General features: G+C 37.7%; 1 protein-coding gene across 1 annotated transcript; it reads left to right on the top strand.

Moving 5' to 3' along the window:
- Window positions 1-39,596: 39,596 nt before the first annotated feature.
- Window positions 39,597-115,437, top strand: STMN2 (stathmin 2). Its single transcript, XM_036744068.1, has 5 exons — window positions 39,597-39,955; window positions 73,759-73,854; window positions 80,721-80,893; window positions 100,828-101,019; window positions 114,069-115,437. The coding sequence occupies exons 1-5, from the start codon at window positions 39,937-39,939 to the stop codon at window positions 114,126-114,128; spliced, it is 540 nt and encodes a 179-aa protein (XP_036599963.1). The 5' UTR covers window positions 39,597-39,936; the 3' UTR covers window positions 114,129-115,437.
- The last annotated feature ends 28,742 nt before the right edge of the window (window positions 115,438-144,179 follow it).

The following is a 144,179-nucleotide window of genomic DNA, read 5'->3' on the forward strand; positions in this document are numbered from 1 at the left end:
CTTCAAGTGAAGATTGGATGATGACGTCTCAGGACTGCGGCAGATAGTGTTCTTATCTGGTGCTAGTTCAACTGGACGGCTTTTGAGCTCCCTGTCAATCCCAAGACTCTGATTTTTTATGTGCTGTTATCAAAAACATGGAGATACAGCAAAGCCTATGCCATGAATATTTAAAAGAAGAAGAAAAGTAAAAGATCATATTAAATTCAGGAGTAGAACTGAATTCATGCTCAGCATTAATGTGCCTTGTTACTTAAAAGTGAAGTTTTTGAAAGTAAATACTGCACATTTCATACTTGATGCATTGAACTTGTGACATGGTTCCAATTCGCTCAAGCAATCTACTCAGATATTTTAATATGATGTTTTATAATTGTGATAAAATATTCCAGAAGAAAAATTATGCTTTGCCCATTTGTGCATAGTTTCATTTGGTGTGAATTAATACAATTCATGGCCTGGTGTGCCTCAGAGTTTAAATATTTAATTGGTGTTTAATATAGTTTTTTTCCAATGAATAAAACTATTTTGGGAATGAAGGATTTGGCTTTTACCATGCAACAGTATTACAGAGAGATTAAAGTGTTAACTGATAGTGATTCAATGCCTGAAATAAATGCTTCTAGCCTTTTAAAGATTTCTGCTGTATATTCTAGCGTTCCTTTTTTCCTAGTTATTTCTTTCATTTTAAATTCTCCAGCTTAAACTCACTACACTCCTCAGATGTTCATTAATTCTGTTTAACAGATGGGCATTGTGAGGTTAAATGTTTTATTGAGTGTCACATGGTAAACCTAATTAGGGAAAAGATACTAGGACCTTCAATTCCAGTTTTCAGGTAAATGTATTACCAAAAGGCGGGGGTGGGGGGGGGGTGGCGGGGAGAAAATAGGTCAGTCACGTAGCAAGAGTAAGTGATAACCAAAGATCAGCCAAGGTACTCAGTTGGTGGCAATGTCAAGAGAAGGCGGTGACAGCATTGAAGACATTCAGTGTAACAGTGAAGGGAGTACTAACTCTTGAGTTAGAGGACTTGAGTTCAAACCCTGCCTCTGATACTATCTGTGGGACTTTGGGCAAGTTATTTAGTTTTCCTAGGCCTTAGGTTCTTCAGTTATAAAATGAAAGGGTGGAATTAGATGGACCTTGAGGTCCCTTCCAGCTCAAGACCTATGATCCTTTGTTAGGTGGAAAACCCTGGGGTAGATTTACAGGAGGACATGGAGAAGAGTCACATGAGATGGTTGGATGTGGATGGATTACAATCTGCATTATTGGAGAGGGTGACCAGATTGATGAAATCACTGAACAATTGGGATCCTTGAAGAAAATCCTAGTCACCACAATCCATCACCACAATAAAGTGACTGCTTTACAAGATCAGTCCCCTAAAATTGTAAAGCCCTGTCTGGAAGGTGTTTTGTGTGCTTGATTGCTTCAGCCTTTCCTTATTTTGCCCTCAGTACAAATACAATAGCACAATCCCAATGCTGATCAGCACAGAAGTTTTGGCCTTTATTTCCTAAATAAGTCAGTTTACCCCTGCTCAGGCAGCCTGCTGGCCCCCAGCTTTCAACTGGGTCCTTGTATTGGTACCACACTTAGTGCAGACACCCGATGGACCAAGCACACTGCAGCTCAAAATTCCCAACCTCAAGTGATCTACAAACTTTATCCTCCCCAGAAACAGGGATGTTTTAATAATCTAGCTAGTAGCTTCTGTGGGGGCATAAGATCCCCCCACAGCCAGCACCCAGGAGGCTGCTGGGCATGCCAGAAAAGCACAGGTTCTTTTTATCTGCTTAAACAAGGAAAGCACGGTGAAGGGGTTGACCAGCTTACTTTAATCCAGCATTCAGTTAGCATACAGACAACATTCATTTAGTTCAGGGGGAAAACGCCAGCATTCAGTTAGCATTCAGTTAGTTCAGGGGAGCATACAGACAGGCATCAACAGACAGGCCAAATACAGATTACAGTCAGCTAGTTCAGGGGAACAAACAGTCAGCACCCAGAAGTTCAGAACATTCATTTAGGTCGGGCCAAAACAAAACCAGCACCCAAAACTTCAGAACTAAATACAAACAAATTACAAATATTAACAGACAGGTCCAATACAGATTCATTCACTTACTTCAGGGGAAAAAACCAGCACCCTGAAGTTCAGAACATTCATTTAGTTCAGGAGAAAAAAGCCAGCACCCCGAACTTTAGAACTAAATACAAACAAATTACAAATATCAACAGACAGACCCAATACAATTCATAGTCACCAACATCTGGGCTCAGCCTGAGAGCAAGGGCTGGCCCAGAGTCATGCTTGCCACTGCTCTCGCGCCAACTGGAAAAGGAAAGAGAGATCTTCAAGCCATCTTCTCCCCTCTTATAGAGTTTTTGACATCATCAAGCGCCACCTGAATGACCAGGGCCAATTGGTTCTTGAGTTGGCCCCTTCCCCTAGGTTAACACCCAATAGGGTGTGGCTCTGGAGTCAACACCTCCCCTCAGCCAGCCCCATGACTCATCACACAGGAAGTTCTCTGATCCCCGGCATGGTCTGTGGGCTTCCTGTCCCAGAAGAGGTCACACAGGAAGTTCTCTGTTCCCAGGCATGGTCTCTGGGCTTCCTGCCCCGGAAGAGGAGCACCAGGCCCAGCACCCAATGAGATAAACTGAGCCACCCAAAGAAAACAAAAGCCATTCTGGCCACAAGGGATTATAAACATTCATCGCCACGGCCAGTTAGTTTAGGAGCATTCTTAAGGTATTCTGTATCTAAGTAGTACATATGTTAACACACTCTATTCCCCGAAAAGAATGTTTTATTAACGGAATACTTGAAAGTCTTCTGTTGAAGGAAGTGACATAACCTTGTTGCTTGTCTTTTGTTTTCAAAGAGGACCAATGACATTAGAAGTGATGTCTTGACTTGCACATGAATTGGATTCAAGTGAAGCAGAATTGTGCAAAATCATCTATGACACAGCTAGGTGCTAGAATGAATAGAGTGATGGACCTGTAGTAAGAAAGACCTGAGTTCAAATCCAGCCTTAGACACACTAGCTTTGCGACTCACTTAACTTCTCCTTATCTCTTCCTTCCACTATAAAATGAGGATACTAATAGCACTTATGTCCCTGGGTTATGAAAATAAAATAAGACTTGTAAAGTGGTTTGCAAATCTTAAAGCACTGTATAAATGCTAGTGATGAAAAGAACTAGCTTTCCTTTCTCTGTTTCATCATGACAATCACAGGATTGTATAAGTTTGTATTTGAAACTAGAAAATGCTGCTAAAGACCTCAGGCCAAGGCTGAGAGCAAAAATTGTACATCACCTTGCCTTGATGCACAAGAAGACAAAAATTATGAAGAATCAGAAGGGAGCAAGGAAATAAACATTTACTAAGTACAACTCCAAGTAATAATAATAATTAATATTTATTATAGCACCTACTATGCACCAAACACTGTGCTAAACTCTTTGCAAGTATTAGTTCATTTGAGCCTTATAACAACCCTGGAGGTAAGGGCTGTTATAATTCCATTGTACCACCCAGCTAGACATATGAAGGACTATTTATGTTCTGTGATTCAAATTTTGCCAAAAGGCTTTCTTTCCTCCCACACACAAAAATTGACCTACCACTGGCTTGCTATCATTTATTCACTTAGAAAATATTTTTTGAGAGCCTACCCTTTCATGAAATCCCCTTAGTCAAGGAAAGTACTTTGCAAATCTTATTGCACCATATAAACATATCTTATCAATATTAGGGGTTAAAACAATAAAGGCCTCCATTTAAAAAAAAACTATCTAGTCTAACCACTCACATGATCCTGATCACCAGTCACTTTGGCAGTTTGAGCAAGCCCCCAACTGGGCACAAATTCTAAGGAAATGCCAAACTCTTCACCGTCATCAAGACAGAACAACCATTTATCCTTGAGCTATGGCTCTCTCTTGAGAGCAGTGCAGATCAGTTAATTCGGTTCATGTGAGTCTGTGGATTCCCCCAATGAGGAATCATCCCCCAAGTCCTCACCTCAAATACTTCCTCTTCCTCCCTGATTTCCTGTTTTGTCATGTGACCTTGACACAATGTAGGATAGGTAGGTTTGCTAGGATGTTGTTTGCCATGCTTACTCACGTTGAGGATAATAAATGTGGGGAAGCCTACCTAAAATTAAGACACCAAAAAAGCATCTACCAAGTCTATTTCCTTCCCTACTAGTCAGAAAGTCACACTGCATAGGGTTAGTCCTTTGAAGACAGCACAGAAACTCTCAAATCAGGATCTTGACTCCATCTATGGTATAGAACTGGGGATCCAGTGGGAATCGAAACTCGTATGAATCTATGCTTTTCCCTGGGTCATCTGAGTCAATGACTGTTTCTGGTCTTGTCTAGGGTGAGCAGAGTCAGAAGCAAGCCCTGGCAAGGTACAGGACTGTGCACTGACCTGCACAGCAAATTGTACAATGGCAACTCCTGTGCAATTTGTCACATCTTGTTTCTACACCTTCTCTAGGTCCAACACTGGGCTTAAAACAATAGGAGATAAGGAATATGAAAGTGGTACTACTCAATTATATTATCAGGCTCAGATAATCTATTTAGCCATGAACTCCTTGGGACAAGTTAATTTAATCAGGCATTAGGTGATATAGTAGAAAGAGTGAACTTGAATTCAGGAAGACCTTAGTTTAAATCCTATCTCAGATACATACTAGCTGTGTGACCCCTGGGAGATCACTTCACCTCTCTTAGCCATAGTTTTCCTATCCATAAAACAGCCCTTACTTCACAAGGTTGTTGTGAGGATCAACTGAAATAATACATGTAAAGTGCTTTGAAAACCTTAAAGTGCTATATAAATGTTAACTATGACTATTGTTGTCATGGGTGGCTTGGTGGAAAGAGTGCCAGGTCTAGAATCAAGAAGACTCATCTTCCTGAATTCAAATCTGGCCTCAGACACTAGTTGTGTGACCCTGGACAAGTCACTTAAACCTATTTGCCTCAGTTTCCTCATCTGCAAAATGAGCTGGAGAAGAAAATGGCAAACCACTCCAGTATCTTTGCCAAGAAAACTCCAAATACGATCATAAAGAGTCAGACACAACTAAAAAACAAATGAATAACAATCATGTAGTCTGAGGCCTTCATGGGACAATGGACAAGTCAATTTTGAACAAGAGTGGTAGGAGTCAGGAAAGTTCCAGAAAGGGGTCAATTCCTGGGAGGAAAGACTAGGCTGTAGCACCACAATGAAGTATCCTAGGCAGCATGAATTTACTGACCACTGAGATATCTGAGAGGAAGGCTGGTGCTGAAGGGAACAGGGAGTACTGAATCAGAACTCTAACAGATGATCTGCTTCATGGCTATGGCAAGAAGCAGCTCCATTGCTGGTGCCCCAATCAAATGACCTACCCAGAATGGCCGACTCCTTGGAGTTCCAAATTAAATCATTACATTACATTGCTAAGAGGTGGAAATGAATTGGACAAATAAGAGGATAAAGGATGTGTTTTTGGAATAATTTTAAGAGAGAACATTTTATTTTTGTAGGCAGATTATCTTCTTTGTTTTGCATTTTAAAAGTCTGATCATTTGTATTATTTAAATTTGAATAGGAAGGACTACAAAAGCAGAGTCTGGGGGGAAAGTTTACAAGCACAATAAAAATAAAAGTGAATTATTGTTCTAATTGGCTCCAAGAGTTAGCCTACTTCAGTTAGCTCATATTTTTTCAGGCTTTATGATCTAATAAGATTCTGTCTTCCTACATTTTTTCTTCTTCCTTTCTTTCTTTGTTCTGATAACTTACTGAGGTAGGTTTGTTCCCTTAGGCTATAATGATCACATTCAAATTTCAGATGAAACAGATGCAGCCATGCATTAGAGAGAAAAAGAAGTTATAATATTTATAGTGATGAACAGGGAAAAATAAGGTTACATCCTTCACTTTCATTTAGTTAGAGTTTTTCAAAAATATCATTCAAAGGTGAATCTTACTTGGTCTCACTGCTAAAAGTATAGCTTTGCAAAAAGTTTGACAAGTTGACCCATTGAAAAAGAAATTAACAAGAACAAAAGTTCTATATTTTTTCTACTGAAGAGACTGAACGGCAATAATGAACATTTTTCAGATAAATGAAAAATAAATTTCCACTCATCAGCATTGGTTTTCCCCTTCCTTTCCTTTTCTTGCTAAAATGTTCAAACATTCTTCTCCCTTCTTTCCCCCTTTCTGCTTCTACTCTGATCCAAATAGAATTACCTTCTTATTATATGAAGCCCTTAAAGACAATAGTAAAGGTAAATTGAAAGGTGAAATATCCAGAAGGCCAGAAAGGTTCATAGTATCATGAATATAGAGCCAGAAGGGACCTTAAATTTGGAGATATTCTGTGATTACTTTACTGAACTTTTACTACCTTTTGTACACAGTTCTGGGGCACTCCAACTGTCATTGGGCAGCTAGGTAGTGCAGTGGATAGTTTAAGGCTTCAAGTCAGGAAGACTCATTGTTCTGAGTTCAAATTTGGCTTCAGATATTTCCTAGCTGTGTGACCCTGGGCAAGTCATTTAACCCTGTTTGCTTCAGTTTCCTCATCTGTAAAGTGAGCTGGAGAAAGAAATGACAAAGCACTCCAGTATCTCTGCCAAGTAAACCCCAAATGGGGCCATGAAGAGTCAGAAATGACTGAACAGCAGCAACCGTCACTGTTATATTCTTAGCCTATTACTGGAAGCACTAAAACAGACATCACTTCCACCACAACCTAAATTCTCTTCTTTTCCCTCCATCTCAGTGAACTCATGCATTCCATTATTTCAACTTTCTCCCTTTCATTAATATTTCCCAAATCACTCTTTCGAGACCTACTTTAACTCCCGTCCTCTGCTCCCACATTTCATTCTGCTTTCTGGACATTTCTACCTCAATATTCGGCTAGCAACTCAAATACTACATGTAGGGTAATGCAAGCATTATTACCTGCATTTTATAAAGTGTAATATGCCTAACCTCATCAATAGAATGCAACAGGAAGGAAGGAAGGCCTATTACAGAATATCTCAAAGAATTCTAATACACACACATTCACATATATGTATGCATGTGCACACACGGACAGACAGACACTCTTCTGCAAAACACTTTATAAAATGCTACATGTCTAAAACCAAACTCAGCATCTCTCCCCCACTACCTCTGATCCTACTCTTAGAAAAATTTAACAGTTCTAGATTCCTATGTAAGTATCAAGATAACAAGTCATTGTGTAAGGCAAGTTCAAACCTTATTATAGAGATATCATCAATGCCAGAATGCAGGGCTCATCCATTTTAACCTTGTTAGCAAGGAGCTAACCTTGTCAAAGGAATCTTATAGGAGAGTCTTGCCACCCCCTAGACAAGAAAAATAGATGTCTACAGGGAGAAGGAGGAAGGGACAGAGAGAAGAAGGTAGTTCTATGGAGAATTAATGGGAGGTATTATTTTCTTTAAATTGGTGAAATCTCAAAAAAGTAGAGTCAAGATTTAAGAAAAGATTAAGAATAAAGTAGATACTAGAAGTTGTAGGCCCAACCATTAATCAAGAGAAAGAACTAACAATTTAGCAAAGGAGATGACCCTCCTGGGAGGAAGGAGATGAGGGGGTGGGGAGAGAGAAGGACAAAGGAAGACAGAAAAGGAGAGGGAGAGAGGGAAGGAGAAAGAGAGAAAATGTGTGTGTGTGTGTGTGTGTGTGTGTGTGTGTGTGTGTGTGTGAGAGAGAGAGAGAGAGAGAGAGAGAGAGAGAGAAAGAGAGAGAGAGAGAGAGAGAGAGAGAGAGAGAGAGAGAGAGAGAGAGAGAGAGAGATTTAGTGAAAATGATCTTTTTCTTTCTTGTATTTTTGTGGGGGTGGGAGAAGGGGGAAGAGGGACTATGCTTTAGGACTGCCCAGACAGAGTGATAAGAAAGAAGATGAAGTTGAAGATACAACCCATAAAACCAAAATGACAGAAAATTAAATGTGAATTAAAGGCAGTGGACAAAGCACATAAGATGGTAATGGATTGTGTCAGGAAGAAGTGTGGTGCAGAGAAAGACCTATTTAAAGAACATAGAAATTTGACATAAAAAAGGAGGTCCAGAGCCAACAGAATTTGAAATACAGTGCTGAGAGGTACCTATAAATTAGTAAGGTGAGTGACTACTGTGAACTAGAGAGATGAAAGTTGAGTAGCAGATTGACTTAAAACAAAAAAAAATCCTGAGACTTTTTGCTAAAGAAAAATATGGACAGGACATGTTTCATTTTTCTCTTTTAGCTTTATATTACATCTCTAAACATAGTAAATGTGTTTTACATGATTGCACATATATAATCTATATCAAATTGCTTACTGTCTTAGGAAGGGGAAAGAAAAGGTAAAAAGGGAGAAAATTTGGAACTCACGATTTTATCAAAAATGAATGTTAAACATAGTAAACATGATAACTTTCTGAGGGAACTAACTTTTTAACTTTAATTCATCTATGATGCCATCTATTAGTACTCCCTCTTCTGATGCAAATCAAAATCTCTCCACACCTTAATAGATGATCTATGACTTTCTGTTACCATTCTTCCAGTGACAATACTCTTTGAATTTAGCCAGGCTCGTACTTAGTCAATAACCTATCTCTGGATCTTTCCTGCTTCATGAGATTTGTCAGAGTTTGCTTTTCACTAATATGAGTTGCGCTTCTTGAATTAATTCATTTCAACAAAAGTTTATTTTGTACCTACTATGTGAAAGGTACTGTAGAATCCAGGTTACCTCTCCACCACAGTGAAGTGTCAAAATCAGCGAAGTGGGGTAAAGCCAAGTTTAAAATGTTACTTCTCTCTTCTTTGGAGGAGATTTTTGGGGAAAGGGTGGGTAGGGGAAAAGAAAAGGATGGAGCAGAAAAGGAAATCATGCAGGTGATTGAAAATTTAGACTGGTGAAGAAGGCCAGTGATTAATTTGGGAGAGAGAAAGTTGGAGAAATTTTGGAACATTGGAAGATCTATAGATTCTGCTCCTTTTGAGAGAAGTTTGAAGGAGGAGAAATAAGATCAATGAGGTTTCAAAAGGTTTAAGGAGTAACAAATTGAAAAGGAAGATTCAAGGAGAAAGGATGGAGAAAGAAAAGGAGAAGGTAGCAAGGCAAGGTAAGCAAATCTTAGTGAAAGAAATTGGAAGGCAAAGTATACTAGTAAAGTCAATTGATGGTGGAGTAAGTCAGTGAAATAGTACAAGACGTTAGCGGGAGAAAAGGAATGAAGGAAGGAAAGAAACATTTATTAAGTGCCTACCATAAGCCAGGCAATGTCCTAGGAGCTTTACAAATATCATCTCATTTGATCCCCAGAAACGTCCCGAGAGGCAGGCCTTTTATTATTCTAATTTTACATTTGAAGAAACTGAGGCAATTGTGTTGATATAGTTCTTGGGTTTGTCTACCTGCCAAGACAAACCCAGGAACTATATGAACACAAGTACAAAGCACTTTTCACACAAATAAAGTCAGATCTAAATAATTGGAAAAATATCAGTTGCTCTTGGGTAGGCTGAGCTAATATAATAAAAATGACAACTCTACCAAAATAAGTTTACTTATTCAGTGCCTTACCATTCAAAGTACCAAAAAATTATTTTATAAAGCTAGAAGAAATAATAACAAAATTCATCTGGAAGAACAAAAGGTCCAGAACATTAAGGGAATTAAGGAAAAGAAATGCAAGGGGAGATGGCCTAGCTGTTTCAGATCTAAAACTGTATTATAAAGAAGCAATCATCAAGACTATTTGGTACTGGCTAAGAAATAGAGTGGCGGATCAATGGAATAGATTAGATACACAAGACATGGTAGACAATTTCTATAGTACTCTACTGCTTCACAAACCCAAAGACTGGAGTTTCTGGGATAAGAACTCCCTGTCTGACAAAAACTGCTGGGAAAACTGGAAAATAGTATGGCAGAAACTAGGCACAGACCAACATCTTACCCCATATATCAAGATGACTTCAAAATGGGTACATGATTTACATATAAAGGCTGATACTATAAGCAAACTTAGAGAGCAAGGAATAGTTTACCTGTCAGATTTATGGAAAACAGAAGAATTTATGCCCAAACAAGAGATAGAGAACATTATGAATTGCAAAATGTATGATTTTGATTACATTAAATTGAAAAGTTTTTGCACAAAGCCAATGAAACCAAGATTAGAAGGGAAGCAGAAAACTAGGAAACAATTTTTACAACCAGTGTCTCTGATAAGGGCCTCATTTCTAACATATTTAGAGAACTGATTCAAATATATAAGAATACAAGTCATTTCCCATTGATAAATAGTCAAAGGATGTGACAGTTTTCAGATGAAAAAAATTAAAGTTCTCTATAGTCAGATGAAAAAATGCTCTAAATCACCATTGATTAGAAAAATGCAAATCAAAACAACTCTGAGGTGCCACCTCACACCTATCAGATTGGCTAATATGAGAAAACAGGAAAATGATGAATGTTGGAGAAGATGTGGGAATATTGGAATACTAATGCATTATTGGTGGAGTTGTGAACTGATTCAACTGTTCTGGAGAGCAATTTGGAACTATGCCCAAAGGGCTATAAAACTGAGCATACCTTTTGACCCAGCAATACCACTTCTAAGTCTATATCCCAAAAAGATCACAAAAATGGGGAAACAATCCACATGTACAAAAATATTGATAGCATCTCTCTTTCTGGTGGCCAAGAATTGGAAATAGAGGGGAAACCCATCAACTGGAGAATGGCTAAACAAGTTGTAGCATATGAATGTAATGGAATACTATTGTGCTATAAGAAATGATGAGAAGATAGATTTCAGAAAAACCTGGAAAGATTTACATGAACTGATGCTGAGTGAGGGGAGCAGAACCAGGAGAACATTGTACATAGTAACAGTAGCATTGTGTGATGAACAACTTTGATAGACTTAGCTCTCCTCAGCAATGCAAGGATATAAGATAATTCCAGGACTTATGATGGAAAATGCTATCCACATCCAGAGAAAGAATTATGGAATTTGAATGCAGATCAAAGAATGCTGTTTTCTCTCTCTTTTTTGTTTCTTCTCTCTCGTGGTTTTCCCTTTGGTTCTAATTCTTCTTTACAACATGTGGAAATATGTTCAATACGATTTTACACATATAGTCCATATCAAATTAAATGTTATCTTGGGAAGGGGAAAATGTAGGGAGGGAGAAAATTTAGAACTCAAAATCTTATAAAAGTAAATGTTGAAAACTAAAAATAAATAAATTTAACAGGAAATAATTAAAAATACACCAAACTCTACCAAAACCACAAAAAAAGAAACTGAGGCAGAAGTTAAGTGACTTGCCCAGGGTCACATAACTAGTAGGTGTTTAAGGCCAGGTTTCAACTCAGGGCTTCCTTATTCCACTCCTATCTTTCAATCCACTGTCATGTAAGCTATTTAGGGTGTTACAAAGGTATCAAGACTAAAAAAAAAATGGAGGTTGGGTGGCACTTTAAAGTTATTAAAAGATATAATTGTTTTTGGAGGATTTAGGGGTGTTTTAGAATTAGGTATTAAAAATGATAAAGGATCTCATTCTTCTAGACTGGGAAGAACTAGTTGCTCAGGTGAAAAGGTGAAAACTTTTGGGAAAAGCGATCATTGCCTCTTAGAGTTTGTGAGAATAATCAGGCATAGATCTCGTGACCTCAAATTCTACAGGTTAAGTCAGTCCAAAAGATAAGGGAAATTCTGAAAAATGCAATTCTAAAGGCACAAATTAAAACAATTCCAGTGAGAAGGAAAAAAATGAAATTTATGTTATAAGAACAAAGTGGATGACAAGGAGCTCATTAACCAACTTTGACTTTTAAAAATATTTTTAAAATATTATTTTAAAAAATAAATACAGAAGATCAAAGCAAGGTCATACAAAGGGAAATTAAAAACCATGGCACAATACTATAAAACTATGTAAAGTGCTAGGGCTATAAAAGAATTCAGGTCTTTTAGCTATAATGTGAGAAAGAAGAATGAAGCAAAGAGAGAAGCTCATCTGGAGGTATATGACAATGATAGCTGACAACAGAGAGAAGGCAGAGATCTTTAATTATTATTTTGCTTCTGTTTTCTATTCCAAGTAGGATGAATTTTAAACTGAAAATGACAGGCGGGGGGAAAGGCTATCAGAGATTTAGTATGATATTAGTAAAAGCATACCTAATTGCTATTGATGAATTTAGATCCCCTAGCCCAAATGAAATGCCATCCATGGATCCTGAAAAAAACTGGAAGATATGACTGCTAAGGCATAGTCAGTTATGTTTGAAAGATTGTGGAAAACGATATTATTCAATTTTCAAAAAAGGAAAAGTCTTAAGTCTGCATATTAGAGGCCAGTAAACTCACCTTTAATCCCTGGCAACAGATCACTAAAAAGCTAAGTTAGTGAATATCTATCATTGGAAGAAGTAATTGCAAAGAGCCAGTATGGTTTCATCAAGGGCAGGTCTTACCAACCTAGCTTTATTTCCTTTTTTGACAAGGTATAAATTGGCATCTTCTTAAATTTAAGAGCACATTTGATAAATCATCTTACACTATTTTTTTTGGAAAAGATGGGAAAATATGGACTAGATGATAATGCAGTTAAATGGATTTAGTGTGGGTTGAATGGCCAGACTTAAAGAATAGTTATCAATGGTCCACTGTCAACTAGGCAAGAGGTTCCAAGGATCTGTGGTTGGCTTTATGCACCTTAACATTTTCATCAATTATTCTAGTACTGTCTAAAGGCATAGATGGCATCCTTATCAAATTTTCGGATTAAAAAAAGCTAGGAGGCATAGGTAACACATTGGATGACAATATCAGGACCCAGTACTATCTGGTCAAGCTAGAACATTGAGCAAAGTGTAAGAAGATAGATCTCAATAGGGCTTACATTTGGATTCAAAAATCAGTTTCAGAAGTACAGGAAAGGGGAGGCGTAATTAGGCAATAATTTATCTGATAAACATCTAAGTGTTTTAGTGTGCTGAAAGCTCAAAATGAGTCAGGGGGGTGATGTGGCAGTCAAAAATGATAACACAATATTGGTTGCATTAAAAGAGGCATAGTTTCAAGGAATATGATGGTCAAAGAGTCTGTCAGTACTCCACCTTGGCCAGATCTTATCTACAGTAGTTTGTTGAGTCTGGGAGGTAGGGCTTAAGCCTATGCTAATGAGGATCAGCAGAAGGAACTGGGTATGTTTGGCCTGGGTTGGGGGAGGCGGGGTGAAGAGGACTTGAAAGAGGGATCATAGCTAACTTCGTGTATCTGAAGAGGTGAGACATATAAAAGGGATTAGATTTGTCTGATCCTACAGGGCAGAACCAGAAACAATTGTCTTTAAACAATTCAAATTTAGGCTTAATGTCAAGAAAGTGTTCCTAACAACTACAGCTCTCCAAAAGTGGAATGGGCTGTCTTAGGAGGTGAAAAATTGAAAATCTTCAAGAAGAGGCTGGATAACCACTAGATAGAGATCCCTTTCAACTCCAAAATTCTGTGATTCTGTGAAATAACACACTTTTATGTTCCTTATCTAAAAATTGACTTTAGACAGGTAAAAAAATACTTCAAAAAGTTTGGGATTTCATGACTATAGGTATCAGCTTTAGAAATATAGGTTGATAAATTAAGGGGCGCCCATCAATTGGGAAATGGCTAAATAAGTTGTGGCATATGAATATAATGGAATACTATTGTGCTGTAAGAAATGGGCAATAGGCAGACTTCATAATAACCTGGAAGGACTTGTATGAAGTGATGCTGAGTGAGGGGAGCAGAACCAGGAGAACATTATACATGATTACAGACACACGGTATCTGTGATAACAAAGACAGCTCCAAAAGACTCTTGATGGAAAAAGCTATCCACATCCAGAGAAATAATTACAGAGTCTGAGTGCTGATTGAAGCAAACTATTTGCTCTCTCTTTTTCTTCTTTTTTGGTTTTTCTCATCTTTCTCATAATTCATTCCATTGATTGATTCTTTTTTACAACCTGACTATTGTGTAAATAAGTTTAACGAGAAGGTATATGTAGAATCTGTATCGGATTTCATGCCTTCTTGGGAGGGAGAGGGAGGAGAGGGTGGGGGAGAAAATTTGGAACTCAAAAACCTGTGGAACTGAGTGTTGTAAACCAAAAATAAAAAATAAATTTAAAAGAGAGATAGGTTAATGCCTTAGCAGACAGTCCTGGAATTGCAGTAGCCGAAAGGGAATAATTATCACTTGGCCCTTGAACTTTCGGTGATGAGCTTGTCTGAACTTACCTTACCTAGACAGACTCAGATTTCCTCATAAGACCCATATTTAAGATCTGTCTAACTTGGCAAGGCATGCTGGACCTTGAGCTCTGCTGTCATAGCCTCCAAGAACCCTGGATCAACATCACACCACAACGAAGCATTGAAGTAGGACTTCGGTAGAGATAAACAACTATTAGATTTTTTTAAAAAATTAGCCATCACCCTTAGCACCAAAAAAAAAATCTATGACTTCAAACTCTGGAAATTTTTAAGCTGCAATTTGAAGTACACCATCGAAGTGAAATTCATCAACAAAAAGATGCATCAACATTGTCTAAATTCAATTAGAGCAGCAATCTCCATTACAAATCCATGAATGTCTACCCATTTACAAGCACTTTAAGAGGGTTTTCTCTCTATAGCTGATCTGGAATTACTTTAAACTATTTCTCCTTTCTGTGTTTAAAACTGTCACATTACTTTGTAATCATTTATCATTACATGTCAGGTGTTGTAGTAATCTCAGCACAAATCTGAGGTTGATTAATTAGGTAATATTATTAGGTACTCTGATGATAGAAAAAAACTGAGTACCACTATAAATAATAGTTACCATTGCTTTCCCACTAACTGCTTTTGCTAATTTAATTTTTCCCTTGAGATTTTCCTTCCACATATATGTTATTAATGAATGAAAAATTATGCCACTACTATCCATTGCCTAAATGGCAGATTTACCCATTGCTTGCCCCCTCCTTGCAAAATTTGGGATTCTTACTGAGCAGGAATGGTGCAGATTTGGCCTCGTATTTAGTATCACAGAATCCTAGAATTGGACAAGATCTTACTTGTCATCTAGTACAACGCCTACCTAAAGTATGGATTCCTTCAACCTAACCAGCAAACAGGCCTCCATTTGAAATCCTTTCCAGTAGCAGGGACCTCACCACTTTTTCTCATCTCTAATTGTTAGAAAGTTCTTGCTTATTTGTGAACTAAACTTCATTTCCCTAGAATGGTCACACACTGATGCTGGTTTTGCTTGCTTGTGCTAAGCAGAGTAAGTCCAATTCACCTTCAATGTCTAACCTCTGACCCAAAGTCCATTAATATGGGACTGTCCTTATTGGTAGAAATGAATGCCCTACTCTTCATGAGTAGGATAGACTTGGCACAGGATAGACTTGGCAAGAGGGGAAAGCTCCAGTCTTTTTCAGTTTTCTTCAATTCTCTTTCAACTCTCAAGTCACTTCAAACATTTCTGGCTTCTAGCTTCTAGCTTCAAAAAGCAATACGCAAGAGGCCTACCTCACTTCATGTCACCAAAGGAAAAGACTCTAGGAAGAAGACAATGTAAGAGGAGCTGGCAGTTTCCATCATGTCGCTATCTCTACCTTGCTATATTAGACACTTCTGGAAGTTTCCCCTTGGATGAAATGTCCCTCTCCCTCCTCTCTCTCTCTCTCTCTCTCTCTCTCTCTCTCTCTCTCTCTCTCTCTCCCTCCCTCCCTCTCTCCCTCCCTGTTTCCTTCCCTCTCTTCCTTCCTCTCTTTCTTTCTCTCCATCCCTCCCGCTTTCTCTCCCTTTCTCCTTCCCTCCCTCCCTCCTCCCCACTTCTCTCTCAGCTGAGTTATCTTGCTCTCAGTTTGAGAGCTCCTTCACTCTGTAGTATCTGGCAAAAATTCTCCTATGTATACCTTCTCTAATTTCTGTTTTCCTCCCAATTTGGACAATTTGGTTTTCTTTGACAAGTGCTCTATGTGTGTTCATTGTGGAATTGGTATTTGATGGGAAGGGAGCCAAACCCTTGGATGTAAAACTTGGGATCCTGCTTCCCCCCAACAATGAAATAACGATCAGAAGTTGGCTTGAACCTGATCATATTCACTAGACTAACAATATTTAAGGGATCAGAAAGATACAATTCTAGTCCAGTACTCCTTCTCTGAGGAGAGCAGAGTAGCCTTTAGCCCCAACTTCTTAATCCTCCTCCTAGAAGGAATTAAAATCTCCCTTGGAGAAGGGAGAAGAGGGAAGGAGAAAAGGCTAGAGATGCCTATGCTGCCTCCCTTCAAGACATAACAACAGCCCCATTCTACAAGTGGGTGATAGGAGACAGGCTTCTCTATATATACAAAAAAAGCCCTCAGGATAGCTACCATGTCCTTTCTAAGTCTGCTCACAAATGGGCTAATGCATTTCCAGTTTCTTCAACCAGTAACATGATTTCAAGTCTCTCCACCTTCTCGGTCACTCTCCTCCGGGTATACTCCAAACACCTTCTACAATATGGCTTTTAAACAGAATACAATGATATAGATGTGGTGTAACCATCACAGAGTGGGGTGGGATTGGGTATGATAACTGTCTTTCTAGACATTGTACTTACTGCTATTATATTTGGTGCCAAAAGAATCTTCTTTGAAAGCTGATATGGAATTCTACCACAGAAAGCTAGGAGCTTCCTCACAACAGCGAAGCAATCCTGAGAAGGTATCCATTGTAAGACCCCATAAAATGCAAGCTCCTTGAAGGTAGAGAGACTGTTTTCATTTTTGTACTTATATTCTCAGTGCCTGAAACATTGTAATGGTTACTAAATACTTGTTGAATTGAACTAAATTGAATTGAAAGGTTGGCTGGGACAGCCGAAGCACATAAGCACAGATGTTCATAGTGACTTTTATCGGATAGATGCCATTGCTAACTTTCATATTTTTAATTCAATTTTATTTAATTTTCAGTCCCAAATTCTCTCTCCCACTCTCCCTCACTCATTGAGAAAACAAGAAAAACAAAACTCATAATAAATATGCAAGGTCATGCAAAACAAATTTCTGTATTAGCCATGCCCCCCCCCCACAAAAAAAGGCAAGAAAAAGAAAGAGCATTTATTTTTAAAAGAAAGCAAAACTTGTCAATTGCCCCATTTCATTACCTCCTCATTTTATGATTAATCATCTTTTATGCTGCAAAAGACAACTGCTTTTCTTCCCTTTTGAATTATTCTTATTAGTTTGTCAAAACTTAATAAGGCAGTCATTTTCTTTCAGTGATTTTATGCATATGCCTTTAGGCTAATAATTCCCTGTGGTGAATGGCACAAATTACATGTATTTGATCAAACAAATTTGAACTACCATCTTTTGAAGAGAGATGCAGTATTTCTCTAAAAGATTAAGTTTGGAAACTAGCTGCTTCAAGTGTAAGTGAGCCTATTCTCAAAAAAGAATATATTCCATTGCTATATGAAAAATAGCACTGTATTAAAGGTATTTCATGAACTTACTCAAATTCTTCTCGGGCTCATAAATAAGAAAAATTCTCAAATGTTTTACATTAGACATTTGAAAATATTCCCATTTCACAGATGCACAGATTGGTCAAATGATTTATCTATGGTACACAAGTTTTCAAGGAAAGCCTGAATAAAATCCATCTGACACCTCTTTTAAGTTTTTATTTTTGATGTTTAAGGATGATTTACAAACCTATGAGGCATTCATCATTTTTTAAACTCTTCCCTGGAAAGATTAGTAAAAAAAGTAGATTAAAAATCAGATAAAATAAAAACAAAGGGCAAAATATTCAGGTCTGTTTATGAGGTATTTATAAGAAAACATGTCAGTTTTGTTGTCAGTGATTTCACTAGGAATTTTACCATTTGTTTTTGTATGTGACATTTTTATTCTACCAACAAGAAGTCCAAAGAAACCTTTTGTAAGAGTGGATGAGACCATTACAAAGGACACAATGGTAGAAGAGTAGAAGAAAGAGTATAGGGAAGAGCCCTAGGCTAATAGCCAAAAGATTACTATTCTAGTTTCAATTCTGCCTCTTACCAGCCATATAAACTTGAACATTCTTTTTTTTAATGTTTTATTAATTTTTTCTCCTTTAAAATCACTGTCACTTCCCAGTGATTCCATTCTTCTCCCCATAGAATCTTTCCATATAGAAAAAGTTGAAGTCAAGACAAATAAATCCAAACATTGGCCATGTCCATATATTCCTCATTCAACACCTATTGTCTTACTACCTCTTTGCCGTTCAGTAGAAGACATGACATATCATCAAGTCTTCTGAAGTGATAGAATCACACTCAAACTTTGAGAGTTGAAAGAAAACTCAGCAGCCTTCAAAACTAATCTATACGTGGGATGAATCCCCATTATAACATATCTGACAAATGGTCATCCATCCATTATTTAAAGGCCTACAAGGAGGGGGAACCACCAAATGGGCATTACAAAGATTAGAATTCTGAAGTCTTATCAATATTGTTTTCATTTATACAAAATGGTCATTAAAGAAATTATTCTCCTAGTTCTATTTACTTTACTTTCCATTCACTGAAAAAATCTTAGCAAGTTTTTTTATTCATATTTGTCCTTTCTTTTGTCATAATAATATTTCATTACATTTATACGCCACAATTTATTCATTCTCTAAAAATGATGACCCACTCTGTTTCCTATTTGCTATTATAGACAGTACTGCTAAAAATACATTTTGCAAATGTGTGCATATATGTGTATGTGTATATATGTATGAGTGTATGTACATACATGTGTGTATATATAGACAGGATTTTTCCATCTTTCATTGAATTCCTTGGAGTCTATGCCTAGTATTGGCATTACCGAGTCAAAGAGTAGTGATAGATTTAGGATAACTTCATACTCTTTTCTAAAACAATTGGACCCATTCAAAAAAAAAACATGAACACTGCATTAGCAAGCCTGTTATGTTGTAACCTTTTTGATAGTATTTTATTTTATCCAATTCATAATATTTTATTCAATTTCTTAATCAAAGTTCATTAATGAAAGGGGGGAGTAGGTACTGGATCTATGATTACAAGTGGTCTAGGTAAAGTCTCTCTAAAAACATAGGAGAGCACCTTCTGTGAAATTTATATTCAGAGAATTGCCTAGATCACTGAGAGATTGAGTGACTTGTCCAGGATCACATAGCCAACATGTCACAAGTGGGACTTGAACCCAGGTCTGCCTAGCTTTTCTAGTCCAGCAACCCCATGGGGTCACGACCCACAGTTTAAGAAGTGTTGAAGGGGTCACAAGGGGAAAAAATTTTAAAAGCCTTGCATATGACACCTGCTTGTCAGTAATTACAGTGACCTATAGTTTTCTTTCCCTGCTTTGTCTTTCCATATTTTTAATTTGCTAGTTATCTGGGGTATTTTTATACATGGTCAGCTTATTGATTTTTTCTTTACTTTGTTGATAAAAGTATTTCGATATATAACTTTGCCCATAAAGTATGCTTTGCTTGCATCTCAGAAACTAGGTGATACAGTGGATAGAGTAGTGGGTCTGGAGTCAGGAAGACATATGTTCAAATTTGGGCTCAGACATTTCTAACTGTGTAAGGCAATTCACTTAACCCAGCCCCTCAGGGCTATTGTGAGGATCAAATGATACAATATTAATAAAGCACTTAGCACATTACCTAACACAGAGTAAGTGCTATACAAATTTTAGTTATGATTATTATAATTATTGCACAACAAGGTCATAATGTCTAAAATATAGGTTCCTTCTATCTTTTCATTTTGCAAACAATTTATATAATATATAGATTAAACAGTCTAAAAAATACCATTCACTTATAAGGCCATCTGGCCTCGGTTTTCTTTCTGCTTTGAAGTTCACTTCTGGTTTGTTTTGTTTTGTTTTGTTTTTTTAAAAGCAAATTGTTTCAATTCTCTATTTCTTGTTCTGTTACTCTATTATATTCTTTTACTAAATACTCATATATTTAATTTCCATTTTCAATTGTTTGGTATATAATGATTTATGATTATTTATCTATGGTGAATTTCTTTTTTCTTTTTTTATTTTTGATGATTCAGTTTTTTACAAATTGTCTAGTGTTTTATTATATTAGCTTTTTCCAAAAAAAAAATCATCTTTTGGTTTTCTGTATCAACTCAATAATTTTTTGTTTCATTTTTTATTTATTTGTCTCTTTTGGGAGTTTTAATATTCTTTATGTAGATATTTGGGGGTTTTAATCTATTATCTGGGAGTTTTGTTTTTGATACGTGGTTGGATCATTTATTTTTTTCTTTCTTTTGTTGATGAAAGTAATTAAAGATAAGTTTTTTCCCATAAAATATGATCTGGTTGCATCTCAGTTTTGCATCTCAAAAGCTGCATCTCATATCTCATCAGCTTCCATGGATTTAATTATCCTGTGTGTATAACTATCCAATCCACCTCCCTTGCCCCAAATTCTCTATTGACCTCTAATCTTGAATCTCCAGCTGCTTTTCAGACATCTTCAATTGGATGCCCAGTACACATCTCATTATCTTTCTCCCTAAACCCTCCCTTCCTGCTCATGCCTCCCCTATTTTTGTATAGGGCAAAACCATCCCTGCAGTCCCTCAGGTTCACAACCTGTGACTTATTCTAGAATCCTCACTATTTTTAATCTCTCTATACAATCTTTTTGCCAAGGCCTACTACTTCTATGTCTACATCTTTTGAATGCACTTTCTTCTCTCCTCTAACACTGACACTACTCTAGTCCAAGAGCTCATCATCTGATACCTGGATTGATGTAATAACTTGCTGGTGGGTCTGCCTGCCTCAAGTGTCTCCCCATTCCAATCCAGTCTCTATTCAGCCACTGAAGTGATTTCATAAAGTGTAAGTCTGGTCATGTTCCCTTTATGTAATAAATTCTGATGGCTCCCTGTTGCCTCCAGGAACAAATACAAAATGCTCTGTATGGCATTCAAAGACCTTTATAACCTAGCCACCTCCTGTCTTTCTAGACTTCTTACACTGTACTTCCCAAGAGGTGCTCTTCCATCTAGTGACACTACCTCCTGGCGGTTCCACAAACAAGATGCTCCATCTCTCAGCTCCTAGCATTTCCTCTGGCTGTCCCTCATACCTGGTATACTCTCCCTCCCCTGCTGCAACTACTTATCTCCCTGGATTCTTTTAAGTTACAACTGAAATCCCAACTTCTACAGGAAGCTTTCTCTAGCCCTTCTTAATTCTAATGCCTTCTCTCTGTTAGTTCTTTCCTATTTATCCTGTATATAGCTTGCTTTGTATATATTTGTTTTTATGTTGTCTCCCCTGTTAGACTATAAGCTCCTTGAGGGCAGGAGCTGTCTTTTGCCTCTCTTTGTATCCCTAGCACTTAGCACGATGCCTGGTACATAGTAAGCATTTAATAAATGTTTACATTGATTGATTATCTAAATATTGTCCTTTCCTTTAATAAAGTCATTTATTGTTTCTGATTTATTGTTTGTGATTTGATGTTTAACATACTCATTCTTTAGGACTTTGTAATTTATTGCCCATTTAATTCTGAATCCTTTTTCAATTTCCCTTTAGCGATTATAATTTAATTGTGCTATAGTCTATAAAGAACACTTTTTCTGTTTTTATGAATTATTTATACTTTAATATATGGCCATTTTAATTTAAAGGTGCTATATAAGTTGATAAATATATGCACACTTTAAGAGAGAAATGCTCAGAGAGCGAACCTAGTGGGTCCTGGTATACTGGCACACCCTGGGACAATCAGTGCAATTGATATTCATTTCCCCTCAAGGTATAACTGTGCATAGAGGAGAGGTTGTGTCCCTTTGGGAAGGAGCCAGTGGTGTTTTCCCTAAGGTGTGCTGGAATACATATCCCATTTTTTATGCATAACTATACTTCATAGGATTTCTATTAGGTAATCATTAGAGGTCTAGACTAACTTTAAACAATTTCTATTCAGGTCTTAATGTCTTTAATTGTAGGACATCTGTATCTTTGGTTGTTTGGTTTATCCTTTTCCAAACTTTCCTTTCATTTTTAATATTTGGGGCATAATCTTGTGTTATCTTGACTATGATTTCTTGGCACTTAATCTTTTTCTTCCTGACTGTTTGCAATATGTTTCTTTATTTGACAGGGAAGCTCTGGATTTTGGCAATCATATTTATGGGTTTGTGAAATTTGGCATTTCTTTCAGGTAGTAACCTGTGCAATCTGTCTTTTTCAACTTTGCCTTCTGGTTCCAGTGGTTCTAGGTGGTTTTCATTTATGATTGTTTGAAATATGGTACCTAGGTTTTCTTTTTATCATAGATAACATAGGGGCAGGTTCATGATATGAGCACTACCATTTTAAAATAAGCCTTAATTTTTAGTATAAATGGGCAACCAAGTACAACTATTATTTTACCATTGCTTTATAGTAGTTCTTGTATAAGTACAACCAAATGATAATCAGAATTCAAACTGTCTTGCATTTCTGAGGCCAGTGACTAGCAAATTAAAATATTTCAAACTCCCCTTTTCTGAAATGCAACAAACTGTCCCCGAGGACAATTCACAATGTTGTCATGAACATAGATGACTATATGTTTTCTGAATACTCTAAGCACCTATGGGGTTCAGAAACCCACTTGCCCCAAAGAGACACATTTTTCTACTTGACAACTATTGCTCCTTCCTAACAAACTTATAAAACTGTACAGACTAAAGACACTTTACTGACTTATATTCTAAATTATAAGTGGATTTTCTTGCCACAATAATTTTTAAGGATCCCAGTGTTCATTGAATTATCTCTCCTCCTCCTGTTTTCTAGATCAGTAGTTTGGATCGTAGGTGCATCACATGTTCTGATTTTTCAGTGTTTTGATCTTATCCAAATATTTCTTGTTATATCATGAGGTTTTTGAGTTCTGTGTTTTCCACTTTCTGTTAAAGGCTGTTTATTTTCCCTACGAGAGTAATGATTTCATTTTCTCTGTTCAACTCTTTCTTCATTTCTTCCAGCCACTTTTGTAGTCATGTGACCAATCCATTATTTTTGTCTGGAGTTATGGTATTAAGCAATTATTTCCTTCATAATTTCATCTGGATATTTTTTAAACCATCGTATTTCTTCATTGCATTAATTTTCTTCTTTTCACTTATGTCTTCATCCCTTTATTAGGAATGGTTCACGAAGACTACAACCACCTGACTGGTTGTTGTTTTTTAATTTGGCTATACAATTACCGAAATTTTTGTCACTCCCATCCCTTAGTTTATAGCCTATGGTATTTGTAAGCAGCCATGCTGAATTTTAGTCCTCTGCTTGAATACAATAACCAGCAAGGCTGGTTGGTTTTAGTTTCTTTATTCTGTCCCTCCCAGGATTCTTTATCTGGGGTGCCATGGAGGAGACTGTTGTATTAAATGGTGCTGCTAATTCTAAAATACTAATGCCTTTGCCCTTTTCCCTCCCTTAGTCCTAATAAGGGAAGTTGAGCAGGGATCAAGATCTTCCTATCCCCCGCTGTGGTTCTAGACATCTAGGTTAGGCCTCAATCCCTTCCATAGTCCTGGACTAGAGAACAGAGAACAGCCATGGATGGATATGCTGAACCAGGGATCTTGTCTTCTGTCTCTTTACTCTCCACAACTTTAGATAGGGCTAAAGCAGGATGGATAGGCCCCCAGATTATGGACTCAAATATGGAATATTTTGTGTGTTTTTATGTCTTTTGGGGTACAGGAGGGCAGGAATTAATCCCCATTAGTCTTTCTCTTGCCTTAAGTCTCCATTCCATTATTCCTCAGATTCATTTGGCACTATTTTCTATCATTCTTGAGGTCAGTCTAGAGGAAAATGAGCTTGTCAGGAACTTTTTATAGAGCCACTTTTCTGAACTGTTTTCATCTGTTAAGTATTCCACCTATATCATGGGAACTACTGTGAAGAACAAATGAGATAAATCATGTAAAAGCATGATATAATGGAAAGGGCATTGTATTTGGAATCAAAAGACATGGATTTCAATTCCAATACTTCCATCTCCTTCTGTGTAACTTTGGAAAAGTCATTTTATCTCTATAGGCCTTGGGTTCCTCTTCTATAAGGTTAGGGAGTTTACCTACATGGACAATAATGTTCCTTCCGGTTCTATTATTTTGTGACTCTGTGACTTGTAATATCATATACATTATGATGCAAATAAGATTACAAGATCAATGCAAGTAGCCATTATCTCCCAAAGCTGATCCAAGACAGCATCAAAAATGGCTAAATGTTAGTACAGTTAAGTCGATTTGGGACTGGTTGAATGACAGAACCAAAATGATCACTAGTAAATCTGGAGGAATATTCTTGGTCCTATACTATTCAATATATTTACAATGAAATGGATAAAAAGATAAATGGCCTGCTTATCAAATTTTCTGGTAACATATATCAGAGAGAGGTAGCTGATATGATGGATGATAGCCAGGATCCCAAAAGACTAGAAAAATACACTAAACATAATTATATAAAATTTAATAAGGATAAATACTAAGTTCAACACAACTTTTTAAAGAAAAAACTAATCACATTGTAGGGGAGGCATAGTTAAGCAACAGTTACTATGAAAACATTGTAGGGGGGAGTTAGTGGACTACAAATTATCTACTTCAACTATAGGGTACATTACCAGAAGAATAGTATCCAGAAAGAGGAAGGTGAGTCCCACCATACGCTGCCCTGGTTAGGTCATCATTAGAGTATTATATTTAGTGCTAGATGTAACATTTTAGAAACTACAACTAATATGATATGCATATGTCCTATATGCACATATCCTGACATGTATATCCTATATACGATAATCACTGGATGGAAAATCATGGGATTTAAAGTTTGTTTGAAGAAAATAGGGCTGTTTAACCTGGAGAAAAGAAGAGGAGGAGCAGGGGCATGATCACTGTCTTCTAATGTGTGAAGGGCCACTATGGAGAAGATAGATTGACACTATGGAGAAGACAGATTGCTTTACTTCAGAGAGCAAATCTAGGAACAATGGTAGAAGTTACAAAGAGGCAGATCATGGCCAGATATAAGGAAAAACCTTTGAACTACTAGAGCTGCCCAAAAGTAGAACAGGCTGTCATTAAAAAAGAGTTGGATTTTCTTCACTGGAGATCCTCAATCAGTTACTGTTTGACCTCTTATTACAGATATTATCAATAGAATTCTAGTTCAGGTATAAGATGGACTAAATGTTTTCTAAGATTCCTTCCTACTATAAGATTTCATGATTTTGTAGGATAGCAAAACCTGGTTACCTCTAAATCTTGGTCTGAAAGACCCTCAAGATTTTAGATGAGTTACAAGTTATTCCAGAAGAATCACATTTCCCAAGGGAAAACACCTTGATTAAAATAAAGATTAGAATCCACTGAACAGTTGTCCAGTTTTTCCATAGAATTAACTTAATCTCTTTAGACTCAGAATGACTAACAGCCTTCAGGAGGTATCCCCCCACACTGAAATAGAAAAGAGTGCTGTATTGGGAAGAAGTCAAAAAATCTGGGTTCTGGTGTGAGCTCCATCACTATCTAGTTGAGTGACCTTAAACAACTCATTATATTTCTCTGGACCTTGGCACTTTCTCTATCTTAAAAAATGAAAGGGTTGGACTATATGTTCTCTAAGGTCCTTATTGACTTTAAAATTCCATGATTCCATTTCAGTCCTCACACTCTCGTCCATATGAGGTCAAACTCATATGTCCCCAGGAAGTGTTCAGAAACTGGTTAACCTATAGAACTAGAAGATAATTTGGGGAAAGAAACCATTCACCTTCCTTCTTATTATTTCCACCCAGGCTCAGCTATATCAGACAAGTCTAATTTCCATTTTCCTAGTCACATTATATTTCTATATTTGAAATCTCTAAATATTACATGAATACAAATTTGAAATGTAATTGAAAGTCTTTGCTAGTTGATCAGGTGGCAAGTAGTTAGGCAAATAAAAACCTGTCAAAGACTGTTGAAGGTGAAATCATTGCCAAGAAAAGGGTGGGAGAAGAAGAAGAAGGGAATTCACATTCTAGGACTTGGTGATTCTAAATTTAGCATTGGAGAGTCAGCACAGAGCAAGTTGCTTTCATCAAAACTCAATACTTGAAAAAAAGATTAAATGGAGAAACTGGAAAGATATAAGCATGCTGGCGGAGGGAGGAGGGTGTTTCTAATAGAAGACTAAGGAATAGATGGATAGTTGCCTCAAAAGGGCTCTGGTAGAACTTGAAGGAAAAATAAATCTATAAATAATTTCATTTTCCATGCTCCAAGGCTTGAGTGTTTGAAGAGTAAGATTGCTAGTTTTCTATTAAAAGGCAAAGATGGATGACCTCCAGTGACAAGAGTGATCCTAAGTAGAGTATACAACAGTGTATTTCTAAGGGACCTGAAATGGAAAGACTCTCTCTTCCTACACTGAAGTAGTGATTCTGAAGAGATGTAATACACAAAGACATCACAAGGATCAGAAAAAACGAAGCCATGTTCCTTCAAGGAACTGTTGGGAATAGTAGAAAAGAAACAGAAAACTAGCAAGATTGATACAGTAATTCCTGTAGTCAGAGAGAGAATAAAAAATGATAACATTTATAATCATCCAGGAAAAAAGTAGATACATGGAAAGAAGGAAATGGGGGGAGGGGGGATTTTCTATTCCTTTAAAAACTTGCAGAGGCAGAGCCAAAATGGCAGGAAGGAACAAACAATCCAAATTCATCAACATTCCCCTCTTAACAACTTTAAAATGACATGTCAAATTGAATTCTAAGGCACAGCCAACAAAATATCTAGGTGAGACATTTTTCCAACCCAAGACAACAAGACAGCGAGGAGTTCAGAAGGAGAAGTCAGTGACACTGTGATGGGGACTAGCCAGAAACACAGCATGGTGACAATAACATATATGGGCTTTGGAGGTGGCGGCAACAGAAGCAGCAGCATTTTGGGAAGTTCTGAGTGTCCAAAGAAGTTAAGGGGATTGGAAAACTGGTCAGAAAAAAATTACAGGGAACCTTTCTGCTAACACTAAATGCATGAGTGGGTGCTATTTGTCAATTCCATTGTCTGTTACCCAGATACTGGTCACAGTTCCAAGGCAGAAAGGAGAGCTTGCCATTTCAAGGGAACAGGGCCCCCACCTGGGTAAGGACCCCAGTACAGAACAAGAGAGCAATGATCATCCTCCACCCAGATCATACCAACTTGGAAGCAATAAAAACTTACAGACCCCCCAGAACTAGTTGTGAAAAAAGCCTGAAATTTGGGAAAATGATCCCCCCAAAATGGGGTAAAGTTCAACTCCACCATAAAGTTCAACCATAAGCTGGAAAAATGAGCAAACAACCACAGCAAAGAGAACCTAACCATAAAAAGCTACTATGGTGACAGGGAAGTTCAAGAAACAAAATTCAGAAGATGGCATTGATATAAAAACATCTATAAACAAAGCTTCAAAGAGAAATACAGATTGGGCACAAGCCAAACGAGAATTAATAGGAGAGCTAAAAAAAGGGACTTTTAAAAAAGCCAAAAAAATTTAAATCAAAAAATAGTGGTAGAGAAAAACTGAAAAATGAGGGCAATGCAAGAAAATTGTGGAAAGAAATAACAATTTTTTAAAGAGGCACAAAAAAATACCTTAAAGAACAGAATTTGCCAAATAGTAAAAGAAGTAAAAAACCTCACTGAAGAAAACAATTCCTTAAAAATTAGAATTGGGCAAGTGGAAGCTAATGACTCCATTGGACATCAAGAAATACTTTTTAAAGGAAAACAATAGAAGAAAATGTGAAATGTCTCGACGGAAAAAAAAACTGACTGGAAAGTAGATTAAGAAGAGATAATTTAAGAATTACTGGGCTATCTGAAATCCATGATCAGAAAAAGACCTTAGACATCACATTTCAAGAAATTATAGAGAAAAATTGACCTGATACTTTAAGAACAGAGGACAAAATAGAAAATTAAAAAATCCATTGATCACCACCTGCAAGAGATCCTAAAATAAAAACTCCCAGGAATATTTTAGCCAAATTGAAGATCTCCTAGGACAAAAAGAAAATACTTCAAGTAGCCATAAAGAAACTATTCAAATATCATGGAGCCACAGTCAGGATCACACAAGATTTAGCAGGTACCACTTTAATGGAAGAAAGGTCTTGGAACATGATATTCCAGAAGAAAAAAAGAGATAAGATTCCAACCAATCTAGTCAGCAAAACTGAGTAAAATACTTCTGAGAAAAAAATAAACATTTAATGAAACAGAGGACTTTCAAGCATTCCTGCTTAATAGACCAGAGCTGAATTAGAAAATTTGACATTCAAACACAAGACTCTAGAGAAGCATAAAAAGGTAAACATAAAAGAGTAAGCATAAGATACTCAATAAATCAAACTTTTTACATTCCTATATGGGGAGATGATACGTGAATACCTAAGAAATTTATCATTATTAGAGTAGTTAGAAGTAGTCTACACAGACAGAGGTCACGAATGTGAGTCAAGTTTATTGGGACGATCTCAAAAAATGGTGGGTTGAAAAAGAGCAATACACTAGAAGAAGGGCAAAAGGAGAGGAACAATGGGGAAATTATTTCACATAAAATCATGCTTCTGGTATTTACTATGTGACTATAAGCAAATATAACACCTGTATGAGGGCTATATTTGTAGATGTATATGTAGCTCTCCGTCATTTAAAAAGAATTGATTTCATTATTTAAGAGAGGATGCTCCCCCTTCCAAATTTAATACCTTTCTCAATTTAATCCACAAACTGAACTTAAATAGCCCTCACATAGGTATTAAGCCGTCTGTCCAAAAACTCTAGTGTGGGTATATTTTAGGAAGTAGAGTACAAGGTCGTTAGACTTCCTTGGTGTTGAGTCTTAATTTTAAAACTCCAGACCCTGCAAAAAAATTCTAACAAGCCCATTTCATGTAAACTAAAGGTATTATTTAAATCATGTTTCAGTTTCCCTTAGGAAATAGCCTTTTCAAATAAACTAACACATCATAGAAGTTGAAAATGGACAGTTTTCCCACTATTTGAAGGATGTAAATCAAAGCACAGCCTATGAAGATATAGCAATAACAACGGTTAAAAATCCCTCAGGACAGAAGAGAGCTTTGGTGGGAAGATGCAGAATTTGTACAGATGTCACAAATTGTGATTTATTCCTCAAAGCTATTTAAAGAGTCTCAATATGCTCCATCGAAGCTATTGGTGAAACTGGTTTTGTGTAGCAAGATGATTCCAACCCCTGGGTGTGTTTTAATGGAGTGTAGAATAGTTATTGGTTCAGGAAAGTAGAATAGAATGTGAGAGAAAGAGACATAGAGAGGGGCATCTGTGAGTTGTGTGCGTGTGTGTGCTAGGTGCTAGGAGTAGAGTACTGGAAAATGAATTGATGAGGGAAGGGCATGCAAGGGCAGACCCTCATAACTGATGCCTTGATGAATGCAAGAAAAGTAGGTTCGGTGACCAGGTGGAAGATGACCCCTTGATACAATTGACTAAAGAGATTGTGGGCATGGAGTCCTCTATCCATCCACACACTGATACTAGCTTTAAGGCAACTATAATGACCCAATCATAGCTGAAGGAGATAATTGATGAGCATAGTTCTAAACTCCCAAGTGATCTCTTCACAGAAATAAGAGACTGCTTAGGGAGAAGACAATGGATCCAGAGTTTGGATGTGAATGTACTTAGTAAATTGTGAGAAATACTTAAGAATAAATATGTAGCCAGGTCACACAAATAATGAGCAGAACAAACCCAGGTCCACTGACTCTAACCCATCTCTGACCACTAGAGCATGCTGTCCATTCTCAAAAGCATGTATGAAGAAAAGGAGATGAGCCAGTCTCACAAGACAGAGCAGACGAACAGTTTGAGTACTTCATTGGTACCACCAAATTATTAAAAAGAACTAGAGGAAATGGCTCGATTGGCTACTCTGTGAAGGATTTAAGTAAAGGAATGAGCATGAATCATACAGGATAAGAATTCTTGGAAGGATTGTGATCTGTACCGGCGGACGGTAATAATTGTACCACTAAGCTTACAGATCCATCTAGGTCTCAGAGTAGTAATAGCTCACATTTACATATCACATTACAGTTTAGAAAATGCTTCCCCAAAACAACCTTGTGTAGTAGGTTACCATATCTAAACTCCCAGTGGGAAAACTCCCATTAAACCTTGCCCTTATTCAACTGTATCTTTACTATTTTACTTGGTTCTGAATACCCAAATCTGGAAACACATCAGTGACCCAGAGGGTGTACACAGGAGGCTAATCCGCATCGTGAGAAGACTCAAAACTATGCAATACAAGGATCTGTATTGTCTAGAGAAAACTTAAAGGGAAAAATATGTTTGTCATCAACTATAGATCACTGATCTTAACATCTATTTTTGACAAAATTCTAGAACATATTTTTAAAGAGATGTTTTGTGAGTATTTTTTGAAGGAAATGATGATCACTAAAAACCAGGATGACTATCAACAACAAACTGACCTCATTCATTCCCTTTCATGACAGACTAGCTATCCTGGCAGGGCAGCTAGGTGGTGCAGTGGATAAAATGCCAGGCCTGGAGTCAGGAAGACTCATCTTCCTGAGTTCAAATCTGGCCTCAGATGTTTCCTAGCTGTGTGACCTTGGGCAAGTCACTTAATCCTGTTTGCCTCAATTTCCTCATCTGTAAAATGAACTACAGAAGGAAACAGCAAACCACTCTAGTATCTTTGCCAAGAAAACCCCAAATGGGCTCACAAAGAGTTGGACATGACTAAATGATTGAACAACAACAAACTATACTGACAAAGCAAGGAAATCCTATGGATATAGTATATACATAGATCTCATCGAAGCATTTGACAAATTCTCTCCTGTTATCCTGGTAAACAAGGCAGAGAGGTGTAGGTTAGGTTAATTCAAACCTGGCTACATGACCTATAAAATACGAGCTCCAAAGAGGGTGGGGACTGTCTTCATTTTTTTTTTCTTTGAATCCCCAGTCCCTAGAACAGTGGTTTGCCAATAAAATCCTAATAAATTCATTTTGAATTGAACTGAATTTCATGGCATTCAGTCATTAATTGGTGATGTTAAGTTGGAGGAAGATATCTAATGGAGTGTCTTATAAGTTTGTCTTTGGCTCTGTGCTGTTGAACATTAGTATTGTCAGTTTCATACTGCAGAAGACATACTTGTCAAATTTGTTTAAGAAATAAAGCTGGGAGAAAAGGAAAGCTAATGTCTTTGCTAAGATAGTATCCCTAAGATTTTAACAGGCTACAAAAATTAGCTAAATCTAATGAAATTTTTTATAGAAGAATGAAAATGTCTATAGTTGAGATCAATTTCCTAAGTATAAGACAGAAAAGGTATAGCTAAACAATGGTCAAAAAAAGATCTATGAATTTTACGCAATGGATTGTCAGCTCAATGTTATACAAAAACATGTTATAGGAGCAAAAAAAATAAAAGGTATCTCAGGATGCTTTAGAGAAGCATCATATCCTGTGGAATCATAATCATGTTGAATTCTGCCACAGTGAGAACAAATTTGGCATGCGGTGGGGACCATATTTTTGAAAGGACATCAACAATCTGGAACATGGCCAGAAAAGACCTGCCAGGATAGTGAGAGAACTGGAGAATATGCTAGGCAAGGACTGCTTGAGGAAGCTAAGGATATTGAGCCTGGAAAAGAGAAGACTTGAGGGAGACTCAAGCTATCTTCAAGTAATTGAAAAGATGAATCTTGCTGTGCTTGTTCAAGAAGACATAATTAGGAGCAATAGGTGAAAGGTTCAGAGAGACAGATCTGTGTTTGATGTGGGGGGGCGGGGAGAGTGGGCAATCTCATAACATTTAAAGCTATTAAAAAAATAACCCAAAAAGAGTTATCTTAAAAGGAAGTTCTTAAACTAGGGCCAATACACTTCAGTCTTCTCCAGGCTGCATTCCTGTCTTTCCCCAGACTTTCTCTACAATGCTCTAGAAACCTCACCCTGGATGCTCAAATCACCTCTAGACTTCACAAACTGGAAGTATCCTACACTTCTTTGGCTTCTTCCTCTAATTGGCCAGTTCCTCCCAGAACCTTCATTTTTAAGAAGGATGCCCAGACCAGCTGTGTCTTCCTTCCTTTCCAGGCTACGCTCCTGAATCTCTGAGACTTGCTCTACAATGCCCCCATGCCAGATACCTTCATATCTTCCCCTCCCCAATCAGCTTTTTGTTTTTAAGCATGTTGTCTTCCAGTAAAATGTGCCTGACACATAGTAAGTTTTTTGTTGACTTGACTTTTTTTTTCTTTTGGAGGGGGCGGGGATAATTGTATTAAAATATAATTGATTTCCTTTATAATACATGTATTTTATGTATTTAAAATCATTATTCCAAGAAGGGGTGCATAGGCCTCCAAAGGGATCAATGACACAAAAACAGTTGAGAATCTATGCTTTAATTTAGGGAATAGTGAGAACCCTTTCACTTGAGATCAAATGAATATTTTTTAAACTTAAATATTAAATACTAAGTACTTGAATGCTAAAACTTTAATACACAATAAGAAAAGAAAAAGAAACATATTATAAATTTAAATATTAAAACTTAAATACAAAATAAGAAAAGAAAAAAGAAGCATTGCTATGTGCACAGCAGAATGTAAGGCAGGATTCAAAATATACAGCAATAAATTTCCATTTCAAGAAAGTCTCTATAAAAATACTACATATCATGTTCAGAGCTGTCCATCTTTTGTTTGCTTCCTTGTAAGCTTTCTTTTGTTCTCTGCTGTGCACTTTTTATTTTATTCTTTTTTCCTCCCTCCTCTCCCCTTTCCCCCAAGAAAGCCACAGTTAAGTATAGATATATACATACATATATATGTGTATATACACACATGTATACACATATACATATATGTATGTATATGTATATACACACACATATGTAAAAACATATACACACAAAGATATATACACACATACATACATATACATATATGCATACATATACTTAGGATTGAGGGATTATTGAATGACTGTTTATTAGGAATATTGTTCAGGTACAGACCAGATTAAATGGTCTCTGAAATACATTCCACAAGATTCTGTAATTGTGAAACAATGAAAGTCGAGTGATACAATTTTGCTGGAAGATCACACAATCAAGTACTTCAGCCTTCTCTTCCTCAGCCTCTTTTCTTGTAGCCTCATTTATTATTCACTATTTCATAAAAGGTATAACAGTAGATTCAAAGTTAGTCAGTCAACAAGTCTCACAGGTACATTTACTATCTACCAAAAACTGTGCTTCCTCATGATACCTTTTCATTCCTAACCTTGAAGTATTTCCTAACCTTGAAATAAAATCATAAGCAACTTACCCTATAATCACATAGATCCCAATATACTAGTATCAAGTATGATGTTATACACAACAAATTTCTGCAAAAACTTATTGAACTGAATCAAATCATCTAGATTTACCATAGATATCTGTCCAAGGCACTTCATCACTGTGTTCAAACTTTCCTCCCTCAGATGACATAGAAATAATTAATGGTCTCCCATGGGAAATACATTCCCCAGGTCTGATTGCAGTGAAACAAATGTCCTCCTTTGACCCGGGCTGGAAATCAACGTGCCTAGTAAAGGAAAAAAAAAGTTACAATAGTTGCTGCCAAGATACCAAAGGTACCAAAACTGATAAATTGACTTTAAGATTCAGCTTATTAAATTTACATCAAGCACTTCTTATGGGCAAAAGAAGTTAATTTCCAGAAAAACTCAATTATTAACTATCATCAATAGGATTTAGTAATTTAATTCAGTCATTTTGCTTCAGGGATCAGGCCTACTAATTACCAATATGTATAAGTGCCTATTTGACATAAAAAGAAGCCTTGATTAAGAAAAAGAGATAATAATTAACTGAATTCATTCTTTATTCTAAAATAATTGATTAAAGAGGCAAACAAACAATAAAGCATGTTACATCCATTTACCACTTCAAAATCAACTCCCCAACACATTAGAGAATCTTAGAATAATATAGATTGCATTGCTTTTGAAGAAAACTATCTCTTTCTCCTTGGAGTGACTTTCCTTTTATGTACAGTTTGTTGAATAGGTCCATTAAAGAACAAGAAATCATTTTTCTTCCCTTTAAGGCTATTTATCAATGTTAAAAATGTAATCCATGTTTCTTTTAGTCAATTCAATGTTCAAACATGCAACTATTTTGAATTTAACTAATGAGCATTTATTAAATACCTATTAGGTGTAGAGAACTATTGGCAGAAGCATAATTTTTGTTCAAGACATTGCCCCTGCCCTTATGGAACTTCCAGTCAAAAAATGGAATATGATGTGTACACAGCTAACAGTACTACAACATAATACATAATGAATCATAATGAATTAATTAGTTGAAAAACAAATTAGCTATATGAAGTGGTCAGAGAGAAATAGCCGTATGGACAGAAAGGATTAGGGAAAGGGTCATGGAATAAGCAGCATCTGAATTGAACTTAAAATATGAACAGGAGTACTATAATAGATGAAGGAGTTGTAATTTTGAGCAAAGGCATATGGGCAGGAGAGCACAGGGAATGTTTGAAAAACAACAAGCAGTCCTATTTAGGTAGAGGTCAAAATATATGGAGGGAGAAGAGAATAAGATAAATCTGAAAAGGCAGTATGACACAAGAGAAGGCAGGACAAGAAGAATGTATTAACTACTTAGTATGTGTCAATATCTGTGCTAAGAGCTGGGTATACAAATACAAGTAAAAATAAGACAATCCTTACTCTCAAGTTGCTGAAGGGAAGGGAACACACAAAAGGGAGATGAAAACTGGAAGGAAATGTGAAAAGAACTTCATAGGGAACACTTCAGCTTTTAGAAGCAATGCAATAATGGACCACATCTTTATCATCTCAAAATTAGGTGAAAAATAGAGAGAATAGAAGATCTCATTATAATTGCTATTTGTTCATTCTGAAAAGAAATTTGATTTGTAAGAACAAAATGGAGCCTTACAGGCTCTTTTACTAAAAGGTGTATCCCATCCATATATTAGGATCATTCAGGATTCCTCAGATGAAATTATTATTATTATTATTATTATTATTAGCTTACCATTTGAAAAACACTGTTTTTTATTTGTTTGTTTCTCACAAAAACTCTGTGAGGTAAATATTTCTCTCTGTCTTCCCAATTTTCCCTTTCTAGCCTTCCCCGGTGCCTAAGAATGCTAAATCTCACTCTGCTGAAGCTTTATATGTATGGTATATGGCCAAGAGTTTTATGTAGGACACCTCTTTGGAAACAGGTTTGGAAAGAAATTGAGGTTTACTTCCCAACAATAAGTTCAATCCAAATGATATTCTTCATTTCTCACTGTTCTTTCACAATTCACTTAGGATTTTGTCTTTTTTAATTGCTGGTTATTATGGCAGTAAGCCACGTGACTTTAGTTGGTGATATCACCTAATCCACTTAAGCAGCTGCTCCTCAACAGCTGGGAAGAAAATCAACACCTTCATGTTCAATCCTATTCTCTGAGATAATTTCTGAACCTTCCCAACCCAAAGGAACTAAAATCTCTGTTAAAAGTTCTTTGATTTCCAGGTTCCATAAATGCTACCATAAGTTATAGCATTTATAGAAGAGAAGAAAATATAACATAAAGTGGGATTTTGCTCCCAATAGGAGAGGGAGAAAATTATTAAAGTATCTCTTTGACACCAGTACATTGCCATCATGCTCACCTACTTTCTAGTAGTAACAAGAAATATTTTATATTATTTATTTAAGTAAAGTGGGCTTTTAAGGGGAAGGGATTAAGGGAGGATCATAGATTTCTTAAAACAAAACTAATGTTTTGTTTTGTTTTATCTTAATCTTTATCTTTAATGTTTATCTTTTTGTAAAGTCTGAAAATACATCATTTTTCCCCTTCCCTTACCTCCAAGTTTTTAAGGATAGTCATACTTTAAAAATATAAACTTAAACAAGTCGTGATCAATGATAGCAGTACAGGAAAAAAAAAGTTTCTACTAATATGTAGTTACCAGATTCATTGACATTATCTTGTTTGTTATTAACACCTTTCTTAGTTGCAGAATTAGACAATCTATCTCATTTTTGGAAGGTACCTCAAAGTCCATATAGTCCAACATTACCTGATAATCCCCTCTAAAACATCTGCTACAAATGATCATATTTCTTTCACTTGAAAACTTTAAGTGAAATGGAACCTGCTATCTCTTTGAGATGTCCCATTCCATTTGAAGCAAGCATTTTTTAAAAAATTTTCCTTATATCAAATCTAAATCTGTATCTCTGATACATATGGCATGGCCTAGAGGCCCTTGACCATCCTGATCACTTCCCTACCTACAAAGGTCCTTCCTAAAATGTGGTTTCAGCACTTAAGAAAGTAAACAAAGTATGGCCTTACAAGGGCAAAAAAAATATTATGTCCATCAACATCCTTCTTATGAGTGATTTCATGCACAATCCAACCTTAGGTTTGGGGCCATTTCATATTACACTGCTGAATTAAATTGAGCTTGAAATCCACTGACTACCAGTTTGAAGTCCAATAAAAACTAAAAGCCACTCTGCTGATCTTTTTTCCAAATATTAAATTCCAGGTTAAACACCCCCCACTTTCATCAACTATCTCTAATTGTCTCCTTACCATACTGGTTTGCTTTCCCTCCTTTGCCTGACATAGATGAAAGACAGCACTTTCTCCCTATTAGCTCATTCCTATCTAAGGGGATAACTTCCAGCTACAATAAAGTAACTAGCTATTCAAAATTTAAAACCAGTAGAAAGTGGCCATCTACCCTTATACTCTCTGATCATTGCTTTTTCTATCCACTTCTATAGGAATGTTCTGTTTACATCCACTTACCTAGAAATGAAAAATTGATGGCCATTCTATTGTTTTTCCCCAACTGAGAGGGTGACATTTCTTTAAAATATGCCTATGGGGCAGCCAGGTGGTACAGTGAGTAGAGCACCAGCCCTGGAGTCAGGAGGACCTGAGTTCAAATCAGCTCAGACACTTGACACACTTCCTAGCTGTGTGACCTTGGGCAAGTCACTTAACCCCAATTGCCATGCCCTCCCCCTCCAAAAAACCCATAAAATATGCCTGTAGAAGTTGTTAGACACCTTTCTATCATGATTTTCAGAGTTTCATTTTTCGCGGAGGCCTGAGTAGAGTAGTTCATTGATGAGATAAGCAGATAAAGGCTAAAGTATTATTCATACAGTTACCCTTAAGATTTCTCATCTTAAGACTAATAGCTATTCCTCTTACTGTGACTTAACCATTACATTTAAAGTGGGAAATGACAAGAGTCAGAAAAAAGTAATTATTCATATTTGTATTCTAAATACTTCTGTCTATATTCTATCTGCTGTGTCATATCCACATACCTTTCTATGACAGGAAAAATGATTTCTAATCTTCCCGATAGGGGGATGATTTTATTGATCTCTACTTTATTTGAGGCTTTCTTCATGATTCAGCAGATCAGAAATTCTACAATTCTGTTGGCTACCTAACATTTAGTGAAGGGTTTCTGGAGTTAAAATGATGTATCATAGTTTACAGCAGCCAAGGGATTTTATTTCAGCACCAAGGAGAGTGCCCTAATGTTTTCTAAACCTTTTCAAACCTAGATTGTAGCATTCAAAACAGCATGTAAACTAGGATATATGCATCCCATTTTACATACATATATATAAACTTATATTGAAGAAGTATTTTAATAGGATCCCAAGAAAAACACTTCATTCATATAAACATTTCTTTTCATTTTAGTAAAACGATAGGGTGGATTTTGTATAGTCCCAATGAAGTTATGCTTGTAAATGTATTTTTACATGCTTGTAAAAATAAGTTGCATATTATTTGTTCTATTTTCTTTGGAACTGCCTTTCATTATTTGTATATTTTGCTATATTTAAGATCATTTTTTTCTACTTAGATCTCAGTAGAATGAAGGATCAAGGGAGTTACCCTCAATAAAATTCCAATTTAATATGACCTGCCCTTAATAATAATAACTCAAATTCATATAGTTCTTTAAGACTTATAAAGCATTTTCATCATAAGTACTCTGAAGCAAATAGTGTATGCATTACTTATCTCTATTTTTCAGATGAAGGAACAGACTCAGAGAGGATAAGTGGCATACCAAAGGTCAGAAAACTACTAAGTGTCAAATCCAGGATTTAGAACTAGGTCTCTCCTAACACTAGATCCAGTACTTTTCCCTACTATAGCACACCACCACTAATGAAAAGGCACTTTGTATCTCTAACCCAAGAAGTGCCCTTGGACCTTTCCCTTTAACAAACCACTCTCCAACTAAAGCAAAATTTCTAGAGCCAGTTAAAGTATGCCAGTAAGAGAATGTTTTTGTTCATTCTCACTTTAGCTTTCATTCTGTGTGGAAATTAATCAGTCTTCCTGATCCCTTCGAAGTCTCTAAGACTGAAAATTATAGGATCATAGATTTGGAGCAGGAAGGAACTGTGGAGATCATCACTTCAAATTCCTTCATTTTACAATATTAGGAAACTGATGCCCCAGATGGGTTAAGTGACTTGTCCAAGGCAACACAGCAAATATCTGTACTAGAGTTTGAGTCCATATATCTCGAACTCTAAATCCACTAAATCCTCTAAAAATAATAATGTTTCTTGAATGCCACTTCTTCAACAACTCAGAAATCCTATTCCCTTATTCTACAGGAAAGACAAACACCATACATAGAGTTAGTTATCCCATCACTGAGTGAACCTCTGAGGAAATGAATGCTACTGTAAGACTCCTAGTTCAGCCTAGTCTTACCAAAGAACAAAGAACTATAAGGTAGTGCCTGACCTTTTCCAAGGTACCACTAAAGATAGAGAGAATGTAAAATTACTAAAAGTGGCTTCTAGAGGACAAGATTTAATTACTAATAAGGTGATAGAGAAATATGTGTGTACATGTGTGTATGTCTATGTATGTGTGGATATACACATATACACAAATGTGCATGTGTGTAAATATACGTACATACTATATATAATATATATAGGTTAAAATTCACAGTTTAATAATAGAAGTTTCTCTTTCTAAAAGTAGCAATCTGTACAATCCAAGTATCCATTGGTCACTATCTTCATAAAACTCTAAGTTATTCTGTCCCTTTGATCAAATCTCATTTCTGTGCAATAAAATATGTGTGAACAATGTCAAGTCTCCTTTTTCCCCCCAGGTAGGCAAAGACCAGCTCTCAGCTCTAAGAGGCTTCTCATGTTAAGGCACCAAGCATTCTACATGGACTGTACTATTAAGCCCCCTAAAATGGGGGGAGCTGCCTGAGAAGTACTGATTTCCATTTCAAACTGCATTTTGGCACTTTGTACTCCAGCACCATTGGCAGATCAATATTTAATGCTTGGAGATTCTGGCTCTGCAGGAGTCATGTCAGGGGACCTCCAGAGCCAATCTGCTTGGACTGAGAAGTGATAATTATTCATGGGCTCCTGCCTCCTGCTCTTTCTCTTCCACAGCCCCACTCTGCAGACTCAGTGCCTTATTCAGTCTTCTCTCTCTCTCTCTCCGCTGCTGTAGCTGGACCCCTTTGCCTTCCCCACCTCTGAGCATCCATCCGCACATCTCTACAATGGCTAAAACAGCAATGGGTAAGAAATCCGTTTTTACTCCTTTAGCTTTTTTCTGAAGACGATGGCACAGACTGTCCCTTGGGTTTTTAAAACAGAGTTTGGCGTGGTTTATAAAGAAAAATATGCTATTGATAATATCAAGAACAAGAAGCTAGGAAAGAGAGGAGATGGAGAACTGACAGCCTTGGGTGCGGTGAGGGAGGGTGGAGGGTGAGTCTTTTAAAATCCCAATGAAGAATTACTCCAGAGTCATAGAGGCAGGTAAGTTGGTCTTCCACCCATAAAGGTTTTATTTAGTCTTAATAGCCCCTCAGTGCTTCGGGGGAGAAAAGTTACATCAACCATCTCTCTCTTAAATGTAGGAAAACACGATATAGAAAGCCAGAAACTGGAGTTATGAGAAAGCTTTATACTGCCAGTCTAACGTTCTTCTTTTTTTTCCAGTTTTCCCCCTAGTTAACCAGAAGAAATGAGAAGGGGGAGGAAGGGTGGCGAAAAGAAAGGAAGAGGGGGAAAATCCAAAGTCAAACTGATTCCAACTCTACGGTTGGAGGTTGGGTGGGGAAAAGGAGAGAGAATGGGGTGAAATAATTCGTTTTGACTAGTTAGCTAACCCGCAAGTATTGGAGAAGGGAGCAGCCGCTCCTTTGTTTTGGGGGAGGGGAGACTAGTAGAAAGGGGAAGAAGTAAAGAACTGTGGAAAGGGTGTGGGGAGGTGGGGGGTGGGAGGGTGCTGGGTGGGGAGCTGCAAGGGTGGGGTTGGGGAGGATGGAGGGAGGGTGGTTCAGATGAAGATTGCGTTGGGTTTCTTTGTGTGAGGCTGAGCGTTCCTGTGGGGAGGGCACCTGCAGAGCTCAGTGCCACACACTCCAGCAGCCCAGCACAATGCAGACAGACCCCACCCATCTGCTTGAGACTGCTGCTGCTTCCTCGTTTGCTTCCTCCCAGAAGCGCTAGGGCTGGCTCTCTCTCGCGCTCTCTCTCTCTCTCTCTCTCTCTCTCTCTCTCTCTCTCTCTCTCTCTCTCTCTCCCTCTCCCCCCTCCCCCCCCCCCCCGCACATAGCCCCTGCTTAGCATATCAGAAATATAGGGAAAAGAAGGAGCAAGAGTGGGGAATAGAACAACGAAATATAAGGAGACCCTGTCTTGCAGTTGGGTAAAGAGGGCAAGCACTAGAATATAAAGGTGTGTCTCAGCTTCTAAACCGAGGATCTAGAGGTTCTCTCTGCTTCTGTTCAATCTTTTTATTGTTTAAGGGGTAGATGTTTTCCGTCTTTAGAAAAACAAATGAATGCATCAGATCTAATACGTTTTAGCTACTGGATGATTAGATGTTGATACCAAGTTAGTCTCAATACCTTTTAACCATTACTTGTGTAACCCAGGGCAGATTATCTAGGGTTTTTGTTTTGTTTTTTTTTTCTTTCCGATTGTTTTGTATCCTTGGAACCAAACTGGTCTTGGGTACTATAGTTTTCATGAATCTGTGGCCGCCTCCCTTTGGGGGTTGGGGACTTGAAGGGAGAAAGCAAAGGGGAGGCTAGAAAGAAGAGGGGAGGCAAGGTGTGTCCAGTAGCTGCTGGATCTGGGCACGTCTCCAGGATAGTGAATGCAGTGTGAGGGAAAGAAATGAAAGGAGGAGAATAGAGCTGGCTCCCTGTGGGGCGTTTAGCCCTCCGGCCCCTCCCGGCGTGCTAGGGTGCCTCCTGTTCTCCAAGTCAGAAAGCCCTGAAATGCTGGAAGAGGGTGTGGCTCGGGGGTCTGCAAATATGGTCACTCTATTTTGCAGCTGTTCTCAGTGCGCCCACGCTCCCTTCCAAGCACTTATCCACCTGAGTTTACTGACCCAGCCCAAACCCCGCCCTACCCATTCTTTTGCGTAGCATCGATATCTACCCTAGCTACTTAGAGGGCCCTCAGAAAGTCTCAGACTTTGAGGCATAGTGGGAATAGCCCCAGCGTATCCCCGCTACACAAAGACGCCCTGTCCTACCCTGCCCTCCTCTCTCCCCTCCCCCCCTCCCCTCCCCGGCCCCAGCCCTAGCGTAGCGGCGTTGGCCCACATGCGGCTATGTGCCCTTTACTCGGAGCCCCTCCCCCGACCGACCGCAGAAGTCAGCTAGGAGCATTCTCCTCTCCTCTCATCACCCACACCCACCCATTTTCATCAGTCAAGCTCTCAGGGGTCGGAATAATTGTGTCTTCCTTCCAGCGCCACTACCCAGTCTCCCTAGATCTCTGCTTTTCCCTACGGACTAACAAGGAGCCAGAACTATTGGAAACCTGTCCCACCCGCCACCGCCCCACCCTATCCCACCCCCACACCCTCCCACTCCACCCCATCCCACTCCATCCTATCGATTCCCCCAGGAAGTCTGAAAGAATTGAGGGTGGGGAGAGGAGGGAGGAGTCAAATCGGAGAGGGGCACCGCAGGACGGAAAACAGCTGGATGTGCAAATCTACTGAGGCCGGAGTTGTGGGAGGGTAGCCAGCCCTGCAGTGCTGGACGCGCCCTCCTCGCGCAGCTCTCGCTCCCCATTGCAGCAGTCTGGTGGTGATACCAGTCTGGTACTGGGTATTCGTACTCTGAGAAATTAGCCGCAGCAGGAGTCTCACCCCACCCCTAACTTCTTTACCCCCGCCCCTAAGGTTCCTTTGGGTTTGCCTAAGGTTCTCGCCCCACGTTCGTAAAAAATAGGGAGGGGTTCTGTGTCGGGAGAAAAGACCCCCCCAAACCATCCAACCCTCCCCGATATAATTGAATCTGCCCCTCTACGTTCAATTCCCCCTGCCCCCGTCCCTTCTCAATTAATCAGGTCCTAATTACCTAGTCACCTTATTGTTCTCACAAATAATTGAGGAAATTCTGTTTCAAATGTTTCAAGATATCTGTGAATTTTGTTTTTAGGAATGGAGGGGGACAAATTATTCTCAAAGAAGATTATATAGCCCCTTTTCCTTCTCCTTTCTCCCCACCGAGAGGCAGAGACATTTAAAAATCTCTCCTCACTCTATAGATGTATGAAGTTATAAATGTCTTTTAACATTTAAATGTTGCAAAAAAAAATTATATGTCACGGTATTGTGAGAATGTGTATATGTGTCCATCGTGGGTGCCCGTGCTTTTGAAAAGAAAAGGGTTGGTTTGCCAAGAACTGATTGAAAAATTGGCGTCAAGTTGGTCCATGAGGCTGCAATGGGGAAAAATGTTTCTAAGGTTTCGTTTCCTTCAGTACAGACTCTGCAAGGTTAAAAATGTGTAAAGATAAAATCGTCACCCTAAGATTAGCTTTCCCCACTGCTGGTAGGCTAGTAGCATGTGTTGCGAACTAAATTATCTAAATTCTGAATTAAAACCCTGGTGGTGAAATGGAAATCACCATCACCCTGAACAGACACCCAGCTGCCAAAAGGAGGCAACACAAGCACCCTCCCTAGCGGCAGTTAACATGCATTTGCGAACTTAGTGATCAAGGCAAATGCTGCGATGCTAAATTATTTGCTAAATATTTAAAATGAGTTTAGTAATCGTTGCAGTTACAGGGCTGAATCTGTTGTTTGGTGGTGGTTGTGGTTTTTCTTATTCATTACACGATTATTGTGTGCAATACGTTTACGAGGTGAGGTGTGGTCTTTAGCATTCAAGTAACTTCTGGGTGATTTTTATTCCGGATTAGAGAAGAAATAGAATTTACAAAGACTGGACACACAAAAATTTATATAGGCATGTAGATTGAGCTACATAATTAACAAAGTGAATACTCTACATATTTGGGTATGGTTTCAGGACGATGATAAAAATGAAATAGCAAAATAGCTGACAATAGGACTATAAACAATGGGGCTCTTGGACTGTTGTGGAGTGAGCAATCTAAGGCAAGAAAGTCAGGCTTTGGGTGATTGACTTTATCCATTGTAGATGAGTGGATTAAGTATTATAAGGGATCCTGCCCAAATGATGTTTGTCCAAGCACCTTTTATTTTAGGAAGAAAGATGTTCTTAAAAAGTATAGTTATTTGTGTTATTAGGCCCCAAAACTTTAATTGCAGAGCCAAGTTCAGTTTCACTGTGATTCCTCATACCTGTTTGGGGTTTGTTTTCTGGTGGTAGAGGTGGTGGTGGTGGTGGTGATTGTTGTTTTTGCAGTCACGCATTTTAACAAACAAAAGTGTTTTCATTGTTTGAGGAATTACCTTTGTTCTAAGCTATCAACACTAATTGAATTTTCTTTCAAAAGATTTTTTCCCTTTTTTTCAAAAATCATTTTAGCACATTTTAGTTCATTTTCACTTCAAGCATTTGTGGTCATAGGTTGGACTATGAGATGAGTATTTGCTTGATAGATCAGCATAATTATCATATATCAAACAGATCATTTCCTACTGGTCAAAATAGTGCAAGATTCCAAGTTTTATTCAAATTTTTAAAGTATATTTCATTGTCTCATAGAACAGAACCACATTATATTCAGTGAAATGAAGTTATGACTTAAATAATTTAGAACAAAAAGTTGCCTTGGTGCTCCCTTGACATTGCAATAGCTATGAAACAAAATAGGGGGAAGGGGAGGTGGAGAATAAGGTCTATACAACTAAGCAAAATTGGAAAAGGTGCTTATTTATTTATACTGAAAGGGACCTCAGAGGCTTTGAAGGACAAACTGTCTTCAAGATTAGGAATTTTTCATCAGCAGCTATACATATGGTCAGCTAGCCTCAGTCTAAAGACCTCTGTTGACAGGAACCCCCTATCTTCTGAGCAGCTTTTTCTGCTGTGGGATAGTACAATTTAGAAGTTTTCTTAATTCAGAAATATAATCTGGCTCCTTGTCATTTTCACCTATTTTTCCTTTTTCTACAATTCTAGTATCTCTTCCACAGTTCGTTCAAAAACATGATGGCAACTATAATCCCCCCACCAGGCAGCCCCCTCCAGTCTTCTCCAAATTAAAAACCACTGGTTCCTCCAACCTATTCCTTATAAAACAAAATGTCTAATCCCCTCATTGTTTTGGTTACACTGCTCTTAACCTGCTCTAGTTTATTTGTCTCTTCAAAAATGTAGTCCCGGTAATCTGACATGATAATCCAGATGTGGCCTAACCAGATCCCCTTGTTTTCTGGGGATCTTCTATTCTAATGCTTCTATTAAGATCACAATCAGGTACTGACAATCTATACCATTTTTTAAAATACCTAAAATTATCAAATAATGCCAACAAGCAGGATATGGGGATTTTGGGGGGAGAGGCTTTATTATGCTCTAAATGGCAAACTGTTGATGCTCCTCAACAAGATGACTGCCCAAATGAGGGCTGGATAAACTTGAAGTTAGAACAAATACAATTTTATGTTAGGGACACATAGTCAAGTTATCTTTCCTGTTTGTATAGTGCTTCCACATTTATAAGTGCTTTCCGTCCAAAGATGCTAAATTCAAACTTTAATTTACACTAACTTCTAATCTGACCATAGGCCAACCATTCTAGTTTCTCCCAACAGCTGTCTCCACAACTGTAAAATAACAAAACCCACAGTGATGAAAAAAATCATTGGCCCCCAACATGAACTATATATAGTCCTATTAGTAAATTTTCCTTATGTTGAGGAAAATCTGCCTTGTGATACTTAAATACCGTAAGAGTGATGAATGCACTAGTTGCACCCAGGGCATCAACTATTCCCAGGCTGAGAACAAACCAGATTTGTCAGCTACAGTAAGTCTTTTGTGATGGTAGGGCAAACTTTAGCATGGTGGACTAGAAATTTGTCTGAAAAGAAAGAAAAAGAAATTTGTCTATTAGTGGGCCCTGAAAAAGTACTAACAGCCTAATGGAACCTTGCCCCCACACTCTCCCTAATACTCACCCTGGAGCGAATAATCAAAGAATGATTTAGAAAGTTTCTGGGCAGTGGAAAGCAAATGGAACTAGGGATCAGGAAACCTGAACCTGAGTATCAGTAATGCCACTAAATCACATGGACGTGGTAAAGCCCATCTCCTCTACGAGCTTCAGTTTAAACAGTTTTAAAATGTCATCCAAAAACTTTGGATGACAGTTACGATTCCTGTGATTCCTTTAGGCTCTAATAATGTATATTTCGTAAGTTCCAATATCTGGGCTACAATCTGTTCTAAATAATGCCTTTGTAGGCCAAAGAAGTAATGTAACTTTTAAAGATCAAGAGGAGTAGCGTGGGCCCTGGCATAATATCATTTCATTGTATTACTTTTCAGTATGGTTTCATAAGATTATTTATTTTTATGCCATTTACCTTGTTTTTGATGATAGCATAAATTTATATGCATCCAAGACATTGGCAAAGTGAACATTAACAATTACAATATGATTTAGGAATAGAACATTTTATTCATTTTGGTTTTATTAATATTTGTAGTATTTTCTATTTTAAAGTTCTTCTTCCTCTACCTCACCCCCACAAACTCAATGTGATTTTATTTGGGAAATTTAAAACTAATTTTTTTCCAATCCAATCCAAATTTCATTTGGTTAGAGGAATTTCCAGTGAGGAAAACTCCTCTCAACTCCTTCACTTACACAGAATATAGATATAGATGCATAGTTGTCAGTGGCTATATTAGAACCCAGACTCTAAAGCCAGCTCTGTATTTATCATGCCATGATGCTACTCAATTCTTGATTGGTTAATATTTATTGGGCATCTACTGTATACAGCATACTACCTACTAGATTCTTAGTTAATTTATTATTTTAAAATTGCTTTTGTTTTGAAGAAAGAAGGAAAAGAAAAATGTTTGATTCAATTAGGACTTTTTTCATGTTTGCTTTGGTAGAATACACCCATATTTCATATTATCAGAGTATCTATCTGCAGAAGAATTTTAAAGTTCCAGGTAGTCTATGATGCTTACAATTAACTGCTGCATGACTTGCATCATAAATACCCCAAAAATGTAAAATTCTTTCCAGCATCTGATCCTCATTGTTAAAGTAGTGGGCCTTGGCATTTTAAAAATCATGGTTATTTCTGTTATTATTTCATGAGATTTCATTTTCAAATTCAAGAAATATTCAATTCAGTTAAGCAAGCATTCACTAAGCCCCTACTGTATCCAACAGCTCCAACTGTGTCCAAGGCATTGACTTAAGTCCGGATACATGCAAAAGAAAACAGAAACAATCTGTGCCCAAAGTATCTTACATTATTCAGAGGGATACAGTATGTACAAAGGTCACTAAATAACAATCTGTAAACAATCAGTAGAAACAAAAATGATAATTTGAGTGGGAAGAGGGTACTATAAATGGAAGGGTCACCTGAGTTAAGATTTGAAGTTAGCCAAAGATTCTAGCTATTGGAAAAATTTATAAAACAAAGAACTTAATCCTGTCCACATTACCTGGGCATTGCAATTTTTATCTCCCTACTAAGTCTTAATAAATGTATTGCCCTATCAATTTTTAAAGACATATATGATAAATTAAAATATAGGGATCTCCTTTCTGGGGGAAAGCATTTTTGCATTGTCATACACTGGTAATTGGAGATTTTCTAAGGGAGATACAGCAGAAGTCTCTCAATGATGATAAAGAAAATGAAAATGTGGCCCATTTTGTCTTTATGTGTTTGTGCTTAATAATCTGTAAGAAGCAATGAGGGGGCCTTTTTGTCAGTTGGCAATGTAAATGTAAAGGATTGAGTTATCCCTTAATATTGATGACTGTACACTCTATTGATCAATCTACAAAAAGGGCTCAGCTCTCAGAACTTCAGCACAAACGAACTGAAATCATTCCAAAACCTAAAGGGATTAAGACAAAGACTTGAGGATCACTGAAGGTGAGCATAACTCATCTTATTTTTCAATAAAACTCCATACCTTGGATATTACATTTTTATCTCTAAAGGAATCTTTAAAAAAAAAAGAACTACTCTCAAACTTGAATATATGTTTGTCTTTTGTTGTATTGTGTTGTGGTGGTGTTTGTTGTTATCTTTAAACTGGTTATGCAATGAAAGTGCAAACTTTCTAATTTTAAGTGGATTCAGCATTTTTATTGCCTACTGAGCCAGCCATCCTGAAGATTGATTTTCCAGCAAGTTCTGCCCAGAAAAGTATTTCTTCTAGGAATAACACCAAGGATACCATGAGTACTGAAAAAAATGCCTGTAAAAGGCAGTGAATCATGAACACCCTACCAAATTTCAGATTATATTTACATTTATGGCTCTGAGAAAATGAACATGATATATGAAAATATCTCTTTGACTCTAGACATCCCCAAATGAGATTTTCTAATCATTGCCAGTGAATGTACAAATACATATAGATATGTATTAGTGAATTAAAACATTGGCCTAAGTCAGCAGAATTAAGAGTATATTCTGCTGTATTTGTTGAGGCAGGATTGAACCCCCAAAGGACCCCTTTTCTTTATTAGCTGCATGTGTTGTTCAAACTGCTGCTCTCATCTCTCTTCCACTCTCTTTCATTTTTCTAGCCTTGATGCAAATGTCAGCCCATCCTTGTGTGATGATAACCTTCTACCCTTACATTGTATATAGTGTCAGAGGAGCTGTCCAACCTTGGAGGTTTTTCCTACAATACTTCCATTTTAGATGGCTGACATGAGTTTTCCTTGTCCTCTAAAGTCAAGCTCACTTTGGCCAAGAAGTATATTGAAAAAGCTATGTGTATAGTTTTAACAATTGGCCTTGAGTTTGTTCAAATACTTGACATGTTCTTAAACTTTATGGGAAATGAAGCTATGAAACATTGTTGAGCCAGCTGGGTTTTCTTCTAAGGTATGGAATGCATGATTATCTAATGCTTCATCCAAGGTCAGGACAACTATGGTTAAGATCCAATGTTCTCTCTAGTATGACCATATTTTTCTCAGGGTAAGTTTCTTTTAGCTGTTGAATCTCACTGAGAATAATGAATTCCAGAATGATTCCTTTGCCTTTCTAATAAAATGGAATGTTGATTTTTATGGCATGCTGGTTTTAAGAAAAAATTTCTTAGATTTGGACTTAAGATATGCATGTGGCTCAAAGGTTAACACACTTCGCTACCATTAAATATAACTTTAAGTCCCTCTTTATCTCTTTTACCTCACATGGATACACGTAGAAAAGATGTGTGAGAAAACTGTGAATCCCCCTGTGAAGCATTTTAATTATCTTTTAATAAATGAAGCAGGGCTCATCATTTGTCAAAGAGACATTTGCAGTAGTAAAACCTGTGTTTATATAACCCATTTTATTAGTCATGATTAAAGATAACATTTAGCCATTTTGTATGTATTTGTTCTCACAAACCACTTTTATGTGAACGTAAAGGTTAATTAATGCATTTGAACAGTGTTTTTTCCTAATCATAGAAAAATACAGCCTCTCTAGTTGTTGATGTTTAAGGCACCACACAGATGTCTATCCCCAAATAAACTTCAGATTATGATATAAAGCTGTAATACAAACACTTAAGACTTTTCTCTTTTATGCTTTTGGTTGCTTTCAGGGTTATAGTCTTGGGCACTTTGAAGCATTATCATGACATTTTCTTCATAAGCAAGAAGCAGATAATTACAGTCCTCACATGGAACTTTAATAAATAATCGTTTCTCCATTTTCATAGGGGAAGTAGATGTTTTGTAACTGAATGATTTTTATGGGCATTGTAAAGTGATCCATGTGAAAGTGCTTATTTAACAGTTACCAGTCCAGAGCAATCACACTGCATCCAGAAGAACTGGCTCATTTACTACTGTCCTGTGCATTCACAGACTCACAGAATTTCAGAGTTAGAAGACAATGCAGCAGCCTTTTAATCCAGCCTGTACATGAATAAGAATGCCTACTGCAACATGTACAAGCTGCCATCCAATCATTGCTTGAAGACCTCTGATGAGGGCAAATTCATTATAATAATAATTATATCTACAAACATATACATGCACATATATCTAGACATAGATATAATCATAATATACATATAATTCATATACATATAATATATACGTATAAATATATATTTGATCCTTACAACAACACTGGGAAGTAGGTGTTATTATTATCCCCATTTTACATGTAAGTAAACTGAGGCAGACAGAGGTTCAATGACTTGCCCATGTTAGTGGTGTTAGTGTCTGTGGCTGAACTTGAATTCAGGTCTTCCAGACACCAAGCCCAGTGCTCCATCCATTATGCCACCAGCTGCCAGAGCCCACTTCCAAGGCAGCGCAACCCACTTCTCTCTGATAGAGGATATCTGGTGTCTGATAGTTATCTGATAGATAGCTCTGATACAGGAAGATCTTTGCTGCATCAATCTTAAATTTTCCTCTTTGTAACTTCCAGATCATTCTACCCTTTGAAGCTCCCTAGTATATCAGTACATTATCAATAATATGTAAATGTTCTATTTCAATTCTATGTCTTTATATCAGGATTAAAGGACTAATTGCATTTTTATAAAAAAAAAACTAAGCAAACCCACAAATATGTTGATGAGAAGATTAGCCAAGGCCTAAATTAAATTTCTACCAGAGATTTACTCACACCATTTTGGGGGAAATACATCTGTCACTTGAAGCTGTAGAGTTGGATTCACATAATGAACAACTCAATTCATTTATAATTTTGCAGTTTTGACCTCCTAGTAGCCACAGGCCCAGTTCATACACCATGGTCAAATTTATTTTCTAATCTATTTTACTCTAATCTATTCTAAGCCACAAACATTAATTAAGCACTTACTATGTATAAGGCACCATGCTAGGCAATGGGGATACAAAGATAAACAAAAAATAATCCTGGTTCTCAAAGAGCTTTTATTCTACATTCAAGTAATTTATGAATGTTGCTGCTCTTCTGGCATCCCCCATTATCCTCTACGGCAGCAGTTGCAATCTAGCTTTCTTCAGTATGATAGCACCAGTCTTATAGTATTAGCAAGATCCTTCTCTCATTGCTTTAGAGAATCCAAGTGATGAACATATTAAAAAAAAAGCATGTAAGTTTTCCATATGAGAATTTCACCAGCCTTCAAATCCAAGGAAAATATATTTCCAGTGCAACATAATGGGGTGAAGTCCTATATCTATTTGAAGGCAGCATGGATTTCAGGATTGATGCTAGCTTGAATGATAATAATGATAACAGCGTTAATATAGTATCTACTATGTGCCAGGCACTGTGCTAAGCACTCTGCAAGTATTATTCCAATAAAGAGAGGAATGTAGATGTCAGCGAACTAGAGATTCAATAGGGGGATGACGTGCTAAGAATGTCGTATTTTTAATATGTAATATTTTAGAACTTATTTATTTATTTTAAATCTATTAAAAATAATTGAAATTATATTATGCAAATCTGATTGAAGCTACTTGTAATTCTGAAAGTTACTACTATCCAATAGCTGCTGAGTTTTTGTTTATATTCATGAAAAAATTGAAATATTCCCAGAAATATTATATCACCTACTTAAATGTACCTATTTTTTAAATTAGCTTCAATGTCATTTAAATTGCATACCAACTTATAGAAGTCAGAACCAAAGACATTTCTATAGTCACTAAATAGAAAAAATCTTTCACTGGTGTTTTTCCTATGTGCTTTCTTGACTCTTCTTAGCTCTAATATGGGAAAATAATATCTTACTCACAGCATTTTGAGTATTAATCGATACTGGTATTTAAATGTTTTAAAAATTTATAATATTCTATCACAATATAATATTAGATCAATTAAGTAGCAATTAGCTCCATTTCCTCTAAGTATAAAAAGCTAGAATACAAGAGAGCTGATTTTATACTTAATTTGGAGATGGGAAAAACTATTGATTGTAAATGGACATTTTATATGCTTGCTATCCCCAGCCCTGAAAAAAATTCAATAAGGGAAGAAGTCATTAGGTACTTCTTTATATCCTTCATGTTCAAACAAGATATTATTGATGGTGACCACCATACATGCAACGTAACTGAAACATTCACTATACATTTCCCACATCTATAAAACAAAAGTAACATTAGCCATAGACCTTCTCAGTTATATTCCCAAGGTATGGGAGATAATGTATATGAAAGCACTCTGAACTCTTTGAAATTGTTCTGAGCTAGGCCACATTTTCAGAAGGACATTGATAAGCTGGAAAGCACCCAGAATAGAGCAACCAAAGTAATGACGGGTGCTCAGGTCATGGCATCCAAGGAGCAGTTGAAGAAATGAGGGATGTTTAGCCTGGGGAAGACTTGCAGGTAAAAGGGCAGAGAATGATAGTGGCCTTCATATCTTTGAAGAGTAATCATATGGAAGAAAATTGAACTGGTTCTCTTTGGCCCCACAGAGTAGAACAGAAGGTGAAGGTGAAGTTACAAAGAGATACATTTAAGCTTGATGTCAGAAAAATAGAAGTCCCTAAGATTTAGAAAAGGCTATCCCAAAGGGAAGCAGCCTTCAATCAGAGGCTAGAGGGCCACTTGTCAGGTATATTGTGGAGCCATTTTTAATCAGTTATGGCTTATGGTAGATGACCTCTGAGGGCCTTCCAATACTGAGATTCTGTAGTTCTATGAAAGAAGGCACTATATTCATACCTCATCCACATAGCATTAATCCACTCCTCTCCCAGATTTGTAATCCTATTCTACCATTGAATATGAAAAGCAAAAATATTCATGGGAAGTATAGATCCTTTTATTCTCTCCTACAAGATTTCTAAACACCTAAAAAACATTGGGCAGAATGTCAGGGTGGTGCTACTTACTTCAGGAAAATAGGACATGCTTAAAATTCAGGGTGAAACAAACAATTGCTTTTTCTATTGAGAACCAAATTCTCATCTAGCATAACCATACAGAAGAGCCATTATGCTTTGAAAACTACATTGTAAATTCATGGCACATTCCCTGTGCCTGTTCTCTCTCTCTCTCTCTCTCTCTCTCTCTCTCTCTCTCTCTCTCTCTCTCTCATTCACTTGATCATTTGAAGTATTCCTTCCTACTAAGTTAGAATTCATGTTTGTCTTCAATTTTTAACTTTTTCACTACTCTATTCATTATCTAGGGAGTCAGTTCTTCAGAAGAAATGGTATTAATTTCAGAGTTGTTTTTCATTATTCTCATCATGTTTTTTTACTAGGGAACCTAAAGCACTAAAAACCACACAAAATGGGGTCTGGTCAGAAACATTGAAATATACAACACATTGTCAGTACACTAATCTTTTCATTATTGGCCTTGAAATACACAATAAAGTAGTTCTAAAGAATATATTATTCTCCCTGTAGTCTAATTATCCATGTTCTGCCAAGAGATGTTAGACTAGTTTGGGAGAAGAGAGTATTTTATTGATTTTTTTACTAGGTATGAAAGTATTCATTTCCAAAATCAGTGTCCCTCACTGAAGACCACATTTATCCTCAGCCTCTTTATCTTTGACATAGGCATGCCTAAGAGAATCTGGAAAGGCTCAAAGGAAATGACAAGGATGTAACTGTCAGTGATTTTGTAATACAAATTCAGCAATGCCTCAATTTTCTATGAGTAAATTTCAGGCAACACACAGCTGCCACATTTGACATCCCTAGAGATACACACAACAACAGAGAAATATGGAGACAAACAGGGAAAGTGAAAGAGGGTGAACAGAACCCTGAAGCCACACCGTTCTACCACAAGGGGAACTCACAAGGTTCATCATCTCTCCCCCTTTTCAAGATAAATGGTGGTAGAATGGACCATCTGACAAACACCAACCAGAAAGTTTTGCTTCTTCTTGTTCTGGTATGCCATCTGAGGGAAAACTCATAGTGGGGAAAAGGTTTTTACAGTATTCTGAGTTAATATCCACAGTTGCTTGGTTTGCTGACTTGGTTGCCCTGGCTTTCTTGAGCTACATTGTGGACTTCCCTAGAATCTTCATGCTTTTGTTCATTTGATAAACCTTACTTCTTGCTTTTCTGACTTGCCTCTGGACACTAGTATTTTTTTCAACTGTATACTTTTTGTTCCAAGAATGAATTGATGTTGATGGTTATTTCACAAATAGGAGAAGGGAAAAATGGGGAAAGAAAATTATCTGATTACAAATTCCATTAGTGTTGAAGGAAATATAAAAATTCATTCCGATTAAGAAAAGTGCTAAGGTTCAGAAATGTGTGAATAGAATGATAAAAATAGAAGAGAGAAAAGAAATGCATCCCATCTGACTGTGAACGAAGGACTTTGTAAAAGGAGTCAATAATTCTAGGAAACATGGCCAAATGAAAGTTAATTTTTCCCTCAAATATAAAAAAAACTATTCATCTTGTGAAAATTTGGGTATGTGAGTGGTTTTTTCTAAGATTTTGTTTTCTATAGAGGACATGTGATTTCATGGCTCTAGGAAACTCTAAGTGAGGAAACTCCTTCTACCAATACATATCTGCAACTGTTTTGTAACTTAAAAGTCTTAGAGAGTTACCTTGGTTTCTAACAGCTTAAGAAACTGACCCAAGGTGATAAGATCTTTATTTGAGAATTGAACCCAAGCCTTTGGACTTTGTGGGCACTTAGTGAATATTTGTTGAACTGAATTGAAAAGAAGCAATGCAGATAATAAAAAAAATTGGTAAAGAGCCCTGGATTTGGAGATTCATTGGCATTACTTAAGAGAGAGAATACTAAAATTTTATGCCACAGATAAATGGTAGAATACTGCCACTATGGCATAAGCAAATCATTCCAGAAATACATTCTGAATAGGCAAGTCATATAATGGAAGGAAACACCACTTGTATCAGGCAGATCCTGGTAATTCAACCGAAGGCTACAAGTTATAGAAATGACAGTGCTAAGCATTGACAGTTTCTGTACTGTTTTATGATATCAGGATCCTCTTCTACTATTGTTTAAATTGTGTATTGTTATTTAATTTCTCACATTCATTCATTCAACACATATCTACTTTGTGCCAGATGTGCTCATTTGGAGGGATATAAAGATAACAACACCACAGTCCCTACCCTCAAAGACCTTACATTCCTATTGGAATGTTTGTGACTTGCCTCCCTAACTTAGCGGGCTCCTTGAGGAAAGGTCACCATGTGTTGTGCTTTACACTTGGTGGACTATCAAGAAAAGATGTTTTTTATTTGATTTGCCAAGAGAAGAAAAAGTAAATAAGTGAAAGAGATAACTTTAACAATGGGGCAGGTAAGTAGCATTTTTTTCCTATCCTACAAGCACCGGTTTAGCAATTGTTTCATATGCTTGGAGACCCATAGAAGGTCAAAATTTGAAGAGACCTTAGGGGTCATCTGGTTAACCTCCTGTTTTTACAGATGAGAAAACTGAGGCCCAGAGTTGAGGACAGTGACTATGCATGTGCAAAATGAATGCACACCATCCAAGAAGGTGCTTTCTAGGCAGAAGTTAGTGTGTTTTCAATTGAATCTTATAACAATCCGAATATCCAGATTCAAAGGTGATAGTTTGGGTTTCATTGGCTTTGTAGCATTTTGAGGGGTGCTCATGCTAATGAAAGTAAAGAAGTTATATTTCATGAATGTTTTCCAAAGTATATGTTCATATTCTGGCAACAACATTATTAATAAACAAGTCAAATATTTCCTTTTGAATAAGGAGAGAAGAAGCTAGCTAGAGGCTGAGGATAAAGCAGCCTAATCCCAAAATCAGCAATCTGCTACTTAATAAAACTAGTACATTGCCAGTAACGTCAGATAGAGAGCTCTATAACAAAGTATAGTAACTAACCTTTAAAACCTCAGCAGGTTTAGGTGAATGTCAAATACTCAGCTTGATGAGGGTCAATAATAAGTCTCTGTTCTCTTTGTAGAACAAGTGGAAGGCAATGAATTGTAAGTAAAAGCAAAGAAAACAGTTTCTTCCAACAGTGGCATTTTTCTCAGCCAATCAGTAAACATTTATTAAGCCCCTATTAAGTGCCAGGCACCATGCAAAGTTCTGGGAATGCAGAAAAAGGAAAAGGTCAGTCCCTGCTCTCAAGGAGCTCACAATCTAATGGGAGAGACAACATGCAAATAGCCATGTACTGACAAGATATATGCAGGATAAATTTTCTCTCAACGTAGAGATACTCCTCCACTAAGATTGCAGTGATGTAATTAGTGAGCTGTTCACTTGAAAACTAACAGAAGTCTCCTTTCTGAAATTATTCTTGGGGATTAAAAAATTCTAGCTGCATCATTGGATGCTGACATATATATATATGACATGAGAGATTCAGTTGCACTCAAATCCAAGTGAATATAAATATTCCTCTCTAGAATTCATAGGTATCATTAAGAGTACTATAGCTGTTATACATATTTCTGTTGGCAGAGCATTAGTCGATCTTTAAGTATTTATTCAGTGTGTACTGTGTGCTCAGCATTGATGTACATTCTGTTGGGAAATCATTTAATAGACAAATATTTATTAATTACTATCTTCCAGACACAGATAAATGCAGGGGATACTATGACAAAAATTTCCTCATGGAGTTTAAATTCTAATGAGGAAGACAAAATGTACATGTGTAGATATGTAAAGATTACTCAGAAGAGCTGCTGGGAGAGTGAGGAAGGGCCTCCTGGAGAAGGGAGTGCTTAAGGTGAGTCAGGAAGCATAATATTCCAAGAGGCAAAGTGGAGAGAGGGAGCATTCCAAGAACCAGCCAGTGAAAAAGTTCAAAGCCTGGAGATAGTGTGTTGAGACAAATAGCAGACAGGTTAGTATGGCTAAATAGTACTGTTGGAGTATTTGAGAGCCCAGTAGTTATGTTTTTGCCCTGAGTATCAGGGCAAAAGTTGTAATGAAGTGGGAATTAGTGAGCCAGACACTAAATTCACTGAGAAAGGAGGGAGATTGACTTGGGTCTTCATAGATAGCAGTGAGAATAGCTAACATTAATATAGTGCTTACTATGTGCCAGGTGCTTTACAAATCATTTGATCCTCCCAACAGCCCTGGGAGGTACATGTGATTACTATCTACATTTTACAGATGGAGAAATGGAGGCAAATAGAAGTAATTTTTTCTGAGGATCACACAGCTAGTTAAGTGTTTGAGGGCCAGATCTGTCAGGTTTTCCTTACTCCAGGCCTACTACCTGCCCAAGATAGCAATTCCCATGATATGGATTGGTTAACAAATTTGTATAGAAGTTCAATAGAATCATTGAATTTTAGAGATAGAAGAGACCTTAGAGACTATTTAGTTTAACCATCTAATTTTACAGTTAAGGAAAATGAAGACCAAAGAGGTTTAAGTGACTTGCCCAAGGTCATTTTGAGTTAGAGGTAGAACCAGCGCTAGAGCCTAGGTTTCCTATATCCAAGGCCAGGACTCTTTCTACCACACAATACTGCTTCAGTAACAAGAAATAAGGCATCATTCCTCTACTGAAGGATCTTGCAATCAAGTTGAAGAGACAAGATTAACACACATGAAACATAATTTAAGCAAAATATAATTGAACAGGCTGGTAAGTTGGCAAGTATCCAGAAAAGACAACCAGAATGGCAAGGGCTTCATGATAAAGGAACAGGAAATGTTTGTCCTAGAAAAGAAAAATCTTAGAAGGACTGAGGAGGATGGCGGGGAGGGGTTCAGAATGATGACTGTCTTTCAGTATTGGAGAGGGTTTATTTCTGTTCTGCTTGGCCCCAGAGGGTACTCCTTAGGAACGATGGATGGAAATGTCAGAGACAGATTTAGTTTCAGTTTGACCTAAAGAAAAAGTTCCTAACAATTAAAGCTATCCAAAAATGGAATAGGATGCTTTGGGGGTTTTGGATAGTCCTTCACTGAAGGTCTTCAAGCAAGGACTTGTGGGATATTTTGTAGAGTGGGTGCTTTTTTCATATTTAGTCTAGATGGATGGCCTCTAAGGTCCCTTCCAACTCTGAGATTTTGCTATTCCATAATAGGGATCCTCTTTTATTTTTAAGGCAGTATAAATGGGTGTCATTAAAAGTGACAAAAAAAATCATGATCACATAATAAGACTGAGAGACAATCAATGGACATCATGTGTTTTCTATTGGTTTCCTGCATGTTGGGTAGACCTCCTGTGAAGAAATTATGAGAGGACATGGACAAGACCCTGAGTATCAGGGCAAAAGATGCAGTGAAGTGGGAATTAGTGAGCCAGACACTAAATTCACTGAGAAAGGAGGGATGGGCAGACATAAATAGGTTGCAGTCTGTACTGTTGAAGAGGTAACAATATCAATGGTATTGAATTATAGGAGTGTAGATTTGACCCCAAGATATTGGACCAAATGTGCCCTAAGAACTCTTTCAACTCTGGGATTCTAGGATTCTGTGAATTGCATAAGGAAAATTTATTGTAAAAATATGCACAACCCTACTGTGTCCTAGTAAACCACTTTGCTCCCACTCAGTCTCAAAGACATAATCTTATGTGCCTTGATAATTGTGGGAGTCAAAAGACAAAATGAGGAGTCCTTTTTCTCTAGATGGAATACCTAACTTATAGCCTTAAACTAACATTAAATAAACCAAAAGAATTCCAGAAACAAGTAAGGTACAGCAATTTTTGTGCCTATACATTTTAATGAGGCATGATTATTCATAGTATTAGTGATAAAATATGTCAAATTCCATTTCACATTTATCAGTTTACAGGTAGGCAGGGAATATTTATCATTTTGTGTTTAGATCTCCCAGCACCTTGCACACAATAGGGACTTAATAAATACTTATTGGACTGAATTGAATACTTGCCTATGCAGATTAAACATCAAAAACACCTGACTCAATTTTGGCCTATAAGTATCATTGAGACCCCCATTTGTTTCCACAAATAAGAAAGAAAGGTTCAACTTTATTCTGGTCTGCTTTAATCGGGATTTCCATTATGCAATAGGTCTCCTGAACAGGGGCTCTGAATCAGCAAAGATGTCTAGTTGGCATCAGTAAAGTTTATTTTTCACACACTACTTGCCCTGAATAAAACAGAAGGGAATTATCCAAATTTTAAAACTTTTTAGTTGTAGTATTTGGAAGAGTGGAATCTGTCCTGTTAATTGGCCATAAATCCTGTGTTTGTTCATTTTCCATTTGAGACTCCATTACTTTCTCTAGCATCTGCCAGACTCTATTTTTTCAACATCTAGCATGTTCCTCTTTACTGTTAAGTGCCAACAATAACATTGCCATAATTCAGAAAGTGGACGTAAAAATGAACAACAGGCCAGGATTGCACAGAGAAATCAAACAATTAAAACTATTTGACAATAATATGAAAAGCAGATTTTTTAGGAACATTTTTTTTCTACCCAGATGGTAGAAGTATTTGATTGAGGGAGAAATTTAGAAAGTCCTTGAACCAGTAAACAATGTTAAAACCACAGAATCTCAGAATTGGAAGGGATTTCAGAAGTCATCTAGTTCATCCTATAACGTGAATACACTCTACACCATCTCTAACAGCAAAATAGGAAAAAATAATGAAGTTCACTTATATGATATGGTAGTTATTCCTGTAGCCACTCCCTGACACTTTCACTTGCACTGCCAGAATGGGCTTCTCAGAGGGTCTGTGACTTTCTCCTTTCATGGTTCTAGAGGTAAACCTGAGGGGCTGAGTTTCTAGTATTATCACTCATAAGCCCCTGCTAGTGTGTTCATCGTTCATAATTAGCCTGACTTAATTGCTTTTTACAAAGGTATTTACTGAACTGGTATAGCATGACTAGTTCATACAAAAAAGTCCCCTAAAATTGGAATACACTTTCCCCTTGCACACGTAAGATCCGTGAGACTAGTGGAGCAAACTCAAAGCATACAGGTAACAAGGCACAGGGATAGAGAACATGTGGGTCAGAGGGTTAACTCACAACTCCTGCACTGGAAGACTTTTCTCCTTTTCTGGAGTCCTCACCAAATTTGGATTAGGTGTAGCTTCCTGTCAGGCAGGCAGTCCATCTGGGCTACTAATGTCCATGCCATTGTTGACACTGTAGCTAGTACTTCTAGGTGGATCTTGTGTCCCTGAAGCTGTCTTTTCTCAGTTAACCATCCCTCCACTCCAAGTACAACCATGGCAGTACAACTGCCATGTGCTGCTACCTTGCTGATAGCTACTTCGACTCTGATTTCCAGTGTAACCCGAGACACTTCGATCACAAAATACTCATTCATCTAAGTTCAGAAAAACTAAGCACAAAAAGATAGAGGAGGCCATTGTGGCACCTAGGTGGCACAGTGGATAGGCTCAGAGTCAAGAAGACCTAAGTACAAATCTGGCCTCAAACACTTACTAGCTGTGTAACTCAGGGCAAGTCATGAAGTAAAATGGAGATAACAGCACCTAAGTAAGGATTGAATGAGATATTTGTAAAGCATTTAGCACAGTTCCTGGCATGTAGCAAGAGCTATATAAATGCAAATTACCTTCCCTTCCCCTCCTTTCCCCATTGGCTTACAGCCCTTATGGCCAGGTGAGAGACAACACCATCATCCTCTCCCACCCTCCTCTAAGGATTAATTTAGATTAGTTCTTCCCCACTCAAAGTCACAAAGGAAACATCAATGAAGAGGTGGGTCACCCTTTTGTGTGTCCACTCAGTTCCAGCTCAGCAATCCTTGAGACATCCAGTCTTCCAGTTCTGCAGCCATTTAGAAGACATTATCATCCCACAGTATTAACCTCTCAGTCATATATGGCCAGAAACTACTCCCTTCACCAAGTTTCCATTTAGTCACTTACGGTCATAGAAGGTGAAGACCCAACAGGTAGCATGTGCCTTTCTGCAAGCACCAATCCTTCAATGGCACACAGATAAAATAAAAATCTGACATTTTGCAATGTAGAGGAATTTAGCATTTTATAGCTCCAAAGGGAACTACAATAGATGTGGCATATATTATAAAATAGCTGTTGCCTGGTACTTAGGAGAACCAAAGTAGATTTAGTAATTTCAGAAAAGAGCATTCAGAGTAAAGGAGTATTTTGGTACACCAATCATCAGGAAACTGACTAAAAGGATTAGAATTGATCTTGGGGAACAGAGTCTTGATGAGTTGGGGAAGGTGTTGGGGTGGGGGGAGAAATTTTCCCTTCACCCAACAAGAGGATTAAAATGCCAAAGACTGAAAGATGATTTGATATAGTTTTCTCATCTGTCAAATGGGGGACAGGAGGCAAGACGAGGAAGAAGGCTCCAAATTACCTTCCAGCTCTAAAACTCTATGACTATGATTACATTTTTTTAAAAGAAGAGTGTTTGCACACAGTAAGCACTTAATAAATGTGTGTTCAATTGAAATGAAACTACAAATTTTATAGCTTGTGCAGAAATTCTAAATTTATTTAAAAGGACTTTTGCAAATAATAATATTCACATGTTCAAATCAACCAAGTGCTCATAATAATGGGGGGAGGGTGCTGAAAATTTCTCTAATTAAGGGATGAACTGATAGAAAATCTTATATGCATTTTTATTTTTTATTGCATTGGTTAGAAGTGAGCAATCACCGTTGCATGCTAGAGATTTTATATAATTAAGAGTATTCCCAGTTTTTTATTCTGACATTAAATTGTTTACTGTTAGTAAATAATACTAAGATTTTAATTATTTTTCCTCCCTATAACCATTAATTCAATCATGCCAAATGTCAGGCTGATATTTCTACATAGCAATGTCTGGTTTTTTTTTAATTAACCTAGATTTTTCATTACAGTTTTCAAAAATTGTATTAATATGCTTTGTTTCTAAATCATGTTTTCGAAAGAATCTGTCCCCATCTTATTATATTTTACTGTATTGTATTTTTTGAGTTTGTGATTTTTTTCCCATTAAAAACAACTTTTACTTGGAATGAATTCCATTTTAAAATGTCTCCCAGGAAGTATAGAGCCTGAAAGACAGAAGATTATTTCCCCCAAATTTTTCTGGCTTATATCACTCTGGTTATATCCCATTTTAATTCATTCAGCAGTGATGGGAAGAGACAAATCATTTCCAGAATAACGCAGTGATTTCATCCCCTACTTGGCTAATGTATTACTGTGCTACTGACAGAAGATTGTACTAATTAAAGTCCAGCCTGCAATATAACAAAGCCCATTTCAGAAAAGAATGAGCTCATCCATGGCAAACTGTGAGGAGGTGGGGTGTTTGAAATGCTAACACACACGAGCAGTTTTAGCTGACATATCTAGGTTAACCTGAAGGATTTCTTTCACACCATTTTAGCTGTCTCTAAAATGGATTCTAAAGGAAATTATACTTCCAGAGTAGTAGCAAAATGTTTAACACTCACTTAAATGACTGAGTCTTGCAATTACTCCAAAATAAAATAACCCAAGTTTGGTTGAAATATCCATTATTTTGAACATCAAACATTTTTAAAAGTTTAATGTAGAAGATTTCATTTATTTCTTTCTTTCTTTCCCTGAAGAATCATTCTAATTAAGAATAGCAGGAATATGAATATAACTTGCATAGCATAAATGCTCAAATATCTGCTGAATAAATGAATCAATGGCTATAAGATGAACCACAATAGAAGTGATCTGGGACATTGGGGAGGCTGAATGTGGTTGATATATTGTGATGTTGCATGAAATGTTCTTCTTGAGTCATAGTTTTCTGCTATTTTGAATGCTGCACCATGGTGGTCCAAGGGGATCATGGAATCACAGACTGAGAGTTGGAAGAGACCTCAGCAGCCATTTAGTCCATGCCCCTCATTTTACAGATGAGGGAGAACTTGCCCAAGGTCACACAGGCAGTAAATAGCATGTCTTCTGACTCCAGTGATCTTGCCACTATCAGCACACCGGTAGAGGTGAACATTCTCCAGCATCCTCTGCCCAGAATCACTTTGTCACTCTGTGTTTATCTTTGACCCTTAAATGTTATTTTAGCCTAAGCCTTATCATGTTTGAATTCTGGGATTCTGCCTACACTCTGATTAATCTCAAAGTGGCATGAGCAAATTTAATCTGACACAAGCCATGCTGGAATAGAAGATTTGGGTGTTTTTTCTGTCAATTAAGTGAGTGGCTTCCTCATATGGCATCTAAGGACTGATAGTTTCAGCAGACTCAGCTAATTATTGGTCTCTGACATTTACTTACTTGGAAGCTAGAGACTCATAAAGAGGTATTTTACAAGGTGATTTCCATTGAATCCAACCTTGGTATTTTTTTCCTTGGCAAAGCAGAGCTCAAATGCTAATATCAATTTCCTAGCCCTTCTTTTTAGTGTAACACATCCTGCAGTTCTCAGGGTTCACTGTTTCTTCAGGACGGATAATCCTTCAATCAGCACAGAGCATAACTCTCTGTAACCTGGGGTTTATGGCCAAAAAATTCATCACCCTCTGCCCAGCCTAATTGGAAGTCCTTTTCTCCCATTTCACAAAAAAACCCTGGTCCTTAGTATAGACTATATACAATCCATGTTGGCCCATACTGTGTTTGGTAGGACTTATAATCTGATAGCACTACATTCAAGAATCTAAGATCGTTTTCCCACCACCATTAGGTATAAGAGAAGGAATTAAGTGGAGGACAAGCTATATATTGTTCAGAAAACCCGTATCTTCAGAGGAAATTTGATAAATACTATTTGGAAATGTAGATAATGGTAGTCATTGAGAATGAAGGGGGAAAAAATACCTGCTTTATCACTAGAGTAATTATAAAGTTCTATACCATCATGCATATATTGTGATGTGGAGAGGGTTAACCCTGGTTTCTCAAAGACCATTCCATTAGAATTCAAGCTCTGGAAGGTCCAACTAAACTGGAAAAACTTCTGTTGGGCCCAGCTGTAAACTACCTGCCTGTTAGTCTGCGAAGCTTTTTACTTGACCCAAAAACTCAGAGCTATTCCCAAATGTATAGAGGGATTGCAATTTAGTCACTAGAAGTAGTGCCAATGAAAGCAGTGCTAATGAAATGCTGAATACTCAAAGTATTGATATAACATTAAATTACATGTCCTTGTCATATATACTTAATAATTGGTCTCCTTGCTTCTAGACTATCTGCTCCCTGATCCATTTTCCACACAGCTGCCAAGTTGGTATTCTCAGTATACAGGTCACTCCCCCTACTCAAAAATTTCCCATTAATGACTCTATTGCCTCCAGGTTAAAATACAAAATCCTCAGTCTTTCACTTAGAGCCCTCCACAGTTTTGCTACTACCTAAGTTTTCAGCCTTATTCCCCATTATTCACTTCCATGTCCCAGTAATACTAGACTGCTAGTTGTTCCTCCCACATGGCATCTCATCTCCCACCTCATTACCGTTACACAGGCAAATCCCTCATACCTGGTACATACCTTCTCTTCACTTTCATGTCACAGAATCTCTGGCTTCCTTCAAAACACAGCTCACCTGGGTGCTTGCTACACTAAGTCTTCTCTAATCACCCCTGCGAGAGCCCTTACTCCATGCCCAATCAATTATTTTTGGTCATCACTCCCTCTTTGAAGGAATTCAGAAGTGTCAAGTAGAGATGTATTAGTAATTCATGGTCATTACTTCCATTACTTTGTATATACTTCAAACTCACTTATCTGAATATGTGTTGTATCCCCTAGCAGAATATCTTCTCCTTGAGGGCAGGAACTGCTTCATTCTCAGCTTTGTATCTTCATCCCTTGTCACAGTGCCTTTCATTTAGTGTATGTTTCATAAGCACTTGTTAAATGGAAATGAATTGATAATTTTACAAGTAACAGAAACCTGTGGGGAAAAGAAAGGAGTACACAGGTCTACTGACCCATGACAATATGAACCATTTATCAAATTAAAGTTTCATTACAACTTCACCATAAAATGTATGCTGAACATACACAAATTTTCATAATGGCAGAGAAACCAGATTAGATTATTACAGATAGGACTTCTGTCAGAAATTAATGTAGCCCTCTTCCGCCGAATGTTCCTTCTAAGTATATCATCTAAGGTAGCCTAACTATTGGTCAGCTACCATATCAAGTCATCTAACCCAATCAGGGATGCATTAAAGCCTGTTAATTAACCCTGTCTCTAAAATGTCCAAATAATCAACCAATTTAAAATTCGGCAGGCAGAGAGAAAATATACTGATTTTTTTTTACTTTTTCATGCATTTATCAATTCTATTGGAACCATGGAAACATAGCCCTGATATATTTTTCAACCTCTCAATACAGTATTTCATGCTTTTTTTAACCTAAGTTTAAAGGGGAAAAAGTTTGAAAACTGAAATTGTCCTGGCTGTGGTTTGGTCCACATGCCCTCAGAGGATGCCCAAGAATTACTCACACATCTCTACTTACCATCTTTGGATGGAATGAGATCTATAGGAATGAGTACTCAACCATATAGATTCAGAATTTTTGCAATCCTGCTCTCTTTGGTCCAGAAATTATTCAAGCTCTCTATTAAAAATTAAGGATAAATATGCATATGGAATCACCAATGTGGTACATATAGAATAGCTTTCAAAGGGGATAGTATATATTACATGAAAACTTAAAGAGCATGCCTTGGTTAGGTTCTACATCAATCAACTGGTGAGCATTTATCAAGCACCTGCTTTGTGCCAGGTGCCATGATAGGCCCTAAGGATATAAAGGAAAAAAAAATGAAATGACCTGTCACAAAGAACCTTTATTAAGAATGGGAGAATATAGTTTCCCTTGGCAACTCATTGACAGTAGCCAGGTAATGTCAGTGACTTGGTGACTGAATTCTCTTTAGTAAAAATGGTTTTAACTTCATATTCTCAGCAGCCATTGCAATGAATCCTGTCTTTACAGTTTCCATCTTTGAAAATGTTTGCTGCCACTGAGTGCATTCCATAGTATAATTGGTATTTCATCTTCATGCTGATATTTCCCCATGCAGAAACCTGGACCATGGCCACATTTAGATATTTAGTCAATGGGAAATAGTAATGGAGGGCTTCTTATTTTGATTTGCTTTCTGAAGATCTCTTCAAAATATCTCAACAATGAAATGGCAACAGGGCATCTAAATAGTCTATTTTCCTTATCACTGGTGACCAAAATATTTCTGATTCTAGAAATTGATTAAGTCATTTAATGTAAAATGGCATTAATAACAGTAAGAAACAAAGAGCTTTGTGCATGGTCTACTCAGTGTGAAACCTAATAAGGGTTTAATATGTCATAGATGAATGAATGAATGGTTAGGCCAGCATAACCAAAATTAGGAATGTCCATTGTATGGACTTCTATAGTCCACCTGAAATTAACCACTTAGGAATGAAAGGATACATCAAGCATTTTGCAAGATGACTGGAGAGAATGATATGTTGGCCGCCTTAGCAGCGCACATTTATACAGTACTATAAGATTTACAGAGTATTTTCCCATTACAGCCACTTGAGTTAAGTAACATAAATACAATCATTTCCAATTTACAAATGAGGAAACCAAAACTCAGAGAGCTGATGAGACTCAACCATTGTCCAACAGCTAATAAGGGCAAGAGCCAGAATTTGAACCCGAGTTTTCTGACTCCAAGACTAATCTCTTCTCCTATAACAAGTGTTATGGAGTTAGATCTGGAAGAGGCCATAGAGGTCATCTAGTCCAATGCCCTCATTTTGTAGATGAGAAAACCGAGATCCATCGAGGTTGAGAGTCTTGCCCAAGATCAGAAAGAAGTATAGGGAATGAGCAATCCTAGCACCTACTACATGCCAAGCACTGTGCTAAGAGCTTTATAAATCTCATCCTCATTTGATCCTCACAACAACCCTATGAGGCAGGTGTTATTGTTAGCCCCATTTTCAGTTAAGGAAAATGAGGCAGAGATGAAGTGATTTGCTCAAGGTCACGCAGCTAGTAAGTAACCAAGACTGGATTTAATTTCCGGTCTTCTTGACTCCAGACCCAGCACTCTAACCACTACACCATCAAGCAGCCTCTGCCCAAGGTCACACGGGTAGTAAATATCACAACAGCAATCAGAACCCCAAACTGTTTTGTTTGCAAAGTCCGACGCTTGTTCCACTCACACTAATCTGTCTTTGTAGAGTGAATGCAACCACATTGAAGAAAGAACTGTTGAGGTTTGGGGGATCAGCCATCTCCTCGTTCTTGTCTAAACATATTTATGAATAGTCTAAGGCGCTGGACAGCCTAGCCATACGTAAGTCGGGTGCTGTCGGCTAGCCATCTGACCACCCTCGAATGCCAAAGCAAGACAAAAGAACGACTCCCTGAGCCCACAGGGGAATTAGGCTGAGTGACAAAACATTGATTGTAAACAGACTGTGTTTCTATTATTTCTATAAACAATAGTCTAGCAAGGCCTCCCGAAAGGCAGCCAATTTTCCTTTAGCAGGAAAAAAAATGGCTAGCATTCCACATCATAGAGTGGGACATCGATTAAAATGAATGGGAACTTTAAATGGGGATCAAGGCAGGGTTAGGTCCCTGGTTGGTACAATTTACTATTCTCATTATGATTTTGATCACAAAGACTGATTCATGTCACCCAATTTATTTTTCTGGTCACATTTTCTGTGCCAAGAATGGAGAATTAGAATTTTAATGCTTCATATGCTTCCGTAAAACCAGTGATGGGTTGCTCCACTTTGACCTTTTAAAATGTCCCTTTATTTGATTTGCTATCCGTCCCCACATGAAAGGTACAGTGCTTACATTAGTTATATATTAATCCTTCAGAAATGGCCTTGAAAATTGTACTTTGGGAACTATAATTCTTACTGGGGGACTGAACATAAAATGGATACATTTTCATACCCAACAATGTGCCATTACATCATGCAGACCAGAAACAACTGGAACAAGGCCAGCTATGACAGCAACTGTCTATGATGTTCAAATAGCTCATTAAAAATTAGATTACTTTTTGCTTAAATGATCAGTTTCTTATATCACAGTCGCCCCCTGCTCAATCTCCAAAAAAAATCAGACCATCTCAAATTAGAATCCATAGTGGGCTGGAAATGTTTTTTACTTAAAATTATTAGGGTCTACTCCTCCCAGGCTTTAAAGAAGGAAACTGCAGGGACTTGTATCTTATCAAAGCATGCATTGTTTACAAGGAGATAAAAGAGTTGACCTTGGAGGGAGAGAGGTTAAATCATTACTAAAGTGCCCACTGTGGGCTAGGCATTGTGCTAAAAGCTGTTCGAATATTTTATTTGAGACTTACAACAACTCTGTGAGGTGGCTGATATTATTATTTTTACTGTAGAGATGAAGAAACTGAGGCAGGCAGAATCTGTTAAATGACTTGCCCAGAGTCAGATTTGAAGCAAAGACTTCCTGCATCCAGGCCCTGAACCTCCTAGTCCCCTCTGCCCAATGATCTGGTCCAGAGGCAGTCATGTGGTCTGGTAGGTAGAATACTGGACCTGGGATCAGGAAGACTTGAGTTTAAATCTCACTAGGAGTATTACCCCAATGAAAGCATTTAACCTCTCTCTGCCTCTGTTCTCATCCATAAAATTGGAATGACAATAGCAATACCTCCTGTGGTTGTGAAGATCAAATGAAATAACATATGTAAAAGCTCTTTGAAAGCTTTGGAGCACTACACAAATGCTAGTTTATTTTTTATTTATTATTATTATTATTACTTTAGGTCTGAGGCCTAAGGTGGAAATGAAACACATCTTTTCTTTCTCTTGACCACAGTATTCTCCTACCAATAGATAAAATCGGGTTAAATTTATCAAGAACAAATATGAAGATTACAAAAAAAAGATAGATTTAAAATAATAGAGAAGTAGAGAGGAAGACGAGAATCATAGAAAATTATGGCTGAGATAGATGAATACCTATATGTCTGCATAGGTACCTACATATGCACACCTATATGTATATATCTCAACTATTAATATGTATATCTCATGACTGATACTCGATTGTGTATGTGTGTATACACCTTGGGGTTTCTGTGACAGCACTTGGCAGAGCTGCCACCTGTCTCTGACCCCAGTCCCCGGCCAGGGGACTTTTTTTACAGGGGACCTTTACCACAATACAGGGCCTGGTGTAATTGCTAAAATGCTCTGTCTCTAGAAATGATTGTCTGGGACAAAATTTCTTTTGTAAAAGAAGAGGCCTTACAATCTAAATCACCACAAACAAACGTTTACCTCCAGAGCTCAATAAAAGTGCTTTTGTCAATGAAATCTCTTCAGAGGCCAATGTAAATAGAGTTACTGTACATCTAAGTAAGGCAAGCCCTTGGCACCTTGAGTTGTTCCCTTTTGTCTAATCTTATTCTTTATACAGTGAGTTTATCCCCAGAGGTCTTTCCAAAGAAAACAAGCAAAATTGAATTCGAGTTCAATAACTAGGACTTACCAAGAAAACTCATTACTAAAAGGGCCGCAGGTAAAATAAGAGGGAAGATAGGAGGGGAATGCACAGATTCCAATTTGTAGACTGGCAGCTAACTGACATTCCAGGCTCATTTCAGAATCTGTGGCAGAAACTTAAGGCAATAGACCATCAGTCAAGCAAATCAGTTTACTATTAAGATAGCCAAGATTTCTGAGATATAAGGAGACCTCCAGTTTACATAGTGCTTTTAGGTTTACAGGTTACTCTCTTTACAACAACCCTGTAAGGTAAGTATTATAACTATGACTAATCCCAATTTTAAAATGACCTACTGAAAAAGATGAAATTAATTGCCCAGGGTTCCCATAGCTAGTGGATGTCAAAACTAGGTGTCAGACTCAGGTCTCAGAATTTCCAACCCAGTATCTATTTTAATTCTTCCCCTTTTAACTAAATCATGGTACCTCACTTCTATCTGACTATGAATATTATCCCACTGTGGGTTATGAAATTTGGAATTTTCTAGGATATTTCTCCTTGACTTTTCACATGTTGGTCAACAGAGCTGATATCAGTTGCTATGTATTACGCTCAAAATAACTGGACAACCATAAAAGAAGTAACCTTTTCTATATAGGAAACATTGACATTTCTATAACCTAATGAATATGAAACCAGAAAGCTACTACATAATAATAATAGCTGACATTTATACAGTGTCCCAAAAGGCTTAGAGTAGTTTAAACTTATTAACTGTACTAAGTCTGTGGGGGCATCTTGTATTAAGGTTTGCAAAGTGCTTTACATGCTTTTATCTCATTTGTTTTGCCACCACAACCATGTGCAATAAGTATTAACCAATTTTATTAGTCTCTTTCATGCAAATGAGGAGAACCAAGGGAGAGATTAAGTGATATACCACAGGTGACACAGCTAGTAAAGTATCTGAGGAAGGGTTTGAGCTTGCAAGGCCAATGAGCCACACTACCTACCAATTCCACACTCTTATAGTAAAAAGGACACTGCAGTTAGAAAGGGTAGGCCAAAGTGTCAACATTACCTTTTTTTTGCAAGGTGATCTTGGTTAACTCTGGGAATAATAAAACCTAGGGATCTAGAATTATAGAAATTACTGGAGAGAATAAAAACCCATATCTATGGTTACATTTACACAGGACAAACAAAATGGATAATCGAAGAAATCATCCAAATAGTTTCATTAAAAATATTTAATTTCCATTATCTGCATCATTGTTTTTAAGATGAGGATTTATTCTGAATTAGTGGTTAATAGCCCCAATTCTCAATGATCCACTTTGGTGTGTAAATGCAGTTATACCCCAGTTTAAACCCAGCCTCAAACACTTACCAGCTGTGTAACCCTGAGTGAATCACTTAACCATCTGCCTCAGTTACCTCATCTATAAGATGGGGATGATAATAGCACCTACTTCCCAGGGTGGTTGTGAGAATCAAATCAGATAATATTTGTAAAGCGCTTTGCAAACTTCAAAGTGCCAGCTATTATTATTATTTATATCAATTTTTTGTTGTTCAGTCATTTCAGTTGTGTCCAACTCTTTGTGGCCTTGTTTGGGGATTTTCTTGGCAAAGATACTGTACTGGTTTGCCATTTCCTTCTCCGGCTCATTTTATAGATGAGGAAACTGAGGCAAACAGGATTAAGTGACTTGGCCAGGGTCACACAGCTAGCAAGCCTCTGAGGCCAGATTTGAACTCAGGTCTTCCTGACTCCAAGCTCAGCACTCTATCCACTGTGCCACCTAACTGCCCCATTTATACTAATAATCATATCATATTATTGTCATTATTATTTTCTGGGCTTTTAAAATCTATCAATAAGACTCAATTGACTATAGTTGATTGTTATTTTAATACTTAATTACATACATATATGTCATATGCAAAATATGCTTACTTCTCTTCCACAAATACTCTTCTTTAAGAGAGAGACAGAAACAGAAAGAAAGAAGAAAAGGAGAGGGGAAGAGGAGAGGAAAAAAGAGGAGAAGACTGATAATGTTTAGTGTTAATGGAAACTTATTGCTTTCAATACAAAAGTAGTAATCAACTATTTTGTATACTTGTTTTAAGTTTTTCATGTCAACAAACAAGCAGTAAATTTAAGCATTTAGAATAAAATCTATAAACTATTGAGAGAGAGAGAGAAAGAGAGAGAGAGATTAATGGCTGTATATGTGCACAGAATAGTAAAATAGAATTACAGGGGATCACTCAAACCAAAATATGCTTATTCTTAAAATGCCCAAATAACATAGGGCCTAAGTCTTAGGCAAAAGAGTTTTCTTGTCCCAAATTCCCCAGATAATTGCCTTATCCTAAGTAGTTCTGATCTGAGGCTTTTCTAGTCACATCAGTAAAGATTATGTAAATTCCATTAGCAAATGGGAAAGAGAGCTGAACTAAAAACTCATCAAAACTTCCCCCCACCCCACTTTCTGCTTTCTCCTCATCTCTAATCTGCAGCTCTTTATCATGGTACCCCTTCCTTCCATCTCTGGGCCTGGGCCAGTGGACAGGACAACATTCTCCTTACGTTATTGATCTAAAATATAAGTTGCAAAAGCAAGATGGGGGAAAACACATCTTAAAATCACAGACTTTAGAGCCAGAACGTGTAAGATTCAGTCTCTTTATTATTAAAATCAATAATGCATTACTTTCTTGTTCAAACACAATGGTTAAACAATGAAGATGTGTTTGAAAGCCAGGGTAAAAGGGGCATGGTTAATGATAATCGTGTGGAAGAATGGAGGAAAACAATTAGCATTCTTATGTCATTTGGCTAAGTAGATGCTGCTCTTGTATCAATATTCTTCATGTGGGCCGAATTTGAAATTAATTCACTGGGGTAAGAAATTTATTCTCAAACATTAATAGCTAATATCAAGTGCAACCAACTGTGGAAAAGATTATGTGAAATTACTTATCACCTCCCAGAAGTTGCAAGAAAGCTCATGGCTCCACTTTATGCTAGGATATATTGAAAGGACTGCAGTTATTCTATTAGCCTAAGCCTATAAGAAGAATTATCATTCACTCAACACTTGAAATTGCATTATCGATTGTTAAGCTTTATTAGCACCATCATTTCTTGCTACGTATCATTTTGTTTTGCTTTCCTGGGCTTTGCATTTTTCTTAAAAATGCTGTTTAGATTTCATTGCTTATGCCTGTCCTCCCGCCCTCAAACCTGATTATCTGAATCCTATACAAGGCCCATCTCCTGTCCCATATCTCCAGGGATGCCTTCCATGACTACACCAGCCTGCAGTGATTTCTCCTTCTTCTGAATTAATTGTGAAATCTTGAAGCAGTCTTTCATTTTTCTCTCTTTCTTGGCCCCCACATGCAGTTAGAGTCAACAAGTTCTTTTTTGCTGTGTATTGCACCCGTCCCTTCTTTTCCTTTCTCCTTGGTGCTATTCTCATTCCCTCAATCTAGGCCTGATCACTTTAGGCCCCAACTATTGTTGTCAATCTATCCTATGTAGCTCACCCCCATTACTCTCCGTAACACCTCTTTCAATCATCACTGCTTATCCTACTGATACAAATTGTTCCCCACTCTGAATAAATGGGCAAACAGTTGCTGCTTAAATCTATACTTGAGTTACTCAATAGTACAAATATTTATTACATGCCTACAGTATGCTGGGCACTGGCAATACAAAAATAAAAACAGTTCCTGTCCTTGGGGAATTTACAATCTACTGATAAAACTGGAACCATTTTTCCAATTGAATAAGTTAATAAAAGAGGAATATAGGCATAGTCTTCTGCTTTATGAAGGCCAAAGCATAGCCCTCCAGGTAGAGCAGTTTACTACAGTTAGACACCCACAAAATGTATTAGGAGAGAGACTGACTCAATACGTTCTCATATTCCAGGCTTCTTACTCCCCCTCTATCGCCCCCAGCATACACTCTGCAATCCAGTGGCACTGGCCTCCTCACCATTCCTGGAACAACACTCCATCTCCCTAATCTGGACATTTTCTTTGGCTTTCCCCCATGCCCAGAATGTTCTCCCTCCTCATCTCTGCCTCCTGGCTTTCTTCAAGTCTCAGCCACAATTTTACCTTTTGCAAGAAGCCTTCCCCGGTTCCCCTCAAGGGCATTAGCTTTCCTTCTGCGATTACCCTCAATTTATCCTGTAGATATGTTGTTTATATATAATTATTTACATGTTTCCTCCCAAATAGACCATGAGCTCCTTGAGAGTAAGGACTAGTTTGTTTGTGTGTTTGTTTGTTTCCATTGCCTCCCTAATACTTAACACAATGCCTAGCACATAGAAGGTACTTTAAAATTGCTTGTTTACCAGTTGGCTACCTGAAAGATCAGGCAGTTTGTTGTGGCAGGAATCTTTCTACAAATTACTCTAATTAATATGTAAACCTAAAGACAGATGGAAACTCAAAGGTGAAAATTCACTACACGATATTTTTTTTTTTAATTTCAGCCTACAAGGAAAAAATGAAGGAGCTGTCCATGCTGTCACTGATCTGCTCTTGTTTTTATCCTGAGCCTCGCAACATCAACATCTATACATATGATGGTGAGTAACCTAAGATGAAAGTCACGTAGCTTCCTAGATCATTGGAAAGGCTGGGAAATCATTCATTTCTCTGTCCCAGCTCCAACTATGATTAAATCAATACTCTATAGATCTCACGACTGACTTGCTGTTTCTGGCTATTAGCACTTATTGATTGCCTATTGCTTGTCGCATTTTGTGTTTGGCCCTAATAGTAACACATTAAAGCCCCATCAGAAGCAGAGCAGCGTTGTTACTAGGAGCTGCTCCAGCTAGATTAACCACAATAATCCCTTCCAGAACAGCATCACACAAGCTCTCTCTCTCTCTCTCTCTCTCTCTCTCTCTCTCTCTCTCTCTCTATATATATATATATATATATATATATATATATATATATATATATATATATATATATAATGTCTGTCTATATCTCTCTGTCTCTGTCATCTATCTATCCCTGTCTCTGTCTATACCAGTTTCTATCTAACCAATTCATTCATTCATTAATTTACTATTTATTTGTTATAAATAGTATGCTAATCCATAATTAGAGTGGCTCCTCATGTTCAAGAACAGGCTTTTCACTGCAAATGCAAGGAGAGAAAATCCTCAATAAAAACTATTTAGGCTTTGAAAAATACACTTAAAGTATATTTTGCTTATTAGTGTCAGAAAGCCAGTAGGGACCTACAAGAAAATTAGTTTCATTTAGAAAAGGGATTCTTATCTAAGGTCCATGGATCCCCAAGCAGCAGATACTTCCCTGGGAGGGGTGGGTACTTGAATTTGGATGGAAAAATATTTATCTTTATTTCAATAAAATTGTTCCCTTTATAATTTTACATATATGTAACATATATATATATGTATATATTTCATCTAAAATCATTATTCTGAGAAGCAATTGGATAAGGGCTTCAGCAGACTGCCAAAGGGGTCATTGATCCAGAGGGTTATCCAGATAAAGAGACTTGTGGGAAACCTAAACACCCCAATTCCCCAATGTGCTTTAATTCATTAATTACTAATGTAGTGGTTCACCCCTATTCAGTCATGAAAATCAAAATAATCAATCCCTTTAGCCAGACTGCTTGAACTAGTCCCAAACATGGAGGTCTTAAGGTAAGGAAAGGAGGCCCACATCCCATATTACCACTCTCCCTTGTTTTCAAAGCTGAGTATTGGGGTCAAGGACGTTTTTCTTCATCCGTCACTTTATTTGTCATCCTACTGTGAGCCCTGTCTGTGGCAGGGCATTCATGATAAGTGCTAACTAACTGTTTTGTCTGGAATAACACCTATGTCAAGAGCACACATCTATTTCAAATCACTATTTTGAATCAGAATTTTAAAGCTAGAAAGGACCTGAGAAATCATTTTACTTATCTCCTTTCATTTTACAAATGAGGAAACTGATCCCAGAGAAGGAAAGTGACTTGCTTAATGCCCCGACTTCAAGGTAGTGACAGACTTAGGACAGGGATTTGGGTTTCCTTCATTCATTCAACAAACATTTAATAAGCACCTACCATGTATAAGGCATGATACTAGGTGCTGGGGGGAAAACCTCCTGATGCCAAGTCCTAAGCCTTCCCGCTACACCACATTACCTTCCCCACTCCACATCCACACCAATCCCTCCACTTTCATCGAATATTCTATCAAGAAAAATTTAATTCTTATGTATATGTGTGTAAGTTTATTCCCTCTATACTAAAATATCTGTAAAAGTAAGCATAGATAAATCTTTCAGTGAAAACTTCATATTTTTAAAAGGCTCTTGAACCCTCATAGTCAACATTACCTAGATAATAAATAAGAAATATTTTCTTAATTGGGGGGGTGGGAATTTAAATGTTATTAACAAAAGTGATACTTCTTACTGTATCTCTCTATGTTGCCTCTTAATATTTGACATCCTCAATGTCAAGGACTTTATGCATGGCACGTGATCTATTGTGGCACATTAAGTTTACACTACAGTTTTTAAAAAATCCTTCCAGAATTTAAAGTTAATTATATATCTACCATCCAACCAGCACAAGGTCATTAGAATTGGGGCTGTTCATAGGCACATTAGCAGATACCTTAATTCAATAACAACAACTGCTGGAACAGGGAAGCTAGGGGTCTAAGAATGGACCCCTATAATATGCATTATTCCAGAGTTTGATCTGCATTGGATTTTAATGCACAGCACTTATTTCTAAAAGTGTGACCACTTTTAGAGGGTGCCCTTTCGGTGGAACTGCTTAAGGAGGATCTATTCATCGCTTAAATAGGAATACTTACTAGCCTCTCATGGAAACCTCTCTTGGATAGTTGCAAAGCAAATAATATGGATATTAGCAGGCATCACTAAGTATGGAGTGCAAAGGATAGACAATGAGTATAACAATGAGAAAGAAAAATCTCAGGGGTCTGGGACGATAGATATAATTTAAAGCAATATGTAAATTTATATGCTGCATAGGAAAGGAACTTCATTTTGAATACAGACTTTTCTAGTACTGTGAAGGATTAATGAGTATTAATCCTTCATAATCAAAATGTAACTAATTCCCCTACTACATAAATTTGTTTTTATTAATTTTTAGGCATCAGTTAGCCAAGATACATATAATAACATGTACATATGAACTTGTAAACTAACATTCATAAACTTATATGTAAATAGTATATGCATATATTTGTATACACATACACATGGTATCCCAAAAGTCTTAGCCAGCTTTAAGCTTAAAATTTAAAACTAAACTATGCTTAAATTTAAAACTGCACCAAGAGTTTTGGGACACCCTGTGTGTATCAACTTTCAAATTATTAGCTTCATAAGAGACTGTCCTGACTAACAGTCCACCTCACAAGCCTGAAATACATTTTCTCCTTACCTTTACCTCAGAGTCCCTCTCTTCCTTTAAGACACAGTTAAAGCATCATCTACTGCATGAAGCTTTTCCTGATACACACACCCACACCCACACCCACACACACACAAAATACTAGTGCCCTCCTTCCCATACTACTTTGTATGTAGCTACTTTATCTATGGTTGCTTTTATTCAATTTATATTTATACTGCATATGTTATTTATACTTATCTCACTTATTAGAATATGAGCTCCAATAGAGTAGGTATTATTTTATTCTTTTTCTTTGTATCCCCAGAGCATCTGGGTGGTAAGGGGGGTATCTAGCTAGCTTGCGCAGTAAATAGTGCACTGGCCCTGGAGTCAAGAAGATCTGAGTTCAAATCTGGCCTCAAACACTTACCAGCTGTGCAACCCAGGGCAAATTACTTAACCTCTATCTGTCTCAGTTTCCTCAACTGTAAAATAGGGATGATAATAGTACCTACCTCACAAGGTTGTTGTGAGAATCAGATGAAATAATATTTGTAAAATGCCCGGCACATAGTGGCAGCTTAAATTTTTGTTTATTGGTCGATTAACAGAAAGATACTATGCATAGACTTACAGTTTTCAAAGAATGAGGAGGTGATCAGATCCACTCAATGCTAAAAGTCTAATAAAACCATTTAATTTAATTTTTTATTGAAAATGCAGAAGACATTTGGCATAAAATATCACACAATATCTCCCAGCCATCACTATGAACACAGTAGATCATTGTTCTGTCAAACTGTTAATGGCCAGTTACTAGAATATCAGCTAATAATGTGTGGGTTATTTCAATAAAGTCAGACCTATGAAGTCACAGATACAAATAATTTAGGGAAAATTCCACATTCACTTAGGCTAGAATGATGAAATAAAATCAACACTGTGAAATATAACAGTGATAAATGTAAAGTTTTGTACTTGCATAAGTTTATTAAATTAGAGACAGTTTCACGGCAGGTCCTGTGAAAGAGGCCACAAGATAGATAACTGTATGATAAGGGGGTGAATTCAGCCTCAGGAAGCACTGATAGATTTATAGCAGCTAGATGAAAGGCAGTAATGGTTCTGTAATCTATCTTAGTTAGAAATAACTGAGTGGAGGGTATAGTTCTGATCATTACCTTTTAAGAGCAGACTGATGAACCAAAGAGTGTCCAGAGGGGGGCAATCAAGAGAAAATGGAATGGGAGGAAAGCTTAAGAGCATTGGAGAGGCGTAGCCCTGAAAAGAGAGAGCATTAGAGTAAACGTAATAACTGTCTTCAGGTATTTGAAGGATTATCATGTGGAAAATGAAGCAGATCGAATCTGTCTTTCCCCAGAAAGCAGAACAAAGACCAAATGGAAGTTTCAAGAACCATACTTGGATAAATATGAGGTAGAACTTCCCAAAAAGGAATGAACTGATGCTTAAAGAAATTCCTTGTCCCTAGAAATATTCAATAAGAACCTGAATTACCCTCTCATAGAGAAGTAGTAGAAGAGATTCCTTCTATTGGGAAGATACGTGAGGAAAAATTAGAACTATCAAAAAATAAAATAGACTGCCTCAAGGGGTAATAGATCCGAATAAATAAATAGGAATACAGACAGATGACAGAGAAATGAACAAATCAATCAAATAAATAATAAGTATATAATAAAAAATAAATATTTTATAGAAATATTTCACATTATAAATAGATAAATATTTATTTCACATTATAAATAGATAAATATTCACATTATATTTATAGAAATATGTATTTACATAAATAAATAATTAAAAGAGGTAGTAGATTTTCCCTCCTTTAGTTGTCTTCAAAGAAAGACTAGATCACCACTTTTTATGTACGTCACAGAAGTAGCTCTGGTATAAGTAGTGGTTGAACTCAAAGGCCTATGAGGTTCTTTCTCGATCTGAGATTCTGGGAGACTATGTATATAACTGGCCCATGCTTTCCAGTCCCCAATTTGACTTGGTGCTATGTGGATTTGAAATGTGAGCTTTGGATATCCTTCAATTCTTTACTCAATAATAATAATAAAGAAGAGGGAGAAAGAGTATCTGCTTCACCAAATTTCATCAAATGGCCCATTTATTTGTACAGGCCTTTGGCCGTACCTTTTTGCCTCACCAAGAAGAGTGCTAATTGAGCCCCCAATGTTACAGTTACACTACTTTTAATGTAGATATGCAAGTATAAAGATAAAATAATATATAATGTCATAAAGATCATAAATCACATCCTATATAACAAATGGGAAGCACATGGCCCTGGTTTTATATCCTGCCCCTGACACACAACGGGTATATGACAGGGGCAAGTCACTCTAATTCTTAGTGCCCAGGCAACCTTCCAAGACTCTAAGTTGCGGTACAGGGGCCTGTGGGCATTGGTAGAGGGAATATGCTCACAGGGAGCTCCCTATGCCAGTGAAATCACTGGTCTCATCCCAAATTCCAATATAACACAAGCTATACAACACGTCCAAATGTATTTACATATTTCGTATCCTACATAAAAAAGAGAAGCTGTGTTCTATTTGGGATGAATATGAAATATAACTTACAAAAATTGGCAATGAATTGCCTAATAAAGGAGTGAGCTCCCTGTTCCTGGAAATAGTCAGAAACTGAATTATCACCTCTTAGCCATGTGATAAAAGTAATTTTTTATCCTAATTGGAATCAAAAAGACTTTGGCTTCTTACGTCCTGCTCCCATAACTAACCTCTCAGTGCCCCAGGCATCGATCTTCTAAGAGTACTAAATCTCAGGTACTTCATCTGTAAAAATGAAGGGGTTGTACTAGTTGACTTTCACAGTCGTGTCCAGCTCCCTATCTATGATCCCATAGTCCTAAATTACCAAGGTGTTAATAATTTACACTGGTGATGAGCAAAGTGGTCTCAACTGATCCTCATAAGACCTCTGTGAGGTAGGTTGTATTGTTATCTTCATTTTACAGATGAAACTGAGGTAGACAGAGGTTAAGTGACTTGCCCAGGGTCACACAGCTAGTGTCTGAGGCCCAATTTGAACTCAGATCTTCCTGACTCCAGGCCGAGAACTCTATACACTGTGTCATCAAGCTGCCTGACAAGATTTGACTCAATGGCAATACTACATCCTGATGAAATCATGTCTGGACCCCATGTACAAATACAGACATAGATATATAGTTAAATATTATATATAAATTATAAAACAGATTTAATTGATTGGCAATATTTTATAAGTATAATAAGCATATATCTCCCCATGGTACCCCTTTCACTGAGGCCCAGTTAATTGATTAATTGACCAAGTTGATTGGTACCTGAGAAAGTATTAAGGAATAATAGTAAATTGCTGCAGTAAGTGAAAGTTCACGTTAATATAATTAGTGAAGTGGGGAGAAAGATGCTAAAAAAAAAAGCGAAATAAGATGAAGAATCTGAGGCATAGTTAGGTTAAGTGACTTGCTCTCTAGTTTCAATAAATATGCTTGTAATCCCTAGCCTCTGCATATCAGGATACCTAATTCATTTTACTTAAAAGGTGGCCTTAAGATGTCTCCAGTCATGACAATTACCCAAAGAGCAAATTTGCACTACTTCATCTTCATGAAGTGGCTCATATTTATTCCAGAGGCAAATAAAATTAACTGTGAAGTGAGGACAGGGCTTTCTTCTGAGTAGGCCTCCTGCCACCCTACTCCCCTGAAATCCTGTCATCTTTCTCAAAAACTATAAATATTTATCTTGCTCAAATGCATTTATAATTATGCCAAGTGTGAATTTATATTTCTACAGCATCGCGCAGAAAATCTCAGGGTCCCTTCTGTTCCAACTCAGTTTCAAATGTCTCCGTTTGCCCATTGTAGATCAGAACATTTATAAAGTATAAACTTTAAAGTGCTAAATAAATGTGAGTTATTATTATTGTCATCATAATCATCAAAATTATCCTCTCGTTCCTGCTGCACATACTCAGAATTTTCTGCCCTTGGTTTCTCAGATATGGAAGTGAAGCAGATTAACAAACGGGCCTCTGGCCAGGCCTTTGAGCTGATCCTAAAGCCACCATCTCCAGTGTCAGAAGCTCCACGGACTTTAGCATCTCCAAAGAAGAAAGATGTGTCTCTGGAGGAGATCCAGAAGAAGCTGGAAGCTGCAGAGGAAAGAAGAAAGGTAGCTTTTAATAATCCTCTTCCTTTTTAGGTTCCCTTTTAAACGCACATTATTTTCCTCCACACGTTTCACAGGCTCCTACTGCAATTCCTTATGGAGATCTTCAGCTAATTTTCTCAAGGGCCCAATTTTTCTCAACGTAAATGGCAGTGCCCTGGGCTGGTGAGCCCTGGATCTTAATTGGCAATTTTTCTCACTATAAAAAGTATCATTTCATTCCTTTGTGAGTAGTTTTTCCCCTAAATTATAGAATTCAAAGCCGCTTGACCTATGGCTGTTGCACAGTCTTGAAACCCCTATCTCCATGGTGATTCTTGACAACATGAAGGTATTTTTTACAATTGTAACTGTCAGTTACTATACCTGGGACAATCAGAGGATGGGAGTAGGGAGGGGAACAGGCAGGGGGAACCGCAGGACACAGGGTCATCATGAGTTTTCTGTTACCGAAGGCTACTCTGGTTCGGGGGAGGGGAGGCAGGGTACAGAAAGGAGGAGTCAACAGGATGTAGCCATTGGCCTGTTACTGGAAACAGGGAGGAATTGGCAGGTTGGGGGAAATGGTCCACAAGATCCCGCTGTTTGGTACCATATAAATTCTCTGCCCTGGGGCAATAATCTGATGACCTCATGCTAGTTAGAACACTGATGATCTATGCACACATCATAGGATCCTACAGTCTCATATATTTAGAGTTGAAAGTGTCCTTAGACATTATCTCATCCAAGTGCTTCATTTTATAAATGAGGAATCCATGTACCAGAGAGTTTAAATAACCTTATCTTTAGCCACTTATTTCTACTGGTAAGATTAACTGTAGCATTTATTAAGCACCTACTGTGTGCTCAGCTCTGAGTTAAGCACTAATAAATAGCTTTAAAAAGAACAAGAAGCACAGTCCCTGCTCTGCTTTTGCTTAAAGGACACAAGCCAAATACAAATGTTCACCTATAAATAAATACAATACAAAACAATACACTAAAGCCAAAATTAAATGGAAGGTCCAGAGACTAGGGTTTTCTGCCTATTTGAGATTACTTAACCAGCAAATTCTTCTTGATTCAACTCCTGTTGTTGAAAATCTTTCTAAAAAATTGTCTACCTCATTAATTATACTCTTCCGTAACATTTCATCCATCACTGGAGACTGAGGTTCTCATACTGGCTCCAAGTTCACAATTCTAAGACCAATGATGTCTTTGGGGTGCTAATGCAGATGATTGGGCTGAATCTACACTAAACCAAGGAAACTCCATGGCAATTCCTTTTGTTCAATTAATTTATGTTTGCTTTGTTGTCTTTTCTACCTTCCTCCTAAAGGTAGAGGGTACATCATAGATTCAAGTTCATTGTGAATTCAGATTGATTAAAGTTTTGCTGACCCCTAAACCAGCAGCTCTCAAACTTTCTGGTCTCAAGACCCCTTTAAACTACATGCATTAAATCTATCAATATTTACTACATTAGAAATTAAAATGTCTTAGTATTATTATAAAGATAGTTTTGACTTTTCAGAACCTCAGAAAAGGGTCACAGGGATTTCTTTGTGTCCCCAGGCCACACTTTGAGAACTGCTCGCTTAAACTATCATGTACTGCTACCCTTGACCTTTTTTTTTCCTAGTATTACAGAAAATTACTTTTGGTGCCCATTGGCATCTATAAGTAAGTAATGCGAAGCACAGGTAGACAGTGACTTAAGATAGGAAACCAGGAACAGACCTGAAATATAAGAAGTCATAGTAGTAGTTTATCACACTTAGTAGTTACATATCACTTTACATATACTATCTCATTTGAGCTTCTTAGCCACTCCCAGGTACATATTACTTCCATTTTACAGATTAAGAAATTCAGTCCCAAGGTCACATGGTTTACAGGCAGCACGAGTAAGAGGTACACAAACTTTCCACTGCCTTTCACTAGTCCTCCAAATACTTTACTTGCATGGTTGGTGCTTTAAAGATACAAACCACTTTCTTATCTCTTTTAATGTGCACTATCCTGAACCTACAGTTCATATTGTTTCTGTTGCCTCCACCCAAAATGTTTCATTTGACTTCTAGAAGGCACAAAAATAAGAAAAAAGAAAAGCACCAAGTCAATAAAGTCAGAGTAAAATGATTTGGATACTCTTGTAACAAAGCCCTCTTGCGGCTGGTTCTAAGTGGATAAATTATGGGTCCTGTCACGTCCTCTTCACTCCTGCAGTCGTATCAATATGAACAATTTAATTGGACTAGAAATTTACAATTTGGCTAAAAATACCTAATCATCCGGAATGATGTTGCCCACAGATAACTCATTTTAGAATCCTATAAAATCTTTATGTCCATTTCACTTTTCTCCTACCTGTCTGAAACATTTATTAGGAAAAAGTCAGTATAGATTATGTCCTCATGGCACAGTTTTAATTAGCAGAAAGTCCAACTAATGAATAGGAAGTGCTATCCTTTTAAAAATCATTAATTGATTTTTCACTCTTAGATTACACTGTGTTAATTAGATTAGTGTTCTTCAGGGGGAAAAGTATTAAATTCTCATTAAAGAGACTATAGAGCTGGACTTCTGCTTTGGAAAAGCTGTGTTCTTCCTCCTTTCCATAGAAGTTAGAATTCAGATTTAGGGTCCATATACGTTCATTTTGTAGCTGCTTCCTCTGCCCTCTCAGCTCCATTCAATTGGATAATATTGTGGTTTTCTCCACACAGAAGAACTGAAGCAGATAGTTAAGGCAAATTATGTGAGTTATTCAGTATTTCAGGTTATTTTTAGTGCTATTGAGGAAAGAGGGGCCTTTAAGCTTGAGTTACTCAGATTGGCGTTCTGCATTAATCCCATTACTTTAAAAGCAATGCTATGAAGAGGCAGAGACTTCTTGGCAGAAAACTGGCCCAAGAGTCAGATTGATCAGGGTACAAGCCCAGCCTCTATTGTATATTGGCTGAGTGACCCTGGGCAAGTCACTGAGTCTCTCTCTCTCAATACATCCTAGCTCGCTAAGATTAGCAAATGCAGAGCAATTGCAGGTTGGCATCAATAGAGAGTGTTTTCTTACTACTCAAAGTTCCCTTTACCAATAAGATCCTGAGTTCAATCTAAAAGAAAGTAAAAACAATGATAATAAATGCTTATATAGCACCTTAAGTTTTGCAGATTACTTGAAAAATATTGACTCCGGGAGGTAGGAGCTATTTTAACTCTCATTTTACAGATGAAGAAACTGAGGCTGAGAGAGGTTAAATGACTTGGAGCATTTATTCCACAGACATAGAAAGAGGGAATTCATAATGTGTTTAAGGAATAATTGATACACTAGTTTGAAGGAAGGGGGAGAGGAAAGGACAGGGTATGTTTGTGAAAAATAAATAGTGGGAAATTAATAAAGAGGTAGAGGCATTTGAAAGATAGACTGGGAAGTTTGGACTTTTTTGTTGAAGATGATAAAGAACCTTTAAAGTTCTGTCTTTCCAGTAAAGAAAAACAGGTGACAAACATAAAGTAAATGTTTTCAGAACTTAATTTGTCAGTGGCAAATAAGGTAGAACAAAAGGGGCAGAGATTAGAGGTGGGGAGACCAATAAAAAGGCTATTTAAATAGCTGAGAGATGATGGAAAACAAGACTTAGGGTGGGCAGCACAATGCAATGCAAAGAAACCGTAGTTTTGGCATCCTGGATAAGAATGCAGGATCTCCTACTTCCCCACAGCGTGTTCTGGAGCAAGTAACTTTATTGATCTGGACCACAACATTCCAACTGTAAAATGAAAGCGTTGAATTATCTCAAAAGTCTCTTCCAGCCCTGAAAACCTGTGGAATAGAAAGGGAGAAGCAGATGGAAGAATTACAATGCAAGGAGGGACTGATATAATTTGGTGGCTGATTGTACGTGTGATTGAGAAGGGATCCAGCCTGTGCAGAGTGGATATGTCATTGGTGGAAAAGGGAGAATAGATTTGGAAGAAGATAGTTGATGACTTTACACATGATGTCTGTGTGGCAGGTTAACCAAGTGGAAATATCCAAAAAGTAGTTGAGAAAGGAGACTGAATCTCAAGAGGAAAGGTTAGGGAGAGTTTCTTGACTCCACAAAAAGGGTACACAAACTTCTGAAAAGCCACATTACCTTATTGACAGAACAGGCCAATCATGCCCTTGGGTGCTAGAAAGGTAGGTACCATGTTGTGGGTTTTTTAAATAGATTTTATTGATCTCTTTTGTTTTTTCACCACCTACATTTCCTAATGTATTTCTCTTCCTTCCTCTCCCAGAAAGCCATCCTTTGTAATAGAATAAAAAATGGGGAAAATTGAACTCTGCAAAACTAAACAACATAGCAAAAAAGTCTGACAGTATGTAGTCTTCTACACCCATAGTCATATCTCTGCAAAGAAGGGGGTAGAAGAAGTGAAGCAATGGATTTTGGGAGAAATCAAATCATTCCTACTCTCTGAGCCTTAATTTCCTCATCTATAAAATGACAGGGTTGGACTAAATAATCTCTGATAGCAGAATATTCAAGGGTAGGTAGAAATTGCAGTGATGTAAAGAATAGCTTGATATAAGGAAAAACCTCCTAGCATCTAAAGCCATCCAAAGGTGCGATGGGCTGGACATGAAGTAGTGAGTTCCCCATTATTCCAAGTCTTAAAGGGGAGACTGTATGACTACTTGTTCTGTGAGTCTATGAGAGTCATTACCACAGACACCCAAAATCTTATGTATAGGGAGCTGGTAAACCAGCATCCCCTAGGGGGCACTAGAATACCTCTTCACCCTCTTTCGACCTTGGTCAAAAACTACCAGGACTTGCAAGTCTTAAACCTTCCTAGGTTTCAGCAGGATTAGCCCTTCTTGTTTGTTCCCACCCAGGATCCTATGTATTGCCCCCTGAAATGAGAGTCTGAACCAGTTCAGTTAAACCAGAGTCTAGCCAGAGGACATTCCTCCGCTCAGAGATTTCTCTCTAATCCAGGTATTCCTAAAAGCAAAAGGAAGAGAGGAAACTTCTCTTGGTCCTCTAAATATGCTCGTTTATTTTCTAAACCAAACAGGATCCCTGACATAAAACAGGCAATCTCCACAATTCTGAGACCATTTGCTTATAACACTAATTTCATGGATGGCAAATATTCTAGATGGAAGTAAAATTAAATTCCAAAAATAGATATATGCTGAAGTAGAATACTGCATATAGAAATCAGTGACAATGAAATCGAATTGATAGTTTACCTAAGTGACCAAAAAAATCTCTAGCACCTACTTTGTGCGAGGCACTTTGCCAGTCACTGTGAGAAAGTAACATCTACAGACAGTGCCCACAAGGAGCTATATTCTAGCCAAAGAGCAAAGATTTGCCCACATAAAAACTTAATTAAACCTAATATGAGGCAATATATTAATTCTAGATCAAAATTAGAGACTATAAGTAGGCTCTGGGGACTTCATAGAAGGGGTAGCTATGACCTATTGTGGATAGCTTAGGCTTCTGAGAGGAGGTAGGTCCTACAGGAAGGGTAGGATCTACAGAAACAAACCAGGCGGGAAGACAGTCTAAGCTAGGGGACCGGCAGAGGTACAGAGACGAGACACATTCTGGGGACCTGAAGACACCTGAAGCAAAAGGCTTGTGTAGGGAGTGACGGTAGATGAGAATGGAAAGACAGTTTGAAGCCAAGGTGTGCAGAGCCCTGAATATGAGGCTAAGGAGTTCGGATTTTAACTTGTAAACCATAGGTAGTATGTCTGAAGGGTTACTATTCTGTTTTATTTTGTTTTGCGAGGATGTAAAAGGTTCTATTTTCATGACATCTCACCTGGTGAGAATGTGTAGGAGTGAATGGGATTTGGAGTAAGTTGAAGAGGATAGATACTAGAGAAAGGCCAGTAAGAGGCCTTTGCAACAGTCAATGTATGAAGTGAAAAGGCCTGAACTAGGACAGTGGTAGAAAAAAAAGGGAAGGCATTGCTGTAAGAGACATCGCAAAGGAAGAATATATACAACTTGATAACTGAGCAGATATTATATGACACTATGAGAGTACCATTATCAAATATCATAGGAAAGTGAACATGCTAGTTTGGAAGGAAAAACAATAGGGTAAGTTTTAAACATCATCATTTATTATTTACATTATTATATTATTATTTTATTAACATTATTATTTTGTTTTATTTTATATTATTTATGTAGTATATGTATATATAAATATAAATATTTCTATATTATAATATTTTATATTTTTAATTTTAATTAATATATTATTATATCATATTATCTTTTATAAAATACTTAAAGGTTTGCAAAGCACTTATGTTGAAACATTTAAGGGACAGAATGTGAAAGAGCCAAAGTTTGGCTCAATATTGAGAAATCTTCCTAATAATTTGAGTAGCTCCAAAATGGGATAGGCTACCCAGAAGGAATTGAGTTCCCCATCAGTGGAGGTTTACAAAAAGAAGTTGTATGACCAATTGTTAGGGATGTTATAGAGAGGATTACTGTCCAGGAACAGTCTGGACTTGATGACCCCTAAGGGCTCTTCCAGCTGTCACATTCTATGAATTTAAGAACCCTGATATCCTTTCTGATTCTATTTTTCTCTTAAGAAGAAATTCCAAACAAGTAGCAAAAGATGTAATATTAGTATTCAGGAGAAAGGACAGGGCTAAAGAGAGTGCCCCCTCCACACAAAGAGAATAGCTAACACCATGAGAAGGGATGAAGAAGAAAGCAGCAAAAGAGAAGAGCAGAGGATTAAGAATGGAGCTCTAGGGCACACCTCCATTGAGGGAATGATGAATAGGAGGCATCAAAAGAGACCAAGAAGAATGTGTCAAAGGAGAAGATGGTTGAATGTCCTAAAGATCAGTGAAGGAGAATCCCAAGAGGAGAGTGGTGAGCAGTATCAAATGCTGCAGGGATTAAGGAGGAGGCAGGTCTGCATAACTAGCATAAATTAGCACCAGATTAGGATGTGAGAAACCTTGGTTCCAGTCCCAACTCTGATGCTAACTGTGTTTCTTTAGTGAAGTCACAATGTCTCTGAGACCCATTTTCAATTTCTATGAAATGGTGGGTATTAGCTGATCTTTAATACTCTTTCCAGCACTAGCATTTTATTTTAGAATGAGAACTGAGAAAAGACCTTTTAATTAGATGAATGGGAAGTCACTGGTCAGCTTTGCTTCACCCTGTGAGTCAGCAAAACTGGACAACCAGTTGTCCCCAATCTTATCATGTGCTCTCCTTCTTGCCTATAGCCTCTTAATCTCAAGATGCAGAATTAGGATCAGGAAAAAGAAGTGTCTGTTTATTAAATAATAATGTAAGTTTAGCTGGTAAGATGGAAAAGATTATCTAGTTGTGGTATAAGGTGGGTAGAGAACAGTAGGACTATAACCTACCATGTACTAGGTATTATAATTCTCTTAATGCAGCCTAAGATCATTTTACTTGAATTTTTTGTTTTGGGGTTTTTTTGGCTACTATATTATACTGTTGACTCATATGGAGCTTATAGTTTAAAATCCACATTTTAGGGGAATTACTATCTAATGATGCTCTCCATAATGTACTTGAGAGATTGATTTATTGAACCCAACTGTGAGATTTTACATTTGTCCCTATTAAATTTCACCTTATTAAATTCAGCCCAGTGTTCTAGCTTGTCAAGATCTTTTAGGATCCTAACTCTTTGCTAGCTCTTCCTCTCTACTTTTTGTGCCATGTTCAGATTTGATAAGCATGCCATCAGTGCCTTTATCCAAGTTATTGATAAACATTTTTAAAAGCATAGGACCAAGGACAGATCCCTGGCACTCCACTGGAAACCTATTTCCACATTAACATTAATGAAGCTACTTTTTGGGTCTGGCTACTAACTGATCACTTCATCATTCATTTCCCACCAAGCATTTCATCTAACTCTTTCCTTTGTTCTTACCATGTTGTACCTTTTTGTACTTATTCTTGTATGCACCCTATGTACTCCAATACATTGTCAAGTTGCTGAGGAAAGAGACAAGATCTTTTGTATCTGTAGTGCCTTGTACATAATAGATGTTTAATAAATAGTACAGTGGCCTAAGCACTGGTTTTGGAAACAGAAAATGTGTTCAAATACTACCTCTGATTCTTACTGCCTGTGTGACATGGGGCAAATTATTTAGCTTCTGGGAAATGAGGGATCAGACCAAATGAACTCTGAAATCCCTTCCCACTCCACATCTATGAACCATAAATGATAGATTGAATTAAAGCTCTTCAAGAGAATAGTTTCCATAGAGTAGTAGTGGCAGAAACAAGATTATATAGGATCAAGAAGTGATAAGGAAATGGAAGCAGAGGCTACAGATCACTCCTTAGAGAAGTTAGTAGTAAAAGGAAGGTGATCGGTAGCATCACCTTCAATTGACAGCAAAGTCATTTGACGACATTTGGGCAGTTCTTTCCAAAATAGGATATACATATCTGTACATCACTATTAAGGAATAAAGATTAACAGATTGAACTTGCTAAGGGCAGGGGGGTTTGTCTTAATGTATTGGTATACCCCCAAATGACCCAGCAAAGCATCTTTTTAAATGAACATTTATTAAGCACCAACTGTGGGCAAGGCTTTTATGCAAGGCCTGGAACTCATCTTAGGGACAATAGGCACTGAATAAATATTTGTTAAGTAGACAAACAGATGAATTAGAGACAAAGGAGATGGTTAAGGGAGCCAAGTTGCAGGAAAGATGGAAGGTATGGGAATTAGAAAACATATGAGACAGTGAGGGGAAAAAGACAAAATGAAAGTTTAACGTTGGAAAGAAGAGGCATCTCTTCTGAATCAAGGAAGAATGAAAGAAGAAACATACATATAGACATATTTTAAGGAAGAGAGGCAGGAAAATGAAGGAGTCAGCCCTAAATGAGTAGGGAAAAAAATCTCTCATTTGAATCAACATTCAGGATTTTGTATTTGTTGGTACCTATTTTCCCATGATTTACTTTCTCATTAACCAACTGATTTTTACCAAATTAGGGCCAATTTTACGCTTTCAGGCTAATCCATAAGCTTGATTTCAGGTTCAGTTTCCTATCTTGAAACAAAGCCATGGTCAGTAAAAGTTTCCAAATGGGCATATCTTCTGCAATTGCACTAAATGAGAGTTACAGTTTCACAACCATCCTAGTTTTAAATAGAAAAGATCACAGCATCAGCTTTGGATGATTTACCTTTCTGTGTGCCAGGAAAAAAATTAGAATTGCCACATGTGTGAGGAGAATACATCCGTTACAAGCCAGGGACCAGGCTCAGAACACAAAAGTGCCACCTTGACTATGAACCAGGGACTTTTTTGTAGTTGATGAAGGGCTTCCAGTGATGCATCACAGCATGGACTTGAATTTACCTTGGTGCTCTGCACCTGCTGGTTCTGGGTAGCTCTCTTCTCCATCTGCCAACAGCATCTCAGCACTGGCCATCTGGCTGCTAGGTAGGAACATACTGCTCTGGGCACATTTGGGGCTGGAATTAATGCTGCTCCACTGATTGACTGGACCAAAAATAAATGTTAGGGGGAAGTTGTTATGAAGGTTGACAAGTCTTTGTCTCTCCCCAGTCCCTGCCCTTGTTTAAGAAAACAAACGGTCCCTTCCATGAGGCACCTGTTGTTTCTGAATCAAGAAATGAGGTATCTGCAGCCCAGATCTCCAAATCACAGTCCCCACCCTGTAGCTGACCACATAGGACCAGATTAATTTCATTTTTTAGATAAAATTCTAAAAAAGGAAAATGTAAAAATGCTTCTCTTTTCAAGTTTCATAATTTGGGGGGGGCAGTCCTTAAAATGTAATTTGCTAGGAAATAAGACAAAAGAGTTATGCCTACTAGCCCAAATACAAGTGGCTATAAATGGATCTTTTTTTAAAAGGTAATAAATATATTTTAAAATATGTAAACTTAAGGATTTAATGATATCCAAACTATCATGCCCTAAAAGAGAACCCAACCCAGACTATTCAGCTATCACCTCTAACTTTTTTACCTGGAAAAAGAGGTTTATTCTTGGTTATTTTAAAATATATGTATATACACATATACACACATATATATGTATATACATATATACATATACATGTATAGTTGTGTGCATATCCATATAAACACATATAATTAAATTTAGCCCTTAATCACTATTCCTGACAAATTCTCTTTTCATACCATGTGCCCTTTCAAATAATAATCATAATCTAAATATAATAAATAAATGATCCTCAATAAATAAATGACCCTTACTGATCTGTAGCTTTATTGTTGCACAGCACTATAAAATGGGCCTTTTTTGACACAGCCTCATGACAATTCTTTAAGGCAGACAGAGAAGGCATTATTTATCTCCATTTTACATATGGGAAAACTGAGGTGCAAGTGACCTTAATCCAAATCTCCTCACTCCTATGTCCAGTACTCTTTCCATTAAACTTCCAGATAGATAGATATAGACAGACAAATAGAGATAGATAGATAGATAGATAGATAGAAATATACAGACAAATAGATATAGATAGATAGGTAAAGATAGAGATAGACAGACAAATAGATATAGATAGATATAGACAGACAAATACATATAGATAGAGATAGGCAGACAGATATATAGATAGATAGATATAGACAGACAGACAAATAGATATAGATAGATATAGACAGACAGATAGAGAGAGAGGCATACAAATATAGATGGATAGGTAGATAGACAGATAGATGGATAGATAGATAGACAGATAGATACAGACAGACAGGCAGACAAATAGATATAGGTAGATATAGAGAGACAAACAGATATAGATAGAGAGAGAGACAGGCAGACAAATTAGATAGGTAGATAGACAGATAGATAGATAGATAGATAGATAGATAGATAGATAGATAGATACAGACAGGCAGGCAGATAGACAGATATAGATAGATAGATAGATAGATAGATAGATAGATAGATAGATAGAGATAGACAAATAGATATAGATATAGACAGGCAAATAGATATAGATAGATATAGACAGACAAATACATATAGAGATAGGCAGACAGATAGATATAGATAGATATAGACAGACAAATACATATAGAGATAGGCAGACAGATATATATAGATACATATAGACAGACAAATAGATATAGATAGATAGATATAGACAGACAGATATAGATAGAGAGACAGGCAGACAAATATAAATAGGTAGATAGACAGACAGATAGATAGATACAGACAGACAGGCAGACAGATAGACAAATAAATATAGATAGATAGATATAGACAGACAGATATAGATAGAGAGACAGGCAGACAAATATAAATAGGTAGATAGACAGACAGATAGATAGATACAGACAGACAGGCAGACAGATAGACAAATAAATATAGATAGATAGAGATAGACAGACAAATAGATAGAGATAGACAGATAGATATAGATAGATACAGGTATAGACAGACAAATAGGTATAGATAGATAGATATAGACAGACAAATAGAAACAGATAGAGATAGACAGACAGACAGATATAGATAGAGAGAGAAAGAGAGGTAGATAGAGATAGACAAACAGCTATAGACAGATAGGTAGATGGGTGTGTGTATAGACATATGTATATAAGAAGGAGCTTGGAGGTAGTAATACATTACCTAGGATCACTCTGAGTTAAACATTCAGAAAGTCTTTCACTTTGTAGGGAGGATGTCACATGAACTGTGGGATCATAGAATCCTGATTTGCATAGTTACATAATAAGAGAGCAATACAGTGATTCTCTCTTAGCCTTTTGGCACAATCAACTTTTTGTTTGCTCTTTCTGAAGAGGTCATTCCAAAGGTCTTTGAAATAACTATAAATTTTAAAATACATTTGGCTCTTCTCCATAGAATTCATATAGCAAAGTTTCTCTTCTATAACTAAATCTCATTGACATTTCTTAACAAGGCACTGTTGGATTAAATTAGATGAGCCTTTTTTTAGTGTAATTGGCTTAACAGCACTTTTTATTGTTAAAAATTAAATCATTAATTATGTTTTGAGTCGCCTAACTCACTAACTAAAATGTGCAAATAAGTCACAGGGAGACTTACTTTTGGGTCTAATGCTTCATAGCGAGTAATATATCCATAAATGATAGAGATTAGACAAGAAAATGAAATGATAGAAGATAAATTCAGTTGAAAAAAGAAAAGCAAACTGGAAATAGCTAAAACATAGACCTTCATATTCCTTCTAACTCATGTATATGTAGAGTGTAATCGAGTTTTAGATACCACTTAACTCAAATTTATTTTCCATTTTATTTTTGCGGTAATTAAACTCTTATAACCAGTACTATAACTAATGACAGTAAGCGATTTTGGAACATATATGAAGTGCTACTAAAATGTACAATAACTCTTCTCTGTGTCTCTTGATTTTCTTCCCCATATACCCTAGAGAAGAAATTATATCTATAATATGGAGTCCAGTGTGAGATTTATGTAAAGATAAAACATTCTACAATAAGTCACATCTCTTTCTTTAAGAGAAAGTGTAAAGAGGATCTTTGTCTTCCAAAATGTCACAGTTAACATTTATTTTCTATAAATATTATCCTCCTGACATTGGCATTACATCAGTGAGCCATTATCTTGCCCTATTATTCCATCCTGCTGACCTTCCGTCTTAGATCGATGCCATCCTGATACTCTCCAAGGTTGAAGAATTTTTCTCTGAACGAGCTCATTTTAACAACCCTCAGCAAATTCTGTCTCTGAATTAGTTCTAAATCATCAAGTATTTCCCTTTTGCAAATAGGCCTTCAGATGCTTAGCTCAGAGCTTTAAGCTAGAGCATTTTGCCTCCCCTAAAATGGATGCTCCTCTAGGTAAAATGAATTTTGATTCTACAATCCTCGTGTTTAATCATGTCTTGTTTCAGCTCCACATTTAAAGGTAACAGAGGTACCAAAATTTAAAACAATTTCCCCATGAGACAGAGGCTGGAGGGCTGAATTCAGAGGATAACAGAGACAAATTCTCCCCTAGCAACTAACACCAGAAAATAATAGATGAGACTGCCCAACCCCGGGGCTGCTGTTGGAACGATGAAAGTTCTAAGATGATGATGACTTTCTCTCCCTACGGAGTTATTGAGGAGGTACTCAAGATTGGTGAAAAATACCAGAATATGGATAGAGTCTAAGAATCTTCATGTAGGACAGGGGTTTTTAACATCAGTCCATGAATTTGTTTTCTGAATATTTGCAATAATTGTATTTCAATGTAATTGGTTTCCTTTATAATCTTTTGATTTCATTTTATGCATTTGAAAATGTTACTCTGAAAAGGGCTTCGTGACCTTCATCAGACAGGACCACGATAGAAAAAAAAAAGTTTAAGAGCCCCTGGTTTAGGAGTAAAGGCCTAATGAACAAAACTCCTAATAAGGTATCATAATATTGAGAGAGGCTGGAGGTTCCCCCCCCCCACTTAAAACACCTGCCATTCTACACTTCAGTGCAGATAATGGAGTCCCAGCATGCATTAGGCAGTGAACACAAAGGTGGATACAGATTCTTTCTGATATGTAAGAGAGGTAATATGAGTAATCCAGAGACATAAACAGTGCCTGGGAGGGCGACCTGACCTACTTTTCCTGGCCTTTGTTGTTGGCAAGTGAGAACACGCTTACAGCCACATTCTTCACTACCTTAGAGCTAAATAAATATTGTCCAGAAAAACTTGGAGCCTAGGGGGACATAATCTGATTAAGCTCTGAATGACTCTAAAAGTACCAACCCCATTAACAGAGCCAACTTCTGCACTCTGGCCAGTGCATAAAATCCCCATTGAACATAGTGGGAGCTGCACATTCATTCTCAAAGATTCAATTTGGCCCCACAAGGCTAGAAATCTGAAAATACGTCCTGCCACCAACCTGCCTTTTTAAATTCCTACCCATTTTTCTTCTCATGCTCATTTCCCAGTGTACTTTTCTCACTATCTGACTTGTTTGAATGGGAAAATTATCATCACAAATATAAAAATTAAATTAAATTAATTTTAGTATTAACATTGAAAAATTAGAAAAATCAGAATAGTTTTAAGTGTCAAAGTTCCAAGTCAAACAGTTGTGGTCTCATGCACTTGGATATATACATATACATATACATATACATATACATATACATATACATATACATATACATATACATATACATACACACATACACATATACATGCGCATGCACATGCACATACATATACACATGCATGTACACATACATACATGGATACATATACATACATAGATATATATGTACTTATATATTGCTCATAGTATTTCAATATAAATGGTTTCCCTTGTAATTCTCTTGTATTTTATTTGATGTTCATAAAAACAATAATAGAGTCCATAGATTTCACCATTCTGCCAAAGGGAGTCTGAACATGACCTCTTCCCACCCAAAAAATGTTATGTAGAGAGTGCAGTAGCAAACAGCAGGATAAATGATACCCTGTCCCTTTGACCTCCTATTCCCCTGTTTTTTCTTCCCCACTCCCAAAACTAACACCCTGGATTTCTAGATGGAGTAATTGGCTGGTTCATTAAAAGCATAATTGGAAGTCTAGCCAAGGTCTTAAGTTAGAGAACTCTCAAGGATCTAAAGTAATTCTGCATCTGCTTCAGGGATTTAGGTTTGGCTCAAGAATAAGCAAGGGTTCCAATTCAATCCCTGAAGACCACTGAATCCTGGTTCTGAAACTAACCAAGCCTTCTCCAAACAGTTATCCAGATTAGAGATGGCCCAGCACTAGATTGTACCTTCTGGAGTAAGAGATCAAGGTGCCTTTCCCCTTGACCATTTGCTTTCTGGTATTTGTCTTACTATGAAACTCCCCCTTTCAGCTTAGCCCCATTACCTGGCTCTCTCTTTGCCCAGTAAGGTAATGTAGAGGGAACAAACTACAGTCCACCTTAGGAGCTCTCTGAATTCACTTCCCTGCCTCCTCTCAGCAGACAAGGAGCAAAGACTGTCAACATATGAGACAGTGAGACTCCAACGAGGCCTCAGTACCATGCCACACAGCAATGACCACATTCAACACACTGACCCAAGTTACTATTTGAGCCTTTTCAAAATGTAGTAATGATAATAGTTAAAAATAACATAAAATAAAACTTCAATATAGATTTCCTCTCAAATTAAAATCTCCAAGTAACAAGCATTCATTCTCTTTATTTAGATGGAAGGACCACCAATTAAGGGCCTTTGACATGCATAGCAATCCACTGTATTTATATAAACAACTTATATTGCATATGGGCATCTTCTATTTAGGATGATTTAGAAATGGTCCTCCTTATAGGAAGGATAGACAAAAGCTAGAAAATCTGTTATACTGTTTAGCATTAATACCATTTCCTACAATAATAATAGCTAACTTTTTATAGTACCTTAGGATTTGTGAAGAGCTATGCATATATTATCTCACTTGATTTTCACATCAACCCTATAAGATAGGTGTTGGTATAATCCCCATTTTACAATGAAGTAAACTGAGACTGAGAGGTGAAGTAACTCACAAAGGTTTCACGCAGTAAGTGCCTGGAAGAAGATTCAAACTCAGAGGTTCCTGACTCCCAGTCCCATGACACCAGTGGTTCTTAACCTTTCATGGCACCCATATCATGGAGCCCTTTGGCAATCTGCTGAAACCTATGGACAGAATCCTTCTCAGAATAATGTTTTTAAGTGCATAAAATTTTTTAAGGTAGTATTACAAAGGAAGCCAATTATGTTGAAATAGAGTTATCAAAATATTTTCAAAAGTTCCTGGATCCCAAGTTAATAATCCCTGCACTACACCAAGCTGTTTCTTGAGTACAAGAGTTTTAAAAGCCTTTTCTATGAGATATAAGAGAGTAAGGAAGTGATGGGCCCTTAAAATGTTCTAATGATGACAGTAAAAGTATATGTAGCAGGTGACAATGATTGATCCCTTTGTTTCTTAGCATGGTAAGTAGAAAGTGTTCTGTATTTTTCAGCCAGTCAATCAACAAGCATTTTAAGCACCTGCTATGTGCCAGGCACTGTGCCAAGTGCTCAAGATACAAAGAAAGGAAAAAGACATTCCTTGCTCTCATGGACCTCACAGTCTAATGGAGGAGACAACATACAAATAACTATGTACAAACAAGATATATACAAGATAAATTGGATATAATCAACAGAGGAAAGACATTAGTGTTAAGGGGACTCGGGAAAGTCTTCCTATAGAAGGTGGGATTTTAGCTGGGACCTGAAGGAAGCCAGAAGGTAGAGAGGAAGAGGGAGAGCATCCCAGGCATGGGGGATAGCCTGTAGAAATGCACAAAGTTGGCAGGAGTATCTTGCTGATGGAACAGCAAGGAGGCCAGTATATTGAATCGAAGAGTATGTGGGGAAGGTGTAATGTGTAAGAATACTGGAAAGGTTGGGGAAGGGGAGAGCAGGTTATGAAGAGCTTTGAACACCAAATAGAGGATTTTATGTTTGATCCTGGAGGTGATAGTGACCCATTGGAGTTTACTGAGTAGGGAGGTGACATGGTCAGACCTGAGCTTTAAAAGGAAGATCACTTTGATGGCTAAGTGAAGGATTGACTGGAGTGTGAAGAGACTTATGACAAAACCAACCAGCAAGCTATTGACAGAATCTAGGAGGGAGGTGAAGAGGCTTTCACCAGGGAGGCAGCAAGATTTCAAGTTGGATCCTGTTCTACCAACTCTTGCTGCCAGTATGACTCTGGGCCAATCACTTTACCACTCTGAGCCTCAATTTCTTCATTTTAACATGAGGGCATTCACTATATGACTGCTAAGGTCCACGCGTATAATCTTTGATTTAGTTTAACCTTCAATATGCTATTAGTCCCTCTCCAAAGGTGAACTGTTTTCATCTTAAAATATGAGTGGAATGCATTGACACAAATGATTTCACTATTTCGATGGTGTTTTAGTATCAAATGATTCCACTATTTCAATGGTGTTTTGGTATCAAATGCTCTGTTTAAGCAATGCTCAGAAGCCTGAAAAATTGTCACTGGATTTGTTTTTCTCCCAATTAGAGTGTTCTCCATTAGGGCTTTCAACAACACTCAGTGCTTAACTTAAAAGGCCAAAAAGTATCTAAATTAAAATCTAGCATTGTTTATCACTGCCATTTATAAGGATTCCTTTTAAAGTCTCAAGATCAAGATGTCAGTCTAATATTAAAGATAGGTGTCAGATTCGTGTATGACTTTTCCCTCACTTTGATCTAGTGAATTTGTTGACAAAATGTGGCTATCTATTTCCATGAATCTCCCTACATATTTTTACACTGTCACATCTTATTTCCTTTTATAGTACAATCTTGAGATCATTGTATGAGGAAAAAAATACCAATGAGTCAGATCCTTCTGGGTGAATAATATACACCTTGGGGATAATTTATGTCTTTTCACAGCTTACTAATTCCTTCTTGCCAGCAGGAAAAGAATTCATTGTATGAGAGGTCAGCCTTTCCAAATGTGTCTAGATGACACCCAAGCAATAAGGAAATATCTGCCTTCCACATCTAGAAGAAATATCTGTGGTTACAGAGTCCACATATTATGATCTATGGCTTTTTTTCTTTATATCCAGTGCCCAGCACAGTGCCTGGTACAGTAGGTGCTTAATAAATGCTTGTTGATTGATTCTGCCATCTCATTATGATAGGCTCATTATAAAACCCTCATAGAACCCAGGGGTTATCTCCTTTCTTCCGTCCCCTGACCACTCCTTCAATAAACCAGCAAGTATTCATTGAGTAGGCTCAGCACTGTGAACAGATATGTATCTAAGAAGTGGTCCCTGACCTGTAGGGGACACAAGACTAACACCTATAAATGGTATATAGCTGTATCAGAAGTGACTATAATCCAAGAAGACTGATTCTACAATCTACCATGGGAAAACCCATTCCATTAACTACCAAACTATGAGGCTCAGACAGGAGTTATAGGAGTTCATAGAGGGAGAAGATGAGTTCCTATTGCATTCAGAGAGTGGGGGAGGGGTGGGGGCGGGGATGATAGTGGGGAAAGAGAAGGGAACAAGCACTTATTTCTTTCTTAAGCACCTACTATGTGCTAGGTACCATACTAAACATTTTATAAATATAATATCATTTTTTACCCTCACAACAACCCTGTGAGTTAGGTGCTAATATTATTCCCATTTTGCACTTGAGGAAACTGAGGCACATGGTGGTTAAATAATTTGCCCAGGGTCACCCAGCTAAATGGGGCTGGATTTGAACCCAGGTCTTCCTGACTCCAAGACCAGGGCTGTAGCCCCTGAACTACCTAGTTCCTCATACCTGATCTCAGAACTTCAAGGGGCAGGTGAGACTTTATCTGGGCTCCAAAGAATGGGATCGGCAGGGACAAGAGTGGAGATGAGACAGTTCTGGGTGAAGAAAATAACATAAGTGTAGCTACGAGCTGATGTATGTCCCTGAGTGGAATGGCTGTTTTCTGATCTTGTCCTAGACCTTCTCCCAATGGCTGCCCATTCCTAGAATGGGCTCCATCCTCCATAAGCCTATCTCAGCCTATGAAAAACCTTCTCTTCCTTCAGGTGCAACCTCCATCAAGAGTACTTCCCAGCTGAATGCCATCCCTCTCTCTAGGAATCCTGCCAGGCCTCTGTTGCAGGCTTCCTATGAACCCAATCACTTTCTACTTTTTAACCTTTTTTAACATTTTCCACAGAGAGGAAGATCATGTATACTGAGGAGTCATCTGAAAGGAGAAGAGGTTGGATTTAAATAGCCTAAGGAGGCTGGGTGGGATTTAGACAGAGAGGAAAGAGGAAGGGGGGTGAATAATTCTGAACAATTCTTCAATTCTGAACTCAACCCCTAGTTCTATGAACCCAAGATTATGTAATTTTTCATGTTTGTAGCCCCAGAACCTAACACCTCACATATAGTAAGTTTAATGTTTGTGGAATTAAAGTGAAGAAAGTGTGCTGGATCTGGAAATCAGAGGACCTGGACCTATGCCATTTACTAGCTATATGACCGTGGGGAAGTCATTTCCCTTTCTGAGCCTGTTTCCTCATCTTTAAAGTCAAAGGGTTGTAAGAGCCTCTAAAGTCCCTTCCAAATGAAAATCTGTGATCCTATATGGATTATGAATTGAATTGACCTTATCCCACTGACACCTTCCTTGGACCACACAATCCTAGGAAGAGGGAGCCTGGGTGGAGATTCTACTCCAAGCCCTCATCTCCTCCAGGACAATGAGCCTCCAGCAAGGCTCAGAGGATCCAAGAGAGACAATAGGAGATCTCTTGCCTATGAGTGCTCAAATAGGCATCATACCATCCTGAGCTCAGAGTAGAACACTAGGCTCATAAAAAAGGGAGGGGTTGTAAAAGAAGACTGTCAGCTTAGCTATTCCCATTGGTGAGATGTAAAAGGCTCCCACACAGCAAGGCGTTACAGCTGGCCAAAGAACAATGCAGCAGGAAACCAGGCCGGAACTCTCCCCAGCCCTCACCCATTCTTCTTTGACCTAAATGGAATGTTGGCATCCAATGATAAATTAAAGCACTTTATGTTGTATAAATGCTTGACAGCAATGTCTAAAACCTAGTCAGCACAGTTTAAATGCTGCTTCTTTTAAGATAGCTTGCCCAAAGCAAAAATCCACAGCTGAAAACATTCTTTCTCCAGTTAACCGTACGCTAGCAAAAGCTCTGAGCAATACCTCACTGAACAACATTGATGAAGGAGTAGAGGGGTATTATTTCTCATAAAGCTCTCTCCACCCCAAGTCAATAGCCCATTCTTCTGACAGGTTCACATTTGGATGATTGTCAGCGGGATGTGTTTTTCTCTCTCAGTCTCAGGAGGCCCAGGTGCTGAAACAATTGGCAGAAAAGCGAGAGCATGAGAGAGAAGTCCTTCAGAAGGCTTTGGAAGAGAACAACAACTTCAGCAAAATGGCAGAGGAAAAGCTGATACTGAAAATGGAACAGATTAAAGAGAACCGTGAAGCTAATTTAGCTGCTCTTATTGAACGCCTTCAAGAGAAGGTAAGTGGGCCATTATTCTTCTGAGAGATAGGAAGTTCGTAACTCCAGCTGTTAACCTCCAATGGGAGAAATCTCAGCTCCAAAGCAAATGAGGTAGCAGGCCTAAAGAATTAGAATAAACTCTCTCTCTCTTCTGTGGTTTTTCTTGATGAGTCTTCGTTGAGGAAATTCTTTGGATGCTTTTGCTGCTGGGAGATGTTTATGTAGCCTTGGAATAGAGAAATTACAAGATCACACCATTACCATCCCTGAATCAAGTTGGGGATAATAGGGGAGAGGAAAATGAAGAGATTCATTAACACATATAGAACGAGAGTAAAAATTAGGCTGGTGAAAGCATTTAAATTTACCTTTACCATGCCTATTTGAGGCTATGTTGCATAGTAGGTAAAGAGTTGTCCCCAAAGCCAAAAAGACCTGGGTTCAAGTCCCATCTCTAACATGCATGGGTTTGTTAACACTGAGAAAAATTGTTTAACCTCTCAGTAATCTAGGCAACTCTCTAAAGTAATAAGGTAAAGAAAGGGTGCCAATCTGCATTGACAGAGGGAGTTTCCTCCCTTGAAATTACTTATACCATGAAAATCACAGGTCCAGTCCCTATCTCTATCCTATGCCTAGTTATTAAAAAAAAGAAGAAGAAATTTAGTATTCAGCAGAACACTCCTTTCTGACAGCTCTGAGGCCACCAAGCAATAAGACAGGAGAGTAGAGGTCTTTCCTCCACCAACTAGGTTGCTAGGCAACCTTGAGCCAGCCACTTTCCTTCCATTTTGTTATCAGTTCAGAGGTGGGAAGCTTTGGATGAGAGGTCAGGAAAGCTCGAGGCTCATTCTGATAGAGCTACAGGAGCATGAAACAGAGTAGTCATCCTCCATTTCCCTTTCTGGATCTTAACGACTATGACAACCACAACAACAACAAAAAAAAGCAACTGGGGATTACTTTATGTATAATACTCAGTTCCCTGCCAGAAGGTAAATGTTCTCAACTGGAATGGTAATTGGGTGAGCTCTTCTTTATTCCAAGAGTTCTCAAGCTATCCTGCAATAAATGAGGACTGTATTTACATTAGTGACAGGTTGGGAATGATAGTATTTGTAAAACCGTGTGCATGCACACACACACACACACACACGCACGCACTCACGCACGCACACACGCACGCATGCACGCACGCACCTTCTCATTTCATTTACAAAATAATTTATTCTCTTCTGCCTACATTTTTCATCTGTACTTCCAAAAGGTGACGAGGTTCTACAGGCAAATTGCCTTGTCTTGCATACTGCAAATATTTTCCCATTCTCCTATATGCAACTCCAGCCCACAGCCTAATGTTTCCAAACCAACTTACTTCCCACCTCAATACCCCTCCACACCCTTACCTGACTTCCTTCCATTATTCATTCTCTTTAATCGCCCCCAATTACTACATTACTCTGCCTTCTGGAATAGACTCCTGGTTGTGGACCTAAGTAATAGACTGAGCTGTTGCTGTTTTATGGCTTCCTCTCACAACACAGGCCTAAAGATATTCTCAGCTAATGTGGCTTCCTTTAGGCAGGAATACTTAAGCACTAATGATCTTCCTGAAGCAACTTCACCATGACCATCTCACATCAGGTAGCGGATCTCCTCTGAAAAAGGCCAAAGTTGAGCCTTGGACAAATGCACTTGGGAAAATGAAACAGCACTCCTAGAGACATATGGGCCAGCCATGATGATTTTTATACCAGAGGCCAAAAGCAAAGATTCTACTTGGAGTGGAGGAGGGGGAAGACCTCTTTTCAAGATTTAAAAAACAAAAAGCATTCCAGGTGTTAGTTATTTCCATGCTTACAGTTTAGATCTCATTCTTGGTCTTATCTTCTTGAAAATAAATTCATTGTGAGCTCATTGTAAATTTTCATCTTGCACTGTAATTACATTTCATAAAAAGTAACGAAGACTTGACATCTGCCAACAAGACTTTTCCTGTGATAGAATGTCATTATCATCACTTAGGCTAGTGCTTATGACCATTCCTGTTATAAATCTGAAGTAGCAGAGTTTTGTGGTAGGATTAATGGTTTAGCCCAAATGGGCTGTAGCAGCAGCTACAGACACCCTAGCATTCCATAGCCCAGCATACAGCAGCCACATCTAACAGGATATTTGTTCCTTGTCCAGGGTACCTGGGAATGATCAAATTTCTCCTTTCTCAGTTTTTGGCCACTATCTCATAAATTTCTGTTTTGTGAATTTTCAGATACCCTGTCAATGCTAGGTGACACAGCAGATAGAGTGCCAGACCCAAGAGTCAGGAAGACTCATCTGCCTGAGTTCAAATCTGACTTCAGACACTTTCTAGCTGTGTAACCCTGAGCAAGTCACTTCACCCTGTTTGCCTTGGTTTCCTTATCTGTAAAGTGAACTAGAGAAGGAAATGGCAAACCACTCTACTGTCTTTGCCAAGAAAACCCCAAATGGGGTCACAAAGAGTTGGATATGACTGAAAATGACTGAACAATAAAAATTCAATTGATTTTTTTTCTAATTGGCACTCCAAACGTCTTTCCTCCTTGAATACATATTTCATGAAAGAGGGGAACATTTTCAGGGAGTTTGGGGCCCCTGATTTACAATATTTTTTCTTGGTATTTGACAATTTTTTTAAACTATTCTAAATGCCTCACTCTATAGGAATGAATTTATTACCGTCATGCTCCTGAAATTAAAAATTAAAAATACAGTAGCTGACATTTATACACAGAGAGCATTTCCTGCAATATCTCATTTGAGCCCCTCACAACAATCCCGTGAATAAGAACTAAAGATATTATTATCCCCATTTTGCAGGTGTGGAAAATAAACATCAGAGTAAAGTGACTTGCCTGTAGTCTCTCAACTAATAAATATCAGAGGAAGAATTAAACTCCAGGTCTTCCTAACAAAAGTCAAGTCCTGAGCTCTGTCCACTATGCCATGCTGACTAACAGAAAAGGGAAAAAATAAAAAGCAAGTGTTAATAAGAATAATATGGATCATAATAGCCAGGGTGACACCTATTCTATTGAAAGTGGCTATATGCTAACTGTTCACTAAAATGCTGACAGTATAATTAATAATGGTATATTACAATAATGGCAAGCATTTATGCAGACCTTTAAGTTTGCAAAGCATTTTAAACACATCAACTGATTTGATCTTCACAACAATTCTGTGAGGTAGCTGCTATAATTACACCTACTTTACAAATGAGGGAACTGAAGCTTAGGAGAGTCAAGTAACTTGCCGAAAGTCACATAGCTACTAAGTGTATGAAGCAGGATTTGAACTCAGCTCTTCCTGACTCCAGGTCTAGTGATCTAATATTTCAAAGCATTTATGGAGACTTAATTATGTGCCTAGCATATTGGAGTGGGAAGAGAGTACAAAAGAAGTAGTAGAAAACCTCCTGCCAAAAGGAGTTTACAATCTGTTTCAGGGCTACGTGTTTCGTCTCTCTCACTAATTAGAGAAGGCAGCACTGAATAGTGGGTAGCAAGGTGGCTCAGAATGGGTTCAAGGTCTGCCTCTGGCACATACTGCTTTTGTGAATGTGGGCAAGTCACTTACTCTCTAAGAAATGCTCAAAGACTATAAGTTGCTAAGGAGATGTTAATTGGCACTGACAGATGGAGTTTCCTCCCAGAGAGTTTCATATATCAGTGAAATCATAGGTCCAATCAAGAGAAAAACAGTATTAATTAAATACTAACTTGTGTAGGACAATTAGGGATAAATATGTAGTATGTGATAGATGCTAACTTCAATACAGCATAAAAGGAGTTATGAGGACCCCACCCAAGATCACTCCGGCAGCTACAAGATGGACCCAAATCTAACACAATAAGAGAGTGACAGTTTCATGTGACCCCTATCAGATCCAGACACTGTACATGAAATACTACATCAATGACATGTGGTATTTTTTAAGGTTCCAACATGGTACAATGGCCATGGTTCAAATCCGATCTCTGATACTTATTACGTCTGCAATCTTCAGCAAATCAGCTAACCTGCCTTAGCCTAAATTTCCTCATCAACAAACTGAGAAGGTTGGATTAGATCAGAGGTATCAAGAGGTGTCAGTTCACATCCCACAAGCAGGGGAGTAGCCAGCCAGAACCATATTAAAATGTAATTGGGAAATCATTAGCAAAATGGATTAAAAATATATAAGATGACATAGATAATGTTAATTTGTGATTTTCTAAATCAATATGCAACCTGCAATCGTTTGTTTCTATTTCAGTTTGACATCACTGGACTAGATGACAGCTGAGGTCACTTTATACCCTAGATCTATGATCCTATGAATTGAATGACAGGTTCTGGCTTGATTTTTTTCCCCGGGCTGAAGCCTGATATGTATTCTAAACATGGCTAGGTACTCAACTCATATTGTTGACTGACAGAAACCCAGAAGTCTCTCGGGACCCCAACTAAAGTAGCATGTATCTATCAAATAAAGGCCCACCCAGCAGATAAGCATTCCCTCTTTGGCAGCCACAAGTTATGCTGTAATATCCATTAGTTTTGTAGTCATTTCTTTTTCTGCCTCAAAAGAAAAATGTGACACACCCTTTTACTTCATCTCTCTGGTCATATCATTCATTAAAATATTTAATTCTTTACACAGAAGAGGGTCAGATTTGGGAGAAGATAGATGAGAAGCACATATTTATGAGGCTGATCTCTTTGTATCACTAATTGTACTCAAAATTTAATTGACAAGTCACAATTAGTGCCTGTATAATCTATTTTGACTTAATAAAACATATTACTGTTCTTGGAATCTTGAGTTAGAAGAAACCAGAGTCCACTCCTACCCAAATCCTATCCACATCCTGAGTCTCTGCTTGAAGATCTTCTATGATGGATAACTCACTGTGTACCAAGGTCCCATTCCACTTTTATAAAGCAGAAATTTTAAGGGTTTTTCCCCCTTATGATAAGCCAAAATCCCTTCCTCTATAATTTTCACCCATTGGTCCTACTTCTGTCCTTGGTGGCTAATAACAAGTTTAATACCTTTTCCCATGATAACCCATTAAATATTTGACAGTTACCCTGTCCCCACCAAAGTCCTCTCTTTTTGAGGCTAAACATCAATATATTATAATCATGACATGTTCTTTATCTATTTACTAGTCTTGTAACCTTCTCAAAAAGAAAATGAGATCAGACTTACATGATTTATTGTTAACAAACCCCCATTGACTCTTAGCAATTATCTCCCCCTTTTCTAAATGCTTATAAGCTATCCTTTTAATAATTCATTCTAAAAATTTTACGGGTATCAAGTCAAACTCTTAAACCTATATTTTGAAGGATTTGTTCATTCAGCATTTATTTATTAAACATCTACAACACGCCATGCTTTGTGGTAGTCACTGAAGAACTAAAGACAAAAACAAGAGTCCTGCCCTCAAATAGCTTACATTTATTGAAGGTTACAATATATGTGCAGGAAAGAAAATACAAAATATATCCAAAAATGATACAAAGTAATTTCCACAAGGATGACTCTAGCAACTAGGAAGGTTACTAGGCCACTGGAACTTCATGAGCAGGGGAATGACATGATCTAACTCTAGGATGGCAAGGGTCATCAATCCCCATGGTTTCCATCATCTTTGTTTTACCAGTTAGTTCTTCCTGATCGGTAAGAATAAGGTCTGAAATAGAAGTTCCTCTCATCACTTCCTTCTTTTTCTGAAAGATGAAATTATCAGCAGGATAAAGAAAGAATTTATAGGCTGCTCTAATTTTAGCACAAAGAAAGAACTCCAAAGAGATGTTCAGATGGCTGAAGTCACCTGTCATAATTTTCTACTGTTAGCAATGCAAATGAATCTGTGATGTCTCCAGGAAGGCAGAGGGGGAGGGGGGAATTTGACCACTGCACAGGCTGCCCCCAAATCTCCCCCTTCAAGAATGGTGGCTAGTGTGTGACCCTGGGCAAGTCACTCCACCTCTCTTTGCCTCTGTTTCCTCAGCTATAACATGAGAATAATAATGGTATCCCTTAGGGTTGTTGTGAGGATCAAATGAGAGGATATTTGTTTTTTTAAGTGTTGGTCACATTGTGGGTGCTATACAGATATTTTTTTCACTTCTTTTCCCTTTTAGTGGTAGGTATCAGATATGTGGTTCATGGGTTGAAGTTACTTGTTTCAATGGACCTAGATTAAATTTCTCACCATTTCCTCAACGGTATAGTGAGGAATAGAATTCAATATGCCCCCCTCACTCCTCCAAAAAAACAAAGAAGAATGGTGGCTAGATAGCATAGTGGATAGAGCATTGGACTTAGCGTCAGGAACACCAGAGTTCAAATTCAAACTCAGACACTTACTTAGCTGTGTGACCCTGAGCAAGTCACTTCACCCTGTTTGCCTCAGTTTCCTTATCTGTAAAATGAGCTAGAGAAGGAAATGGCAAACCAGTCTACTGTCTTTGCCAAGAAAAGTCACTTAAACTGACTGCCTCAGTTTCTTCATTTATAAAAATGAGGAAAATAATAGCACCTACCTTCCAGGTTATTGTGAAGATAAAATAAGCTATCTGTAAAGCACTTTGCCAACCTTAAAATGCTATGTAAATGCTAGCTTCTAGCATTATTATCGTTGTTATTAAAAATGGAGGCCTTGCTGAGTATACTATTCAGTGCCCAGACAAGGCTGAGGGATCTGTTGTTCCTCCTGAGCTCATCAAGCGTAAGGGCTGCCGGGATGACCTATCTGATTTTTGAGGCAAACAACAGTCTCACCTTCAGCAGTGAGAGGAATGAGGAATCCTGGCAGCTTTAATATGAGCTCTGAGCAAGCTCATCAAGGCTCCTTCCTCCTATTCATAGTCGAAGGACTTTCAATCCAAGTAATCACATTTAGGTGTCCCATAGAAATGTTAAAAATTAAATGTTTGGATAAATTAAATGAAAATAAAACAAACTATTTACTTGTGATTGTTCATTACACCTCTAATCATGTAGCCAATTCTAAATGGAGAGCATTAGAGCTGTTGTTACACTGGTAATAGCATCATATACAATGATATAGTAGCAATAATAAAACTAAATATTTTCTGCGAGAAAATAAAATTCAGCCATGTTTCCCCCAAGAGACAGCTTTGAGCACCATCCAGTTACCTCAATTTTCTATTTATAATCACATATCCACAGTTAATAACAAAAACAACAGTAATGGCTTAATTTACATGCATTATCTCCTCTGAGCCTCACAACAATCCCGTGAAGTGAAAAGTGTCAGCATTATCATAGTGGTGGTAAGAAAACTAAAGCTGAGAGAAGTAAAGTGGTTTACTCAGTGTTATAGCAATTCATTGAGAGCAAAGGGGGGACTCAAGTCCAGCCATCTTGATTCCAAGGGCGGGGCTCTACTCGAGGCATGTTAAGGATGGTACTCACTGTAGTGATCGCTAGACTTTCTCTGAGCTTGAGTAAAAAAGTCAAGGATTTATTAAGCACCTGTTATGGGCCTGGCCCTGTGCTAAGTGTTAAAGATACAAAGAAAGGAAAAACAGACGACCAGAAAAAGAACCAACAACCCACGACCATCAAGTTCCATTAACTGTAGCCTACATTCATCGTGTACATCTTGGCCTTTTCCTCCTCTTGTCATTTTTATTTCAAAATCTTGTTTAGATGGTTAAGACTGGGAAAATCACTTAAACTGACTGACTTAAACTGTGCAAAGAATAACCCTGCCATCATTGCCATTGGATATGCCATGTGTGACTGATGAAACTCCTCAAAAACAGATAGCAGTGGTATCCAGTATCCAATAGGGACAGAGATAGGAATTAGAACTATGATTTCATTGGTGCAAGGGATTCCTGGGTGAGACAACTCCCAGTACCTGTGCAGGTTAGCAACTTCTCTGACACTTGTAGTCTTAAAGAGCTGCCAAGGGCACTGAGAGCTTAAGTAATTGGTCCAGGGCCACACAACCACTGTGTGTCAGAGGCAGTACATGACCACAGTTCCTCCTGGTTTTGAGACTCACTATATCTTACTGCTTCTCTCCAATATCCCATATGAGTGATCCAAGTTCCATAATGTCCTTGTAGGGTTGGGTTTTTTTTAAAAATATTCTTTGTCATCACAAAGTAAGAAGCCTGAAAAAGCAAACTAGCATGATAACGTTCATTTCTGTGGCTGTATGTAGGTAATAACATACATAATAATGGCTCACAGTCATACAGCCTTGCAGTGTTTTATACTCATTACTCCCAATACAATTCAGTTCATGACCATTCACGATATAAGCTACTGTCATCTTCATGATATGTGGACTTGGCAGAGCAGTCCGTAATCTCTTATGTATCACCCTGAGTTTGTAGTTCAAGCATACAATCAATGAAGAACCTTGTAGGTGGATGTTCCAAGGATTTCTGTGGATAGACAACCTATTGAGTTGAAATAGAATCATGGAATGTTATGAGCTGAAAATCACTTTGATGGTCATTGAATTCAACCTCATCATTTTAAAACTGAATTAACTGAGACCAGGAGGGGGTCTGTGACATGTTCAAGGTAACACAACTCATTGGTGTTTGACCCAAAACCAAAATCCTGGTTTTTTGACTTTTAAACCCAATGCTTTTTTTTTTATTATATTAAGCATTCTTATCAGTACAAAAGTTCAATGTAATTCTAGATTCCAGATCTTTTGTTGTATCCTCGGGTACAGATTGTGCAAAGAATAACCACAACTAGTTGTATTGTACCACCCTCTTACATTCCATTGATGATGGGGAATGAATGTGAAAAGATATCATTAACTATGACTTTGATGAGCTTTTTTCTGGTAGTCAAACTTCCTTGATTGATTGACAAACACTTGTTAGGTGCCGTGGGCATGTGTGTGTACGTTTGTGTGTATGTGTGTATGTGTGTATGTGTGTGTGTGTGTGTGTGAGAGAGAGAGAGAGAGAGAGAGAGAGAGAGAGACTGACTGAGAAGGAGGGAGATGCTCGGTATACAAAGACAAAAAATGAAACCGTCCCTACTGTCATGAAGCTGACCATCTTATGGGATCTACTCATCATATCAAATAATTTAGTAGAATCAAAGATTAATAGAGAAGATAATGCTGCTCTGTAATTCCCTTCTGTCTGCATAGAATGGGGGGCAGGGTAAGCCCTGCTTCATTTGAGTTCATAATTTCAAATAGTACAGAAATAAGATAGTTCAAGATTCAGCTCTAAAGAACTCTGGCCAGGAATTTACCACCAACGGAGCCATGAAGAATCTGAAGAAAAAGAAAATAATGTTCTAGAAACTTAGATGTACTTATTTATAGTCTGACCTTTTCCTGCTGAGTTTCTAGCTCACAGACCATATGTGTTAATCGCTGTGGCAAATAAGTTTTCTTCAGCTAATTTACAGCTTTGTAGGGGGGACTCTCCAAAAATTATCTGGATCTCTCAAGCTGCTTTCTTGGTAGACTAGTTATGAAAGTTGCTGCCATTTATAGGTACTTTTCAGATACCCTTTCTTTCTTAAAACTGTGTCCACAATAGGCATAGCTGCCTCCAAGAAGACAATGATACTTTACTGTAGTATTATGGATCCGTGAGCTAAACTTTCTTCAGGCTTGAAGAACAAGTCAAAACAGCACATATTTTTTAAGCATCTGCTATGTGCCTGGCCCTGTGCTAAGTGGTAAAGATACAAAGAAAGGGAGAAAAAAAACCAAAATACCAGTCCTTGCCCTCAAGTCCACAGTATAATGTAGAAGAAAACATGCAAATAACTATGGACAAACAAGTTATACATAGGATAAATTAGAGACAGTCAACAAAAATAGATAACTGTACTCAAATCATATCAGCTGTGTTTTCTTTTTTTACAAAAATACAACAAAGCATAATAATCACTTATATTTATGTGAATATTTAAATATAACAATTTAGAGCAATGCTGTTACATATCCAGATGCCTAGATACAATTTTGTCAAAACTTCAGTCAAAAGCACTATTAATATCTATGGAGCTGAATATAAACTAAATGTAGCATTTCTTTCAAATCATAGGTAATATGATTTCTGAGCTTAAAAGGATTACATCATTACCACTGTTGCCAGCTTAAAGTTGGGGTACTCAAACAAAAAAATGAATAAAGGGGTCCCTTTGTTAATTGTAAAATAAACAGATCTCAGCTTTATTTGATATTATCTTTCCACCCTAGTCCTTCTACCTCAAAGTGATGTATACATACAAACTGCTCCTCTGTCACATTGTTTCACAAGAATTTTTCATGTCTTTAAGATGATGGTGATATATATATGTGTGTGTGTGTATATATATATATATATGTATATGTATATATATAATACATAAATAAATACACATCCATGTCACCATCATCCTACATTATATAGTTTTAAAATCTCCATGGCATGTTATCTCATTTGGCCCTCACAAAAGCCCTGCAACGTAAATAAAGATTTTCTTGTTCTCATTTTAAAAACAAGGAAAATGAGGCTTAGAGAAGAAAAATCTGTATTCTAGTTGTATCTCTACTACTATATGACCTGGGCAAATCACTTAATTGGCCCTTAATGCCATCATATTCAAAAGGAGGGGTTGAACTGGATGAGCTCTAAGGCCTTTTCTAAGCTCAAAAAGTCAATTATTTATCCCAAATAATGTGACTAAAAAATTCACAGGAACAAAATTAGAACTCAAATCCTCTGTGTCCTCCTCCAGGGTTCCTTTCAGCAGATCATACCTTCTCTTGTGATGCAAGCTCCCCTGATTCATAGTACATTTCTTCTTAATTTTTCCTTTCCTTCCTTCTTCTCTACCTCTCTCTTCCCTTATTTTTCTTTCTTTTTTCTTCTTTCTTTTTTTCTTGCTTGCTTGCTTCCTTCTTGGTTTCCTTATCTCACCAGACTGGAAATGCAGTGGCCTGATCCCACTACTGATCAGCATAATTGCTTTGCCATATTCTATTTCCAACCTGAGCCATGTTGCCTGTCCTTACGCAGCATCTTATTGCCACTAGGATAGGTGCAGACACCTGATTTGGCAGCTCAGAAGTGATTTCCACTCCTAGCCTCGGCCTCATTGGTAACAGGAATTGCAGGCATTTGCCACCCTGTCCAGCTCATGGTAGTTTTTTAAAAAAGATCATCCCCACCTTCTACTCCCAAAATGTTATCTGCTTCAGTTTCATTCTTGATAATATGATTCAACATTTTCATTCAGCTTCCGTTCATTAAAGCCCTTTTTACAAGCAGTGAACAATTATAGCTGTTGCAGATGCATAAATGAAATGGAATACAGTTCTTGACCTCAGGAAGCTTAGGCTTCAATAAGGTAAGACATGTATGCAAGTAACTTTAAGAGAATATGATAAGTGCCTAGAAGAGGTTCCCCAGAGAAAGATGAGAGATTTAAGGAAGGCCTGTTTACTTCCAGCTTAGGCAGCGTTGGAGAAGGAGCAAAAATAAGGAGGGACATGATGAATTTTAAAGAAAAGGAAGGGCTTCAACAGACAGCCTGTGGATGAAGCCATTCCAGGTATAGGGAGTGGCATTCAGAAAGCACAGAGATTGGAGAAGTAGAACAAGACAGAGGATCATTGTCTATAATGAATATGATTATAACATCTGGCTCCAATATGGAGATTGTTTCTAATAGATAGCTAATTAAAGTAATAGTCTTTTCTTTATGTGACTACAAAAATGTAATTAAATTTTAAAAAATCTGACATAACAGATGGTTTCATGAGTGTCCATCCACATAAGAATAAATCTATAAAAACACATTGTTGTCATTGTTATTGATGATAGGATCATAGGATTTAGAACCAGAAGGACCTGAGAGATCGTGCAGTGCTACCCTCTCATTTTTAGAAGGGGAAACTGAGGTCCAGTGAGATTAAATAAATAATTTGTACAAGGGCCACATAAGGAGAAATAGCAGCTCACTCAGTAATAGTTATGGCAGAAGCGTATAAAATAGTATAAGACACTAACTTTGATAGGTTTTCCAAAAGGTTAGATTGAATTGGAGGAGGGGAGAAGGGAGTAAGACTGTTTCCCAAACAAAGTCTTTATTTCTTCACTTCTTCCTATACTAATCCATAAAACATATTTAGTATAAATATATATAGTTCCTAAGTCTGGTGAGATCACATGAATAAGGTATAAATTTAGAGCTGAAAGGGACCTTTGACAATATCTAGTCCAAATCCTCCACTTAATAGATAAGTAATCTGAGGTTTAGACAGGTGAAGAGACTTACCCAAGGACACATAAATTTTAAGTGGCAGAATCAGAACTTGAACTCAGTTCTTTTGATTCCAAATCCAGTGTTCTTTCTCCTAAGAGAGAACTTGCTTACTACGAGATTTCATTAGACCCAAATTTTCATTTCTTCTGAAATTGGCTAGATAAATGGGACAGATACATGTATCGAAAGAGTAGTATGTTATTTCCATATTTCCAAATAATTAAAGTTTAAAATGGAACAGAACAGTACTTAATGATTCCTCCTAGGGTCAACTAACAGCCCTATAACATTATAGGATCAAAGAACTGGAGAGAACCTCAGGGAATATCTATTCATAGAGTCATAGAACTGAAAGTGTGTCTATAGAGCTCTAGACCAAGGGTTCTTAGCTTTTGTATGTCATAGACCCCTGTGGCAGCCTGGTGAAGTCTATGGCCCCCCTCTAAGAATAACATTTTTACATTAAAAAATAAAATATATAGGATTACAAATAAGCCATTTATGGTGAAATATGGTTACCAAAATATATGCATTTTTAAAAGCCCATGGATCCCAGGTTAAAAACTGATGCTATAGCCACATAATCACATCCTTAGAGAATTCCTAAGCATAGAATGTCAGTATAGGAAGTAGAAAAGTAGAAAGGAACCTCAGAAATCCAACCCCCTCACTTTACAGCTGATGAAATTAAAGCCGAGGTTATTTCTACTACATCATGCTGTCTCCTTATGACATTTCTCTCATTGCTGTTTTCCAGGAGAGGCATGCTGCAGAGGTCCGTAGGAACAAGGAGCTCCAGGTGGAACTGTCTGGCTGAAGATAATGGCAGACATAACATATCCCCATCTCTAGTAAACTCCCCTGCCTATATTATAATGGATCATGCGATATCAGTATGGGAAAATGTATGACATGGTTTAAAAAAAAGAACTCATTATAAAAAACAAACAAAAATAAAAACAATGCAGTCTCTTTGCAGAATGATTTGCTTGATGTTTAAAAAAACCTTGGATCTTATTTTGTAAATACTTACATTTTTGTTAAAAAATACAAGTATTGCATTATGCAAGTTATTTCATAATCTTACATGTCCTGTAACAGGCTTTTGATGTTGTCTCTTTCCACTCAATTGAATTTGCTAGGTCTGTTCTTTTCGAAGCTCCCCACGTCCAACTCCATTCCCAGCACTTTTCATTCCAACAGAATAATGAGGTCAGTAGTAGGTTATGGTGCTAGAGACCAATCATGCCTAATTGCCTAGAATGCTTCATAATCTCTGAGCTTGGTTAAGACAATAGCTAGATCACCGGTCTTGTGACTCCACCTGGAAACCATCCAAATTAACAGCTCATTGACATTTGTACGTCATAATCTATTTAACAGCCTAGAGAACAGAATAATTGTAAGACAAACAAATTGATAATCTTCACATTCATTTCTGCTTCCATTGGGTTATGGGCAACAAATGTGACTTCAAATTTAGAAAAGGGATGGATGGAAAGACAGCTGAGATCGATCTGAGTAGAAGCAAAAAGCTGAATGTTATAAAGTGCTGAACATGGCAAAGCCTAAATGGTACAAATACAGCCATAAAACACTCTTCATAAAAGTGGGCCTAATTCTCTAGTTAAAGTTCTTTTGATGGAATGAATTAATTAATGTGTCAGGTGGCTTATTTGTGGATGCCATGATTGGTGATGTTCATTTTTATGCTATTACATATAGTACAAGTACATGATACTACTGAATATTTTTCAACTTGGAACCTGTGAGCTGGTTGTTGCATTTAAGACATATACACACTTACTTATACACTCCTACACACTGCTGACTTCCATTCAAAGCTGGCCTTTCCATCAGTGTTAGGGGACCCTGCCTCATTAAAAAGATATCTCTAACCATGAGGGCTGTAACAGTTAGAGGGCTAGAAAGGCACTCGCTGCCAACTACGGGACTCACCAAACACACCCACTCAAAAATATTCACAGTTTTGAAGTTGTTTCCCCCAACCCCACCTCTTGAAGGTTGCTGCCTGCATATTCTCCTCTTCATTAGTGCTATTTTCCTGTATGTCATTGTGAGCAAGCTGTGATTAATAAAGAATTGGGGTTCTGTGAACTGAAAAAGGTCTGGTCTATTCTCTTGCTGCTTCAGTGGTTTGATAATCAAATACGGGGAGACATCTCCAGTCATCCTGATCTCTATCTGGCCACTGGACCCAGATGGCTCTGGAGGAGAGAGTGAGGCTGGTGACTGTGCATGGCTCTCCCTCGCTTACATCCAGTCCATTTCCAAGTCATGGCATCATCTTCCTGATGTCATGGTCCTCTTTGAGAGTAAAGAACAAACAACAACAATCAAATAGTGCATTTCCAAAGGGCAGCCAAGGAGGAAATGGAAGCCCCATGGACTGGGTCACATTCCAGCCCAGCAGGAAGCATGCCAGTAGATAATGTCTCTCCTACAAGCCCCCTTACCAGGAAACCTTGATTCATCAATCTAAAAATAGTAAAGGCCTGAATAAGACCCTCTAAGACTCAGACCCATGGTTCTGAAGAATGTCATCCCCTTCCAGGTCTCACGTGAGAATCCCATTAACCAGGTCAATCAATCAACAAGAATTTATTAAGCACTTTCTAATAATAGCTAGTATTTATATAACAATTTAAGGTTTGGAAAGTACTTTACCTATATTATCTCATTTGAACCTCACAACAACTCTGTGGAGTAAGTGTTATTATTATCCACACTTTATAGTTGAGGAAAGTGAAGCTAAGAAGGGTTAAGGGAGTTGCCCAAAGTCACATGGCAGGATCTGAAATTAAATCTTCCCTTCTCAAAGCCCAGAACTCCATTCACTGTACTTCCAAGCTATCTCCATGTGCCAGACCCTGTGTTAGATGCTGTGGGTTCAAATACAGAAAATGAAAATCCTTCTGAAATGGGTACCACAAGGCCAGACTTCTCAGGCCTTCCCATAAGTTCTTATTCCTATGTATCAACACCACTCTGACCCTGTAAAGTTTTGCCTTTCCTACATCCTTTTAACAGGCATGTACATGACCCCAGCAGAATTCTGGTTAGTCCCAGATAGGGATTTTAAGAGCTAGAGAAATCTTACACAGAAAAGCATAAATTATTAAACAACATAAAAATATGAATAATTGAGTTCATCCAATTTAGGATGCAGACTGTCACTGTGGCCATTTTTTCAGCTAAGAATAGAGGCTCAAAGGGGTAAATTTTCTTGCCCATAATCACACAGCCTGCAAAAGCCATCCCCTACTTCACCTGTAGAGCTTCCTAGGAAGGGAGAAAGAAAAGAGGAGAAAACACCAAACCTGTGAATTTGAGAGGCACATGATCAACCAATCAACCAACAAGGCTTTGCTGGGTTCCTAGTGTGTTCTCCACTTTATGATCTGGGATAGCGCGAGCCACTGAAGATTAACCCTTAATCAGTATGGCTTCTGGGAGCCATGGAAGTAAATGCAGAGTCCTAAACAATAATGAATCTATAAATTCCCTCAAGCTCCAGAGACTCTCCTCTTTCTCCAAAGTCTTCCCTTTTTCAACCTTCATAATTACATGACCTCCAGCACAACCATCATCATCAATACTAATTAGTTTATGAAGAATTAAAGATTTTTGAAAGAGACATAGAATGTAGATACTCAGGAGTTATACTGGGATGCCCTTTGTATGCTTCAGCAACAATCTCAAGAGATGAAAGCCTTCAACTTCAAAAGACCCAAAATTTCAGCATTGTAGATACTCCCTTCCCATATTCATCTCCATAAGTTTAAATAGAAAAAAAAATCATCCCCTAGGAGCCACTCCTCTGAGACCACACTCAAAGCTTTTCCAGGATAGACAGCACATGGAAGTGAGTTCATGTCCAAAGCTACAGAAGGGAGTGGGGGTGGAGGGGATCAGAAAAGAAAAGAAACAGAAGAAGAAAAGAAAGAGAGTTCAGATATGCGAGAAGTTTGGAACAATTGTAAGTCATCCTCTTAATGGCTAGCATGGCCATTACCAACTCAGTCACTTCTACAATATGATGGGAAGAAGATGAAAGAACTCGTGAAGTAAAGAATATTTCCTAAACATCATTAATTTGTTTAGCTACCTAATATGCAGAGAAATAATTCTCCTTATACATCCCAGTACTAGTTTTACAAACTTTTAGTCATCAGTCACAGATTTGTAGACGTGGAAGGGCCATTAGAGATAATCTAGTCCAGGGGTTATTAACCTTTTTGTGCTCTGGGCCCCATTGGCAATCTGGCAAAATCTCTGGAACCCATCTCAGAATAATCTATATTACCTACATTCATAATTGAAGGAAATGCTAAATATAGCGAGAAGCTAGCAAAATAAAGGTGTAATTTTTCCCATTTAAGTAGACACTGCGGTTTGGAATCCCTGATCTCATCCAACCACCCCCACTCTCCCATTTTATAAAAGCAGATACTGAGGCAAGAAAGGGTAAGTGATATGTCCAGTGTTTCAGAAAAAAGATAATTTAATCAAGAATCTGGTATTACAGCCCAGCTCTTCTGATTGCTAGTCCAATGCTCTTCCTCTATATGATGTTGCCTCCTCTATCCCTCTTTAAATTTGTTTAATTATCCCTGAATTCTTCTTGGGTAGGTCAGCAACAAAGAAATTAAATAATTTCCCTAAAAAGGCAATATGAATCATTAACAGAATCGTAGATTGAATGCCTCTGCTAATGACTCATATTACCTCTTTAGGAAAATCATTCCATTTCTTTGTTTAAACAGGGATAAGGGAGGCTGCATCATATAGAAGAAGAGCATTGGACTACAGTTTAATTCCTATAGTTGATTTCCTATATTTGATGACTTTGGTAAACGCTCAAATGTATGAGATTGGATTAAATGTCTTCCTTAAGTTTCAATAACTATGTTTTAATTCTATATGTAGAAAAGATGATTATATACTCAGTGACATTATTTAAAAGATTAGTATAGGAAACTGTGAAGATGGCAGAATAAGTTTTCCTGAGCCTAATTCTAAAAGCTTGCCACCTCAAAGCAATAAGAAACCTTCCAAATACATAGCAATTCAAACTTTGTCAGAAAAATCAGATGGGAAATATCACAACACAGTGTAAAACCCTCTGAAACAATTGGAGAAGGCTGAGACAGTTCCCTCACCCAGTCCTCCCTGGGTGACCTCTGTTTTAAGCTCTTTCTCTCTGTCTCTCTCTCTCTCTGTCTCTGTCTCTGTCTCTCTCTCTCTCTCTCTGTCTCTCTCTCTCTCTCTCTCTCTCTCTCTCTCTCTCTCTCTCTCTCTCTCTCTCTAGTTCCTCTGTCCCTCCTCTTTCAGTAGTGACCCAGCCTGAACTCCTAACACACGCCTTAAAGAGGAAAGAACAATGAACTTACCCATTCATAGTAGAAGCCTACCTGGGTACTGATTACAGGGTAGGAGAGACTAGATAGTACAGAGCCAGTTTCCTGTGCCAAGGGTGGTACAAACGTAGCTGCAGTCCTCTCCTGGAGGAATTTCCATAAGGTAAGTATCCAGCCAGACATTTTCACCCTTCAATAAGGGGAAGCCTTTGAAGTTTCTCAGTCTGCCACCCACCCACCCACCTCACCTCACCTCACCGTCCCCCAGTCATCTGGATAGAAGAAAATTCCATGAAACCTTGGCTATAAGGGAATGTGCTTCAGAGAAGGACAAGTGCAGGAAGCCCGGGTTATCAACCCACCCTTCAAAGATAACTCTACATAAAAGAAATAGCATGAGGATACTGCACAAAGAGAAATAGCATAAGGATATTGTTCAGAGATACCTGTACCTAAAAGAAATAGCATGACAATACAGGAAAACTCTCTGGAGTGCCAGAGTTTTATTGCCCTGGCCACAAAAAAAATGCCATGACAAAGATAGGATAGAAAGTAAAAGAGTATAGAGACATTATATAATACTAAATGAGAAGCAGAGAGGCAGAAGGCATTCAAGACTGACTGAAAGGTTGGGCATAAACCTAGCTCCCAAATGGTGGGGGGGGGGGGGGCAGTGGGAGGAGGGGTAGGGAGTGAAACATAAAGAAAAAAACTAACAATGAATAAATAAACTAGGGAAGAAGACAAATGAAAAAATATATACATATATGCATATATGTATGTGTGTGTTTAAATAATAGATATTAAAACATAAAGCTGCACTAAGACTTTTGAAATACCACCTGTGTGAAGCAGTGATATAAAGTAATCTTAAAATTACAAATTTAAAAAAAAAGGAAAACAGTACATTCTTCAGTACTACCAGAAACAAAATGTCATACGATTCCAAGAAACCCTATAATTTTTCAAAAGACAAATGTGAATAGTAAAAGAGGCAATAGGATGAAAATTAAGGTGGAAATTAGGGTGGAAATCAGAGCTTTCAGAGAAAAAAATCAAAAAAGACCAATAAAGAGGTAGGTAATTTAGACCACATAATGGAGAATCCTTCCAAAATATTAGTGGCTCTGAAAATGAGAATGGCAGATTTGGAGCTCAAAATATATTTATGGAGGAAAATTTGGCAGAAAAGAATCAAAGGACTGGAGCACTGAAAGGTCACATGAGTTCTATAAAAGGAAAAGCTACTGACATGAAGGACAAGATTTGCTGAGATAATATGATCATTACAGACCTGTAAAAAAAATAGGGATGCATTGAAAACTCTCAGACATCTCCTCACTTCCCACTCAATTGCATTCATTTTTGGACTTCTTTGACTCCTCCAAATGCATTAATTTAAATTCTTTGGCTTTTCCAACTGCACTCATTTTGGATCTCTTTGACTTCACTATGTCCCATCAGATACCTTTCTCCCTTCCTTTCTACCTCCTGCTGTTTTGTTTAGGTGTTATCTTTTCCTCCCTAGCTATTGAGGGCCTTAAGAGCAAGCACTGTCTTTCTCCTATTTGTATCCCCAGCATTTAGCATAGTGTCTAGCACATAATAGGTGCTTAATAAATAGCTTATTGACTATGACTGTGAAAAGCCTGAATAATAATAGTTATTATAGGAAATAAGACACAAAAAATCACTAAAAAGTATTGAAAGCTAAAGGACAGGTATTTACTGATAGACTCTCCAGATTTCCAACACAGAGAAATTAGAAATTTCAAATTTTAGTCACAAAGAAACAAAGTCAATAAAGTCCAGGATTTTGATGTAAAAAAAATATGTTGGGTTTTGGCCATTAAGGAAAATCTATCTGAATAGCCTCAGACTACTCCTAACCTATAAGAGATCAAAGAAGGGATTGGAATTAAAATGTGTGGAAAGCAAAGGAGAGTAGTGTATATTGTATGATAACATATCCTGTAGAACTGAGCAAAATAATCAATGAAAAAATGGACTTTCAAAAAAAGGAAGGCATTTGAATTGAATTTCAAATGAAAGCAGATTTGAACAGTCTATTTAGACATTCAAATACTTCAAATGAGAAATGTGCAAGATCAGTAAGTATAACTAAACAATGAATTCATTTCTTTCATGTTTCCAGGACAAGTCAAGACTATCATTTAAAGGAGAAATTCTACACTGATCAAAGACCAAAGTAGATAGTATAGTAGATAGAGCTAGACCTGGAGTCAAGAAGACCTGAGTTCAAATCTGGTCCTGGGTAAATCATTTAATCTCTGCCTCAGTTTCCTCCCCTGTAAAATGTAGATAATAATAGCACCTACCCTTTAGAATTGTTGTGAGGATCCAATGAGGGTGAAGTACTTTGCAAATCTTAAAATACTATATATATATATATATATATATATATATGTGTGTGTGTGTATATATATATATATATACATATATATATATATATATATATATATATATATATATATCCTAGCTATAATGATAATAAAGCTGGCTATACCACTGCAAAATTTATATTTTAAAAACTTATGGCATATTCTGAATGGGAATATTAAGAAGTTTGCATATTTCTCAGCATCAACAGTACCTTTACAAAAACTGCTCATGTGGTAGGGCACAAAAAATCATAAGTAAATATAAAAATGCAGAGATATTAACCATACTCTTTATAGATCAAAACACAGTAAAATAGTAATTTAAAGAGGCAGCAAGCAAAATATACAGTCATACCATATAATGACATTCAGAACAATAAATGGGTCAAAGAACAAATCATAAGAATTATCAATAACTATAGAAAAAAGAATGATAACCATGAATAAGCAGCTAAAGTTTTGGAAATGCAACTAAAGCAGACCTCAGAAGAAAATTCATATCTCTAAAAACACAGAGAATTAAACAGTTTATAAAGTGGGAATCCAATTTTAAATATAAAATAAATTGACAAATCCAAAACAAGCTCAAAAGAATAAATTGTGAGAAATAGAACAATAGATAAAACTGTGAGCATAAAAGTATTGAAATGAACAACAAAATTAAAAACTGCTATAAAATCAATAAATCATTATCTAACTTGCTCAGGAAAAGAGAATAAAGCAAAAACAAAAACAAAAATAAACAAGGTTAATTCACAACAGAGGACTATTGAACAATTATATGCTTGTAAAACTGAGAATTTAAAGAAAATGGATCTCGCAAAAATGCAAAATGAGGAAAGAAGGAGACCTAGTATTACCTAATCTCAAATGATATCTTGTAAGAGTAATTATAGTATTTGGTACAAATTTAAAAGAAAAAAAATCAGTAGAAGAGGCCAGATAAGTAAACACTAAAGCAATCCATCATGACAATTCAGCATTCAATAAAGACGCATATACAAACTATTGGGGGGAAGAAAGGTCTATTCAACAAGAAACTTTGGAAAAACTGTAGAGCAGTTTGTCAGAAAAGAGACTTAGACCAGAATTTCCTACCTACCACATTCCACACCACAATGGCTCCAAATGAAGATAAGATCTAAACATAAAATGTCACACTTTTTTTTAAAATAGAGGGACAACAGGACATTAGAAAGCTACCTTTCACTACTATCATAGTAGAATTATTAACCAAATAATAGAAATAAGTTATCATAATATTCCAACTATATTAAATTAAAAGGATGCTGTAATAACAAAATCAATATAACTAGAATAGGGAACTGGATCAGTGATAACTTTGGTATAGGGAACACCTAAGAAGAAATTCCCTCTACCAAGGTAGGTTGGGCCTTTCTCTTCAACTCATAGTCTTAGAGAGTCAGCTAGAATGCTGAAGACAGCTGCAGAATGTGGTATACACTGTCAGAAGTACTCACTGTGCCAACTGGGTTTGTTCAATTGTTTTTCTTTGTTATAAGGAAGAATTCAATTATGGAAATTTGGAAGGGGATCAAGGAATAGACTGTGGTAAAGTAAAAGGCACATATAGTATGTTAAAAACATAATTTTTTGAAAGAGTTGTGTAGCAAAAGATGGAAACTGGAAGCGTAATGTATTAGAAAGAACATTTGGAGTCAGGAAACCTTGGTTCACATCTTGACTCTTACACTTGCTAGATGTGTGATTCTAGGGAAGTCTCATATTTTTGAGCCTCACTTTCCTCATCCATAAAATGAAGATAAAAATTATGACAGTTATTTTATAGTTATGATATGGAAAGTACATTGTAAGCCTTGAAGTGCTTCATAAATGAAAGTTGTTATTAATATAAATTTGACATTTTGAAGTTTACTCTGAAGACTGTCATCATCACAGTTAACTCTAGGACTTTCACACCAATCACATACCCACCACCACTTCAACTGACCCTTGCTGCAAGATGTAAGCAGTAATGACATCTTATTAATTCATCTATGAACTGGAGAGTGAAGAATATATGACTGCAATCAAGGAGCTGGCTGTCAGGTAATCTCTTTTCAAACCTCCTCTTTAATAAATAGTTAGCAACAAACTAAATATCAAACCACGTATTAGTCCTATATTTCCATCACATATACTGACTGTCAGAATTTCCTAGAGTCTCCAATTGCTTACATGACTTGGAATTAAGTTTCATGTCCCATACAAGCCTATTTTTGAGGAGACTAGAAACATTTGATGTAGCTGATAATACAAAGCACATTAACCCATACCCACCAAGAAGACAGTTCATTCCTTTAATTGTCCAGGAATACAAAATGGAAGAATTCCAAGTGTATAATAACTTAACCCAGTCCTGGGATAGAAATCAAATATATTTGATATATTTTTTATATATTTCCACGCACTGTTCTCTACATATATCAAAAAATTAAAACCAGAAGAGACCTAAAAAGTTATCAAATCTTAATCCCTCCTTTTTACAGATGAGGAAACTGAGGCCCAAAGAAGTTAAGTGACTTGCCCTACATCACACAGGTAGTATGTGGCAGAGCTGGGATTTGAACCCAAATCCTTTAAATCAGCATTCTTACCACTGAATTAAACTGTCTCCTATAAGCTGCTGATTGGTCCTCTCACAAAATCTCTGAGTTGGGAGTGGCTTCCCACTTCATCCAGTCCAAGTTATAGCTTAACAGTTATAGCTTAACAACATTCCCCATAAGGAGTCATCCAGCTTCCACTCGAAGACTGCCAGTGATGGCAACTTACTGCCAAATCTAGTCCCTTTTCCTCATGACAGCTTTTCAAATACTTTCACAGCTTTTATGCACCCTCACCCTAGGAAATAATAATAGCTAACATTTATATAGCATTTCACAAATATTACCTCATTTGATCCTCACAACAACCCTGAGAGGTAGCTGGTATTATTATTCCTGTTTTACATTGATACGTTTGCAGCAGGATTTAAACTGAGGGTTTCTTGACTCCGATTTCAGCTATGTATATGTATATGTATATGTATATGTATATGTATATGTATATGTATATGTATGTGTATGTGTATGTGTATGTGTATGTGTATGTGTATGTGTATGTGTGTATGTGTATGTGTATGATATGTATGTGTATATGTATATGTATATGTATGTGTATGTGTATGATATGTATGTGTATATGTATGTGTACGATATGTGTGTATATGTATATGTATGTGTATATGCATATGTATATGTACATGTGTATGTATGTGTGTATGTCCATATGTATGTGTATGTGTGTGATATGCATGTGTCTATGTATATGTAGGTGTATGTGTATATGTATGTGTATGGTATGTATGTGTATGTGTATATGTGTGTATATGTATGCGTGTGTATGTATATGCATGTGTATGTGTATTTGTGTGTATATGTATGTGTGTGTATGTATATGTTATACCACCTAGCTGCATTTCATTAGCTTAGACATCCCTAATCTTTTAGGTGATCTTCATGTAGCATGATCTCAAGTCTCTTTACCTCCCTACCCACATCCTCCACTTCTGACCATGTTACAGAGAGAATTTCTGCTCAGATCCAAGTAGAACTAAACAATGTAAGAGGTCTCTCAGAACTTTCAGAATCTGTGACTGATTGACTTCATGGGAACCTTGTTCCAGGTTTCCATTCTCATTATGCCCCAGATATGTGGTTCAAGGGGGTGGATTAAGCTAATCAGAAAGGTGCCAACAGCTTTTCAATAATCAAACTTACCAGTTCTTTTATGAACTCAGTTGAGAGTAGCTTTGTGTTCTCCTAGGAGCCTCTTGCTTATGGTTTTGAAGCCATTCTAATTTAGTATTTTGCTCTATCTTTAGGATCAAAGATCAAAATAAGTGCCAGATAGATTTGCTTTCTCTCTGCCCTCCATGGTCATTATCTCATCCAGCCTCAAAAGGGGCCATCTCTCTTCTTGGACCTTCCTCTCATCCCCAACACAGTGATTTGTGTTGCTCATCCCTAACAAGTGTCCTTTTCTTTACGTTAAATGTCCCTAATTACTTCAACCTCTTTCTGTATGTCATATTCTTAAAGCTCTTCACCATGCTGCTGCCCTCTTCTCTGTACCCTTCTGCACATCCAAGTATTCCCTAAGATGTGACACCCAAAGGTGAACATCCTACAGCAGATGTGTTAAGTCTGACTAAGACTGAGGAGAGTTCCTGAAGTTCCTTTAAATTGTCTGGCTTGTATATCACATTATCCTATAAGGTGAATGAGCCTGGCAGAGTGGAAACAATCCCTAGTCTTGGAGTTAGGGGGCCTGAGCTCCAGACCTGGACTCATCATGCCAGTTAGGTGACTTTGGGTAAGTCACTTACTTCCCCACTCTGACCCTCAGGTTCCTCATCTACGTCATGAGATTAATTGTACTTGTTAGGGAATCAGTAGCTGATGAGATGGCAAGAGGTAATAGCTGATATTTATATAATTTTACTATGCAAGTCACCCTCACACCACTATGTAGTCCAGCCAAATTGGGCTACTTGTTCTTCCTCTTATACAATATTCTATCTCTGGCCAAATTGTCCCCCATGCTTGGAATACTCCTCCTCTTCCCCCCTTCGCCCCCTTTGTAATCTCTGTCTACCTTCAAAAGCTTAGTTACAGCTACCACTTCCTTAAAGATACTTTTCCTAATCCACCCCAGGTATCAGTGTTCTTCTCCCCAAGTTCATTTGCATTAATTTTGCATTCAATTATCTGTGTTTATATTTTATCTATAAGCTCCTTGAGAGCAGGGATCATTTGGTTTTTGTCTTTGTTTCCACAAGAGGCGCCTAGTGAATGCTTATCAAATAAATGGCTATATGAAAGCTCATGATTCAATATTTTATGGTACATTGGTGCAGAATGCATCTTATCCCATACATTCTCATCCTTTGTGACTCTTGTATAGCAAGATGCTGATAATAACAGTGCCTACCACACAGGAGGATTAAATAATATTTGTAAAATGCTTAGTTCCAGTGCCTGGAACATAGTAGGCACTATATAAATGCTTATCCCCTTCCTGTCCAAGATATATCTGCTGATGTGACAATTCAATGGATTTTCCATTCAACTATATCAGGGCTGTCTAATGTTAGGTTTTTATTGAAACAATAGACAATATATTTTGATTTGCCATTTTAGTGAGATTTCTGCAGTACCTCGGCTTCGGTTACTAAAGCATTTATGTAAATTTCTATGCATGTAGGTGGGCCGCACAAATTGCACTGAGGGCCACATTTTGGACAGCCCTGAACTAAATGTTATTGTTTGTACAGTAGCTATTCTTCATTCAATTATTTTTTTTGTTTGGATGATGAGGCTGGACTTTTTTGAGTGATTATGGATCTCACTTGAGAGGGTCTGAAGTTTTCTCAGGCTTGCGGCAGTAAGCACATAATTCACAAACAGGAGCATCCATAAGACCTATATAAGACTAGTTATTTTCAAGTAACAGCTGATATTTATATAGTGCTTTCAAAGTTCACACAGTGCTTCCTCACACCTATGATTATTATCATACCCACTTTACAGATCAGGAAACTGAGACCCAAGCAGATTAAGCAACTTAATCCTGGTCATATAAGTATCTGAGATTTGAATCTGAGTCTTCCTGATTTGGCACTGCCTCTACTACACCAAGTAGTTCTACACCAAGTACTACGCCTACTTATCCTCAGAGGGCAGAACTAGGAGCAATGGGCAGAAATTATAGAGTGGAATTGGTTCCTCCTCACTACAGGCCAAGAGAGTCCTAGAGCCAGCTCTAACCAGCTTGTGAGCATGATTGTTAAACTTTCTTTTTTGTTATTATTTATTATTTTCCATTCAACTCTTTTCAAGGTGAGCATTTACACCTCAAAAATTAGCTACAAACCAGGGCTCAATTTATTGTTTTGTTAATTACATAGACTTAAGAAAGTGCAAATAATACAAACTAAACTTTAAAATGCGTGTGCGTATTTTTTTTGTCCCTGGAGAATCAGATTGCCAAACATCTACTAGCACACACCCTTGTATCACCCTAACAATACTGCTTAAGCTCAGGAGGAATACAATAGAATGAAGTCATCATCAGACTGGAGGCCTGGCGACTAGAAGCTAAAAATAATAATAATAATAATAATAACTGGCCTTCATATCGTGCTATAAAGTTTGCAAACTAACATCCATTAGTTCGTTTGAGCCTCGTAACACTTCTGCCTACAAGTCTTCAAGTAAGTCCTAAATGACATGTCCATAAAATATTGAATCAATCTAGAATAAATTCTTGTTCAGATATTGAACTAGATAACCTCTGAGGTCTCTTTCAGCTCTGTAACTATTTAATAAAAACCCAAACGTGATCCAATAAACTAATAACTAAATCAAAAAACATTAACCACCCACTATGTGCCAGGCATTATGCTAAGGACCAGAGATACAAAGAAATGCAAAAGACAATCCTGCTCCAATTCTAATGAGGGAGACCACATATAACCAACCACGTACAAACGAGCCTTATACAAGATAAATAGGAAACAGTAAACAGGAAATTCACTAGAATTAAGGAAGATCAAAAAGGCCTTCTTATAAAAGGTGGGATTTTAGTAAGGACTTAAAAGAAACCAGGGAAGCCAACTCACTTCCATGTAATTTCTTTGTGTTGAATCTTTCTGTTAGGTTTCCAAAGGAGGAAAAATACAAAGAGGAAAATGCTAGAATGGATTTTTATTTCCATGTAAATTCAAAGTTAATGGCTTTAATCTTCTGAAAAGCCAAAAGAATGACAATGAGTCATGTTTTAAGCAGGAAGGGGCTAGGTTTGTTTCTAAGATGTTTCCCCATCTTACAATTATTTTCGACTCGTTTGTTTTACAAGTTGAACTTTAGAAAATGGGTTAGGTAACACTCACCTGTTAGTTAATTCTGTGTAATTTTCTATTCGACTAGGTTAGCAAGAGGCATCATGGTGTAGTGGAAGGGGTTTGGAGTAAGAGGACCAGGATTCAAATCCTAGCTCTGCCAGTTACTGGCAATATGACCTTATGAAAGTCACTAAATGTCTCTGGGCCTGTTTTTTCATCCATAAAATGGGAGTTGGACTAAATGAGCTGTGAGATTCCCTCTTATTCTTAAGACAATAATATTATGACTATAGGATGAAAAGGACCAGAATACGCCCCAAACTCTCTGCATATGCCTTCAATATCACTTAAACCTCTTTTGATAATTATCTCTATAGCAACAAGCTCTATGGTATCTAGGATAGGCACAAGAAACTGAGACCCCTCAACAGTCTCTGTTCCTTTCTTCTTGAAATAAACATCTATGCAGATGTTCCCTCTGTTGCTTTTCTGTTTTTACTTCATAGCCTAATACTCTGCTTCCTTTTCCTTTCATTCTTGGTTTGCATTGGAAAGATCAGAATTTAAATGTCAATATGAAAGTTTATCATGTTACATTACCCATATGTTAATCTGGGGAAGAGGAAGGAAGGAGGGGAGAGGAAGGCATTTATGTGTATTTGGGGAAGAGGAGCCTGATTATATACAGTTCTGTTTCAAATGAACCTTGAGGTCTTTGGGACCTACTGTGAAGTCACTATAGTCCACCAGGGGGCAACCTATGACTATGTGTGTCAAACATTTTCTTACAAATAACCATTTGTTAGGTGCTAAGACTCCTGCTTGATGACTCCAGGATGAAAAAAAGAGACATAAAATGCTATTCATTGACTTTACGTAACTAATAAAGCACATAATCCTTTAAGTTGACAAATAGCATGGTATTGTAACTGGATTAAGAGCCCAAAAAGGAAAAGAGGGGGAAAAAAACCAAAGCTTCATATTCATAATACTATAATTATCCTTACCTAACAGAGAGCAAAATTCCACTTCCTTATCATTTATAATTTTCATCACCCAGATGTAGTTCTCAGCAGGTATTAATATTTAGTGAGGAGGAGTTTTCCGGTTTCCATTCTTTGCTGAAATTCATGCTGCTCAACACTTCCATCTAACTCATCTTTAATATTTAACAGAGCCTAGTTTAGCTTCAGAATGCCTCAGACTTAGATTAGCAATTACCATTCCCAATTTACTGGCAAAAAATCAAGGAAGAGCACAGTAGTGAAGAGTTTTTCCAGCAATGGCATTTCTGGTCAGTGACAAAATTGGAAATGTCCATTGACATTTGATCCCCTGTGCTTTAGGTATCTGGGCTTACTCACTCTTGTTGCCAGGCTGTTAACCTAAGTACTGTAGCTTTACCATCTCTTGGCACTGATCTATGGCCATGTGCTCTTCGGGGCTTGTAATTTGATGTAGCTAAAAATTTGGTTCCTGTCAGAGCAGATCAAAACATGTAAAATATGGCTTCCTCCTAATAATCATTGATGTGGCATGAAGAAGACTGTTTGCCCAGGAGCACATGATTGGAGTTGGAAAAGACTTCATTGGCTATGTGGTACAACCCATATAGGAAAAATTAGCCCATCTGCAACATACCCTACAAAAGGTTGCCCAGCCTCAGTAAGGGAGAGCCTAGCATCTCCTGGGGAAACCTATTCCACTTACAATTTAAGTCAATAAAAGCATTTTTATGTGCCTACGGTTAAGAAGTCTTTCCTGACAACAAGCCTAAATTTACAACTTCCACCCACCAGTCCTAGTTCTGCCCTCTGGGATCAAGTTGAACAAGTTTAATGACTCGTCCAGGTAACAGTCTTTCAAATATTTGAAGACAGTTATTATGTCCCCTTAGAAGTCTTTTCTCTGACTAACCTTCCCCAATATCCACCGGTGCTTGCTGAGATTATGCTCAATTCTTTCTCTTTGTTATAAGGAAGGAATAGGGTAGGGGGGAAGGAAGATACTAGGAAATGTCTGTGATATAAAAACAAAAGGCGTCAAAAAGCTTTAAAGTTCTATTCAATACACATTTATCAAGCACCTACTACATCCAAGGTACTGTGCCAGGCACTGGGAATACAAAGGAAGCCTGGCATAATGGATCTCAGAGTGAGGGGCTCAGAGCTACAATACCTTCCTAGTTGTGGAATCAGGCAAGTCCCTTAAAATTTCCGAATTTCAGTTTCCTCACCTATAAAATAGGGATAATATAAGATTTGTACTACTTACCTGTTCACTCATCTTCTTTGAAGTAAAGCATTCTATAATCTCATCAGGAATCAAAGTCAAACTCATTAGCCTATAGTCTGCTGTTTCCAATCTTTTCCCTTTTTTGAAAATCATTAATTTTACACTTCTCCAATCCTGCAGTAACTCTCCTATTCTTCATAATCTTTCAAAAATCACTGGCCCTGGCTCAGCAATCATAGCTTCCAGCAGTTAACAGGCAGTGTAGAGCTATTGTGAGCAGCTAGGTAGAACAGTGGAGAAAGTGTTGGGCCTGATGTCAGGAAGATTCATCTTCCTGAGTTCAAATCTGGTCTCAGACACTCTCAAACTGTGTTATCCTGGACAAGTCATTTAACCCTGTTTTCCTCAGTTTCCTCATCTGTAAAATGAGCTGGAGAGGGAAATGACAAACCCCTCCAGTATCTTTGCAAAGGAAATCCCAAATAGGATCACAAAGAGTAGGACATGACTGAATAGCAACAATAGAGATATTGACCAATCTTGTCTATATGCTGAAGAACAGAAGTCTGTAACCACAATTCCAGAGAACTTGTAATGAAACATGCTATACACCTCCTGACAGAGAGGCAGTAGATCAAGTCCAGATTCATATGCAAATATTTTCTAGACATGGTTAATGCAGGAATTTGTTTTGCTTGGCTATACACATTTGTTAAAAAGGGCTTTTTTCTTTCTTTCTTTTTCAATGGGGGGGGGAGGAGAAAAGAGAGATTTTAATGAATTTTTTAAAAATCAAATTTAATTTTTAAAAACATTTAAAAACATTCATATTCAATGTGACTGAGATTTGGGAAGAATGAAATGACAGTTGGGAACATAATAGAAAATAATTTTACTTTTTATAAAACTTACCTGTACTCATTCCCAGAGGCAGTTAGCCCGACTAAGGCATTTGTAAAACAACTGCTATGTGCCCAGGACTCTGCTAAGAACATTGTGGGAGACTCAAAAGCCTGACAAAGTTCCTCCCCTAAAGGACTGTAGAGTTTCCTTAGAAAGACTAAACAAAGCTAGGAAATGATTAGTGAATAGCACAAAGCAACGGATGATTAAATGCTACTTCATATGGTACCCAATACTGCACACAGAGAAGAGTTAGAGGACTAGAATAATCAGGAATAGTTTCAAGAGAGAGGTAAGATTGAACTAGACCTTGGCTCCTCTTTAAAGTCAGGGAGAAGCCAAGAAAACATTGCATGAAGTAACAGCAATATTGTTAGAAGAACAATTGTGAAACGACTAAGTTATTTTGAGTATTATAAATACCTGAATCAACTACAAAGGCCTTATGAAGGAAGATGCTCTATCCACCTCCAGAGAAAGTACCGATAAACAGAAGCATGTATAATACAGCTTTACATGTATGTGTGTGTGTGTGTGTGAGAGAGAGAGAGAGAGAGAGAGAGAGAAGGAGAGAGAGATGGAGAGACAGAAAGAGAGACAGACAGACAGCGTTAGAGAGAGGGAGGGAGATAGAGAAAGAGAAATGGTGGCCTTCTCTAGTATAGAGTAGGGAAGAAGGGGAAAAAAATTGCACAAGAGAGAACAAAAGAAAACTCAGCAGGAAGCCCAGAAAAGCAGGGTAGTTTTTGAAAATAATGTATAGTATTTATTACATAGTTTTTTTTAAGTAAACTGAAGTGGAGAGCCATGGTTTCATATTGAATCTTCTTTTTGTATTGTACTGTATACATGGACTTTTTGTCTTTTTGTATTTAAGTTCAAAATGAATAAAAAATAGGGATAAAAATTTAAACTTGATTTGGTGGGAAACAGAACCATTCAGATTGGGGGAGAAGGGGGAGAAATGATATGCTTACAAAGCTCCCATTTGAGAAATGTCAAGTCAACAAGCCCACCGTGCCAGGCACTGTGCTAATCACTTGGGATACAAAGAAAGGAAAAAAAATAGTCCCTGCTTTCAAAGAGATCACAGTCTATGGGGTAAATAATATGCAATCAACTTTGTACAAACAAGATATATACAAGATAAATTGGAGATGATCTCTGGGAGAAGACACTAGCATTAAGGGGGATCAAGAAAGCCTTCTTGTAGAAGGTGTAATTTTACTTGAGACTTGAAGTTTGAGCCAGAGGAGCCCGGAGGAATAGATAAGGAAGGAGAAAATTCCAGACATGGGAGACATTCAATGAAAATAAAGAACTGGGAGATGGAATGTCTTATGTGAGGAATAGCAAAAAGGCCAGGATCAATGGGTTAAAGAGTAGGTGGATGGGAGTAAGGTTTAAGAAGACTGGAAAAGTAGGAAGGGGCCAAACAGGGGGAACTTATATTTGATACCAGTGGTAATATCAGCATGTAGGATAGATAGTTTGGAAATGAGAAACCATGAGATCAGGCAATCTAGACAGGATACAATTGAACAAATCCAGGTAAGAGCTGATGGTGATTTGGGTCCTGTCAAAGGAAGAAGTGACAGGAGAGAAAGAGAAAAGAGAATTGAGTCAATTATGACTATGAGGTTTCAGTCCTGGGTGACTAGAAGAATGGTAATGCTATCAGCAGAAATGCAGAAGTTGGAAAAGGGTTCTGGCATGAGGCAAAATAATTTCAGTTTGGGATAAAGTTTGAGATGAAAATAACATGTGAAAGTGGAAAAGTCAGTATTCATTTAGTTAAAGATGCAAAATAAAATCCATGGTTAAAGGACTGACAAGTCTAAAAATGTAAGTTTGGGAGTTACCTGCAAACAAACTACATTCAAAGTCATTAGAATGAATGAGTTTTCCAAGAGAGAATATCTTAGTGAAAAGAGAAACTGATTAATGACTGCACCTTGGGGCATATCCAAAACTAGAAGAGAAAGCAGAAGAAGAAATAGAAGTGGTATAAAATATAGGAGAGGTACCTGGAGAGTATAATGTTATAAATTGCAAGGGAGATTTAGGTACCAGAAAGGAATGGTCAATAGAGTCAGATGCAGCAGAATGTTCTTGGAAACTGGGGATATAATAAATACTGCTGGATTTATTTAGGGCATTAGCTGGTGAACTCCAAGAGAGCAATCTCAATAAAGGTGTTGCAAGAAATTAAGGGGAAAATAGGTTTTGAGAAAATGGAACCTAGAAAGCCAGGTCCCACTGACAATCCAAGTAGAAAGACCATCTAACACAATGTAAGAAATGCCCTAATCCCTAAAAATGGAGGGAATGTAGCCAGAGAGGGCTTGAGCCAACAGCAGAGAAAAGTGGCTCTCCCACTCCCAAAAGGGTAGAAAGAGGGAGAGGTAACAGACCTGACCCTAAGAGAATGGAACCAGAGTCAACTGTGTTACACAGACAATCCTTGCTTTTAAGGAGCTTACATCCGGATGGAGGAGACAACGAAGACAGAAGAATGATAGCAGGAGAAGGCAGTGGTGGTTTGGGAAGTCACAAAGATGGTCAGTGAAGTCAACTTTAATTCCCTTTTCAAAAGCATCAGTAGTGCTGATTTGATTACATAATTCTCAGAACAAGAGGTGGAAAGCAGAAGTAAGGGAACATTTCTAAGGACAGCAGCGTGGAAAATAGTCATGCAAAGATGAAGACAAGGCTACAGGATCCCAGGGAATGCTGAGAAACTTAGCTCACCCCACCCCCTGCCCCACCCCCGGCTTAGTCTCTGGAAGTAAAAGATTGAAAGTGGAATTACCAATGGAATTAGATCTTAGAAAAAACCACTTTATTACAGAAAAATTGCAGTAGCTACTGGGCAAAAATTGAAGGCCAGTTGACCATGATGATAAAAGGCCAGCCTAATCTGTAAAGGCAGCTAGGGAGGTAGGAAAATTGGCTTCTATTTCTGTCTCTACCACAAACTCTGTGTGACCTTGAGAAAGTAATCTCACTCCTCCAAATCTCAGTTTCTCCATCTTTAAAAAGGATACCCTGTTTCCCTCAAATTAATGTGCTGGGATTAATTAGGTCACGCATGCAAAGCCTTTGAGGTGCTTGGCCAAAGTCATTCCTAGTGATCTGCTAATCCTACCCTCTTAGAAGTTCCTTTTTTGAAACCGTTATAGAAATGAATTGCAGCGTGGCCTTTACACTCCCTCCCCACCCCATTCACCTCAAAGTGAGAATAAGGCCAGTTAAGGGTGCTAAAAATACACTAAAACCACACCTGCTGAAAGCTAGTCTGCCAGGAGCTATGTATCAAGAAAACGTGATCTCTTTAGTAGCCACTATTTGTGTGAAAGACTATGTCCTACTTAATGGAGATATGCCCTAAATTAAATTTAAAAAAAACCTTTATATGTTTGTCTGGGCGTGTATAAATATGCATGCAAATAAAGACTACAGGTATGTATGCGGGCATTGAAAGCTCCTCACAATTCTCTTAGGAAAATGTTCTTTTATTATTTTTTTTAAATTTTCTTTTTTTTCTTTTTAATTTAAATTTATTTATTTAACATATTTAGTTTTCAGCATTGATTTTCACAAGAGTTTGAATTACAAATTTTCTCCCCATTTCTATCCTCCCCCCCACTCCAAGATGGCATATATTCTGGTTGCCCTGTTCCCCAGTCAGCCCTCCCCTCTATCACCCCACTCCCCTCCCATCCCCTTTTCCCTTCCTTTCTTGTAGGGCAAGATAAATTTCTACGCCCCATTGCCTGTGTATCTTATTTTCTAGTTGCATGCAAAAACTTTTTTTTTGTTTTTGAACATTTGTTTTTAAAACTTTGAGTTCCAAATTCTCTCCCCTCTTCCCTTCCCACCCACCCTCCCTAAGAAGTCAAGCAATCAACATAGGCCACATGTGTATCATTATGTATAACCCTTCCACAATACTCATGTTGTGAAAGACTAACTATATTTTGCTCCTTCCCAACCCATCCCCCTCTCTCCCTTGACCCTTGTTTGTTTTTGATTACCTCCACCCCCATCTGCCCTCCCCTCCATCATCCCCCCCCTTTTTTATCTTCCTCCCTCTTGTTTCATGTGGGGTAAGATACCCAATTGGGTATGTATAGTATTCCCTCCTCAGGCCAAATCTGATGAGAGCAAGATTCATTCATTCCCCCCTCACCTGCCCTCTCCCCTCCTGTATTAGGAGGGCAGAGTTTATAATCTCAAAGAGGATCATAAACATGTCTGAAACGTTCGGAACCGCCGGATATAAGAAACTCTCAAAGTAGAAGGCAGAAGAATCAAAACATTTATTTAGGCTCCACAGTAACCAACCCATGAACCAGCAACCCCATTTTGATATATTGATCAAAAGCTTCCAGGCCCAATAAGTACGCCTTGAAAGAGTAACCAGGAGGCTACAGAGAAGCATGATTGCGTAAAGCAAAATCATGTTTCCCCCTCTATGGTAATAAGATTACCCACTGGCCTGAAGTCTTTGTTCAGCTTTCTCCCGTAGGTCAGCTCTGCTACTGGCAGCTCCTGCTTCAGCTGTGGCTGTGGCTGTAACTGTAGCTGTAACTGTCACTGTAACTGTCGCTGTAACTGTCGCTGTAACTGTCGCTGTAACTGTCTCTGGCTCCAACCGGAAAAGGAAAAGAGGATCTTCAAGCTGTCCTCTCCCCTCTTATAGAGTTTTTGACATCATCAAGCACCGCCTGAACGACCAGGGCCGATTGGTTCTTGACTTGGCCCCTCCCCCTAGCGTAGCCGTTAACACCTCCCCTCAGCCAGCCCCATGACTCATCACACAGGAAGTTGTCTGCTGCCTGGAATGCTCTTTGGGCTTCCTGCCCCGGAAGAGCAAGCCACAGTGTCCAGAGGCTCAATGAGGTAAGCTGAGTCATTCAAAGAAAACAAAGGCCATTCTGGCTACACTCCACCCCTTGTTATAGGATACATAATCTAATCAGCCATGTATCCTAGAACATACATTGTGATCCAATTACAAAGGAAACTAAAACATATCATTCATTATAAAGCAAAACATATCATTTGGTGACATTCCTAAATATTGGTTTACGATTCAAATGTGATCCACCCCTAGGTCCCAGCAAGATAATCTCTTCAATCAATCATCCCCAAAATAATTATTAATAATTCAAATGTCCACCCCTAAATCCTTGTATCCATTACATAGGATCAATAATATCATAACAATAAAACAACACAGCAAGGATAACACAAAATAAGTAAACAGAACACTATCATCATTTCCACCCCCCTTGAACGATTGGGGCTCAAAATCTTGGGGTGAGGGGTGAAGGTCTCATTTTCCATAGCTTCTTCATGCTGAAATTGGATGTAGAGATGGCCCTGCCCCCAAAAAGTCCCATTCCAGAGGTCATTTCTTTAACAAGCTGGCAGGAATTCCAAGAATGCTACATGCTTAGGCAGTCACCGGAAAGTGCAGGGTGCTTAAGCCTGAAGGAAACAAAACTAGCAACAAGGTTAGCCAAAACAAAGGACAAAAAGAATAGACAAGTATGGACTATAATTCTTCAAATAAAATCATCTCAAGTTTGGTTGAGATTTCAGTTATGCAAAGATCCAACATCAGAGCCAAACTCAGGTGGGAAATGTTTCTTTTCAAAAGGAACATAATGAGGAAGCCAAGAGGATCCCATCCTAGACAGACTAAGATTGTCCTCCCAGCCTTTCCCCAAATGTACAAGTTTTCATCCGTTAATCACACAAAGTTACCTTTCCTCTGAGTGGCTTATGGCATTTACCAGCATCAGCCATACGTGTGGAGTCTGTGAATCTATTATTATAACCTATTCACGGTAAAATATATGGTTCAGGGGTACGATTTGGTAATTATTTTCCCCTGAATAGACAACTGTTACAGTGTTGTCCTTCCCATGGGCTATAACTTCTGCAGCCTTTGGAATATCATCTGGCTTCCGTTTTACCCATACCTTAGCTCCTGACTTTATTCTATCAATGGAGCAAGACCCTTTTGCCCCTCTAGTAGTTATTTTGGGAGGAGGGTCAGTTTTCACAAAGGGTATTTTTTCACAGGGGATAATAATGACTTGAACCATCCTATCATTTCTACAAAATTGTACAGGTTTTTTACCCATATTCTGGAGTGTCACAACAATTTCTTTTTGATAATTAGAATCTATCACTCCAGCCAATACATGTATTCCTTGAGCCGCTAATCCTGGTTTAGGTAATATCCGTCCAAGATGATTCTTGGGGATTCTCATACATACTCCAGTAGGGGTTTTTCTTATCTCTTTCCTATTTAATCTAAAATTCTCTATACAATGTAAATCATATCCTGCTGAACCAGGTGTTCCTGGACTTGGTAGTGGGACATCTTCCCTCACAGTCCAAAATTCAATGTTTTGGATCTCACATGTTTGCTGTTCTCTGATCTGCAGATTTGGGGTCATCATTCTGGCTAGAGGTGTACTTCCCCCTAAGGGCCTATTATTCAAATTACGTAAGGCAATAGACAAATTATCCTTCCAATGTCGATATGAATTATTTGAGCTTAATTTTCTCAGCTGTTCTTTCAACAATCCATTCATTCTTTCAATTAGCCCAGATGCTTGTGGGTAATATGGAATATGATATATCCATTCTATATTATTCAACACACAATATCTTTTCACTTCTTTGCCCTTGAAATGTGACCCATTGTCACTTTGAATCTGCATTGGGGTTCCATAATATAAACTTACAATATCTAGAGTTTTACAGGTGTTTTTCTGAGTTGCGTCTTTATAAGGACAAGCCACTAGTACACCTGAATAGGTGTCAACACACGTACATACATATTTACATCCTTTATCCTGGGGTAGTGGGCCAATATAATCTATCTGCCAAATTTGGGCTGGAACTTTTCCCCTTGCTATTTCTCCAGTAACTATCCTAGGAAGAGTTCGTTCTTTTTCTAATTGGCATATACAACACTCCTCTGTTATTTGTTTTAACAACGCATGAGAAATACTGATACCTCGATCCTGTGCCCATCGATGGGTGGCCTGGACCCCTAAATGGCCAGCAGTCTGGTGGACCCATCTTGCTAAGGCTGGGTCATCAGTTGGAGTCGGAGTAGGGACAATACATTCAGTAGCAATCTTTGCTAGTCGATCCGCATGTGCATTGTACTCGCGTTCTGGTGTGGTCAGGGTTGCATGAGCATCAACATGAAAAACTGACAGATCTGTAACCAAAGACATGTCCCATATATTTTCCCATAACTCTTTACCCCAAACTTGTTTGCCATGAATCTCCCAATTCTGATTCCTCCATATAGGCATCCACGTAGCTAATCCATTAGCTACCGCCCACGAGTCAGTAAATATATGACACTGTCCTCCTTTCTCTGCTCTGATGGCCTGATGCACTGCCATCAGTTCAGCATATTGGCTACTTCCACCTATCCCAGAACTTTCCAGAGTTCTCCTTGTACAGGGGTTATAGGCTACTGCTTTCCAATGTCTCTTCTGTCCTAAATATTTTGCTGTCCCATCAGTAAACCAAGCATGTTTCTTCTGTTCTTCATTTAGTCCGTCATATCCATTATTCCATTTCACTAAGGATGGTACCATCTGTTGCTTAGATTCAAGGGGCTTTTCATTGCTCTCAGTATCAATGTTCGCCACAGATTCATGTAGAGCAGAAACTCCACTTTTGCCTGCTCTGGACCTATTCTGAATATACCACTTCCATTTGATTATGCTTGCCTCTTGTGCATGTCCAATTCTGTGAGAAGCTGGGGTACTCATTACCCAAGTCATAATTGGAATTCCAGGCCTTAATACCACTTCATGACCCAGAGTTAGTTGCTCAGTTTCTACTAAAGCCCAATATGCAGCTAACAGCTGCTTCTCAAAAGGTGTATATTGCACTCCAGATGAGGGCAGTTTCCTTGACCAAAAGCCTAAAGGTACACTTCGGCTTTGTTGTTTTTGCCACAGACTCCAATTTGCATAGTCATCTTGTACAGTCACTTGTAACTCCACTGGCCCATTTTGCATAGGCCATAAGTCTAGAGCTAATTGAATAGCAGCCTTTGCTTCCTCAAAGGCTCTACTTTGTTCAAGTCCCCAGTCAAATTCATATTTCTTTCTGGTGACTTTATACAAGGGTTTTAAAATCTGTCCCAAATGTGGGATGTGGTGTCTCCAATAACCAAACAGCCCTATGAACTTTTGGGCCTCTTTCTTATTGGTAGGGGTGGGAAAATCCTGGATTTTTTGTCGAGCTTGTGGGAGAATTTCTCGCAGTCCTCTATTCCACTGTATCCCCAAGAATTTTACAGTTTGAGCTGGCCCTTGAACCTTTGCGGGGTTGATTTCCCATCCTTTGCTTTTCATATGGTCAATTAATAATGCTAAACTCTCCTCCACCTCCTTTATATTCTTTCCCTGTATCATGATGTCATCTATGTAATGTGTAAGCTGTACACCAGGTAACTTTAATTCATCCAAATGTTCAGCTACAATCCTGTGGCAAATAGTTGGGCTATGAATATATCCTTGCGGCAGGCGTGTAAATGTATACTGTCGGCCTTGCCAAGTAAAAGCAAACTGATTCCATTGCTTGGGGTCTATTGGGATTGTAAAGAAGGCATTGGCCAAATCAATAACTGCATACCAAGTCCCTTCACGTTTTTGTATTCTCTCTATTAAAGTAACCGTGTCTGGGACAGCAGCATACAAGGGAGGAGTCACTTTGTTCAGCTGTCTATAATCTACTGTCATCCTCCATGTTCCATCTGACTTTCGGACTGGCCAGACAGGGTTGTTCCATTGAGTAGTTGTAGGGACTAACACTCCTGCCTCAACACATTCTCTTATAGTGTTGGCAATTTCGTCTTGCCCACCTGGCACACGATATTGCCTCAAAGTAATTATTTTAGAAGGTTCGGGCAAAGTGATTGGATCCATCTTGATTTTCCCCACTAAGACTGCATTAATGCCCATTTTCCTCACAGCAAATTGGTATTTCCCTTCGGGTAAATTTAAGGTCATACCCTTCAATATGTCTATTCCAATGATGTATTCGGGAATAGGCACAATAACCACACTATATTCTTTCTTGGGCAACTGTCCAATTTTCATCATTAATTTAACTTGCCTGGCTGATATTTCAGTCCCTCCTAGTCCTGTAATGGTAATAGGAGTTCCATGGCTGAACTTGTCTGGATTTCCATAAATAAGGGTGGCCTCGGCCCCAGTATCTATTAATGCCTCAGTTACCGTACTTGACCCATTTTTCCAATATATGGTCAAGTTAATGTGAGGTCTACAATCCAGCCTGTGTATTTCCTTAATTTGGACTGGGGCTCGGCCTGTTCCCTAGTATTCCCTTTCATGTGATTCACTTGGGTTTGAAGGTTCAACATCTGTAGTATTTGCAGGAGCAGTTCTTATTTCCCTATCTCTCCTGTTATCAAGGCCTTTATCTCTGTACATTCTATATAATTCATTGGTTGGAATTCCATCTATCATTTCAAAACCTACCCCTGCTCTCAATAGAGCAGTAAACATTTCTTTCCTTGTTACTCTCCTTTGGCGCCAAGTTTGCTGGTTATTCACCCTTCTCTCTCGAGGAGATCTATCCCTTCCCCAGTCACCTAAGTCATGTAACTGTAAAATCTTATTTATCACTGTTGTAAGACGGCTCCCTACTTCTCCAAGTAATAAATTCAAAATTAGTTGTTTATAAGCAGGGGGAGCTGTCCTAATTATTAAATTCCTATGAGGCAGTTCCATTGGATCATTGTAATATTTGTCTGCAGTTCCTATCATAATGGCAGTCTTCATTACCTCCTCCTTTAGTCTCATGATACAATCTCTAAGTGAATACCAGGGTCTGTGCTCAGTGGGCCACATAGAATCAGTAGCATATCTCTTATTGCATCCCACAGCGGCTAATGCCAACAGAGTAGTCCTGCTATCACCATCTCCTTGCTGATGATGTTCCCTAAAAGCTTGTTGAACTAGAGGATCATGGCTGATACCTATGAATCTCATGCAGTCTGTCCTATCTACTGATATTCCACTGGCCCCTTGATCACTGAGTCTTACCATCCAAGATATCAATGGTTCTCCTATTCTTTGGCTGAATCTACTCAAAATATCTGTGACCTCTTGTGGTGAGAAATCTTCCTGAATTTCCCTTGTAACTGAATCTTCACCTCGGGTTTCTGTCTTCCTCCTTTGTATGGGTCGAGCCCTTGTCTGATCATTTAACCATCTCCTATTCTCTGTGTGAGGCACATCCTGAACCCCAGTAGTGTTTTGTGCCTCAGCCCCTAACATTGTCTCATTCTCTCCCCACTCACTTCCTCTGCCACCATGGCTAGGACGAAGCAGGCAGTCAGGCTCTTTCTGGGCTGGGTTGAAATGCACTCTGGGCTTTTTTGGTCTCCTGTTGCTCTTAGCCACATTAATAGAAAAGTTCTCATTTGAGTCAGTTTGGTCTCCTGCTATCTGAGATTCCCCTTCTTCCTGTGGGGTAGGAGTGCCCCCATGTCTTTCACTTAATCTCAATCTTTCGTATACTAGCCGGTAGGCTGATAACACTATCCAGCTTTGCCTAGATAGTGATGCCCCTGACTGAATCCCAACTTCTCGTAAACACTTTTCCAAATCCCTAGGATCTCCTCTCCGTAGCCTTGGTTCCCAGTTTTCACAGGGTCCAGCTTTTTTAGCCAATTCTTTTGCTAGGGAGGAATAAAATGGATCCTCCCATCCTGGGATATTCATCTCTTCCTCTGGAATTGTTCTGCTTCTAAATAGAGATCTTATACCTAGCAATCCCATCCTGGTCGCCAAATGTATTAGGAGGGCAGAGTTTATAATCTCAAAGAGGATCATAAACATGTCTGAAACGTTCGGAACTGCCGGATATAAGAAACTCTCAAAGTAGAAGGCAGAAGAATCAAAACATTTATTTAGGCTCCACAGTAACCAACCCATGAACCAGCAACCCCATTTTGATATATTGATCAAAAGCTTCCAGGCCCAATAAGTACGCCTTGAAAGAGTAACCAGGAGGCTACAGAGAAGCATGATTGCGTAAAGCAAAATCATGTTTCCCCCTCTATGGTAATAAGATTACCCACTGGCCTGAAGTCTTTGTTCAGCTTTCTCCCGTAGGTCAGCTCTGCTACTGGCAGCTCCTGCTTCAGCTGTGGCTGTGGCTGTAACTGTAGCTGTAACTGTCACTGTAACTGTCACTGTAACTGTCGCTGTAACTGTCGCTGTAACTGTCGCTGTAACTGTCGCTGTAACTGTCTCTGGCTCCAACCGGAAAAGGAAAAGAGGATCTTCAAGCTGTCCTCTCCCCTCTTATAGAGTTTTTGACATCATCAAGCACCGCCTGAACGACCAGGGCCGATTGGTTCTTGACTTGGCCCCTCCCCCTAGCGTAGCCGTTAACACCTCCCCTCAGCCAGCCCCATGACTCATCACACAGGAAGTTGTCTGCTGCCTGGAATGCTCTTTGGGCTTCCTGCCCCGGAAGAGCAAGCCTCAGTGTCCAGAGGCTCAATGAGGTAAGCTGAGTCATTCAAAGAAAACAAAGGCCATTCTGGCTACACCTCCTCCCACAGAACTGCTTCCTCTTGCCACCTTTATGCGAGATAATCCACCCCATTCTATCTCCCCCTATCTCCCTCTCTCAGTATGTTCCTCTCTCATCCCTTAATTTGATTTTATTTCTTTTAGATATCTTCCCTTCATCTTCAACTCACCCTGTGTCTGCTCTCTCTCTCTCTCTCTCTCTCTCTCTTTCACATATATATATATATATGTATATATATATATATATATACACATACACACACACACATAGATATATACATACATACACATTCACTTATATAGATACATAAACATATATATATATATATATACACATATATATATATGCATACTCCCTTCAGCTACGCTAATACTGAGGTCTCATGAATCATACATGTCATCTTTCCATGTAGGAATGTAAACAAAACAGTTCAACTTTAGTAAGTCCCTTGCAATTTCTGTTTCCTGATTACCTTTTCATGCTTCTCTTGATTCTTGTGTTTGAAAGTCAAATTTTCTATTCAGCTCTGGTTGTTTTACTGAGAAAGCTTGAAAGTCCTCTATTTTATTGAAAATCCATATTTTGCTTTGGAGCATGATACTCAGTTTTGCTGGGTAGGTGATTCTAGGTTTTAATCCTAGCTCCATTGACCTCCAGAATATCGTATTCCAAGCCCTTTGATCTCTTAATGTAGAAGCTGCCAGATCTTGGATTATTCTGATTGGGTTTCCACAATACTCAAATTGTTTCTTTCTGGCTGCTTGCAGTATTTTCTCCCTGATCTGGGAGCTCTGGAATTTGGTGACAATATTGCTAGGAGATTTCTTTTTGGGATCTATTTGAGGAGGCGATCGATGGATTCTTTCAATTTCTATTTTGCCCTGTGGCTCTAGAATATCAGGGCAGTTCTCCTTGATAATTTCTTGAAAGATGATATCTAGGCTCTTTTTTGATCATGGCTTTCAGGTAGTCCAATAATTTTTAAATTATCTCTCCTGGATCTATTTTCCAGGTCAGTGGTTTTTCCAGTGAGATATTTCACATTGTCTTCCACTTTTTCATTCCTCTGGTTCTGTTTTATAATATCTTGATTTCTCATAAAGTCACCAGCTTCCACTTGCTCCAATCTAATTTTTAAAGTAGTATGTTCTTCAGTGGTCTTTTGGACCTCCTTTTCCATTTGGCTAATTCTGCCTTTCAAGACATTCTTCTCCTCATTGGCTTTTTGGAGCTCTTTTGCCATTTGAGTTAGTCTATTTTTTAAGGTGTTGTTTTCTTCAATATTTTTTTCAGTATTTTTTTGGGTCTCCTTTAGCAAGTCATTGACTTGTTTTTCATGGTTTTCTTGCATCCTTCTCATTTCTCTTCCCAATTTTTCCTCTACTTCTCTAACTTGCTTTTCCAAATCCTTTTTG

This window comes from Trichosurus vulpecula, chromosome 1 (genome assembly GCF_011100635.1).
Source record: "Trichosurus vulpecula isolate mTriVul1 chromosome 1, mTriVul1.pri, whole genome shotgun sequence".
Lineage (NCBI taxonomy): Eukaryota > Metazoa > Chordata > Mammalia > Diprotodontia > Phalangeridae > Trichosurus > Trichosurus vulpecula.

What these genes read in the sequence shown, in the direction of transcription:
- STMN2 (XM_036744068.1), top strand. An exon ending in CTGCAGAGGAAAGAAGAAAG is followed by an intron (nt 80,894 to 100,827) that starts GTAGCTTTTAAT and finishes TTTCTCTCTCAG; the next exon opens with TCTCAGGAGGCCCAGGTGCT. An exon ending in TTGAACGCCTTCAAGAGAAG is followed by an intron (nt 101,020 to 114,068) that starts GTAAGTGGGCCA and finishes GCTGTTTTCCAG; the next exon opens with GAGAGGCATGCTGCAGAGGT.